Source organism: Anomaloglossus baeobatrachus, unplaced genomic scaffold (genome assembly GCF_048569485.1).
Source record: "Anomaloglossus baeobatrachus isolate aAnoBae1 unplaced genomic scaffold, aAnoBae1.hap1 Scaffold_98, whole genome shotgun sequence".
NCBI classification, from domain to species: domain Eukaryota; kingdom Metazoa; phylum Chordata; class Amphibia; order Anura; family Aromobatidae; genus Anomaloglossus; species Anomaloglossus baeobatrachus.
Window position 1 is genome coordinate 521,685 of NW_027445382.1, and position 144,179 is coordinate 665,863.

Here is a 144,179-nt window from a genome sequence, read left to right on the forward strand (position 1 = left end):
ACTGCTCACCAAGCAGGGCCTCGCAATTCCGGCTGGCCTGGAACCTCCAGTCACTGGTCTCTCGCCACTGCAGACCCACTGATTCACCGCCAGCAGCTGGAGCACGTTGTCCCTGTTCGTGGACCCGCCGATCCACCGCCAGCTGCTTGAGTGCGCAGACAATTTTCGTGGACCCGCCGATCCACTGCAAGCAGTCCGTATCCACAGGAATATGTCCTATGCCATTGCCCCTAGCAACCAGGCTGCATGCCCGCATTCTCCACCATAATGTAGCGGGGTGGGGGTCCCCCAGGACTACAAAGATGCCGTGACTCAAATAGTCCGATCCAAACAGCTTTATTGTCCTCACTGTACATGTAAATTCACCCAGAACACAGCCGGGTTATGCACCGTCCATACGGGTCCCAGTCACACAGGCACCCCTTGCCGTAGGAGACGGTCTTACGATGCCCCGTTCGGCTGTTCCAGGAGGGTCCACAAACTTATAATCGTTCCACGCAGGCCTGGAGCTATTCCAGGCTTCCGGCTCTGCAGCTTACAGAGCAGACTCTATTACAAGTTCATAGAGGAAGTTTAACCACTTCCCCATTCTCTGGCTCCTGCCAGCAGACACCTCTAGCTGAGGTTCCTTCTCGGCCCCAGGGCCCTCTGCAGACCACTGGGTCTGTGTCTCCTCCAGGAGAGGTTCGGCCCTACAGCCCTGGTCTGGCTGCACTCACCTCAGTCTCGACTCGGACTTAATATCGGAGTCCTGTGCTCGGCCTCCACACAGGTTGCTCCATGCAGAACTCTCGGCTCTGCTCTCACTCTCTCCCAGCACACACGCTGGAAGTCTAGAGCTAGTCTCTAACTAGACTGCCCTAGACACACTCTACCCAGGTTCTGAGACTGGATTGCTTTAACCCCTCGAGCCACACCCACAGGTGGAGGTCTGTGATTCTCAGCCCTGCACATCACCTTGGGATTATTAAAGGGAACCTGACCCTTATGTGCAGCAAGAATCCTTTGTGGACTACAAGTCCCATAGCAACCTCTTCCGTTTAGATATCGCAGGTACCTTCTCCACTGTGACATATAGCGACCATTTACCACATTGGTGGTCGCTACCTCACAATATATATATATATATATATATATATATATATATATATATATATATATATATATATACATACAGTACAGACCAAAAGTTTGGACACACCTTCTCATCTCTAGAACAACTGTTAAGAGTAGACTTTGTGCAGCAGCCTTCATGGTAAAATAGCTGCTACAAAACCACTGCTAAGGACAGGCAACAAGCAGAAGGGACTTGTTTGGGCTAAAGAACACAAGGAATGGACATTAGACCAGTGGAAATCTGTTCTTTGGTCTGATGAGTCCAAATTTGAGATCTTTGGATCCAACCACTGTGTCTTTGTAGAAAAGATGAACGGATGGACTCTACATGGCTGGTTCCCACTGTGAAGCATGGAGGAGTAGGTGTGATGGTGTGGGGGTGCTTTGCTGGTGACACTGTTGGGGATTTATTCAAAATTTTATGGCATACAGAACCAGCATGGCTACCACAGCATCTTGCAGCGGCGTGCTATTCCATACGGTTTGCGTTTAGTTGGACCATCATTTATTTTTCAACAGGACAGTGACCCCAAACACACCTCCAGGCTGTGTAAGGGCTATTTGACTAAGAAGAAGAGTGATGGGGTGCTACGCCAGATGACCTGGCCTCCACAGTCACCAGACCTGAACCCAATCGAGATGGTTTGGGGTGAGCTGGACCGCAGAGTGAAGGCAAAAGGGCCAACCAGTGCTAAGCATCTCTGGGAACTCCTCCAAGACTGTTGGAAAACAATTTCCGGGGACTACCTCTTGAACCTCATCAAGAGAATGCCAAGAGTGTGCAAAGTAGTAATGAAAGCAAAAGGTGTCTACTTTGAAGAACCTAGAATATAAGACATATTTTCAGTTGTTTCACACTTTTTTGCTAAGTATTTCATTCCACATGTGTTAATTCATAGTTTTGATGCCTTCAATGTGAATCTACAATTTTCAGAGTCCTGAAAATAAAGAAAACTCTTTGAATGAGAAGGTGTGTCCAAACTTTTGGTCTGTACTGTATGTATGTATGTATATATATATAATATATATATATTACATACATACATACATACATGTGTCTAATGGGATAATAGGGGAATAGGGGACCAGGTTGGGACATTGAACAAGTTGTGGAACGAATTGTCTCAGCTTGCATTATTTCCTACGGGAAATCTTGCTTTGCTAGACGAGTAACTTGGTTAACAAGCACACTCCCAGAACGGATTGTTCTCGTAAACCAAGGTTCCACTGTATATAAAAAAAATTAGAAAAATGAACCCCAAACACCTGCAAAGGCTTCCTAAGCATTTAAAATGGTCCCTAAGAAGACTTTCCCGCCAGCGCTTTTTCACTGTTAAATTGTGCGATTTTAAAGCACTTGGAAAACCGCTCAGAAAATCGCTAGGAAAATAGCCGTTTTGTTACAATGAATGCCTATGGACTTAAAAGCGCTAGCGCTTAAGGCCACATTCACATCAGCACAGTTCCTGAGCGCTTTTTTCAGGCACTGTAAAAGCACCTGTGAAAAGTGCTGTTGTGTAAGCAGCCTAAGGCCAGTTTCACACTAGTGCTTTTTTTCAGCGCTAATCATTGCGCTTTTCCAGTGCCGATTGGCACTGCAAAATAGAACATGGGATTTTTAAATTAAAAAAAAAAAATCTGAAGGAAAAGCCGGCACTTTGAGGAAGCATTGAGAAAGGCTGCTTTCACACTTGCGTTGTGCGGCATCTGTTGCAATCCACTGCCTTGAGGAATTATGGTAACCGTTGCAGGAAGCCATTTATTCCATAGGCTTCTATTAAGGGCGGATTGTAACGGATGGTCTTGCATTGCATCCGCCCCGCGGCACATCAGTTGTTTTATCGGCGACTGTCAGTAATCGTCGGGCAGAAGGAACGGTGAATGTAGCGTTTTTTGTTGCTGTAAAAAAACGCACTCCGCAGGATTCCGTCGGGATCCGTCAAGAGGCATAATGAATGTCTATGGTGCTGGATTCCGTTGCCATGCATTTGGCGACGGATTCCAGTGTAGGATTCCGTCAAGTTCTACTGAGCATCAAGTTCTACTCAGCATGTCCAGCAGAACGTTCTTAATCGTCTAAAAGCACTCCTGGTCTCTCTCTCTCTCTCAATCTCTATCTCTCTCTGCCGGTCGGTCTCTCCCTCTCTCATACTCATTGATCACCGACGCGGCGCTGCACGGCTGTCACACTGCTCTGGCGGCTTTTCCTCTTTTTAAAATGCCAGCCGCTCATTATGCATCTCGTATTCACTGCTTTCCCCGCCCACCGGCCCCTATGATTAGTTGCAGTCAGATACGCCCCCACGTTGAGTGACAGCTGTCTCACTGCAACCAATCACAGCCGCCGGTGGGCGGATCTATATATCGTGCAGTAAAATAAATAATAAAAAAAACCGACGTGCGGTCCCCCCCAATTTTGATACCAGCCAAGGTAAAGCCACACAGCTGAAGGCTGGTATTCTCAGGATGGGGAGCTCCACGTTATGGGGAGCCCCTCAGCCTAACAATATCAGCCAGCAGCCGCCCGGAATTGCCGCATCCATTAGATTCGACAGTCCCGGGACTCTACCCGGCTCATCGCGAATTGCCCTGGTGCGGTGGCAATCGTGGTATTAATGAGTTAAAGGCTGCAGCCCATAGTTGCCACTAAGTCCTAGGTTAATCATGGCAGGCGTCTATGAGACACCCCTCATAATTAACCTGTAAGTGAAAGTAAATAAACACATACACCCAAAAAAATACTTTATTTGTAATAAAAGACAATAAATATGTGTGCAGTGAAGACGGGTGCGGTAGTGCCTGGGTGTATGTGGTGATGATTAAGGCGGTAGTGCCGGGGTGTGTGCGGTGATGATGGGGGCGGTAGTGCCTGGGTGTGTGTGGTGATTATGGATGCGGTAGTGCCAGGGTGTGTTCAGTGATGATGGGGGCGGTAGTGCCGGGGTGTGTGCGGTGATGATGGGGGCGGTAGTGCCTGCGTTTGCACGGTGATGATGGAGGCAGTAGTGCGGAGTGTGTGCGGTGATGATGGGTTTGGTAGTGCCTGCGTGTGCGCCATGATGATGGGTGCGTTAGTGCCGGAGTGTGTGTGGTGATGATGGGGGCGGTAGTGCCAATGTGTGTGCGGTGGTGATGGTGGCGGCAGTGCCGGTGTGTGCGGTGATGATGGGAGCGGTAGCGCCGGTGTGTGCGGTGATGATGGGGCGGTAGTGCTGGGGTGTGTGCGTTGATGATGGGAGCGGTAGCGCCGGTGTGCGCGGTGATGATGGGGGCGGTAGTGCTGGGGTGTGTGCGGTGATGATGGGGGCAGTAGTGCTGGGGTGTGTGTGGTGGTGATGGGGGCGGTAGTGCCGGTGTGTGTGGTGATGATGGGGACGGTAGTGGCAGTGTGTGCGGTGATGATGGGGATGGTAGTGCTGGTGTGCGCGGTGCTGATTGGGGCGGTAGTGCCGGTATGTGTGCGGTGGTGATGGGGGCGGTATTGCCGGTGTGTGCAGTGATGATGGGGGTTCTCTCTCGGCTAAAGAAAACTAACACAATGCATTATTTCACAGGAATCCATTGCCTTTATTATCACACTATTTACAACGCATCCGTCACATGCGTCACATAACGATGCCAAACGACACAAGTGTGAAAGTAGCCTTAAAGGGGTGGTTCACCCATTTTTTTTATTTTCCCAATGAGTGTCACTTACCATTATATGCATCTTCTTCATTGGCTTCTGTTTCCATTTCTGGCACTGAGCGGCGCTATCCTGAACGCTCAGTACCTGTCACATGATCCCCTGGAGCTGTGGCCGCCAGTATCCTCTGACGTCCCGGCATTTCCGGGCTCTCAAACTTGACGCTTACGTCAGAGGATGCTGGCGCCACTCACACTGATTGACTGGGCTGTGGGCGGTGACTACCGCACGTCACAGCCCAGCATCGAGGGGAGGATCCGGAGGACGCCAGTGTGGAGCGGTGAAGGCAGAGTGCGCCGCTTACCATCGGTCAGCTGTGGGAGGTACGGGCTCCAGTGTGGAGTACAGGGGGGGTTTCCTCAGCTGAAATCCCCCCTGTCACGCAAGTATGTGATCACACTGTCCACCCGCCCGCTGTGCTCAGCTGTCAAGAGAGCGGGCGGTGTCGGCAGTGTGATCATATAATCCTACCAGCAGCACAGGTGACCGGACGCTGCATGGGACCAATCTGCTCCACTCTGTCACCTGCACAACAAGTCCCAGAGTGGAGACAGTGACATGCTCTGCTCTGACACATAGTGTGCTATATGTCACTAACTGTCTCCACTCTGGGACTTCTGCTGCATAGTAGCAACTGTATACACCATGATTACCATGATTAGGCAGTGCACACAGGAAGGAGGGGAGGGAACTGTTGTGGTGGAGATCTGAGGGGAGGGAACAGTTTGGGTGGAGCTCAGAGTGGGTGTGAGATAGATCGCTAGTTACTGCAAAGGATTATGGAAGTTGTAGTAACTGAACCCAGGAAGTCAAGAGAGCGATTAACTCCATCAGAGCTGGAGCCAGAAATGAAGATGTTATGCTAGAGCATGATAAAAGGTAATATTGGGAAAATAATGTGATAGATGTGTGTAGAGGCACATATTAGCAAGATTTATCAGAAAAAAAACAAAACAGTTTTGGTAACTGGACAACTTCTTTAAACAAGCACGCTCCAGCGGGCAAACAACGTGCTTGTCCCGAGCACTAAGCACCCATGAAAAAGTGGTACTGTGAATGCCACCTTAGAGGGCTTTCACACTAGCGCTTTTTCACGAGCGCCGTACTTCTCCACACGGAGAGCCCCTGCACTATTCAGTGCTGGTAAAAATGCCCGCTTTTCCTGGCGGCAATTTAAAATCTTTTCCTGGGTTCTATTTTCCAGCCAAAGTGCAGCAACTAGCGATGGAAAAGCCTCATGGTAAATTAGCCTAAGGCCTCTTTCACATCAGCACTTTTGAGAGCGCTAATTGCGATTTTACAAGCGGCGATTAGCGATCGCAAAAGCGCTTGGTGAATGGGCTTTTTTTTAATATTGCTTCCTATGGCCTTTTAAGCCCCAGCACTTAAAAATCTTTTTGCCATGACACTATTCTCCACTGTCAAGTGCTGGAAAAAAGTCCATGTTCTTCAAGCTCACCGGCGCTTTTTTAAACACTTTTTACAAGCGCTTTGCTAGGTGCAACATGGGCGCTTTTCATAGCGCTTTTCCAGACATGGGCTACAAGTGTCGCATTTCCTGTGTTATGCCACTCATGAACAAACAACGCAAAAAGCCCCTTATGTATACAGCCACACCACATATGCGACCCCCCCATGCATGCGACCCCCCATGTATGCAGCCCTTATGTGTTGGTACATAGGTCCTCCCATTTCTCCATATGAAGCTCCCCCAATGCACACAGTTCCTCTTCCCCCCAAGGGTATACAACTCTCCTCCCCAACGGTATACAGCTCCCCTCCTCCCCAAGGGTATACAGCTCCCCTCCTCCCCAAGGATATACAGCTCCCCTCCTCCCAAACGGTATACAGCTCCTCTCCTCCCCAACGGTATACAGCTCCCCTCCTCCCCAACGGTATACAGCTCCCCTCCTCCCCAACGGTATACAGCTCTCCTCCCCAACAGTATACAGCTCCCCTCCTTCCCAAGGGTATAGAGCTCTCCTCCTCTCTAACGGTATACAGCCCGCCGATCTGTATACAGCTTGTTGTATACAGCTGTGGGTGTAACGGTTCATCACCGTGGAACTACACTACAGAGTTGAATTTGTCGGCTTTCCCGGCGGTGTAAGAGTTAATCACTGTGGCACTCCACTGCAGCCTCGAATATATGGTTTCCCGGCGGGCTGGCGGTGTAAGGGTTAATCACTGTGGCACGCTGGCGATGTAAGGATTAATCTCTGTGACACTCCACTCACTGCAGTCTTGAAAATTGGCGGGTTTCCCGGCAGGTGCATGACAGGCGGCGGGTGCACGAAGCTCGGGAGCGCGGCCAGGAGCAGGCGGGCGGATCAACAGGAGAGGAGGCGTGGCAGGAGAGGAGGAGGCAGTGGCGACGCATGCGCACTAAGCGATGCGAATTCTAGCCTGTCGATCATTTAGCCGCTAGTCAGCCTGTACATTCTAGGCTCAACCCTCTGCACAGGAGACCAAGCACTGCTGCTTCCTGCTCACAGATCTGCCCCGCTCTGAGGAGGCTCCGCCTTTTTCGGTGACGTCATTTCCCTCAAAAAAATCAACTCCATTCTAGACGCTACCCTCTGACCACTGGGATGTTACATGCTAGCATGTATGGGCTCCTTCACTTCTGACACGTGTTAGGGGCGTGGCCTGATTTCACAGGGCGTGAGGCGATGGTTGCGTCTAGATAGGAGTTTTATTCCAGGAGGTCCTCTCAGATAATATATACTGTATACACACACACACACACACACACAGTATATACTGACATATACACACACATATAAATAAATATATATATATATATATATATATACACACACACACACACACACACACACACACACACACACACACAAAATTTGAATGACTGTGGGGTGCATTATAATACATATAAGAGGAAAAATATCGGCACATCGAACGTAAAATAATTTCTTTCTTTATTTTCACATGGTATTAAAAAAGTCCATCCATATACAGAAAGAGCCTGACGCGTTTCCGACGCAAAAGAGCGTCCTTAATCATAGGCTGACATTTTTAGTGAGCTCTAGACATTTATAGGTATAGATCAACAATATAGATAGAGACAATCAGTAACACATGACTAAAAATCACACACTAAAAACAAAAAGTAGGATTGGACAAAAAGAAGGGGGAAGGGAGTGTGAAGCACCATAGTATAGAGTATCTCATATAAAGTACCATTAATAGTATCTCAGCAATGACATAGAACAAGTCGTATTTAATCTCATTGCAATGACCTGTGTGACTGAACATATTGGAAGGAGAGAAAAAAAAAAAAAAAAAGGGGGATTTTTTCCTCCTTTCTTTTTATTCAATATATATAATATAAATCGTTTCTATAATTCATACCTCCTGGAAATTTGGTTTTTAATGTAAGGATCCAGTAAGCTTCTCTCAAAGCTAGATTTTTCATCCTGTTACCACCTCTAGTGGATGCATTGACTTTCTCAATAGCAAAAAAAGAGAAGCTTCCGCCCTCCCCTATGTGCAGTTATAAAGTGTTTGGCAGCTCCTGAGTATGAAGCATTGCCATTATTAATGTTTGCAATGTGTTCAGCCACACGTTTTTTTATTTTGCGAGACGTATATCCAACATAGCGCAATTCACATGTTGCACTTTCAATACAATAAATCGCATGATCTGTATCACAATTGTATCGTATGCGTCTTACCAGTAGGAAGTGAAATCACAGTTTTTCTATTTTGGGCATAAGGACATACATTACATCTGGATCCCCCACACCTATAAAAACCTTTCACTTGCAACCAATGCTGTTGTCTGTTTACTGTGGAAAATAGGCTGGGGGAGAGCATGTTTCCCAAGGATCGACCTCGTCTTGCCACACACATGTAACCGTTTTTTAGTACCTTTCCCAGGATGTCATCCTGATTGACAACAGGCAAATATTTGAGAATTATTGCTTTTATTTGCTGAAAATGAGCACTATGTGCTGTAGAGAAAATTAATCTCCGATTTTTGTCAGAATGACCCCTGGGAAGTTGGTGATTATTATAAAGTACGTTCTGTCTGGAACGACTACGTACGACATTGCATGTGTGATTTAGGGCAGAAGTACAGTAACCTCTCTCTTTTAATCGTTTTTTTATTATTGAACTCTCCCTATCAAAGCTGGCATCACTAGAACATAGGCGTCTTGCCCGCATGAATTCTCCATGTGGTATTGCATTAATTGTGTGACGGGGATGATTGCTTGAAGCAAGGAGTAAAGTATTACCTGAGGTTTCTTTCCTATAAAGACAAGAATTAACTGATTTCGTACAAGAATCACCAGTGAGTGTAATATCCAAAAAGGAACTTGTGGGCCACCATGTCTATAGGTAAAACTCAAATTTAAATCATTTTGGTTGAGAAACTCCAAAAAGTGAGGCACGGCCGCCATGTCGCCCGACCAGACAAAGATCAAGTCGTCGACATAGCGGCCGAACCAAACTATATCAGCGAAAAATGGATTGGTATCAGCAAAGAGAAATAACTCCTCCCACCAAGCCATATATAATATAGCTAAAGTGGGGGAGAATTTCGAGCCCATTGGGGCGCCCTCTACTTGTAAGAACATAGAAGAATCAAACATGAAAAAATTGCTCCTGAGTAGATAATTTGTCACTTCCAAAACATAACTGCTAAATTCCTCACTGTAATTACCGTATTTCCTCAAATGGTGACCAATAGCCAGTACCGCTAGTTGGTGGGGTATAAAAAAAACCAAACGTGTGGCTGAACACATTGCAAACATTAATAATGGCAATGCTTCATACTCAGGAGCTGCCAAACACTTTATAACTGCACATAGGGGAGGGCGGAAGCTTCTCTTTTTTTGCTATTGAGAAAGTCAATGCATCCACTAGAGGTGGTAACAGGATGAAAAATCTAGCTTTGAGAGAAGCTTACTGGATCCTTACATTAAAAAACAAATTTCCAGGAGGTATGAATTATAGAAATGATTTATATTATATATATATTGAATAAAAAGAAAGGAGGAAAAAAATCCCCCTTTTTTTTTTTTTTTTTTTTTTCTCTCCTTCCAATGTGTTCAGTCACACAGGTCATTGCAATGAGATTAAATACGACTTGTTCTATGTCATTGCTGAGATACTATTAATGGTACTTTATATGAGATACTCTATACTATGGTGTTTCACACTCCCTTCCCCCTTCTTTTTGTCCAATCCTACTTTTTGTTTTTAGTGTGTGATTTTTAGTCATGTGTTACTGATTGTCTCTAACTATATTGTTGATCTTTACCTATAAATGTCTAGAGCTCACTAAAAATGTCAGCCTATGATTAAGGACGCTCTTTTGCGTCGGAAACGCGTCAGGGTCTTTCTGTATATGGATGGACTTTTTTAATACCATGTGAAAATAAAGAAAGAAATTATTTTACGTTGGATGTGCCGATATTTTTCCTCTTATTCAAGTTATAGTCCACCTGGCGGACTTCATATCGTTGCACTCCATGGATGTGTGGTGACCTATTCCATTGGGCGTGTCAAGCTTTCCTCCATTTCGTCTGTTGTTGTACCGTTGCCTGTCTGGGAAGCTCCGCTTGTGGATCTAGAAGCAGATCCTGGAATAAGGGTAAATACCCATAACTTGCACATTGACTGTTTACTATTTGGCCACATCTCTATATATACATTTATATGAAATATTTTTATTATTCTAAATTCCTATTGTGAGAACACCGTTAGTATATCATGGATAAGCGCTATGAAAGAATTGCACAAATGTTCAAGGACCCCAGTGATTTTCCAATGGGTACTTCAGATCTTCAAAGCACCTTTAATCAGCTAGATACAATCTCTGGACAAGAGTTACGTACATGGTGGGATTATAACACTCTGAAAAATTATATAGACAGAGACATGATCCCCAGAGAACTTCACATTAAAAAAATTCCCACAACAGTTTTTTCGGATGAATTCCAGGAGAAATGGAACCATATTTTGAGCAAATGCTCCTTGGAACTTATGGGTTTAATCTGTTCTTATGAAGAAAAGAAATTGGATAATCTCAAAAAAGATATTGGTGATGTTTTTGCATCTATTGCTGATAAAAAAGAAACAGAGGAATATATTCGTCTCAACAAGAAAATGACTGACAGTTTATCTTCTTTGGAGGATCATATTGTAAAAATTAAACAGAAAAAATTGAAACGTGATGTATGGGACTACAGTAATAACAAAGTGTATACTTGGAAAAGATCACAGAATGTCTTTAAAAATAAACCTATTTTGAAACATAATCAAAATGGGCCTGAGTCTGACAATAGAGCTAGACATGTTTCGTTTTGTTCATCTGATCATGATTCCACTGATTATGGCTCAGATTTTTCATCTGCTGATCAGGGAGCCATACCAAAAAAACGCCTATCAAAAAACGGAGTGGTAGACGAGGAGGTAGAAGATCCTCTAGGAAACATCAGGAGGAAAAATCCACCCAGAGGTCCGAAGAAGAGATATTAAATCATCAATGGCCTAGTGTATGCATATTAACCCCTACTATTCCCTCCCCTTTTTTTCTATTTTTTCCTTACATATTTTTCCCATATTCACACTACCGGTATACCATAACACTAGGTGGCCTACCACTTCATGTATCCCTGCATTAACCTAACGTTACTCTCCCATTGTTCTTTCATGTTTCATATTATCTGGTTGTCACGATCCTTGCCTCACACACATACACGTCATACTGTCCACACAGCCCCTGTTGTCCTTTACTTGCATTCACTCTTCTTGTCAGCCGATCACATGCACCAATCACACTTCTCCAACGCTACACTTCCTACATTCAGAAATAAACACAGCTCCATACCCGCTCTGCGCATGCGCGGGTTGTGAGACCTATGCGCATGCGCTGGCGTGCGCTCCACTCATCTCACTGCGTTCCACTCCGATACAGGAAGTGGACGCAGTATTTATCAGAGGCACATATAAAGAGTCCCCGGCGATATACACACCGTGCTGACGCCATTATTGGAGACCCACAATCCCACCAACGCAGGTATGACATGAATGGTACCTTTTAATCCATTCATATTATTCTATACCCTTTTGCTGCCATGTGAATGATTCACAATTACCTCTAGTTGCAGGCTTCCTTTTACCTAACCTCAGCTGGCAGCACGGCCATTTCTTCTCCCTGGAAGGTACACTATTACATATCCCTCATCTATATATTCCTTTTTTATGTGAACCGGCTATGTGACAGACCTATATGTACCATGTGCGGCATATGTATAGTGATTATAGTTTGTTTTTCTTTAATCTAGAAACCCTGCACTGTCCGCTATAGGGGAATTTCTCTTAGACAAACTGGACCCCTTCTCTGCAGGGAGCACCTATACCTTTTTCCAAAAAAACCTAATCTATAGACATACACTCAGCGATACGTATAAAACAGGTACATATTGAATTACCTACCTCTGATTGTTCTCATTTGTAATTTTTATTGGCGTACATAGTCATGTTTCATATCTTGCCCCTTTTTTTTCTCTAATTCCTAGTGACCCTCAGAGACTCACTCTACGTCTAATAATTAATGCTTTCTACTAGTGAGATTCCTCCTTCTCTGGTATGTTCACTTACTTACTTTGATTTCTTCCTTCTCTATCTTTCCATTACTTACATTCTACGTTTCATTACCTGTACAGATCACGCTACATCGAGAACTGCATTAGAGTCACTTCCCCACGACATACTGGGGTCTCCCATCTGATATTGTGCAACTTAAACATTATATGGTACCACTGACCCGGTAGGTTGACACATACAGGTTCCTTTTATGTTCCTTTTATACTCTATAACATTGACATTTCCTGTCTTATACAAATTAGGGACATAGCATTATCCTTCATCTCTCTTTTCTTCCTTATTTTATCCCCTTTAGGACTCCTCCCTGTTGTGCACGACACCACAACACGTCCTTGATGGACACTCCCTTAGCACTATATCATTGAATATTATTCGTAGGTATGTCCCCCCTTTTCCTTTTGACCTGTGTAACCAGACCCCCCTTTTTTTGCCCTACCCCTTTTTTGCTCCTTTTTTCCAAGTATAACTTGATCTCCTTGTTTACCTTTTTCATAGACTGCTTACGCATTCTTCTGATATACTTTTGATGAACATCATTACCCGTACCGATACGATTTGACAATCCTTTTTATGCTTCTAGGTACGTGTCTTATTGTCATGTATGGTCACTCATCTAATGGTCTCTTTCATGTCTCAACAGATTGTCATTTAACTTATATCTTAATGGAGATTTCCATACTTCATCCATTGGTGCCTATGAAATTAATGGATTTAAGTGTTCTTGTTGTTTCTGCTTGCGCAGTTTCTGCCATTTTCTGTATAATTATTATTTATCTGATCATGCAATCACAACAGTGTATCACTGATACTGTTTTTAACTTTATGTATGTCTTTTCTTTTTTTGTTTTTCACTAGTCCAATTGTCCCTGTAAAAGATCCTTCTGGATCGAAACGTTGGACGGACTTGTCTGTATATACACAATAAATCAACATTTTTCAAACCAAACCAAAGATTCCTCTCCTACATTGTGGTGTGCCGGATATATTTTTTGTATTACTGGACTTATTATTCCAGAGCACCCCCACGTTGAGTGAGCCAGGTCAACCTCAATTACATAGTGTATGCATATTAACCCCTACTATTCTCTCAAATACTCAGATGAACATTCTCTCTAAAGGGTTAAATTTTGTCCCTGCTAAAGGGTTTAATCTTTTTGAAACAATTAGAGACGTGAACAAATTTGCACGTCTCCTTACGCTTAAGAGACATTTCTTTAAAAAGGAAAATGATTCTATGTCTGCGCCTGTAACTAATGTCATTGATGATGATTCTTCTGATTCCATTGTAAAATCTCGTATGTTGTTTTCTGAGCAATCTGCACTGCTCGCCTTGAAAAGCCTGCATAGTGAGGGCAGCTCACAGCCTCCCCTTGTGTAAGCCTGCATAGTGAGGGCAGCTCACAGCCTCCCCTTGTGTAAGCCTGCATAGTGAGGGCAGCTCACAGCCTCCCCTTGTGTAAGCCTGCATAGTGAGGGCAGCTCACAGCCTCCCCTTGTGTAAGCCTGCATAGTGAGGGCAGCTCACAGCCTCCCCTTGTGTAAGCCTGCATAGTGAGGGCAGCTCACAGCCTCCCCTTGTGTAAGCCTGCATAGTGAGGGCAGCTCACAGCCTCCCCTTGTGTAAGCCTGCATAGTGAGGGCAGCTCACAGCCTCCCCTTGTGTAAGCCTGCATAGTGAGGGTGACTCGCCCACCCCAGGGCTATGGGACACCCGGTGCCGGGCCGGACTAGTCCGGTGGTAGTCAGTGGTGGCTGGGCCCGGCTCCGTGGCCCTGGTGGGTGTCAGTAGAATATGTGGCTTGATGAATAAAGTTTGTGTTCGTGACGCCACCTGTGGTCTGCGGCTATTAAGCCGCCGCTGCTGTGTGAGGCCTCCGGGGTGATGATATAGCAGCAATGGTGGTACTGCTCCCCACAGGTGGAGCGGAGCCCCGGGGACACTGTTAGTGCTCGTGAAAGTCTATGGTGTTGTGTGGCTAACACGGTGCAGGGCCGACAGGCAATGAAAGAACCAGGCACAAACAACAGTCTCTTTACCTTTTCCTCTTTTACTTTGGGAACAGTCCAGTCCTGGGAGACCGTTACAGGTGGTGATGAGGATCCGGTCGACCTGGAAGTACTTGGGGGAATCTTTCTGGCCAGCTGAGTATGAGGCCTACTCCTGTGCTTTTCTTTGTTATGATAGGACCCTGCTTCTCTGAATCCAGCAATGGCCCTCTTTGCTGCTGGGACCGGTGGTTCGTCCCTTTCCCTTTGTAGCAGGCTGCGCAGGCCCTCTCTGGTGCTTCTCTGCTGGAGTCCACACCGGGCCCTGATGCTGCAGCTGTGTGTTCGGGATGTATATGGGCCAGGTGCTTGCAGCTCTCCTGCCCTTCGGATTCGGCTACCAGGGAGTATTTTAAGCCCTGGTGGCCACAGACTCCGATGTCCGAGTCTCTTCGCTGCCTCTCTGCTACTCCTGCTTCCCTGGGCCAAGCTACTCTAGCTCTAGGCCCCAGATCCACAGGACAGCACTACTCTGCGTCTGCTCAGTATCACCTCTCTCTACAGACTCACTACTTCCTCCCTCAGGTCAGGCTTGGGGAAGGCTCCCTAGAATTCCAGGTTCAGAGCTCCCCCTGCTGGCCGGAGGGAGAACTGCGTTGGGTGTTAAAACTTGCTGGCCAATGGACCTCCCAATTACCTCCAGGCTCAGCATTAACCCTTTGAAGGGCAATGCTGTTGTGGCGACCAGGTCCTGGGGCGCCACACTCCGCCTTAGTTAAATTCAGTACTCCCGGACTGTAAAAACAAAACAAAACAGGTTACAACATTTCATCCCATTGTGGGAGGCTCATTACTTAAACGTTACAACTTAAACACTACTATAGAGTCCAGTGTGGCTCCCTGCCGGGTGTCCATTACACTGCTCCATGGGGGACCCGCCGCGATAAAACCCCCAACGTAGGCTCTGGGCATGCGTCAGAGCATTGATGACCCCACTCTATGCACGCCGGACGGGTTTTTCTTCAGGGGTGTTGGGCACACTGGTGCTAACTATAAACAATTTAGGTGTTGGCCACCCATAGTCCAGTGGCCCAATTGTCCATTTACTTAATCACCTAAGACAAAAAGCATTTTATACACAACATGACAGACATTTCACGTAACTATTTACATTCTGTTAGGTATTTTATTTTTTATGTTCCATACCTTGGATGGGGCTGTCCCCGGGTGCTACGTTGGGACCGGCGTAGCTCTGGGGTTTGTCCCTGACTACTTGGAGTGTCTGCCCCCCCCGTGTTATTGGTAGGCCTAACCCTGACAGGGATGCACGTTGGTTGCCTACGGGAGCTCAGATTCGCCAAGGGTACGGCAGGTTCGCCACTGGCAGGGGGTTGAACCTCCGGTTCCACTGCTGGCGTGTCATCTTGTGTTGGAGCGGACGGTTCTTTAGGTGGATCTGGAACCTCTTCTGTTTCTGGCTCAACCAACTGCGGGAACGTCAAAACTGGTACCACTATGGCATTGTTTATTCGGGTCCAAGTTTTGGGGAATTTTCCAAGGATTGTGTTTGGATCATCTCCTCCTCTTTTTCTTGACTTTGGGGACTTTCTTGTACTTCTTCCACTTCCCTTTGGATCCTGCACAGTTCAGGGCACGCTTTCAGGCGGTCTCGAGAAACTGCTTGATAGGTCTTGCCTTCATCCTTGCTTATGAGGCATACCTTACTGTTGTCAAAGTTGGAGGGGATAATGGTGTAGGGTTCATTCTCCCACTGATCATCCAATTTATGCGCCCTCCGCTTCTTCTTGAGGACTTGTTCTCCAGGTGCTAAGGGAGTTGCTGGGGCTGTTTGATTGTAATGCTGCTCTTGTCTCGTTCTTGCTTGAGACAGGCTCCTTTCTACGCATTCCTGGATCTTACGGTACTGCTGCTGCCGCTCTGTATCCCAATCCTCTATTTCCTGAACCGCCTCAGGTGACACAGTCCCCATCTCAAAGTCTACAGGTAACTTGCCAGGTCTGGCTTGCATCAGGTAAGCAGGGCTGCAGTTGGTCGAATTTACCGGGATATGGTTGTACAAGTCTACCAGATCTGGTAACTTCTCTGGCCATTGGTTTCTTTCTTCCAAAGGTAGAGTCTTGAGCATATCAATAACCACATGGTTCATCTTCTCGCACAATCCATTGGTTTGGGGGTGGTACGGTGTGGTTCTGATTTTCTTACAACCGTACATGTTACAGAACTCTTGGAACACTTCTGCCTCGAATGCAGGACCCTGATCAGTCAGTACCCTTTCAGGGTAACCGTGAGGTCGGCAAAAGTATGCCTGAAATGCTCTCGCTGCTGTTCTGGCTGTCTGGTCCTTCACGGGCACTACTACCAGGAAACGAGAGTAATGGTCCACAATGGTGAGGGCGTACACATAGCCTGACCGGCTTGGTGTTAACTTCACGTGGTCCAGGGCCACCAACTCCAGGGGCTGCTTCGTGACAATTGGCTGTAGGGGAGACCTCTGGCTGGCATCATCTTTCCGCCTCAGGTTACACGGACCACAGTCTCGGCACCACTTCTCGACTGTCTTTCTCATGTGCACCCAGTAGAACCGATCACGGAGTAGGGTCTCCAACTTCTTCCACCCGAAGTGTCCTGCGTTATCATAAGCTGCTAGGACCATTGGAGCATCCCTCTGCGGGACCACTATCTGCCAGATGAGTTCATTCGTTCGCCAGTTGACATATCTCTTGCAGAGCTTGCCTTGGTAGGTGAACAGTCGTCCCCTCTCCTTCCACAGCTGCTGGGCTTCTTCTGGAGCATCTGGGCCAAGATGGGTCTCAGCTTGTGCTAGCTTTTCTTTGACCAATCGCACGGCCGGGTCACCGTTCTGTGTCTCTTCCCAATTATGGTGGAGTAATGGGTTGACCGAGACCTCGTGCTGGCTCGAGCGCTTCACTCCTACAGCATGCTCACACTGGGAAACACCCTGATGATGGAAAGCCGGTAACTCTATCTCTTCGAGTTCATCCAGGTCTTCTCCAGACTCGGGTAAGTGAGGCATTCTGGACAGCGCATCAGCATTGTTATTCTTGCCAGCCCGGTACTTGATGGTAAAGTCGAAGTTAGACAGCCGGGCCATCCATCGCTGTTCCAACGCACCTAACTTGGCTGTTGCCAGATGTGTCAACGGATTGTTGTCCGTGAAGATGGTGAACTTGGCCGATGCCAGATAGTGCTTGAAGCGTTCAGTCACCGCCCAAACAATAGCGAGGAACTCCAGCTTGAAGGAACTGTAGTTTTCTGGATTCCTTTCTGTGGGCCGAAGCTTCCTACTGGCGTAAGCTATCACCTTCTCTCTGCCTCCCTGCACCTGGGACAGAACTGCTCCCAGGCCCACATTGCTGGCGTCTGTGTACAGTACAAACGGCTGGCTGTAGTCAGGGTAGGCCAGAATTTCTTCTCCCGTGAGAGCCCCTTTCAGCCGGAGAAAGGATGTTTCTATTTGGCTGCTCCATTCAAATGGAGGGCTCTGCTTCTTAGCCTGCTTTGGCTGGCCCACCAGGAGATCTTGAAGGGGCGCTGCTATCTTTGTGAAACCATCAATGAACCTTCGGTAGTAGCCCACCAGCCCAAGGAACTGCCGCACCTCCTTTACCGCGGTGGGTCTTGGCCAGTCCTTGATTACGGTGACTTTCTCCGGATCAGGTGCCACACCTTCTGCGCTGACCACATGACCCAGGTACTGTACCTTTGGCTTCAAGAGGTGACATTTGGATGGCTTTATCTTCAGGCCATATTTCGACAAGGACTCAAACACTTCTGCTAAGTGCCTCAGGTGGTCTTCATAAGTCTTGGAGTAGACTATGACGTCATCCAGGTACAACAGCACGGTTTCAAAGTTGTGGTGGCCCAAGCAGCACTCCATCAACCTTTGGAATGTCCCTGGGGCGTTGCAGAGCCCGAATGGCATACAGTTGAACTCGCAGAGGCCCATTGGTGTCGTGAATGCAGTCTTCTCCTTGTCCGCCTCTGCCACGGGAACCTGCCAATACCCACTGGTGAGATCCAAGGTGGAGAAATAGTTAGCTGACTTTAAGGCTGTTAGTGACTCCTCTATTCTGGGTAGTGGATAAGCATCTTTATGTGTAATGCGGTTAATTTGCCTGTAATCTACGCACATTCTCATTGTACCATCTTTTTTCTTTACGAGCACTAGTGGAGCTGCCCAGGGGCTACAACTATCTCTGATAACCCCAGCCTCCTTCATTTCCCGTAACATCTCCTTGGCACGCTGATACTGTGCGGGGGATACAGGGCGGTATCTCTCTTTAATGGGATGATGATCACCCATGGGGATTTGATGTTTAACCCCTTTTACCTGCCCAAAATCTAGGGGGTGTTTGCTGAAGACCCGCTCGTACTCCTGTACCGCCCGGTAAACCCCATGCTTTTGGTGTGAGGGGGTGGAGTCGGTGCCCACATGTAATTGTTGGCACCAGTCTTCCAGCTGCCCCTTGGAGCCATTGTCTTCTGCCTGGTCGGACGGGACCAAGGGTTCCACTGCTTTGATGGTATTGTTGCTGACAGTGTACAGTTTTGCTACAGTGGCGTACCGGGGCAATTTGGCTTCCTCCTCCCCACAATTCAGGACACGGACGGGCACTCTCCCCTTGCGAACGTCTGCTACCCCTCTGGCTATCAGGACTCCAGGCCTACTGTCTGAATACACCGGTTCTACCAAGGCATGGTAATCCTGACCCTTGAGGCCTATGGCTGCCCGACACCATATCAACATTTCACTTCTTGGGGGTATTGCAATGGGGAGGGGGTCACTTACCCTCACACTGCCAATTTCTCCTCCGGCCAGCTCTACCTGCTGCCTCCTCATCAGGGCTCTGATCTCCCTCTGTAGGGCACGCTGCTGCCCGGAGCTGGCAGTTTCAGAAGCCTGTTGCAACAAAATTATCACTTCGGCAATGCAATTTTCTATCACATTTGTACCAGTGGTTAGCAGTGGGTTAGATTCTTTGCGATCAATATCTGCAATTATCATCCCCTGACACGGCAATTCTACCCGCCCCACTTTAATGGTTACTGCTTTATACCCAATTTGAGGTAAGGGCTGACCATTACTGGCCACAATTGTTAAATCATCATCTGGGCCATGGTCAATGTCTGAATCAGCCCAATATCTCTTGTACAGTTTATAGGGGATGGTTGTTACCTGGGACCCCGTATCCAGCAGGGCATTCAAAGGGATCCCATCCAGCACAATAGGAAGGACCGGTCGTCCTCCCACATACTTGCTGCGGCTGGGGGTTGAGCCGGGCTTCCTTACACCTGGGGGTTGGCTCCTTTCCCCAGGCTCGGCCCATTTAAAGGACAGTGTCGTGCAATGTGGCCCGCCTGGCTGCAGCGGCGGCAGATCGGTTGTCCTGTTGAATCATACCGGTCTGTGTCTTTTCCTCGGGTCGGCGGAATCCTCCTCTGTCGCATCCATGGGACGTCATCTGGGCTGGAGGCCAACTCGATTCTTGCAGGCGATGGGGTCACTTGTAGAGACTGCACGGTCTTGGCAAGGGCAGCTACAGTCTTGGTCAGCTCCTGGACCTGCTGTCTGAGCTCTGCAGTGGGGTCCTTATCCAGGGACTGCGCCTCAGCCCCTGCAGCGGTTCGTGTTGCAGGCACCACCCCGGGGTACGTGATGGCAAGAGGCCGGAGGGGTACTGGGTTATTCGGTGTAGATTCTCTCAGTACCCGGATGGCCTGGTCCTTAAACTTTGCAAAGTCCAGAGCAGGGTTCTGCAGGACCATGATATGCAGCTGGGTCCTGTGGGCATCTGACAGGAGCCCCTCTATGAACTGCTCAGTTAGGAGTTTGTCTTCTTCACGTACACTCTCTGGGTCCACCTGTTTAACTGCTTTCAGGGCCTCCTGCAAGTTTAAGGCATAGTCCCGTATGCTGTCTGCGGCCCGTTGTTTGCACCCAAAGAATCTCATCTTTATTTCTGCTGCGGTGCGGGTGTCAAAAGTACTCTTTAGCTTGGCCAGTATCTGGGTTGCTGTTCCTTTATCTGTATCAGGCCAGGACTTCACTTCACGCTGGGCCGCTCCGGCTAGCTGCCCCATTAATATGCCCACCTTCTGGCTCTCAGTCAGCGGATACACCCGGAACAAGCTGTGCAGACTTTCTCTGAAGTCGCTCAAGGTATGTGACTCCCCGGAGTACTGCGGCAGCCATTCCGCTCCCGGGATGTACGGCATTGTGATCGGCATTACCGGCGCTACAGCGGGGGCTGGGGCGGCGGCGACTGGGATTGCTTCGGCCGGTGCTGCGGCGCCTCGGGCTATGGCAGCCACCTGCTCTCCCTCTGAGTCGGACATCTTCCTCCCCCTTAGTGAACCTTACCAGGCTCCGTTCACTTTTCAAATTCCCTTCTGGGTCGCGCGGGGTTAACAGCGCTCTGCTCTGATGGCGCGCGCTCTTTGTCAGGCACGCCCCCCTTCTTCCTGCGCTCGGCGAGGCTAATGGCGGCGGCAGTTTGCAAACAGTAACACAGTCTTTTAAGCACAGTTTCTGCAGGAGCACAGTACCCGGTGAAACCGGGCACGAAATCCTGTTCGTGACGCCAAAATTGACTCGCCCACCCCAGGGCTATGGGACACCCGGTGCCGGGCCAGACTAGTCCGGTGGTAGTCAGTGGTGGCTGGGCCCGGCTCCGTGGCCCTGGTGGGTGTCAGTAGAATATGTGGCTTGATGAATAAAGTTTGTGTTCGTGACGCCACCTGTGGTATGCGGCTATTAAGCCGCCGCTGCTGTGTGAGGCCTCCGGGGTGATGATATAGCAGCAATGGTGGTACTGCTCCCCACAGGTGGAGCGGAGCCCCGGGGACACTGTTAGTGCTTGTGAAAGTCTATGGTGTTGTGTGTCTAACACGGTGCAGGGCCGACAGGCAATGAAAGAACCAGGCACAAACAACAGTCTCTTTACCTTTTCCTCTTTTACTTTGGGAACAGTCCAGTCCTGGGAGACCGTTACAGGTGGTGATGAGGATCCGGTCGGCCTGGAAGTACTTGGGGGAATCTTTCTGGCCAGCTGAGTATGAGGCCTACTCCTGTGCTTTTCTTTGTTATGATAGGACCCTGCTTCTCTGAATCCAGCAATGGCCCTCTTTGCTGCTGGGACCGGTGGTTCGTCCCTTTCCCTTTGTAGCAGGCTGCGCAGGCCCTCTCTGGTGCTTCTCTGCTGGAGTCCACACCGGGCCCTGATGCTGCAGCTGTGTGTTCGGGATGTATATGGGCCAGGTGCTTGCAGCTCTCCTGCCCTTCGGATTCGGCTACCAGGGAGTATTTTAAGCCCTGGTGGCCACAGACTCCGATGTCCGCGTCTCTTCGCTGCCTCTCTGCTACTCCTGCTTCCCTGGGCCAAGCTACTCTAGCTCTAGGCCCCAGATCCACAGGACAGCACTACTCTGCGTCTGCTCAGTATCACCTCTCTCTACAGACTCACTACTTCCTCCCTCAGGTCAGGCTTGGGGAAGGCTCCCTGGAATTCCAGGTTCAGAGCTCCCCCTGCTGGCCGGAGGGAGAACTGCGTTGGGTGTTAAAACTTGCTGGCCAATGGACCTCCCAATTACCTCCAGGCTCAGCATTAACCCTTTGAAGGGCAATGCTGTTGTGGCGACCAGGTCCTGGGGCGCCACAAGGGCAGCTCACAGCCTCCCCTTGTGTGCTTTGATGGTAATTTGCAATACAAAAATAATACATATTATCCTTTGGAGGCTCGTGTTCTATCGCTGGATCTCTTTCAGTCCTTAGTTGAGAGGGATCTAGTGAGGTTGCATGAGGAATCCTTTACAGATAATCGGTTCAAAAATTTTGATAAAAATGAATTTAAAGCATTACATGAATTGCAGCACAATAAAAACATTGTTATACGCCAGAGTGACAAGGGAGGCCGTGTGGTTGTCTTGGACTCCATTCTTTATGCCACACAAGTCATGTCTATTTTGTCTAATTCTAGAACATATGTACGCCTTTCTAATGATCCCTCAGTGAAATACAAAGAGGACTTAAAGCGGTTAGTGGAGGAAGGTATTGCACTAAATTTTTTTGAGTCTAAATATAAAAAAGTTTTTTTGCCTGATCATCCTGTAACTCCCATTTTTCATGGGTTGCCAAAATTACACAAAGACATCTTTCCTCCTCCACTGCGACCCATAGTTGCAGGGATAGATTCCTTGAATGAGGGTATTAGTTCATGGCTGGATGGTGTTTTGCAGCCATTAACCCTTAGAGTCCCTGGCTTTCTAAAGGACACCAGTGCAGTGTTGAAATGCTTTGATAATTTTGTTTGGCAACAGCATTATAGATTTTTGACATTTGATGTGGTGAATTTATACTCCGTTATACCCCACCAACTAGCGGTACTGGCTATTGGTCACCATTTGAGGAAATACGGTAATTACAGTGAGGAATTTAGCAGTTATGTTTTGGAAGTGACAAATTATCTACTCAGGAGCAATTTTTTCATGTTTGATTCTTCTATGTTCTTACAAGTAGAGGGCGCCCCAATGGGCTCGAAATTCTCCCCCACTTTAGCTATATTATATATGGCTTGGTGGGAGGAGTTATTTCTCTTTGCTGATACCAATCCATTTTTCGCTGATATAGTTTGGTTCGGCCGCTATGTCGACGACTTGATCTTTGTCTGGTCGGGCGACATGGCGGCCGTGCCTCACTTTTTGGAGTTTCTCAACCAAAATGATTTAAATTTGAGTTTTACCTATAGTCATGGTGGCCCACAAGTTCCTTTTTTGGATATTAGGGTATGTGCGCACGTTGCTTTTTACCTGCTTTTTTGCTGCTTTTTCTTCTGCGCTGTTTAATGCCAAAATGGATGTGTTCTTCTATTCAAGCAAAGTCTATGGGAATTTGGGTTTCTTGTTCACACTATGTTGTTCAAAATGCTGCCTTTTTGTGGCAGAACTTTGGTCAAAAACTCAGCTTTTCAAAGAAGCAACATGTCAATTGTTTTTGCCATTTGGGTTTTGCACTGCAAAGCTGAGTTTTTGACCAAAGTTCTGCCACAAAAAGGCAGCATTTTGAACAACATAGTGTGAACAAGAAACCCAAATTCCCATAGACTTTGCTTGAATAGAAGAACACATCCATTTTGGCATTAAACAGCGCAGAAGAAAAAGCAGCAAAAAAGCAGGTAAAAAGCAACGTGCGCACATACCCTAAGGGTATGTGCGCACGTTGCTTTTTACCTGCTTTTTACCTGCTTTTTTGCTGCTTTTTCTTCTGCGCTGTTTAATGCCAAAATGGATGTGTTCTTCTATTCAAGCAAAGTCTATGGGAATTTGGGTTTCTTGTTCACACTATGTTGTTCAAAATGCTGCCTTTTTGAGGCAGAACTTTGGTCAAAAACTCAGCTTTTCAAAGAAGCAACATGTCAATTGTTTTTGCCATTTGGGTTTTGCACTGCAAAGCTGAGTTTTTGACCAAAGTTCTGCCACAAAAAGGCAGCATTTTGAACAACATAGTGTGAACAAGAAACCCAAATTCCCATAGACTTTGCTTGAATAGAAGAACACATCCATTTTGGCATTAAACAGCGCAGAAGAAAAAGCAGCAAAAAAGCAGGTAAAAAGCAGGTAAAAAGCAACGTGCGCACATACCCTTACACTCACTGGTGATCCTTGTACGAAATCAGTTAATTCTTGTCTTTATAGGAAAGAAACCTCAGGTAATACTTTACTAATTGCTTCAAGCAATCATCCCCGTCACACAATTAATGCAATACCACATGGAGAATTCATGCGGGCAAGACGCCTATGTTCTAGTGATGCCAGCTTTGATAGGGAGAGTTCAATAATAAAAAAACGATTAAAAGAGAGAGGTTACTGTACTTCTGCCCTAAATCACACATGCAATGTCGTACGTAGTCGTTCTAGACAGAACGTACTTTATAATAATCACCAACTTCCCAGGGGTCATTCTGATAAAAATCGGAGATTAATTTTCTCTACAGCACATAGTGTTCATTTTCAGCAAATAAAAGCAATAATTCTCAAATATTTGCCTGTTGTCAATCAGGATGACATCCTGGGAAAGGTACTAAAAAACGGTTACATGTGTGTGGCAAGACGAGGTCGATCCTTGGGAAACATGCTCTCCCCCAGCCTATTTTCCACAGTAAACAGACAACAGCATTGGTTGCAAGTGAAAGGTTTTTATAGGTGTGGGGGATCCAGATGTAATGTATGTCCTTATGCCCAAAATAGAAAAACTGTGATTTCACTTCCTTCTGGTAAGACGCATACGATACAATCTTTTATAAATTGTGATACAGATCATGCGATTTATTGTATTGAATGTGCAACATGTGAATGGATGTATATGTTGGATATACGTCTCGCAAAATAAAAAAACGTGTGGCTGAACACATTGCAAACATCAATAATGGTAATGCTTCATACTCAGGAGCTGCCAAACACTTTATAACTACACATAGGGGAGGGCGGAAGCTTCTCTTTTTTTGCTATTGAGAAAGTCAATGCATCCACTAGAGGTGGTAACAGGATAAAAAATCTAGCTTTGAGAGAAGCTTACTGTATCTTTACATTAAAAACCAAATTTCCAGCAGGTATGAATTATAGAAACGATTTATATTATATATATTGAATAAAAAGAAAGGAGGAAAAAATCCCCCTTTTTTTTTTTTTTTTTTTTCTCTCCTTCCAATATGTTCAGTCACACAGGTCATTGCAATGAGATTAAATACGACTTGTTCTATGTCATTGCTGAGATACTATTAATGGTACTTTATATGAGATTCTCTATACTATGGTGTTTCACACTCCCTTCCCCCTTCTTTTTGTCCAATCCTACTTTTTGTTTTTAGCGTGTGATTTTTAGTTATGTGTTACTGAGTTACTGATTGTCTCTATCTATATTGTTGATCTATACCTATAAATGTCTAGAGCTCACTAAAAATGTCAGCCTATGATTAAGGACGCTCTTTTGCGTCGGAAATGCATCAGGGTCTTCTGTATATGGATGGACTTTTTTAATACCATGTGAAAATAAAGAAAGAAATTATTTTATGTTGGATGTGCCGATATTTTTCCTCTTATTCAAGTTGCAGTCTCACTTAGAGGATCTTAACAGGGGGCGCCGTTGCAATGTTCGTGTGAGGGGGGTCCCGGAATCAGATGGCCCCGAGGACACAATTTCCATACTACAATCCATCTTCAATGAAGTATTGGATGCTCCCCCTTCCAATATTATCAAACTGGACAGAGCACACAGGGCATTACAGCCGAAGAATTTATCTACCCAACCCTGGGATATCATCTGTTACGTTCATTACTTTTCAGCCAAAGAGCTGATTATGTCTAAGGCCAGAGTCAGGAACAAGACACCCGTGTTCAATGGCTGGGAGATCCAGCTTTTCCCGGATCTTTCTCGCATCATTCTGCAGAAAAGACAGCACCTTAAACCCCTCCTCATGAGCCTGAAAGAGCACCAGGTTTCATACCGCTGGGGGTACCCGTTTGCCTTATCAGCACGCAAAGGGTGTAAATTGGCGATTCTCCGCACTCCATCAGATGCCACCCTGTTCTGTGAAGCCTTGGACATCCTGGCGGTTCGTATCCCAGATTGGGATCTGCAAAAATTGGAGGGCCCGCCCCCCCCCTGTGTGGTCCAAGGTGGGGGGCGGAGGACGGGGGGCTCCGGGGGGAGAGGATGTAGGGGCCGAGGGCCGCTCTCCTCCCCGGGTCACCGTTGAGGATTTCCAATAGCCTGGTTGGTGCATGTGCCTTTTGCCCAATGCGATTCAGTGGGAGAGTATAATACGTGACATCGGGACTTTTTTTTTTCTGTTCTCACACTGCAGACCTCTGACTGTCTGTTTAGCTAACTGCGGCTTTAAGGGGTTTTTGTTTTTTTTGGGCTATGTTGGGGGAAGGAGGCCATCTCAATAATGCTGTGTAGGGCTGAGGGGTCGGCGGAGGTTTGATCCCCTAGTTGGAGATAGTGGAAGAGGTTTTTCTCCTTTTCGTGTGTTTTGGTTTTTTTTTCATTATCTCCTTTTGGCACGAGCTCGTGCCCACTGGACTGCCCCTTCTGGGTGGGCTACTCGGGAGTGAGGTGGGTGGCTCTCTTGGCCCTGAAGGGTTGAGGAGCTCTCCTCTAGGTCTCCCTCTTCCGGGCTGAGCTCCCGGGAATCTATGACTATGGTTCCTGTATTTTGGTCATTGTTCTCAATTGTTGTTTTTTTTTATGTTTGTCCTTGTGTTCCCCTCTCCCCAATGTTTTCTCCTTATGTGTCCTTTCAGGTCCTACTTCTACTAGAGTCCCTGTGAGTTGTGGCCCTCCACCGTTTGGATCGTCTTCTCTAGCCCGCTACACAAGGGCGGCCATGCCCTCGTTGGTATGGGTGTTTCATTAGCTTTTTCTCCCTTCTATATCTCAGATATGGCCCGCATTATCTCTCTTAACGTAAAGGGTCTCAACTCACCCCGCAAGAGGAAATTGCTGTTACAGGAACTCAAAACATCAGGGGCGGACATAGCCTTTATCCAAGAAACACATTTTGTAGAATCAAACACATTTAAGTTTGCATCCCACCACTTTCCCACTCACTTCTCGGCTCACTCGGGTGCCAAGAGGGGGGGAGTTGCCATATTAATATCCCCTAGCTGTCCTTTTCAAGTTACGGGTTCTCATTGTGATCCAGAGGGTAGATATGTGATCTTAGAGGGCCTATTGGGGGGATCCCCACATATACTGGCCAATATCTACGCACCTAACGAAGGGCAGATACGTTTCCTTAAGAAAATTCTCACACTAATAGGGGGATTAAAGCCGGCCTCGACAGTGTTGGGGGCGACTTTTACATCCCTTTTTCGGAGGTGGCTGACAGGTTTTCTGTGGGTGGACATCCCCCATTGGGTGCTTTGAGAAATTTGTCCAGGGACTTCCGTAAGCTCATTAGATCAGAGGCTTTGTACGACACTTGGAGGGTGGACCACCCGGGAGAGAGGGCCTTCTCCATTCATTCGTATCCACATCAGACGCACACTAGAATTGACTATTTTTTCATCAACTCATCGCTGCTGGGGCGTCTTGAGAGGGTGGAAATGGGTTCCATTACTTGGTCAGACCATTCCCCTCTCATAGTGGATTTCAGGAGGGATGGCCCTCGATCCAGGCCCCACCACTGGTGCCTTAATGAATCTCTGCTCAAGGATCCCGACATTAAGGCTTCTTTAAAGAAGCAGCTGGTTGAATTTTTGAAGGTGAACATAGGGTCGGTCTCATCGCCGGCAACGCTTTGGGAAGCCCACAAGGCGGTGATGAGTGGGCTCTGAATTAGGGAGGGCGCCAGGGCTAAGAGGAGAGCCACAAGTCAGCGGGACTCTATAACGGCCCAACTTAAGCTACAGGAGAGGAGACTGGCGGCTTCCCCCTCACTGCCTGTTCTCCGGAGAGTCATTAGTGTAAGGGTATGTGCGCACGTTGCGTACTAGCCCAGCACCGTAAAAGGTGCGCTTCAGAGCGCAGCTGAAAAGCTCCGTTCTGAAGCGCATGGTGCCGGCGAGAACGTGCGCTCTGCCTGCAGCTCCTGCCATAGACAGAGCAGGAGCTGCCGGCAAAGCGCACGGAAGAAGTGACATGTCACTTCTTTTTGCGCAGCGCTTCGGCAGTAGCCGAAGCGCTGCGCTCTGAGACGCCACGTGCGCACAGCCCCTGCACAGTCTCCATAGACTGTGCAGGGGACGTAGGACGCATGCAGTTACGCTGCGCTGCAAAGCGCAGCGTAACTGCATGAATTTACGCAACGTGCGCACATAGCCTTACACCTCGTGGCTCTCCTGTGGCAAGGAATGAGGCAGTCTCCTTGCCTGCCACGAGCGCTCCTGCTCAGCAGCGCCGAATGTCTGCCAGACTGTGCAGAGTGCAGGAGAAACCTCCTCAGAGAGGCAGCACAAGGGTGACACCTAGTGGTACTCCTGTTGCAAGAAATAAGGCAGTCTCCCATTCCTTGCCTGCCGCGGCTCCTCCTGCTCAGCAGCCCCGAAGGTCTGTGATGTTGCGCAATGTGCAGAGGTTTGCTGCTCAGGGAAGCAGTGAGACTCCCGTTATCGCTACACATGGTGAGACTGAGGATCCCGCCTCTATTTCCCAGAGGCAGGAGGGTGAGCATGTGCAATGCTTGGTGGGTCCTGATTCGCCCACTCACGTCACACGGCTTGATGACAAGGCTGGTGACGTGGTGAATCCTGACTGGCCAGGCTGGGACGTCGTGGATCCTGATTGGGTCAAGTCCGTCATCTCCGCCTCGCGCCCGCCCTTGGCTGGAGCGACACCTCCTTAAAAGCTCCTCCTGCCATCATGGCGGCGCGCGACCGTCCTTCTATGTTTGGATGTCTGGCAGCGTGCTGCCACGCCACTGCTCAGGCATTATCGTCTTCTGTGGGCTTGGCCCTTGCTGCTTAGGCAGCACCTGGTTTGCAGGCCGTGTCCCTGCCTTGCTGCTCCGGCAGTAGCTCCTTCGACAGGCCGTGTTCCTGTTCCAGGTGAGCTCCTCGAGTCTCCACCGGACTCACCTGGTTATTGAAAGCACACGTGCGTGGGCACCTCTGTGCTACCCTCGTGCCATATTCTCGTGACTTCCACTGGCACACGTGCGTGGGCACCTCTGTGCTTCCCCGTGCAACAGGTACACCGAGCCGTGTGATCCCTGCCATACAACCCTCACGGGTTAGGGCAGACCGGTGTACATAGATCGTCTGTGACATTCCAGACGATCGCTAGCAGCAACCCGCTCACTCTTCACCCACCATAGCAGTGGTCCCTTACACCGCACAGTGGACCTTGACTGGCGGAAGCTGTCCATTCCCCATCTTGGCACGCTTCCCCGGGTCCCCCTCGTAACATTACGGTCGCGCCAAAGGTCTGGCTATGGCTGAAGAGCAGCAGCAGTTGCTGCGTTATGTGCAGCAGTTGGAATCACGATTGGCAGCAGTGGAGCAGTCTTCCTCCGACAAGACTACTCTGACGACAGTCGCCACCCAGGCGGCTACCCAGGCTGTGCTATTGGGCGGAAGGTCTCCTCGCCTTGCGCTTCCAGAGCGCTTTAGCGGGGACAGCTCCGAGTGCCGTGGCTTTATAAACCAGGTCACCACCTACTTAGAGCTGTCCGCGACTCTTTACGCTACTGAGAAGGCGAAGGTAGCCTTCGTCCAGTCCCTGCTCACAGGGAGAGCGCTGAAGTGGTCCACGCCGTTGTGGGAGCGCGGAGATCGGGTGGTGAATAACTTAGCAGCCTATCTTGGGGCCATGAGAATGGTGTTCCTCGGGCCTCAAGTCACCCACGACTCCGCGCTGCGCCTCCTACGACTTCGGCAAGGGTCCGCTTCAGTCGGGGACTTTGCCGTACACTTTAGGACACTTGCCGCAGAGCTGGACTGGCCGGATAAGGTCCTTGTCCCTGTGTTCTGGGAGGGCCTGGCAGGGTTCGTCAAAGACGCACTGGCCACGCGTGAGGTGCCTGCTACTTTAGAGTCCTTGATTGTGGTTGCCTCTCGCATAGACATCTGCCAGGCGGAGCGGAGGCTCGAGGTCTCTTCAGCACCCACGTCATCACGGCCTAAAAAGCGTCTGGCTCCCGTCTTCCACCAGACAGGTCTCCCAGCCAGCTCTGTAGGCGACTCCGTGGAGTCAATGGAGGTGTCCAAAGCGGTCTCCTCTACCCCAGGTTCTCGGTCTGGTGTCATCTGCTTTTCCTGTGGGCAGAGGGGACACATAGCTACCCGATGTCCCAAACCGTCGGGAAAAGACAGCGTCTAGTTTCCATCAGAGGGGGGTTCCTAGACGCTGCTTCTCCCTCTAGGTTGACTATCAGCGCCCAGTTGCAGTTTGGCACTACTCTCTTCTCTGCTCTGGCCTGCCTGGACTCAGGCGCTGATGGCAATTTCATTTCGACCTCCCTGGCAACCTGATACTCAGTTCCCCTGGTTCTCTTGCCCAAGCCACTCAGGGTTCGGGTAGTCAACGGGTCCCTACTAGTCGATTCCATCACCCAGATCACCATCCCTCTCAGGATGGAAGTACCACCAGGACACCATGAGCAGGTGTCCTTCCTGGTGCTTCCAGGGGGGACGGATGAGATCCTACTGGGCCTCCCCTGGTTGAGACAGCATGCTCCTATACTCAACTGGGCAACAGGGGAGATCTCATCATGGGCAGGATCCTGTAGGGAGCACCTCGTGACTACCGAACCACCCGCTACCATTAGGTCGGTTGGGTCCTCAGGGAATAGAGGGGAGCCAGGTTTACCGACACCTTATGAGGCCTACAGGGACGTCTTCTCCAAGAGGGCCGCAGATACTCTTCCTCCCCACCGGCCATACGATTGCCGAATAGACCTGAAGCCAGGCTCCGAGCCCCCTAGGGGCAGAGTGTATCCCCTCTCTGCTCCAGAGACGGAGGCTATGTCCAAATATATTCAGGACAGCCTGGCAAAAGGGTTCATTCGCAAGTCTATTTCACCGGCCGGTGCGGGGTTCTTCTTCGTGCAAAAGAAGGAAGGGGATCTACGCCCCTGTATCGATTACAGGGGATTAAATGCAATCACGATCAAAAACAAATACCCTTTGCCCCTCATTACGGAGTTATTTGATCGATTCCGTGGGGCAAAGATCTTCACGAAGCTGGATCTACGCGGGGCGTATAATCTAGTGCGAGTCCGAGAGGGCGATGAGTGGAAGACCGCCTTCAACACCAGGGACGGTCACTACGAGTATCTTGTAATGCCCTTCGGACTCTGCAATGCCCCCGCCGTATTTCAAGACTTTGTGAATGATGTTTTCCGGGATTTGTATCTTTCCGTGGTTGCATACCTGGATGATATCCTTATCTTCTCCCCCGATCTTGCCACCCATCGGAGGGATGTCATCCGAGTACTTAAGAGGCTCCGCACCCATTCGTTATATGCTAAGCTAGAAAAGTGCGTTTTTGAACGTGAATCCTTGCCATTCCTGGGGTACATAGTGTCCAGTCAGGGGTTAGCAATGGATCCGGGGAAGTTGGAGACAGTGATGAAATGGCCTGAGCCCCGCTCGCTGAAAGCTATCCAGCGATTCTTGGGGTTTATCAATTATTATCGCCAGTTCATTCCCAACTTCTCGACGGTGGCAGCACCCATCATTGCCCTTACCCGCAAGGGCGCTAATCCCAAAGCATGGACACGGGAAACGGTAGAGGCATTTCACACTCTCAAAACTTACTTCTCCAGAGCTCCCATCCTTCATCGTCCAGACATCTCCAAACCCTTCCTACTAGAGGTAGACGCCTCTTCGGTCGGTGCTGGTGCAGTCCTGTACCAGAAAGACGAACGAGGAAGGAAGCATCCATGTTTCTTTTTCTACAAAACCTTTTCTCCGGCCGAGAGGAACTACTCCATAGGGGATAGGGAGTTACTGGCGATGAAACTAGCATTCCAGGAATGGCGGCATCTCCTGGAGGGTGCGAAGCATCCATTTGAAGTATTTTCCGACCATAAAAATCTCACATACCTCCAGACAGCACAACGCCTGAACCCAAGGCAGGCCTGTTGGTCCTTGTTCTTCTCCCGGTTCCGCTTTATTATCCGCCACCTGGCCGGTGAGAAAAACGTACGGGCTGATGCCTTGTCACGTTGTATGGTTGTGTTGGAGGAGGACGAGGAGGAGCCTCGTCTTATACTACCCCCGGACAGCTTGAGGATGGTCACTCCCACTTCCTTGGACCAGGTGCCACCTGGCAAGACCCTCGTTCCCCCTGAACTACGGAATGAGGTGCTATCGTGGGCCCATGCCTCCAAGGTCGGGGGTCACTTTGGGGTCAAAAGGACCAGAGACCTTGTGACCAGGCACTATTGGTGGCCGAGACTACCCCAGGACATACAGGAGTATGTGGGAGCCTGTATGTCGTGTGCACGGAATAAGCCGTCCCGGCAGAGACCGGCAGGTCTTCTTCACCCACTGCCAGTGCCGGATCGTCCCTGGGAAGTGGTGGGAATGGACTTCCTGGGAGATCTGCCCAAGTCAGCAGGCCACAAGGTCGTATGGGTCATCACGGATCACTTCTCTAAAATGGTCCACTTGGTGCCTCTCCCACGACTCCCGACGTCACGTGCTCTCGCCACCTTATTCATTAGGCATGTATTTAGGCTGCATGGCATGCCTGACAAGGTGGTGAGCGACCGGGGTCCCCAGTTCGCGTCTCGCTTCTGGAGAGAGCTCTGTAAGCTCCTGCAGATAGAGCTGAACATCTCCTCCGCATACCATCCCGAAACCAATGGACTGGTGGAGAGGACCAATCAGACCTTGGTAACTTACCTCCGCCATTTTATCTCCGCGCACCACGACAACTGGGCTAACCTCCTTCCTTGGGCCGAATTTGCCATTAATAATTCGGTCCATGAATCCTCTGGCCAGACTCCGTTCCTGCTCAATAACGGACAACATCCCAGAATCCCGGTTCCGATGCCCATTACGTCACCCGATCCTAGAGTGGAGGATTGGGCGACCGAGGCCCGGGAGATCTGGGATAACACCCAAGAGGCCCTTAAGAGGGCTAAAGACAGGATGGTGACAACGGCTGATGTGCGTCGCCGCCCGGCACCTTCCTTCGCCCCTGGTGACCTAGTGTGGCTGTCCTCTAAGAATGTTAACCTACGGGTACAGGCAGCCAAGTTCGCCCCTAGGTACCTGGGTCCATTTAAAGTACTAGAGCAGGTAAACCCGGTGGCATACCGACTCCAGCTCCCTCCACGCTGGGCTATAGCCAACACCTTTCACGTGTCCCTCCTGAAACCCGTACGACTACATAAGTTCTCGGGGTCCCTGACGCCTCCAACCGACTCTCCGTCCGACGACCCTGAGGTGGCGAAGCTTGTGGAGACAAAAGTCATACGGGGCAGGAGGTACTACCTCGTGGAGTGGGTCGGCCGTGGTCCGGAGCATAGATCCTGGGAATTGAAGGATCATATCCACGCCCCGGGTTTGATAGCAGCCTTCGAGCACGGGCAGGAGGGGGGGGGGGGGCCTAGACGGGGGGGTAATGTTACACCTCGTGGCTCTCCTGTGGCAAGGAATGAGGCAGTCTCCTTGCCTGCCACGAGCGCTCCTGCTCAGCAGCACCGAAGGTCTGCCAGACTGTGCAGAGTGCAGGAGAAACCTCCTCAGAGAGGCAGCACAAGGGTGACACCTAGTGGTACTCCTGTTGCAAGAAATAAGGCGGTCTCCCATTCCTTGCCTGCCGCGGCTCCTCCTGCTCAGCAGCCCCGAAGGTCTGTGAGGTTGCGCAATGTGCAGAGGTTTGCTGCTCAGGGAAGCAGTGAGACTCCCGTTATCTCTACACATGGTGAGACCGAGGATCCCGCCTCTATTTCCCAGAGGCAGGAGGGTGAGCATGTGCAATGCTTGGTGGGTCCTGATTCGCCCACTCACGTCACACGGCTTGATGACAAGGCTGGTGACGTGGTGAATCCTGACTGGCCAGGCTTGGACGTCGTGGATCCTGATTGGGTCAAGTCCGTCATCTCCGCCTCGCGCCCGCCCTTGGCTGGAGCGACACCTCCTTAAAAGCTCCTCCTGCCATCATGGCGGCGCGCGACCGTCCTTCTATGTTTGGATGTCTGGCAGCGTGCTGCCACGCCACTGCTCAGGCATTATTGTCTTCTGTGGACTTGGCCCTTGCTGCTTAGGCAGCACCTGGTTTGCAGGCCGTGTCCCTGCCTTGCTGCTCCGGCAGTAGCTCCTTCGACAGGCCGTGTTCCTGTTCCAGGTGAGCTCCTCGAGTCTCCACCGGACTCACCTGGTTATTGAAAGCACACGTGCGTGGGCACCTCTGTGCTACCCTCGTGCCATATTCTTGTGACTTCCACTGGCACACGTCGTGGGCACCTCTGTGCTTCCCCGTGCAACAGGTACACCGAGCCGTGTGATCCCTGCCATACAACCCTCACGGGTTAGGGCAGACCGGTGTACATAGATCGTCTGTGACATTCCAGACGATCGCTAGCAGCAACCCGCTCACTCTTCACCCACCATAGCAGCGGTCCCTTACACCGCACAGTGGACCTTGACCGGCGGAAGCTGTCCATTCCCCATCTTGGCACGCTTCCCCGGGTCCCCCTCGTAACACATTAGCCTTAGGGAAAAGTTGAGAGACTTGGCAATTGGTAGAGCAGAAAAATTACTCACCTTTTCTAAACAAAGATACTACGAAAAGGGGAACAGGGCTCACACCCTACTTGCTTGTCAACTTAAGGAGCGTGCTACGTCCTCATGTCCCCAGGCTTTGCGCCACGAGAAGGGCACTATCCATTATTATCCCACCTCAATAGCTGACATTTTTTTCGATTATTATATTAAGCTTTATAATCTCCCGGACCCCTCTGGCATGGCTTCGTGGGGTGCTGGGGCACTGGGGGACTATTTTTCGGCCCTTGAGCGCCCTTCATTGCCTAGTGGGGCAGCCGCTGCTTTGAATGAGGCAATTACTATAGAAGAACTGGAGCAAGTTCTGGAGACCCTGCCCCATGGGAAGTCACCAGGCCCGGACGGCTTTACTTACTTTTACTATAAGGTGTTTGCGGCGGAGCTTCTCCCACACATGGCCACCTTGGTTAATTCCTTTCTTCAGGGTAGCCCTATCCCACCATCCATGCTACACTGCCATTTAATCCTCCTGTCTAAGCCACCCAGGGATCCCTTGGATTGTGCTAACTATAGACCAATAGCCCTCTTGAACTCCGATCTGAAGATGTTCACCAAGCTTTTGGCAGCTAGGCTCAATTGTTGGTTACCCCAACTTGTGCACAAAGAACAGGTGGGTTTTGTCCCTTGCCGTCAGGGGGGGGGCAACACCAGGAAGGTCATAGATTTGGTGGACGTGGCGAATCGAAGGAATCAACAGACGCTAGTATTGAGGATTTTGATCGCCTCTCGTGGCCTTTTCTCTTCAAGACATTGGAGGACTTCGGGATCTCGGGTGGCTTCATGCGTGCTTTAAAATCTCTATACAGTGCCCCTACTGCCTCTATTAAGCTCGCCCTTCACATCTCTAGGCCCTTCACTATCTCCAACGGCACCAGGCAGGGGTGCCCCCTGTCTCCCCTTCTCTTTGTGCTTTCCATAGAGCCCCTCGTGTCCTTGGTCAGGAGCAACCCGGACATCTCGGGGGTCCTGGTTGGGAGCAAATCGTTTAAAATTTTGCTTTTTGCCGACGACGTTCTCATTACACTCACTAACATCCACGTTTCCCTTCCAAATTTAATGCTCACCCTTGGTGCATACGGGAGCCTTTCGGGGTATAAGATCAATTCCAGTAAAACGAAGGCAATGCCATTGAACCTCGATCCGTTGGACCTGGATTATCTGCGTTTGAATTTTAAATTCCGATTGAAGACAGATGGGGTCAAGTACCTGGGGGTCAACTTGATATCTACTTATGACTCCCTCTATAACCTTAACTTTCCCCCCTTTCTCCGACAGCTGAGGGCCCTTTTAAGTAAATGTATGCCCCTACTCCTTTCGTGGATGGGACGCATGGCGGCGGTAAACATGAGCTTGCTTCCCAAACCTCTACATTTTTTCGAAACCCTTCTGGTTAAGGTGCCAATGAAGGAACTAAAGGCCCTCCAAGCAGCTATCTTGAGATTTATCTGCTGCAATAAGCGCCATAGTGTAGCCAGGGAGGTGTTGATGGCCCGTAGGGACAGGGGTGGGCTTTCCGTCCCAGACATTCTAAAATACTACGGGGCGGCTCATCTCAGGACCAACTCCTGTTGGGTGTCCCTTTGGGTATACAACAGGTGGACTGAAATTGAAAAGCTCTGGCTGGCGACTATACACCCAAATGTGCTCCTGTGGCCCCCGGCCCGGTGCGACTCACTCCCCCCTCTTCTTGGACCGATGAAGTTTACTAGGGACCTCTGGGCATTTTGTAATAGAAAATTTCCCCTGGCGTCCCCCTGCTCCCCTTTGGTGTCCTTCATATACCAACCCCTGCTCCCAAGCAGTTTGGAGTCAGAAATAGTGCACCCTTGGCTCAGGGCAGGCCTTTTCAGATTTGCAGATATTATGGATGGAAGCACAATGCAGATCCATTCCTTTGAGTTTCTCAGAGATAAATCCCTCTCTAATCGAGTTTTTCCAATACCTGCAGATCAGAGACTTGGCTGGCTCCTTGTTTGGAAGGGCGGGGGTCTCGGTCCCCACAGACTTTGAAAATATTGTAGAAGGGGCACGGACACCAAGGGTCTGATCTCAGAAATGTACATGTTGCTTTCTGAGCTTCGGGACAGGCCTGAGGAGATTTTTCCATATATGCGGAAATGGGAGTCTCTATTGGGAAGGCGGGTTCTTCCTCGGGAATGGACAGCAATTTGGGGTAACGCCGCCAAGACATCAATATGCACATTATATAAAGAGAATATCTACAAAATTTTGTTGTTTTGGTACCACACTCCAGACTTCCTTCATGGCTTAGACCCCCCTATACCGGCTTGCTGCTGGAGATGTGGGGGGAGCACGGGCACCATTTTACACATATTCTGGTCCTGTCCAGGGATAGTCCCCTTCTGGGAGCAGGTAAAGGAGTTGATTCACAAAGTACTTTATATAGAGGTAGATCTTGATCCCTTGATCTATGTTCTGGGCCTCGGGATTGGGGGCATGGTTAAAATGGCCTCTAGGCTTATGTCTCACATCCTTACAGCGGCCAAGTGCCTAATAGCAAGGAATTAGAGGAAGCCAGGGAACTCCTCACTCCAGAGCCTCAAGTATAGATTATTGGATGTTAGACGCATGGAACACCTTATGGCACTATTGAATGACACAATGGAACGCTTCCAGGCGGTATGGTCACCATGGGACTACTTTGCGGGGTGTGAGGACCTGTAAGACCCAGGCCTGAGGGCCCTAGGGAAACTCTGGATTCTTGTATTCTCTCCTCTCCGCCACCTTTCCTTTCCCTCCTCAACCCCCCTCACTTGTCTTGTCATTGTCTGTCTAGTTGTGAAGTTTATTGTTACATTTTGGCACTCAGTGGTATTCATAACCATTAGTAAGGTGTCCCTCAAGTCGCAGCGGCTTCACCTACAGCTTGGGGTAACTCATGTCTGCGGGGTAGGCGTTTTGGTGTGGAATGTTATTACTAGGTACCGCGACTTTATTCATTGTACTTATTCTTTCTGGGGACATGTGTCTCAAGAATTGTGATTTTCTTTTACTCTTTACTTCCTGTATGAAAATTAAAAATTTTAATAAAAATTTAAAGTTTAAAAAAAAAAAAAAAAAAAGAAGCTGTTGCCAGAGGAGATACAAAGGAAGAAATGTTTTCATCCCCCCCCCAAGAGCCAGCCTACCCAGTACCAAGGGAAAGATAAAAAGGGTCGGTGGAGTTATCAAAAAGGGGGCAAAGGTAGGAACATCTTTATGTTCAAGAAGTCCGAAGATCGGAGCCATCGTCAAGAGAAGCAATGACGCCATCAGAATAGGGGTTCATATATCCAGGTTTCTTCATCAGTGGCAAGAGATTTCGTCAAATCAGTGGGTCATAAACACCATCAGGGATGGCCTAAAAATCGAATTTGCCACATACCTACCACTATGTCTAAGGATCACTGCCTCCTCAGGAATCATGAGACACCCTTATGCTAAGCATTCAAAATCTCCAAAAGATAGGAGTAATATCTTCAGTACCAGAGACAAAGGTGGGTCACGGTCACTATTCTGGTCTGTTCTTGATAAAAAATAAGGCGCCCCAGGCTGATTATAAATCTGAAACCATTAAATCGTCATATCGTCTAGAGATGTTTCAGAATGGAGTCCGTCAAATCCACCATACCTCTTATCAGTCACGGGTTTTTCATGGCTACTATCAATTTAAAGGATGCATATTATCACATCCCAATCTGTCACACTCACAAAAAATCTTCCATTTCGCGGTTCGTCACAACGGGTTTCTCCATCACTACCAATTCAACGCCCTCCCGTTTGGTCTCTTTTCAGCCTCTTGGGTGTCCACCAAGCTAATGGGGGAGGTGGTGGTGTTCATACAAAGTCAGAACATTTGTGTCATTCCTTACCTCGACAACAGGTACCGATGACCCTCAAAATCCTACACAGATTGGGATTGGTGATAAATCCTCAAAAAATTGGACCTACTTCCCTTTACAAGGAAGGTCTTCCTCAGAGTTATGTTGGGCTCCATCAAACAAATGTCCTTTCTGCCCATAGACAAACAAGTGAGGATGAAAAACAAAGTTTTTGCCCTGCATCATCAGCGATGGATAACCCCAAGATTCGTAATGTCTGTGTTAGGGTCTATGACGTCATGTCTCCCAGCAGTGTCCTTGGCTCAAGCTCACTACAAGCTCACATCCTAGCTTCTTGGGATGGTTCTCAGAGGTCCCTGAACAAAAAGATATCTTTGCCAGGTCCGGTAAAAACATCTTTGCTGTGGGGAATGATTCCAACTCATCTACAAAGGGGAGTCTGCGGGAATCGGGAATCACTGATGACGAATACAACGGATGCCAGCCAGAGAGGCTGGGGAGCGATAGTCTCTCAAGTTCCCTTTCAAGGTCTCTGGTCCCAGGAGATCAACCGCAGATACACAAATTACCGAGACCTAGAAGCTGTGGACCAAGCTGTCAGAGCAGCATCCCCCATGATCCAAGGGGCACACGTGATAGTCTACTCGGACAATATGACGCCTGTGGCACACCTTTGTCATCAAGGAAGCACATGCCATGTGAGCCTTCAAAGGATTTCCGCAAAAATATTTTGTTGGGCAGAAAGACATCTTCTATCTCTGTTGGCCGTCCATCTGAAGGGTTCCGCAAATACCCAGGCGGATTATCTCAGCAGGAAGGACATTCATCCTGGGGAATGGTCTTTGAAGGCAGACATATTCCACATCTCAGTCCTGAGGTGGGGCCGTCCAGAGGTGGATCTCTTTGCGAACAAGCAGAACGCAAAGGTAGATGAACTTTTTTCCCTGAATCCCAACGATCAGGCTCTAGCAGTGGATGCCTTCTCCCTCCCTTGGAGGTTTCCACTAGCCTATGCTTTTCCACCAATACCACTACTGGCAAGGACTCTGCAAAAGATAACAGACAAAGTACCTACCATAATGGTTGCACCAATATGGCTCAGGAGAAGTTGGTTTGGGGCCCTCATAAACTTGTCTCAGGACGGGCCCTTCATATTGCCTCAAGTCCACGACTTTCTCCATCAAGGTCAACTCTTCCACCAAGATCTCAAGAGACTGAACTTGGCAGCGTGGTTTCTGAAGCCATAATTCTGAGAGCCAGGGCTTGTCATAGAGAATAATTGAGACTCTTCAAAAAAGCCGTAAGCCAGTCACCAACTTCATATAATTCAAGATATGGAAAACCTTTACCGCCTGGTGCAAACCTTAGGTTCCTGACCTAATTCATCTGAATGTGGCTCACATCCTGGACTTCCTACAAAACGGCCTTGAAAAAGGTCTGTCCCAGCACTTTTAAGGTCCAGGTATTGGCATTGAGTGCTTATTTTGATCAAGACCTAGCAAACCATCGCTGGGTAAAAAGATTTCTGTCTTCGGTGTTCAGGTCTTGTTGTAGACAACTAGCTATACACCATGTTCCAAATTATTATGCAAATTTATATTTTTCTCTGATTTTTCTAAACGGTCGGTGCAAATGACAGTCAGTCAAATTAGTCATCACCCGTTAGAGTATACATCAAATTTTATTGAGGAAACCTCCCAATGATAACAGTATAATGTTCAAAATTGAAAAAAAAACTTAAAATGCACTGTCCCAAATTACTAGGCACAGTATAGTGTCTAAACATTTTTATATGTTTTAAAGAACTGAAAATGCTCATTTGTGGAATTTGCAGCATTATTAGGTCACATTCACTAAAATAAAAAGCTATTTAACTCCAAAACATCCTAACAGGCCAAGTCTTATGTCACCGCCGGAGTCCGCTCCATCGACTTCTACTCCGATCGCCAGGCGACGCAGTGTTCCTGCCGTGGATGGTGCTGGTGATGGGAGAGGAGTCGATGCCAGCGGCACCGGTGGCCGCAGGCTCCGTTCATCCACTGGTCTGGGTTTCCTGGGGATCTTCAGTGCCACTGGCTGACTGTAGGTGGCGGGTGTCTCCCAGCTGAGATACCATCATTCAGCTACAGCCTATGGGAAGACACCACACCCTTTTTAATGCCCCTCCTGTCTGCTGACCTCTGCCAGAGATAGTTCTGAGAATTCTGGTGCCTGGTTCGTCCTGTGATTTCGTGTGCTGATTACCGCTTGTTTCCTGACTACCCTCCTGCCTGCTGTTTTTGTACCTCACTGCCCGATCGGGTTTTGACCTCTGCTTGTTTCTGATTACATCCTTGGCCTGCCGATTCTGTCCCTGTTCCGCAATTCCTTGTTTGACCCTGCCTGATGACTACTCTCTCAGACTGCAGCCTTCCACAGGTAGTGATCTCCAGGGCCCTGTGTAATTCCAAATCCCCGTATAGGGGTTAAAGGGTTTCAGGGTTCTGGGGGTCCTGCTTGGTGAGTGGCTTCCCTCTAGCCTGTACATTACAGCCCGTCTGAGTCTGTGGATCCAGGCAGGCGTTACACCAAGTTACATGTTAACATAGGAACCTTTCTTTGATATCACCTTCACAATTCTTGCATCCATTGAATTTGTGAGTTTTTGGAGAGTTTCTGTTTAAATTTCTTTGCATGATGTCAGAATAGCCTCCCTGAGCTGTTGTTTTGATGTGAACTGCCTCCCACCCTCATAGATCTTTTGCTTGATGATACTCCAAAGGTTCTCTATAGGGTTGAGGTCAGGGGAAGATGGTGGCCACACCATGAGTTTATCTCCTTTTATGCTCATAGCAGCCAATGACACAGAGGTATTCTTTGCGGCATGAGATGGTGCATTGTCATGCATGAAGATGATTTTGCTCCAGAAGGCACGTTTCTGCTTTTTGTACCATGGAAGAAAGTTGTCAGTTAAAAACACTATATACAGTCATATGAAAAAGTTTGGGCACCCCTATTAATGTTAACCTTTTTTCTTTATAACAATTTGGGTTTTTGCAACAGCTATTTCAGTTTCATATATCTAATAACTGATGGACTCAGTAATATTTATGGATTGAAAAGAGGTTTATTGTACTAACAGAAAATGTGCAATCCGCATTTAAACAAAATTTGACCAGTGCAAAAGTATGGCCACCCTTATCAATTTCTTGATTTGAACCCTCCTAACTACTTTTTTTCTGACTTACTAAAGCACTAAATTGGTTTTGTAACCTCATTGGGCTTTGAACTTCATAGGCAGGTGTATCCAATCATGAGAAAAGGTATTTAAGGCGGCCACTTGCAAGTAGTTCTCCTATTTGAATCTCCTATGAAGAGTGGCATCATGGGCTCCTCAAAACAACTCTCAAATGATCTGAAAACAAAGATTATTCAGCATAGTTGTTCAGGGGAAGGATACAAAAAGTTGTCTCAGAGATTTAAACTGTCAGTTTCCACTGTGAGGAACATAGTAAGGAAATGGAAGAACACAGGTACAGTTCTTGTTAAGCCCAGAAGTGGCAGGCCAAGAAAAATATCAGAAAGGCAGAGAAGAAAAATGGTGAGAACAGTCAAGGACAATCCACAGACCACCTCTAAAGACCTGCAGCATCATCTTTCCGCAGATGGTGTCAATGTGCATCGGTCAACAATACAGCGCACGTTGCACAAGGAGAAGCTGTATGGGAGAGTGATGCGAAAGAAGCTGTTTCTGCAAGCACGCCACAAACAGAGTTGCCTGAGGTATGCAAAAGCACATTTGGACAAGCCAGTTACATTTTGGAAGAAGGTCCTGTGAACTGATGAAACAAAGATTGAGTTGTTTGGTCATACAAAAAGGCGTTATGCATGGAGGCAAAAAAACACGTTATTCCAAAAAAAGCACTTGCTACCCACAGTAAAATTTGGTGGAGGTTCCATCATGCTTTGGGGCTGTGTAGCCAATGCCGGCACCGGAAATCTTGTTAAAGTTGAGGGTCGCATGGATTCAACTCAGTATCAGCAGATTCTTGACAATAATGTGCAAGAATCAGTGACGAAGTTGAAGTTACGCAGGGGATGGATATTTCAGCAAGACAATGATCGATCCAAAACACAGCTCCCAATCTACTCAGGCATTCATGCAGAGGAACAATTACAATGTTCTGGAATGGCCATCCCAGTCCCCAGACCTGAATATCATTGAAAATCTGTGGGATGATTTGAAGCGGCTGTCCATGCTCGGCGACCATCAAACTTAACTGAACTGGAATTGTTTTGTAAACAGGAATGGTCAAATCTACCTTCATCCAGGATCCAGGAACTCATTAACAGCTACAGGAAGCGACTAGAGGCTGTTATTTTTGCAAAAGGAGGATCTACAAAATATTAATGTCACTTTTATGTTGAGGTGCCCATACTTTTGCACCGGTCAAATTTTGTTTAAATGCGGATTGCACATTTTCTGTTAGTACAATAAACCTCATTTCAATCCAGAAATATTACTGAGTCCATCAGTTATTAGATATATGAAACTGAAATAGCTGCTGCAATAACCCAAATTGTTATAAAGAAAAAAGGTTAACATTAATGGGGGTGCCCAAACTTTTTCATTTGACTGTAGTTTGCAGAGGTCATTTTCACACCTTCACGAACCTTAAAAGGGCCTACCAGCTATCCCCCCATGATTCCAGCGCAAAACATGACTCCTCCACCTCCTTGCTGACGTAGCAGCCTTGTTGGGACATGGTGGCCATCTACCAACCATCCACTACTCCATCCATCTGGACCATCCAGGGTTACTCAACACTCATGAGTTAACAAGACTGTTTGAAAATTAGTCTTCATGTATGTCTGGTCCCACGGCAACCATTTCTGCTTGTGAGCACTGGTTAGGGGTGGCCGAATAAAAGGTTAGTGCACCACAGCAAGTCTTTGAAGGATCCCACACCTTGAGGTTCGAGGGACTCCAGAGGCATCAGCAGCTTCAAATATCTGTTTGCTGGTGTGTAATGGCTTATTAGCAGCTGCTCTCCGATGAGCTTGTCTGGCAGAAACCTTTCTCATTCTGCCTTTATCAGCACAAACACATTTGTGCTCAGAATCAGCCACAAATCTCTTCACAGTACGATGATCACGCTTAGGTTTTCGTGAAATATCAACCTACATATGACCATTGGTCACTTCTTAAATTTTTAATATAATAAAGTCCAAAAATAGACAGACAGGTATTTTATGTCAAATTATTATATCAAACTTTATTTATATTTTCTGGGACATTTAGTGAAGACAGTGACAGATAAAAACCATGTGCAAACCCATGCATAAAACTAGACAGGGCAGTGTGGTCAATTGTACAATATCCTCATATTATTATTATTATTTTATTATTATTTATTTATAGAGCACAATTAATTCCATGGAGCTGTACATGAGAAGGGGGGTGACATACAAAATACATATACAAGTTACAGTAGACAGACTAGTACAGAGGGAAGAGGGCTTTACCCTTGCGGGCTTACATTCTATAGGATTATGGGGAGGAGACAGTAGGTGGGGTGTAGATTGGGCGGCAGCTCCGCACGGTGGTCGGGCGGCAGCTCCGCACGGTGGTCGGGCGGCAGCGTGTTCATTGTAGATTGTAGGCATTTCTGAACAGGTGGGTTTTCAGGTTCCGTTTGAAGGTTGCAAGGGTAGGGGATAGTCTGACGTGTTGAGGCAGCGAGTTCCAGGAGACTGGGGATGCTCGGGAGAAGTCTTTGAGTCGGTTGCGTGAGGAGCAAATGAGAGAGGAGGAAAGAAGGAGATCTTGGGAGGACCGGAGGTGACGTTTTGGAGTGTAGCAGGAGATTAGTTATGAGATATATGGAGGAGACAGATTATGCACAAACAGCTTTGTAGGTCAGTGTTAGTAGTTTGAATTGCATACGGTGGAAGATTGGGAGCCAGTGGAGGGACATGCAGAGAGGAGAAGCGGGGTGGTATTGAGGAGAGAGGTGGATCAGTCGGGCAGCAGAATTAAGGATGGACTGGAGAGGGGCGAGCGTGTTGGCAGGGAGGCCACAGAGGAGGATGTTACAGTAGTCGAGGTGGGAGATTATGAGGGCATGCACTAGCATTTTTGTAGATTGCGAATTGAGGAAAGGGCGGATTCTGTAAATATTTTTGAGTTGAAGACGGCAGGAGGTGGTGAGGGATTGGATGTGTGGTATGAAGGACAAGGCAGAGTCAAAGGTCACTCCGAGGCAGTGAACTTTGGGTACTGGCGAGAGCGTGATGTTATTTATTGTAATAGATAGATCAGGTGGAGAGTGTAGGTGAGACGGAGGAAAGATGATTAGTTCAGTTTTGGCCACATTGAGCTTTAGGAAGCGAGAGGAGAAGAAGGAGGATATAGCAGATAGACATTTCGGGATTTTGGACAGCAGAGATGTGGCATCTGGGCCAGAGAGGTAGATCTGGGTGTCGTCGGTATATAGGTGGTATTGGAAGCCATGGGACTTTATGAGTTGTCCCAGCCCAAATGTGTAGATAGAAAAAAGTAAGGGTCTTAGCCTTGAGGGACGCCAACAGAGAGTTGGCGGGATGAAGAGGTTGTGGGAGACACTGAAAGTGCAATTGGAAAGGTATGAAGGGATCCAAGAGAGGGCAAGATCTCTGACGCCAAGGGAAGAGAGGGTCTGTAATAGGAGGGAGTGGTCAACGGTATCGAAGGCTGAGGACAGGTCTAGAAGTAGGAGTATAGAGAAGTGCTTGTTAGCTTTGGCAGTAAGTAAGTCATTTGTGATTTTAGTCAGGGCAGTTTCAGTAGAATGATGTGGACGGAAGCCGGACTGTAGGTTGTCAAATAGAGAGTAAGAGGAGAGGTGGGAGGAAAGTTCAGCATGGACATGTTGTTCCAGGAGTTTTAAGGCAAGTGGGAGTAGTGATATAGGGCGATAGCTGGTAGTAGAGGTTGGATCGAGGGAAGGTTTCTTTAGGATAGGTGTGACTGTTGCATGTTTAAAGGCAGAGGGGAAGGTACCAGTCATTAAAGATAGGTTGAAGAGATGGGTTAAGGCCGGAATAAGGATAGTGGTGAGGTTGGGGAGGGGGTCAAGTTCGCAGGTGGTGAGGTGCGCTTTTGAGAGAAGACGTGCAAGCTCTCCTTCGGTGATGGTGGGGAGGAAGTTTATGGGGGAGGGGCAGTGGACAGTTATATCAAGGGGTTGTGGTGGCTGAGCAGAGAAGACTTGCCTTATTTGGTCGATTTTTTCTTTGAAATAGGTGGCAAAGTCTTCTGCAGAAATGAGAGATGTTGGAGGGGGCAGTGGTGGGCGAAGGAGGGAGTTGAAAGTGTTGAATAGCTGTTTGGGGTTGTGTGTTAGAGAGGATATGAGGTTTCTGAATATGAAAAATGGCTGAATGAGGGAATATATAATACTTAAATTAATACAATATATCATGAAAATATCCTTATATTAATATATATCACAATATTCATATGGTCCATTACAGTTTATTTTACTATATCGTAAAGATCACCATGTGTGGTGTCATAAATAAATTACCAATAGAAACTATTACTGCTAGAGTCGTCACTATTAAGGGATATGACCTACAGTTAGGTCCAGAAATATTTGGACAGTGACACAAGTTTTGTTATTTTAGCTGTTTACAAAAACATGTTCACAAATACAATTATATATATAATATGGGCTGAAAGTGCACACTCCCAGCTGCAATATGAGAGTTTTCACATCCAAATCGGAGAAAGGGTTTAGGAATCATAGCTCTGTAATGCATAGCCTCCTCTTTTTCAAGGGACCAAAAGTAATTGGACAAGGGAATCTAAGGGCTTCAATTAACTCTGAAGGCGTCTCCCTCGTTAACCTGTAATCAATGAAGTAGTTAAAAGGTCTGGGGTTGATTACAGGTGTGTGGTTTTGCATTTGGAAGCTGTTGCTGTGACCAGACAACATGCGGTCTAAGGAACTCTCAATTGAGGTGAAGCAGAACATCCTGAGGCTGAAAAAAAAAGAAAAAATCCATCAGAGAGATAGCAGACATGCTTGGAGTAGCAAAATCAACAGTCGGGTACATTCTGAGAAAAAAAGGAATTGACTGGTGAGCTTGGGAACTCAAAAAGGCCTGGGCGTCCACGGATGACAACAGTGGTGGATGATCGCCGCATACTTTCTTTGGTGAAGAAGAACCCGTTCACAACATCAACTGAAGTCCAGAACACTCTCAGTGAAGTAGGTGTATCTGTCTCTAAGTCAACAGTAAAGAGAAGACTCCATGAAAGTAAATACAAAGGGTTCACATCTAGATGCAAACCATTCATCAATTCCAAAAATAGACAGGCCAGAGTTAAATTTGCTGAAAAACACCTCATGAAGCCAGCTCAGTTCTGGAAAAGTATTCTATGGACAGATGAGACAAAGATCAACCTGTACCAGAATGATGGGAAGAAAAAAGTTTGGAGAAGAAAGGGAACGGCACATGATCCAAGGCACACCACATCCTCTGTAAAACATGGTGGAGGCAACGTGATGGCATGGGCATGCATGGCTTTCAATGGCACTGGGTCACTTGTGTTTATTGATGACATAACAGCAGACAAGAGTAGCCAGATGAATTCTGAAGTGTACCGGGATATACTTTCAGCCCAGATTCAGCCAAATGCCGCAAAGTTGATCGGACGGCGCTTCATAGTACAGATGGACAATGACCCCAAGCATACAGCCAAAGCTACCCAGGAGTTCATGAGTGCAAAAAAGTGGAACATTCTGCAATGGCCAAGTCAATCACCAGATCTTAACCCAATTGAGCATGCATTTCACTTGCTCAAATCCAGACTTAAGACGGAAAGACCCACAAACAAGCAAGACCTGAAGGCTGCGGCTGTAAAGGCCTGGCAAAACATTAAGAAGGAGGAAACCCAGCGTTTGGTGATGTCCATGGGTTCCTGACTTAAGGCAGTGATTGCCTCCAAAGGATTCGCAACAAAATATGGAAAATAAAAATATTTTGTTTGGGTTTGGTTTATTTGTCCAATTACTTTTGACCTCCTAAAATGTGGAGTGTTTGTAAAGAAATGTGTACAATTCCTACAATTTCTATCAGATATTTTTGTTCAAACCTTCAAATTAAACGTTACAATCTGCACTTGAATTCTGTTGTAGAGGTTTCATTTCAAATCCAATGTGGTGGCATGCAGAGCCCAACTCGCCAAAATTGTGTCACTGGCCAAATATTTCTGGACCTAACTGTATATTGTTCTATAATAAGACAGGTAAGCTGTTATAAATATGGGTGTCACCATGTAAATATACACGTTTATGCAGATCAAATAAATACAGCATAGATGTCAAAATTGTATCCTATATACAGAATGTCATAAAGGACCATGTATATAGAGAGTATATAAAAGTTAGTGACAAATTAGATCAGAGATACTGTGACGCCCTGGGCAAGCCAGGGGTCACAGGTCATCACACCACCACACCCTACATCCCAGTTAGGAACACCAAGGCTACCAAAATTCCTTGTTGCCTTCCTCCAGGGGCTGATGTTCACACCAGGGGGTGGGCCAGGCGGTTGGCTCCGCCCACCGAGGAGTACACAGCCCTGGAGGCGGGAGGAACCAGGCAGTTAGAGTCTGGAGGGAGAAGTGGAAAGAACAGAGAGTCAGTCAAGGGAGGTGAAGGAGTAAACAACAAGGGAAGCTAAGTGAAGTGGAAGTGAAGTAGTAGTGGAGCAAAGTAGAAAAGAGTAAAAGTGAGAGTAGAAAGACCTGAAGTTGGTCCGGCTAAGTGCAGGACAGTGTCAGCAAGGTCAGCAACAGCGGTGATTGTCTGGAGGGGGACTGCTCGGAGGTTGCTGGTAGGACCGCGGACGGGTAGTGGCCCGGCGGTCTGGAGCAGTATACGAAGGACAGCCAGCACCAGGGCAGGGGCCTCTCTGACCCCGGCAAGGCTAGGAGTCGCCATAATTTGCCGAATCAGTCAGTGAAGGGGACGTCTGTCTCCAAACAACTAAGTCCCGATTGAAGACAACAGTCCAACCATTAAGGAGGAACACCGCCACCGCCAGGGCACCAGTTCCTCGGGGCCAGCGTCTGCGGGCAAAGCAGGGCTCCTCCGGCCCATATCCAAGTCGGGGAGCGGGTTACCGGTGGGAACCCATCGCTACCAACATAGAGACAATAGGTGCAGGTCAAAGGGACATCACCGTTACCTACTGGGAGAGCAAGTGCAGCCGTCCGTGGGAACCGTCTTTCCAGCCGTGTGTTTACCGAGAACTGTGTCACCGTCTCAGGCTGAGTGAGTACCACAGTGCCGCAAGGCACAGCGCTGCCCCCGCGTCCCTGCGCCTACCAAGCCCTGCATCTCCCACCTTCTCCCTGGGCCCCGGGATCACCAACCCCTACCCACGGAGGGGCAACACAACAACTGGCTGCTCCACACCATCACTCCCGGGACCCCCAGCCAGAGCAGCGGTGGTGTACATTCAATCACCACAACCGTGGGTGGCGTCACGGACAATAAACAATCCCCACACCCAAACAACCCCTTTCACTCACGGGCGAGGAGCGCCGCTCGAGACCCCCCCGGGATCCGGCCCACCGCTCGAGCCACCACTGAGCAGCAGCAGCCGGACCCGAGCAGTGGGGGTGAGCGCAGTGCTGACACCCTCCTCCCCGCCCGCGACAACTTGGCGTCACGAACAGGATCTTACCGCTCTGCCGTTGGGTAGAGGTGCGCCTTGTGACCGCCGGAGGTATCCGGCTGAAAATTTCCAGAAGTCGCCATCTTTGGCGCGAAAAGTTCCCGCTCGAGCGTCTTCTCGAGTAGCAGAGGCGCGAAGGCCAAAACTCCGCCCCAATAAAGGAGGGGCCGGAAAGAAGCTAAGGGGGACGGAAACAAGATGTCTGCGCCCGACGGAGCCGCTGGAGGAGCGGTGGTCGCAGCCGCAGTGGCACCCGCGGATGGGAATGGGCCTGCCCAGGTCCCGGCCGCGCTGGCGGGAGGTGCCACGGCCCCCGCGCTCGCTCAGGTCATGCCGTTCTCCTTGCCCTATGCGCCCGGAGCTGCCTGGCTACCGCAGTATGACGGGAAACCGGATGCCTTACAGGCCTTCCGGAAAAAGCTTAACCCGTTGCTAGAGCTGTACCCCCTGACCGATAAGCAGCGTTGTTGGTTATAAATGACTTAGTGACTAAATGTAGAACTGGTGGAGGAAGGTTGAACTAGATGGACCTAGGTCTTTTTTCAACCTAAGTAACTATGTAACTATGTAACGTGCAGCGATAGTGCTAGGCCAGTTAACCGATGCGGCTGAGCAGGAAGCGGAGACCTGGGCCGAGGGGGACCGGCTCTCTGTAGCCACCATCTTTGAGAAGCTACAGACTGCCTTCGAGACCCGGACTGCAGCTGAGCTGAGGATGCAGTTTTACCAGTGCCGGCAACGGGCTGTGGATAGCATTCGAGACTATGCTTTACGTCTGCAAACCGCCCTCCGCACGCTGAAGCGGGTGAATCATATTAATGAGGCGGATAGCAACAAGATGTTAGTAGAGCAATTTGCGCAGGGGATGAGGTCCCCTGAGGATCGTAAACAACTCCGGCTGTGGGCCCTGGAACACCCTGATGTGGACTTTGCTGTGTTAAAGGAACGGGCCATTAAGGCACTACAGCCCCCAGCCTCAGAAGCCCTGGAGCCAGCCCCGTGGCCCATCGAGACGGCTCCCGTGGTGGTAACCCCTGCCCTACCAACCTCTCCAACACCTGCAGCCCCAAGCAGCACTATGGAGGAACTGGCAGCCCAGGTCCGTCGCATGGACGGAGACCTCGCCAAGATTCTTGCTGCACTCCAACCGTTGACCAGATCTCAGCCTTCAGCACCGATACAGCTTGCTGACAGCCCTGAAGATGTCCCCTGGATGCAGCGGAGAAGTACTAGCAACCCGCGGAGCAGGTCTCCCATCTGCTACAAGTGCCATAAGCCTGGGCATTACATCCGAGAGTGCCCGTTAAACGAGCAACCCCTGGGGCCCCGGGCCAACCCTCAGGAGTAGAACCCCGTGGCCCCTCGGACTGGCGGGACCGGTATATCGGGGCCCGGCCCATCATCCCCGTGGTTGTGGACGGCATACCGGTGATGGCTCTCTTGGACACTGGATCCCAGGTAACCACCATACCATATACGTTGTACCAGCGGTATTGGGGGGTAGACGAGCTGGCACCGCCAGATACTAGTATAACGCTAATTGCTGCCAATGGACTCCCATTGACCCAAGTGGGGTATAAACAGGTGGCTATGACAGTAGGGCAAGCTGAACTGCAACACCACGGTATGATTGTGATCATGAATGAACCCAGTGATCATAACCCGAAGATAGTGCTAGGAACCAATGTGATGGAGCACTGTATGGGTGATGTGTTGGCCCTACTGCAGCAACTGGCCGCCACGGCGGCGGGGATCCGACAGAGGGCTGTGCAGCGTGAGATCTGAGCCTTGATGTACCGCCAGCATGTAAACTCAACAGGAGGATAGATTGGTGGAGTGAGAGTGATGGATGTAGCCCCGTTGCTTGTGCCCCCGAGGAGTGAGATGATGATTTGGTGTAGGGCGGCAGTAGGGCTTCAGGGGCGTGACTACCCTGCCATGATGGAGCCCATACCCTCTGAGCATTGGCCCACGGTAATGGCCGCCCGAGGGGTGGTAGACGTGAAGAAGGGGAGGGTGCCCGTGAGGGTGTTGAACTGTGGGGAGGAAGAGGTTAGGCTTCCCCGGTATGCCACCATTGCCAAGCTACTCACCCTGGATCCCCACACCATCCACGAACCCAGTCCCTCAGTCTCCCCACCTACTATCGGCACTTCCCCGCCTCAAGGGGAGGTGAATGAGTGGCACCAACAGCTACATGTGGGCACTGATGATACTCCTACACATCACAAAGCGGGGGTATACAGGGTGGTGCGGGAGTATGAACAGGTTTTCAGCAAACATCCGCTAGACTTTGGGCAGATCAAGGGGGTCCAACACCATATCCCCACCGGGGAACACCCCCCTATCAAAGAGGTACAGGCCTATTCCCCCTGCACATTACCAGTGTGCCAAAGATATGTTGAGGAATATGAAGGAGGCAGGGGTTATTCGGGACAGCTGTAGTCCCTGGGCCACTCCGTTGGTACTGGTCAAGAAGAAAGATGATACCATGCGGATGTGTGTGGACTACCGGAAGATTAATCAGATCACCCATAAAGATGCCTATCCACTGCCCCGGATTGAAGAGTCTTTGGCCGCACTGAGAACAGAAAATTACTTCTCTACTCTTGAGCTCACAAGTGGGTACTGGCAAGTGGCCGTGGCCCCGGAAGACCGAGAGAAAACCGCCTTCACCACCCCGATGGGGCTCTGTGAATTCAATAGTATGCCGTTCGGGCTGTGCAATGCCCCAGGGACCTTTCAACGGCTGATGGAGTGCTGTCTGGGACACCTAAACTTCGAGACCGTCCTAATGTACTTGGATGATGTGATTGTTTACTCCCAGACGTATGAAGCCCATCTAGAGCACCTGGCTGAGGTGTTCGCGTCCCTTGCCAAATATGGGATGAAGCTGAAGCCCTCTAAGTGTCACTTGCTGAAACCCAGAGTGCAGTACCTGGGGCACGTGGTGAGTGCAGAAGGTGTTGCCCCCGACCCCGAGAAGATCACTGCCATCCAGGGCTGGCCGAGACCAACCACCGTGAGGGAAGTAAGGCAGTTTTTGGGTCTGGTGGGGTACTACCGGCGCTTTATCAAAGGGTACACGAAGATGGCTGCCCCCATGCAAGATCTCCTCGTGGGACAGACCAAAGGTGGTAGACCCATCGGAGCCCCACTGGTGTGGGAAGAAAAGCATGAGGAATCCTTCTGCCAGCTGAAAGCGGCCTTGACCGGGGAAGAGGTCTTAGCGTATCCTGACTATGGCTGTCCGTTCATCCTCTACACCGACGCCAGCAATGTGGGCTAGGGGCAGTCCTGTCCCAGGTCCAGGATGGGAAGGAGAAAGTGATTGCTTATGCTAGCCGGAAGCTTCGGCCAACGGAAAGGAATCCTGAGAACTATAGCTCCTTCAAGCTCGAGCTCCTGGCATTGGTATGGGCTATCACAGAGAGGTTCCGCCACTACTTGGCTGCAACAAAATTCACCGCTTTCACGGACAACAATCCGTTGACCCACCTGGACATGGCCAAGTTGGGCGCGTTGGAGCAGCGATGGGTGGCCCGGCTAGCCAACTACGACTTCACTATCAAGTACCGTGCTGGTCGTGTCAACATCAATGCTGATGCACTCTCCCGAATGCCCCATTTGTCGGAGGAAGGGTGTGAGGACGACGACCTTGAGGAGATCGAGTTGCCTGCATTTCACCAGCCATCAACTGAGAGGGTTCAGGTACACCAACAACGGGTGGACTTGGACCCACGGCCCAGTCAAGAGTGGCAGGAAGCTCAAAACCAGGCGCCGGCTGTCCGCCTCGTCAAGACCCTGGTGGAACAAGGTGCTGTTGGGATGGACCCTGCCGCCCCAGCTGAAGCCCAGCATTTGTGGAAAGAACGGAAACGGCTGTACCTACATCAAGGGAAGCTGTACCGTGAGCTGATCAACCCGAAGACTCATGAGAAAATATGCCAGTTGATTATTCCCCAGGCTGATGTAGCCACTGTTTTGCGGGCATACCATGATGGTGCCGGGCACTTCGGGGGGGAAAAAGCTGGAAATGCTGTTGAGAGAGCGGTTCTACTGGAGCGGGATGCGGGAATCGGTAGAAGCCTGGTGCCGGGAGTGTGGTCCTTGCACGCTGAGGAGGAAGGACGAGACCAGCCAGAGGGCGCCCCTACACCCGATCATCATACATCAGCCGCTGGAACTGGTCGCCTTAGACCATGTCAAGCTAACCCCCAGCCGAAGTGGGTACGCCTACGCGTTGACCATTGTAGACCACTATTCAAGATTCATGGTGGTTGTCCCCGTCAAGGACCTGACTGGTCGAACAGCCGCTCGGGCGTTCCAGGCCTATTTCTGCCGACCGCATGGATATCCCGAAAAGGTGCTTACTGATCAAGGCCCAGCTTTTGAAGCAGAGGTGTTCCACGAGTTCTGCCAGTTGTACGGCTGTAAGAAGATCCGGACCACCCCTTACCATGCCCAGACCAACGGCATGTGTGAGAAGATGAATCACTTGGTCCTGGAACTCCTCAAGACGCTACCGCTGGAAGAGCGGAACCTGTGGCCGGAAAAGCTACCCGACTTGGTTGATATGTATAACAATATCCCGTCCAGTTCCACAAAGTGCACCCCGGCGTATCTGATGAGGGCTCGCCCCGGCCGCCTGCAGGTGGACCTGGAGATGAGGTTGGAGGCCCCAGAAGCCCTCCCTTCCACAGCTGAATGGGAAATTCGGCGGAGAGCACAATACCGGCAGATTCAAGAATATGTCGAGAAGAACTTGAGCCGAAGTCGGGAGCTGCAGGAGCAGCGCTTTAATCAAAAGGCGTCTGCTGGCCCTTTCCAGCCCGGGGATGTCGTCCTGAAGCGGAAGAGGAAAACCCACAAGCTGGATGACCAATGGGAACAGAACCCGTACGTCATACAGCCCACAGGATGGGAAGATGGGAAGGCCTACCTGTGGAGACACGGGGCTCAGTGGGCGCTCTCGTCCACTAAAACCCGCCGCCTTTAGAAAGACAGCGTGGCTCAGGGCTCATCCCAACTGAACGCCGGCCTCCCTAACCGTGGGCGTAACACTATTCAGACAACACAGGGTGAGGGAACCACAATAATTAGACTTTATTGGATCCCCAAACAATTAACAGCACATAACACATAACCAGCAAAACACACAAATGTAACAGGCAACAGAGTCTCACCCTTCCGCTGGCTCACCAGGGATTTAGAATGTCCATGCCTCACAGGTTCCAAGCTGTCTGAGGTCTGCAAAGTCTGTAACAGGTGACTGAACTGTCCCAACCTGCATGTCCTCCTTAGGTAGTCCTGGTTTGATGTTACAATCCTGGCAGCCGGAGTCGAAATCCCTAGGCTGTGGATATGGTCTCCAACCGGATCCGGAGTCCCTAGATTGAAGCCATAAGATGTCCTGATCCTCCAGTCAGCTCCAAAGAGCTTAGACTGAATCCATCAACCATCAACAACCTGGTGGCTTAAAGAAGTCCTCTCTTATAGCCACAGCCCTCCCCCTGGACACACTGCGTCCTCATCCATTGGTTGGACAAGATTGCTTCTCCCATTGGACGAATTTCAAGCTACATGGACAATGCTCATTCAAATGATGTGCTTAGAAAGGCTGAGGGTGTACATGTAAACTGGGAGCCACTGACTAGACAATGGCTACTAAGGTAATTACATTATCAATACACAACTACAATACAATGGTTACTGGAAATGTCTGGAGAACAATAGTCTAGCTTTCAGTGGCCAACACAATTTACATTGAGTCAACAAGAGTCTTGTAAAAACAATGAGGGACTTCTCCCCCATCTATAGACAATCTATCATGCTGTCTGGCTGGATTTTAAGAAACGTTAACCCATGAGAGTCCATTTCGTCACACTACCAAATTAGTCGTGACCATGGAGGCACTTTGGCCACAGTTTCCTGGGACCATTTGAAAAAGTGCCCACCAGCATTGAGGGTGATGGCCGAAGTACCAGTTCCTCCACCAGTGGAGAAGGCAGAAGAGGTGATCCACACTGTGATGGGTGACTTCCCAGCAAACTGGCCTACACAGAACGGCGCGGTGATTCTTCCAGTGATACTGTTTCCACAACCCGTGGATGAAGAAGTGGTGGAAGCGGTCAACCGTGAGCCAGAACCAGTGTCAGTGCCCAGGGATGAACCTGTGCCCAGCTCCCCTATGCCTCCGCCTACCCCACTTGATAGCAGGGAGGAGGAACCGGTTGTTCCCTCTACCCCACTAGCCAGTCCTACTGACACCGGACCCCGGAGGTCCGCCTGTTCCAACCTAGGTAGACCCCCACTTAGGTACAGGGAGACCGTCCTTTAAAGAGGGGATCAGTAAGTCAGTTGTGTGTGTTTGGTTGAAAGTTTAAAAAGTTTGGAAAATGATGAAAAATGATAACCGTGTACCTTACCTGATTCTTTGTGATTGAACCGGCCGGAGCCGGCACCGTTGTCCCCGTGGGGACCGTTTAAAAAGTTAGCATGGGAACTATCCATGGACAAGCCCATGAACTTGCAGGGCAACCACAAACGTTAAGTGGCTTGTTGTTTTACCGTACCGTTTTCCGCATTGCCGCCTCCGGAGAGGCAGGTTGGAGGGAGGGCCCTCAGCAGAGTAGGCTGGGGCCCAGCCACCACAGGAACCGGTGGCTACCCTCTGGAGGGGAAGGACAGATCCCGCTCGGGTGACTTGGTGCAGGACTTGGGTAAAGGGGTGCTGCCTGGGTTTTAGGGGCAGCATCAGGGCCAGGTTGCTTGGGTGGGAGAGAGCGGAAACCGTACCCGTAAAACCGTTAGTAACGTTTAAGAAATGAACCTCCCGCTGTGGGATGATGCCATAATTTATATATATGTTACCGTTTTCTTTTTTATATATTTACAGAAAATAAAACCAGTGTTGGACGGGCAGCCCGCGGACGGTCTGCATTTTGCTAAGGGGGAATGTGACGCCCTGGGCAAGCCAGGGGTCACAGGTCATCACACCACCACACCCTACATCCCAGTTAGGAACACCAAGGCTACCAAAATTCCTTGTTGCCTTCCTCCAGGGGCTGATGTTCACACCAGGGGGTGGGCCAGGCGGTTGGCTCCGCCCACCGAGGAGTACACAGCCCTGGAGGCGGGAGGAACCAGGCAGTTAGAGTCTGGAGGGAGAAGTGGAAAGAACAGAGAGTCAGTCAAGGGAGGTGAAGGAGTAAACAACAAGGGAAGCTAAGTGAAGTGGAAGTGAAGTAGTAGTGGAGCAAAGTAGAAAAGAGTAAAAGTGAGAGTAGAAAGGCCTGAAGTTGGTCCGGCTAAGTGCAGGACAGTGTCAGCAAGGTCAGCAACAGCGGTGATTGTCTGGAGGGGGACTGCTCGGAGGTTGCTGGAAGGACCGCGGACGGGTAGTGGCCCGGCGGTCTGGAGCAGTATACGAAGGACAGTCAGCACCAGGGCAGGGGCCTCTCGGACCCCGGCAAGGCTAGGAGTCGCCATAATTTGCCGAATCCGTCAGTGAAGGGGACGTCTGTCTCCAAACAACTAAGTCCCGATTGAAGACAACAGTCCAACCATTAAGGAGGAACACCGCCACCGCCAGGGCACCAGTTCCTCGGGGCCAGCGTCTGCGGGCAAAGCAGGGCTCCTCCGGCCCATATCCAAGTCGGGGAGCGGGTTACCGGTGGGAACCCATCGCTACCAACATAGAGACAATAGGTGCAGGTCAAAGAGACATCACCGTTACCTACTGGGAGAGCAAGTGCAGCCGTCCGTGGGAACCGTCTTTCCAGCCGTGTGTTTACCGAGAACTGTGTCACCGTCTCAGGCTGAGTGAGTACCACAGTGCCGCAAGGCACAGCGCTGCCCCCGCGTCCCTGCGCCCACCAAGCCCTGCATCTCCCACCTTCTCCCTGGGCCCCGGGATCACCAACCCCTACCCACGGAGGGGCAACACAACAACTGGCTGCTCCACACCATCACTCCCGGGACCCCCAGCCAGAGCAGCGGTGGTGTACATTCAATCACCACAACCGTGGGTGGCGTCACGGACAATAAACAATCCCCACACCCAAACAACCCCTTTCACTCACGGGCGAGGAGCGCCGCTCGAGACCCCCCCGGGATCCGGCCCACCGCTCGAGCCACCACTGAGCAGCAGCAGCCGGACCCGAGCAGTGGGGGTGAGCGCAGTGCTGACACCCTCCTCCCCGCCCGCGACAATACCTTTTACAACATATCAAATAACACCATACACGTATAAGATTTTAACATATAGGAATCACCACGGCCAGGCGTGTGGGTGAACTTCAGGCTCTTTCCATACTTGAACCTTATGTGAAGATTCTTGATGATCGGATTGTCTTCTGTCTGGATTCATCGTTTCTTCCAAAATTGGTGTCAGACTTTTATAGAAACCAGGACATTATCCTACCATCTTTTTTGCCAGAACCCGGCTAACCAGAAAGAGATGGAATTCCATTCACTCGATGTGCGTAGAACGGAGGTACTCTACCTACAGAAGACTGAATATTTCAGGAAGGATTCCAATCTTTTTATCCAGATTGTGGGTCGGAATGATGGGAAAAAAGTGGCCAAAAGCACGTTATCCAACTGGATGAAAAATGCTATCAAGGAAGCATACTCTAACCAGGGCCGTCTTCCTCTGGATCGCCTAAAGCCTGCTTTACAAGGGATAACCGATTGTGCGATTTCACAATCGATCGTACCCGCCCCCATCGTTTTTGCGACACGGCCAAATCGCTGCCCGTGGCGCACAAACTTGTTTAACCCCCGTCACACGCACTTACCTTCTGGACGACCTCACTGTGGGCGACAAACGTCTACTTCCTGAAGTGGGAGGGACATTCGGCGTCACAGCGACGTCACACAGCGGCCGGCCAATAGAAGCGGAGGGGAGGAGATAAGCCGGCGGGTGACGCGGGACGGAGGTAAGCTGCTGTTCATCGTTCCTGGGGTGTCACACGGAGCGGCGTGTGCTACCCCGGGAACGATGTGCAACCGGCGCCATTTTTATTAAACGAGATTATGAAACCGAGCGACGAGTACACGACTCACGATTTGTGAGCGATACTGCGTCGCTCGGAGGTGTCACACAGCCCGACGTCGCAAGCAATGCTGGATGTGCGTCACAAAAAACGTGACCCCGACGATCTATCGCACGATAGATCGTCTCGTGTAAACCACCCTTTACAGCTCATTCCACTCGATCAATGTCGGTTTCCTGGGCTGAGAGGGTGGATGCTTCCATCGAACAGGTTGGCTGTCAAGGAAGGGTAGGAACTGGCGTGTTGGAATTCCACTTGTTGATCCTTTTGTTCTCTTCAAAGATAATCCACCCCCGGAGGAGGCCGACATCTGCTCTCTAATAGAGAACACAAGTACATTTGGCCGAGCATTCCTGTATGTGATAGTCAAAAGAGAGCTGTCGGCCAAACAATTGTAGGGATTGGTTGTTTATGGGCCTTAAAGGTTTTGTGTAGTGAAAACAAGTTGGCACCGCTCCTTGGGCTAGATGATAATTTGCTTATCAGAGTCCCCGATCACCAGGACCTGCACTGATTGGGAAAATAAGGATTTTTTATCCATTACAGAATGGAACAATAAGATGGATGTCCAACCACTGCTCTACTCATTCTCAATGTGGCTGCCAGAAAAAAAAAAACAACAAACAGAGAGAAAGAAAACTGGAGAAAAATGCGTCAATAGGGTCTTCTCCAGTAAAACAATCCGCGAGTGCAGGTGTATACACTCACCTGGTAGGGTTGTGAAAGTCACAACTCCTAGAATTATCTTAGTAGAATGGTGAACAGCCGCAGCCCCGGAGGTAATCAATAGGAGAGTGAAACATGAGAATCGGCTTTTTTTGCTGCGCTATCACCAGGAGATAAACGATGTTGATATTACAGCATCTCTTTATACTATGCACAGGTCAGGTCAACGCGTTTCAGAGATCACAGTCTCCTTCATCAGGACATCAGAGAAAAATCAACATTGAAGTATGGCCGGGGTGAACCCTTATATATACAAGTACATACACGCCAGAGGACCGCCCGTTGTATTTCAAATACCGGTGGGATTTCTGACAGTTACAATAACGGATGTACAAATAACAGAACATATGCATCAAAACCAAATGTATAATAGCCTTAATAAATAAAATGTAAAAACATTTGTGAGTATTTAATAACCAAAATTGAGAAAAAATGTGTGAATAAATAATTAAAGAGAAAATCGCTGTGAAAATTAAAATATATGGATCTTGGGAGACGTCATAAACGGGTCTAGAACTTAGCATCATAGAGTAGGGCATATATATGGAGTAAGGAGGTTAGTACGCGGCACTATAGTGGCATATGAATTAGAGGCCTGCGAGTTATGGGTATAACGATAAAAATGGAATAAAGAAAAAATGAATGTGAAAAATAATAAGACATTACCCATTGTCTTGAGAATCTTCATGTAGAATATTCCTAGCTGGTGATATTGTAAGTGAAACAGCGTGTATAAAGGAAATATAGAGTAATTAAATAAAGTGTGTGTTGTAATCACATGTAAAGAAACGGTTCTGTTTACTGAATTTGTGAAAATTGAAAACAATCAATTAAATTAATGAATAAAAATTAAATGGTGTAAATAGTAAAAATAAACGGGATATGTGTCATTGGGATAGAACTCTACGACGACGTGGGAGATCATCACGTACACCATTAGTATTAGCCTCCACCAGAAGGTATGGAGTAAAGGGAAAGCAAACACTGAGAAATGCCCAAGACGCCAATGAAATGTATATTTGTATCATAATAGAATAGTGTGTGTTAGAAACACTATGAATGGTGATTCCATGTGAACATGAAAAGAAGAGACAAGGTAATAACAGTCATTTCACAAGGAAGCGAGTGCCAGAGTAAAGGCCAAGTGCGCATGCGTCACCACAGTGCAACAGTCCAACACGCCAGTTCCTACCCTCCCTTTACTTCCATTCTTGAGGTAAGTCCCAGCAAAGTCTATGAGAAGTCAGATTTGTAATGTGCACCTTGCAGTTTATTTGTCAGCGTTTTTTTTGTCAAAACGTTTGTGACAAAAAAGATGCAGCATGTTCATTCTTTCTTGTGTTTTTGTCAACATTTGTCACCCGTTGAAATCAATGAGGGCATCAAAATGCAAGGAAAATGCATGCTATCAAATTGGTGCGTTTTACCTGTGGTTTTGTCAACAGAAACGCAGCTCACCAACTTAGCTTCAGAATGACAAAATCAATGCTGGAGTGATTTTGACATTCCGGTGTTTGTGTGTCGTGTCCGTGTGTCGGTGCCATGTCAGTGTCAGTGTCGGTGCTGTGGCAGTGTCAGTGTCGGTGCTGTGTCAGTGTCAGTTTCAGTGTGGTGCCCGTGCCCGTGAGTGTCGGTACCGTGTCAGTGTCGGTGCCCGTGTCGGTATCTCTATCTCTCCTGCGCTCTCTCTTCGTCCCCAAGCAGAACATACTCACCCATCACCGGCAGTCACATTGCTCCCGCGCCTCTCATCTTCTTGCCAACCCACTCATAAGCCTCATACATATTGACTCCTCCCCCGTCTGTGATTGGTTGTGTCGCGGGCGGAGGGGCCGCACTCGCTACGCTCGGGTCCGGGGCTTCTGCTGCTGTTGCTCGGTGGCTCGAGCGGGGGACCGGACCCGGGGACTCGAGCAGCGTTCCTCGCTCACGAGTGAAAAGGGGTGGTTTGTTTGGAGAGATAGTTCGTGACGTGTAAAATAGTGAGTTTATGGAAATTGATTCATAGACTGGATTACATATATTCATAAATATATGTATATTTCCCCATCCCTTTAAGGATGCCTGTGAGTTGGAAAAAGCTAACCAAGAGTTTGGAATGGTAAAACCAAGGCCATCTGTTAGTTGTTCATCAAAGCCATCTGACATTGTTTGTCAAAGTTGTCAAAGTAGAGCTATATTCTGTTTGGAATGTTGGGCTAAGAGCTGAAATAGCTATGAGAAACGTCTCACTGTTACTTTAACGTTAAAGTTCAGGAGCTTCAAAGGGTCTATATATATATAAGTTGAAGTAGGTTTTGTTACAAGTCTCTACTGCGCATGTACACTTATTTCGCGGGTAAAACGTACCACGTGACATGATGTAATGCTCAACCTAAAATAAGGATAGTTAGTTTTTGTGTTACCATGTAAAGAGATAAGGGCAATCAGTAGGAGGGGTTTGGGTTATAAAAGAAGCCCACACTTCAAAGGTTTAGGAGAAGGAGGGAGAGGCAGAAGGAGGGAGGAGAAAGACGGACTCATCCGACCAGACCATCTACAGACAGAGAGAGACGGCTTACTCACTACAGCGATGTAAGATATGAACTGTTATTTTTTCTATCTGTCTCTTAACTCAAGCCAAGACAGTTATTTTTCTCTAATGACTGTAACCCTCCAACTCTTATCTGAATAAATTCATAATATGTTTTTGACCTATCTTCGCTCCAATCATTATATACTGGCTATGCAGTTGTCGCCTAAACCCATTATTTAACATTTGGCGAGCACCAGCCTGAATGATTGTGAAACACAGCTGTTTTCTGTGCGAGGTGATTTTTTTCACGCTGCCTATTCTTGCAGAAGGACTCTTTTTTTTTTTTTTTTTTTTTCTCTCACGTCATTCCCTGCCCTTTGTCCGAGAAGGGGGGTCTGTGAGTTTGTGAGTAATTTCTGTCCAAGTGCTGCAGGCAAAGACGATACACTGTGTCCACATCAGAACCTAAGAGAGGGTTAACGTGACAAGCTGCACGGAGGTCGTATGTGTCAAAGCCATTCCAGGACCATCCATCCAAAAGACGGTTGAAGCCATCTGAGGACCATCCATCCATAAGACGGTTGAAGCCATCCAAGGACAAGCATCACATATTGGTGAGATATGGATTTCATTCATCATTATTCTAGTAACTGTCATGTAGAGTATTCTTTTGATCATACACATAGTGACGCACAGTTATGGTCAAATTTGTACCGGCAATGTGAACTTGAGAATACTAAGCTAGATAAAAAGTTTTTTACTGTGAATCGGGTACAGAAAAAGATACAGAATGTATTGGGTATGGTATACACTTACAACTCCATGGTGGGTGGGGCACAGCCATATGCACACACTATCTGCATGGTGACTGACACACCCATAACAACAGACATGCCCAATACAACAGACACACACGTCACAGATTCAGAAGCAACAGATTGTCCAAATTGTTCGATATTAGCAGAACATATCGAACATCTGGAGGATCAGTTGGAAACAAGAGCAGATTTAATATCAAAACTACGGAAAGATATTAAATATGTATCTGTTAATACGAGACAGAACAAGACAGATGCTTCCCAGTCACCTGCATCAGGTTCAGGTTCAGACGTACCGGACGGGCTAAATACGGCCGAGGACGGGACTCTGAATGAGGAGGAACTTCGGAAAAAGAAGTTATATGATAAGGCTGCCCGTCTTAACATTAAAATCCATGACCAATTAATGAAAATCATTAAAGACATACCCAAATATGATGATAAAATGGACGCCTTCCATAATGCGGACATTTTTGAGTCACATTCCGATAAATATAATCTGACGAATGATCAGAGAAACAAGATTTATAGGGTATGGCTTCCCTCCCACATGGCAAAAAGGTTACAAACAACACCTAGGCAAGACGAACACAATGACCTGATCCATGACACAAAGGAAGATAGGCTGAGACAGTTAATTCTCTTTACCACAGGAGAGTCTACCCCAACAGTCGAATTGTTAGAAAACCTTAAGACACACATACAGGAGGATCCATTTGTCTTCCTCGTGAAATTTGAACAGGCCTACAGAATGGTACTGGAAATCGGATCTGATCAAGAACCGCCTTCCATGATCAAGGCCTTTGTTAAAAAGTTTAAATATTTGGACCCTGCTTCATTCGAAATAGCTTCTAGAATGGAAAGTCTACAAGAGGCCACGTCATTTATTGATAGAATACGTAGACGAATGAAGCAAAATCAGGTAAAATCAAAAATAGCCATGATAGAAGGGAACACTGACACATTAGTATCCCAGGAAAAACAGATCAAAAACAACAAGAGACCGGTGTTGAATTCTAAAAACAAGAATTCAGGGGGGGTAACAGGAAAAGCACAATTCATTGCTTTTTTTGCGGCCAACCCGGACACCTGAAGTGGGAATGCAAGAAATTCCTGAGGGCGGGGGTTGAGGAAAGGCTGGGTAAGGAAAATGGACTGATGCCAAACACATCCAGTGCACCTCCCCCATCTTCAGCACCTCCATCATATGCACCCACTCATACTGATAACAGAAATAACCAATCACCATATACGCCCACTCATACTGACAACAGAAATAACCAATCACCATATGCACCTCTGACCAGACAGATACGGGAAATGACCATACAGGGATTGGAAGGAAGGGGCAAGACACCTGTTGCTCTTCTCCCTTCTCCATCATCCTGACTAGCAAAGCCGGTCCCCAGGCTCCATCCACTGGAATTTGTTACTCGAGTTTCAATGGATAGCTGTGGTCGACCATTTTTAAAGGTAACTCTTGAAGGTCAGGAAGTAACATTTCTCCTTGATACAGGTGCGCAATTGAGTGTCACAAATGTTGATTTACATTTAAAGCCAGATTCCCCTGTATGTACAATTGTTGGTTTCAGTGGTAAAAATGGAACAAAGGTGACTTTAGCGCAGGATGTTTCTTTGGAAATACCTGGTTTTTTGAAAACGAAAATGGATATTTGGTGTTGTCAGGATACTGAGAATATAATTGGCACTGATTTTATGGAAAAGCATGGCTGGATTATTGATTTGGGTAACAAAACAGTTTGGAAAGATTCTAACGGTTGTAAGACGGTACTTATTGATCCAGATGAATATAGTCATGTCGGGACCATTTGTTTGACCGATGTAGTGTCAGCAGATCATTTGTGGCCTGAAACTGGTGGTGACGAAGTATTGACTGAGTTAGTACAGCGGTTTCCTTCTTTATGGGCTCAGTACAGGAATGAGGTTGGAACAATGAAGGATGTAGTTGTCAAAATTGAAGGCCGAGATCCGCCTCCACAGCGTCAGTATAAGTTGCCTCCGGAGTCAGTTGCTCCGATGTCTAAGATTATACAGGAATTGTTGGCTCAGGGTGTAATACGTAAGGCAAATTCTGTCTGTAACAATCCATTGTGGTGTGTTCTGAAAAGCGATGGTAGCTATAGGATGTTGTTGGACTTGAGAATGTTCAATAAGTGTACTCCCAATGTAGCACCGATTGTAGCTGATACACACGACATGATGTCGAGATTGGATGCTAAGGCAAGGTATTTCTCAGTATTGGATATCAGTAATGGTTTTTTCAGTATACCGATTGAGCAAAGTTGCCAATATAGATTTGCATTCAACCACCTTGATCAGCAATATGTATGCTGTCGTCTTCCTCAGGGGGCAAGTATGTCGCCAAGCATTTTTCATCAGGCGCTAGCGAACGTTTTGTCGAAATTTTCTCGTCCGGAATGTTTATTGCAATATGTGGACGATATCTTGTTGAGTACGGAGGACAAGGAGATGCACGTGATCTTGCTTGCAGAATTGTTTGAGCTGCTGCATGATGCAGGTTTAAAACTGAATACCAAAAAGGTCAAGCTGATGCAGACTGAGGTCAGGTTTTTAGGAGTTCTGTTAAGTCCAGGTACACGGCGACCCCTACAGGACAGAATAGAGGCAATTGCATCTCTTCCAATTCCAACATCACACAAGGCACTAAGACATTTTTTAGGGCTTGTAAATTACTCAAGGGATTTCATTGAAAATTTTGCTGACAAAGCCAGACCTTTGTATGATCTTTTAAAAGGTGACAATGATGATTTTTTTGGTCCCTGGAGTGTCGAACAGGAAAAAGCCTTCACACAATTGAAACATGATCTACAACACGCACCTGCGTTAAGTATGGTGGAAAAGAACGCACCTTTTGCGCTTCAAGCACACACTTCAGAGACAAGTATCTCTGTGGTTTTGCTGCAGCTGCAAGGGGGGGAATGGAGAATCTTGGGGTACTTCTCTAAGCTTCTCTCACCTGTTGAGAGGGGGTTTGAGGTGTGCGCAAGACACCTGGTGGGAGTGTATTTTGCGATAAAAATCACTCAACACATCATCGGGTTCCAAAAGGTTATTCTCCAAACGCCACATTCCACACTGAAACTTCTCTTTGAGAAAAATATCCCAGGTGTGTCAAATCAGAGATTTGCCCATTGGTTGCTCTCATTGTCTCCAAATCAAATTGAGGTAGATTATAAGGCCAAGTATGTTCTTCCTCAATTGATGCAGTATGAAGGACAAACCCATGATTGCATAGAAACGTTCCATGAACCAAGTCCATCTCTCTTCAGACGACAGTCGGAAGACGCAGATGAACCTGTGTTTGTAGACGGTTCTAGATTTTTTCTGGAAGGACACTATCACACAGGATATGGAATTTTCTATTCCAAGCAAGGACAAGTGGTAAAACACAAGTTACCGAGTCATTTCTCAGCTCAAAGGGCAGAGATAGAAGCGGTAAGAATGGTCCTACAGCTGAATGAAGCTGATGATCAAACTCCAATGGTAATCTACAGTGATAGCTCCTATGTTGTCAGATCCCTAACCGATTACCTGCCTGTTTGGGAAAGGAGAGGCTATGTGGACTCGTCTAACAAAGCCTTGCTGCACCGCGAAACTCTAGAATCAATTTTTGAGATGGCATCTAGGGCCCCAAATAGATTTGCTATAGTGAAAGTCGCTGCACATCAAAGATCTGATGATGAGTTATCTGTAGGAAATGCAACCGCAGATGCTCTAGCCAAAGAAGCTGCCCTGACAGGAGAGGAAGTGTTTGGCTCTGAACCTTCTGAGATGTCAGCGGTTCAAAGAACAGACACGTACCTACCTTCATTTGAAGAAGAACAGAGAAAAGATCCTTTCCTTGTTACTTCTCTGGATGATCCAAAGCCTCCTTTCATTTGTGAAAATGGGGTTTTGTGTCACAGTTCAAATGGAGAATTGCGTCCAGTTGTACCAAAACATCTACAGGTAGAATTCACTCGATACAACCATGAGAGTTTAGGTCACTTGGGACAACAGAAATTGTTAGTCATTCTCAAGGAGAAATTTTATTGGGAAAAAATGGACGAAACAGTTCAAAGTGTTGTACTATCATGTCTCATTTGTGCCCAAATAAATCCAAGACCTAAAGGACAGAAGCCACCACTTCTACGGATCGCACCTGCAGATGGTCCATGGTCTACACTGCAAATAGACTATATTGGTCCTTTACCCTCAGGTAAACATGGTCTCAGGTATGCATTGATTGTGGTAGATGTGTTCTCAAAATGGGTAGAAATATTACCTGTTAGGAAAGATGATGCTTTGTCCACAGCAAGGGAATTGGTACAACATGTCTTTTGTACTTGGGGGATCCCAAGGATGATTACCTCCGATCGAGGTAGCCACTTCACAGGTAAAATCATGCAAACTGCTTGTGCTATTCTAGGGGCGCGACAGCAATTTCATGTCCCCTATCATCCACAATCTGCGGGAATTGTGGAAAGAATGAATAGGACAATCAAGTCCAGAATTGCAAAGATGCTTTTGGACAAAGGTAACACTTGGGTTGACAAGGTACCTTTCATTCTCATGAGTATAAGAGGTTCAATCTCTTCTACAACTCAATTCACTCCGTTTGAGTTGATGACGGGAAGAAAAATGCCATTGTGGTTCCCACATGAGCCATTTTTATCCACTCCACAAAAAGATGCTATCTCAAGGTCCCAATGGTTGAGATCGCTACAGGAGAACCTGAAAGCGATTCTGCCATATGCGGCATCAAGAATGCAGAAAATGGAGCCACCCTATGAGTCCAAATTCAAGAAAGGTGCTCTAGTGATGATCAAAACCTTTCGCAAGAGTGGTCCATGGGAGTGTAATTGGGAAGGTCCTTTTGAAGTCCTTGAGACTATGGGACAAGTCATGATTCTTGTGCACCGAGTGTCAAATGTGGTAAAAAAGACCCGGAAAACACAAAAAGTGTGGGTTCACGTTGACCAGTGCAAAATATTTGTGACAAAATAATGATACTGCATTTCTTTCCAGGAAGAAATGGATTCCTATACGAACTGGAATAAAGAACCTAAAGACTGTGAAGGAAAGATGACATCAAGCCTTCTGGAGAAAGAACATCTTCCCAAGCTCAAGACAAGTTTCTACGTGATGGGATCTACGTTCCTGCTGCTTTGCTTTATTTTCGTCATTGTTTACATGTTACATCAAGGAACAATCGCCAATGATGTGAATGAACGGACTAGAGAGATTCAACATTCTCGAAGACCAAGAGGATCAGATACACGGAACTTACTGAAAGAGAACATCACGGACGATTCTGTGGAGATAACAGGAAATATCTGCATGGGATATGGAACAAAATGTTGCATTGAACTACATTTCATACACGACACAGACATAATATTACATGCGATTGCAGGACCTAAAACTAGATTCACACAATTACAAGGAGAATATGTACACAATAATAAAACTGGTACATGGGAATGTTCTCCTACAGATGTACTATACTGGAACATAGAGATCAGAGGTGATGAACCTGCTGTATGGTCCGGTGATATTACAAATGACATGATTGCAAGGGGAAAGTTTGGAAGATCCAAAACAGAAATTTTGTTAAAAACTCAGGTTTTTGGGAAAATTCTGGATCCTTCTTTACTCTCCATCACAGAAGGAGATAAAGATTGGGTCAAAACATGGAATTTCCAGATAACACGGGAACCTGTGCAAGTTCAGGTATCTGTAGTGTTTACCGTTACTAACACTATAGTTCCGGAAATAAGGGTTTCACCACAGACAGTACATAATAAAGTAAATACATTACCCATAATGTTAAAATGTAACACAAGGTTGAAATTGCCTTCTGAGTCTTTGTTGACATGGACCAAAAATTCATCATTTTTGGGAAGTTTTTTAAACAGTCCAACTAATGTCATTCACAGAGGTCAGATTGGTAATATCAGATGGATGGATGATAATTTCATTTTTTCCATAGAAAATCCATCTTCCAGGGACTCTGGAATTTACCAGTGTTGCGTTGAAACAAAGACACATTACAGACATTGTAAAGACGTTAGTGTGAATATTTGGTCAGCAGCAGATAGTGCATGCACAGACACGAGGTTCATGCCGTCTACTCCTTTCCAAATTAATCAATTTCAGTCCAAGTCCTTATTAAGGGATGGAGAATTTATGACAATGGTGTGGACTTTCAATATGTCTCATTGGAAGATCTCTACCAGGTTTCCTCAGTGTCAATCACATCTCATAAACATGGAGATGGGGATAGAACAATGGTTTGGGAAAAGAACTACTCAGACTAGGAGTAAGCGAGGAGTGTTAGAAGGAATTCTGGGAGGAATTGGGACAGTGGGAAGTCTGACTAATGCCATAGATATACAGACGCTTAAGTCAGATTTGGATAATATTGGTTTTATTGGAGGAAAAGGTGTAAAGGTTCAGAAGAGTCTGAATCAACTTCTTGAAAAGATGGTAATGAATACAGCTGCTGTACTAGGCTCTTCCGTGTCACATCTACAGGATGCTACATTAGCTCTCGTGGAAAGCACACATGAAACACAAGTAGCTAAAGCGTGCCTGGAGATACAGGTAGAGTACTCTTCTAATTTGAAGTTGATTGCACAAGCTTTACAGAGTGGAATTACTCCACTGGGAATACTGCGGAATTTACCTGTAGAGTATGATTTTGCATTGAATCATACGGATTTGTGGGTAAATAAGTGGTTAGGATGTGAACTAAACATTTGTGTTGGCACATCGCTAATCCCAGTGATCGGAAGAGAAGGAACTATTGTTCCTGTTACAGTTTTGGGTATACCTGTGAGTAACACACAACAAGTGTTCTATCAACTGCAGTACACAGATTTTGCATTTGATGGAGTGAACACTGAACAAGTAGACATTTCTTCATGTTTACATTTTGTTTCTAAGGTGATGTGTTTACCTGGACAGGATAAGGTGATTTATCATTCATGTTTTCATAATCATTCTTCTTGTCATGCGAGAATAGAGACTGTACAGACACTACATGATCTGGTGACTCCAGTAAGTCCAACTAAGATTTGTTTTCAGGTCATGTCTGAGACAGAGAAGGTTTCTGTTTTCTATTCTGCTTGTGTACATAAGGAAAACCTACCTATGGGTTTGTATTGTATAGAAGGAAATATGAGATCTCTTTCAAAGAAGGAAGGAAGTTTTAATATCACTTCTATAGGAAAGAGAAACTTAACGGCATTTCCGATACAATTCAATTTATCACAGATAAATGATTTTCCTTGGGATATGTGGACAAGTGAAATAAAGAAAGACAAGGGTTTGTTAGATTTATTAACGAAACAGTTAAAGGAAGCAGAAATTATATTCAGGCATGAACAAGGTGAATTAAGTGATATTGAACACGAATGGAATGGAATGTCAGGTAGAACTTGGTGGAAGAGTTTTCGTAAATCTGTACATTCCTGGTCTCAGTCATCTTTTCAGTCAGCGGTTGGTAATGTTTTATTTAATCCCATCATAATCATATTTTTATTAGTTTTGATGTGTATTATATATCAAGTTTTTGTGATGTGTAGAATTCAGAAGATATATAGGAACATAATAATAGAAATGAAAAAGGAAGATAACATTCTTAGAGGAATGTTAAATCGCAAGATGACTTTTTGACAGAAAGTTGCAGATTGGTTTATCAAGTCAAATATTGGTCTAGAATTTCCAACAAGAATGTATGTGATACGAATGATGACACGATTGAGTTAGGGTTTCCCGGGGTTCATCAAACTTCCATATAAGGGGGGACTGTAAAATAGTGAGTTTATGGAAATTGATTCATAGACTGGATTACATATATTCATAAATATATGTATATTTCCCCATCCCTTTAAGGATGCCTGTGAGTTGGAAAAAGCTAACCAAGAGTTTGGAATGGTAAAACCAAGGCCATCTGTTAGTTGTTCATCAAAGCCATCTGACATTGTTTGTCAAAGTTGTCAAAGTAGAGCTATATTCTGTTTGGAATGTTGGGCTAAGAGCTGAAATAGCTATGAGAAACGTCTCACTGTTACTTTAACGTTAAAGTTCAGGAGCTTCAAAGGGTCTATATATATATAAGTTGAAGTAGGTTTTGTTACAAGTCTCTACTGCGCATGTACACTTATTTCGCGGGTAAAACGTACCACGTGACATGATGTAATGCTCAACCTAAAATAAGGATAGTTAGTTTTTGTGTTACCATGTAAAGAGATAAGGGCAATCAGTAGGAGGGGTTTGGGTTATAAAAGAAGCCCACACTTCAAAGGTTTAGGAGAAGGAGGGAGAGGCAGAAGGAGGGAGGAGAAAGACGGACTCATCCGACCAGACCATCTACAGACAGAGAGAGACGGCTTACTCACTACAGCGATGTAAGATATGAACTGTTATTTTTTCTATCTGTCTCTTAACTCAAGCCAAGACAGTTATTTTTCTCTAATGACTGTAACCCTCCAACTCTTATCTGAATAAATTCATAATATGTTTTTGACCTATCTTCGCTCCAATCATTATATACTGGCTATGCAGTTGTCGCCTAAACCCATTATTTAACATGACGCCACCCACGGGTCGTGGTGATGGTGGCACCACCACTGCTGGTGACGGGAATCCCGGGAGCAATGGTAGGGAGCAGCTAGGATGTTGTCCCCTCCGTGGGTAGGGGTTGGTGATCCCGGGGCCCGATGGTGATACGGGGAGACTGGATGGCTGGGGTGCAGGGTTGCAGGGGCAGCACGGCGCGGTGCCGGATGGCACTGTTGTTCTCACTCAGACAGAAAGTCACAAAGTCTCTGGTAAACCAAACGGCCGGATGGACGGGTCCCGCAGTCGGCTGCAGTGTTGTTGTGCTCTCCCCGGACGGCTGATGGTGGCTGTCTTTCCCTGCACCTGTTAGAATGTTCTGACTCCTGTGGTTGCCAACCGGTAGTCCGCTCCCCGGTGTATAGGTGCCGTAGGAGCCCGTTTTGCCCGCAGGCGCTGGCCCTTGGATCTCTAGCCTGTGGCTGTGGCTGTATATCCTCACGGTGTGGACTGTTGCCTTCTAGCGGGACTTGGTTGTTAGGAAACCCCTGGGGTTCCGGTCACACTCGGATTTGACCGTTGTCGGCGGCTCCAAGCCTAGTCGGGGTCAGATGGCCCTGCCTGTGTGCTTAACTTCACTCCGCTCCCCGGTTTGGTACCGGTGGGCCACCGCCCAACCCCGGTCCTACGGTTCCGCAGAGATCCGCTAACTCCTGCAGACGGCCACCACCGTCTGCCAACCTTGCTGTCAGTGCCTGTGCTCCAATCCAGACACTTGCAGTTTCTGTCCTCTCACTTTCACTACTAAACTCTATCTGCTGTCTTTTCCCGCCTCCAGGACTGTGAACTCCTCTGTGGGTGGGGCCAACCGCCTGGCTCCGCCCCACCTGGTGTGGACATCAGTCCCTGGTGGGAGGCAACAAGGGTTTTTGTCTGACTATTGTAACTGTCTAGGGTGGGGGGTGTGTAGGCTGTTATGTCTGTGACTACCTGGCTAGTCCAGGGCGTCACAGTTGCAGTCAGACAAGCCCCAGTGCTGAGTGACAGCTGTCTGACTGCAACCAATCACAGCCGCCGGTGGGCGTCTCTAAATCGTACAGTGCTGAAGAGAGTCGCTCTATCAGCGGTGGAGTCCTCCAGCTGTCACAGCAAACCACCCGAGTGACTGAAGTGAGCAGCGGGATTGGCGGTGCCATCACTCAGGTGTTTGCTCTCACAGCTCCACCTGTGAGCGCACATCAGGCCGCGACTGAAGTGAGCCACAGCTGGAGGACTCACGTGAGTGACGGCACAGCCGAACGCGAGGCTCACTTCAGTAGCGCCTGAACCGTAGTGAACCTGGCCGTGACGTCATTGCTGCGACACTCGCCGTACTGCGGGACCCATAGCTGTGACGTCAGGGGTTCACCCTAGTTTATTCTGATCGCTGCGGCTCTGTCCACATTCACAGCTGGCAGCCATGCTGTATGACCGCTGGCTGTGACAGGACAGAGATGTAGCAGAGCTGGAAGCGTCGTGTGACCTCGTGTGGATTACTTCGGACCTGGAGGGGTGTTTTGGGGTTAATAAAGTGGTGAAAGAGGGGGCTTTTTATTTTATTTCAAATAAAGGATTTTCTTGGCTGTTTGTGGTTATTTACTTTCACTTACAGATTAGTGATGTGGGGTGTCTCATAGATGAATGACATCACTAACCTAGGGCTTAGTGGCAGCTATGGGCTGCTGCCATAAACTCCTTATTACCCCGATTGCCACCGCACCAGGGCAACGGGAATAGCCGGGTTCAGCGCCAGAATTGGCGCATTTTATGGATGCGCCACTTCTGGGACAGCTGTGGGCTGCTATTGTTAGGCTGGAAAGGGCCAAATAATGATGGCCCTTCCCACCCTAATAATATCAGCCCTCAGTTGTCTGCTGCACCTTGGCTGGTATTAGAAAAATGTGGGGATCCCACGTCATTTTTTTTTTTTTTTATGAATCAAATAATTAAAAAACAAGTGTGGGATCCCCTCTATTTTTTATAACCAGCCAAAGTACAGCAGAGAGCTGAGGGTTGCAGCTGCTGCTGTTCCTGTGCTGGATATGAAAGTGTCTCCTGTCACTACTGGGGGCTGCAGCTCGTGTATATATCACAGGGAAGGGGCTGAAGCTGCAGCACAGGGCTGTGGAGGCTTCCATAAGGAAGGGGGATATGGGGGGCTACACAGGGCAGGGGGCGATGCTGCATATTGGGGGCTTACACTGGGCGATGCTGCATATTGGGGGGCTTACACTGGATGATGCTGCATATTGGGGGGCTTACACTGGGCGATGCTGCATATTGGGGGGCTTACACTGGGCGATGCTGCATATTGGGGGGCTTACACTGGGCGATGCTGCATATTGGGGGGCTTACACTGGGCGATGCTGCATATTGGGGGGCTTACACTGGGCGATGCTGCATATTGGGGGCTTACACTGGGGGATGCTGCATATTGGGGGCTTACACTGGATGATGCTGCATATTGGGGGCTTACACTGGATGATGCTGCATATTGGGGGGCTTACACTGGGCGATGCTGCATATTGGGGGGCTTACACTGGGCGATGCTGCATATTGGGGGGTTACACTGGGCGATGCTGCATATTGGGGGGTTACACTGGGCGATGCTGCATATTGGGGGGCTTACACTGGGCGATGCTGCATATTGGGGGGTTACACTGGGCGATGCTGCATATTGGGGGGCTTACACTGGGCGATGCTGCATATTGGGGGGCTTACACTGGGCGATGCTGCATATTGGGGGGCTTACACTGGGCGATGCTGCATATTGGGGGGTTACACTGGGCGATGCTGCATATTGGGGGGCTTACACTGGGCGATGCTGCATATTGGGGGGTTACACTGGGCGATGCTGCATATTGGGGGGCTTACACTGGGCGATGCTGCATATTGGGGGGCTTACACTGGGCGATGCTGCATATTGGGGGGTTTACACTGGGCGATGCTGCATATTGGGGGGTTTACACTGGGCGATGCTGCATATTGGGGGGCTTACACTGGGCGATGCTGCATATTGGGGGGTTACACTGGGCGATGCTGCATATTGGGGGCTTACACTGGGCGATGCTGCATATTGGGGGCTTACACTGGATGATGCTGCATATTGGGGGCTTACACTGGATGATGCTGCATATTGGGGGGCTTACACTGGGCGATGCTGCATATTGGGGGGCTTACACTGGGCGATGCTGCATATTGGGGGGCTTACACTGGGCGATGCTGCATATTGGGGGGTTACACTGGGCGATGCTGCATATTGGGGGGCTTACACTGGGCGATGCTGCATATTGGGGGGTTACACTGGGCGATGCTGCATATTGGGGGGCTTACACTGGGCGATGCTGCATATTGGGGGGCTTACACTGGGCGATGCTGCATATTGGGGGGCTTACACTGGGCGATGCTGCATATTGGGGGGTTACACTGGGCGATGCTGCATATTGGGGGGCTTACACTGGGCGATGCTGCATATTGGGGGGTTACACTGGGCGATGCTGCATATTGGGGGGCTTACACTGGGCGATGCTGCATATTGGGGGGCTTACACTGGGCGATGCTGCATATTGGGGGGTTTACACTGGGCGATGCTGCATATTGGGGGGTTTACACTGGGCGATGCTGCATATTGGGGGGCTTACACTGGGCGATGCTGCATATTGGGGGGTTACACTGGGCGATGCTGCTTGATGGGGCACATCCGGGGTGGAGGCTACAAAAGTCCATGGCTTATCATATTTCTCTTTCTCGGTCTCTGACATTCGCTCACACACCGCGCTGCTATCTCCACTGCGCTCTCTTCGTCCCCAGCAGGATATATATGTTCTCTTCTTCCTTTATGGAACTGAAATCCCGGGAAGATATCATAGTCTCCTGAAGTGAGCGTCCCTCACTGCTGAGCGTCCCTCACTGCTGAGTGTCCCTCACTGCTGAGTGTCCCTCACTGCTGAGTGTCCCTCACTGCTGAGTGTCCCTCACTGCTGAGCGTCCCTCACTGCTGAGCGTCCCTCACTGCTGAGCGTCCCTCACTGCTGAGTGTTTGGTGCAGTGTAGCAGGAGGTGGGTTTCATCCTTCCTTGGCCTCCAGGTCAGTGTTGGCACAGTCTGTCCTCCCTGGGCTTGTAGCTCTGCTTGTGTGGGAATTGATGGCTAGACTGTGGGCACTGAGTCTATATTGGCTCATAGTCCTGCGGTCTCTGGGGTCTGGGGGTTTCTCCAGATATGGGGTCAGTCTGTATTCTCTGGTACGTGGTCAGTTTCTGTGAGGTGTAGACATCGGTCCTCCAGTCACTGATACCTCTCCTGGCCCTCGTCTACCATCTTCCTGATTCTGGCTTTTGTCAGGCTGCTGTGATTGGTCATTTTGTCCTGTTGGGTTTGGGAGAGCTGTGCCAGGGGTCCTTGTTCATCTGGACCACCTATATGTATCAGGGCTTTATGGTGATGGGAGCGTGGATTGTTATTCTGTAGGTGAGACTGACATGACAGTGCCCTCTTCAGAGCTGCTAGGTGTAGAGGGAATCTGCCCAGCTCGGCCTGACAGGAGCTGTTGGAGGTGCTTTGAAGGACGTGGAGAAGGCGCTTACAATATTCCTGGTGGAATATTTCTGTTGGACTGGAATCCCACCTTGATCAATCTGGGTAAGTGTGAGGACCCCAGACTTCACTGCCGTACAGGAGGATTGGGGTGATGATGGAATTGAAGCTTTTTAGCCAGACCCTCACTGGTGGCTTCAGATGATAGTTTCCTTCGGATGGCATAGCAATCTCTATTGCTTATTTGAAGCTCCCTGACTGGTGAATTTCCAGGCCCAGGTAGGTGTATGTGTCCGTTCCTGTAAGAGCGCAGTTATTTAAAACAAATGAAGGTGCTGGTCCGATCTTCTTTTTCTCTTCTGGAACTCTATGATGTTGTCCTCTTTTTAGGTTGATTGGTAGCGTCCATGTAGAGCTGCATTTCTCCAAGATTTGTTGGTTGTCTTGGAGGCCTTTCTCAGTGGGTGTCAGGAGCAGGAGGTCATCTGCACAGAGCAAGAATTTCACCTGAGCGTCATGGAGTGTGAGATCTGGATCTGTTGAAGACTCCAGAGCAGTTGCTGCTCATTGATGGAGATATTAAAGAGCGTTAGACTTAGGCTACGTGCGCACAGTGCGTTTTTCGCGGCGTTTTTACGCGTTTTTCGGGTGCGTTTTTGGCCTCAAAACTGCAGGACTTTGCTTCCCCAGCAAAGTCTATGAGTTTTCATTTTTGCTGTCCGCACACATCTGTTTTTTTTACCTGCGTCTTTGAGTTAAAAAAAAAAAAAATGGACATGTCCGTTCTTTCCTGCGTTTTTCTGCATTTTCCGCCCATGCAATGCATTTGAAAAACGCAGCAAAACGCAGAGATCAAAAAACGCAGCAAAACGCAGCCAAAAACGCACCAAATCGTGGTAAAAATGCATGCGTTTTTTGATGCGTTTTTGTGCGTTTTTAGCGGCCAAAAACGCAGCGTCAAAAAAACGCAGTGTGCGAACTTAGCCTAAGGCTACTTTCACACATCAGTTTTCTGTATTCAGGTACAGTCCTTTTTTTTGCCGTATCCAACGTTTCCGGTTTTGTTGTGCAAACCGGAGCAAACCGGACCCACCGGATCCGGTTTTAAACGGATCCGTTGTGGACGGATCCGGAATAAAACGGATCCGGTGGGTCCGGTTTGCATCCGTTTTGCATCCGTTATGTCCGTTTTTTTACGGATCCGTTTTTTAAACACTAAACAAACAATTAACGAGTTCCGTATTCTGATTGGCTATTGGGAAAATATAGTATATATACAGTATTTTGAAGCATATATGACAGAATGAAGACAGAGGCCAGCAGAAACCATGGATGCTATTCTTGCAAATTACACAAAGATCACTGCAGATTTTATATTTGAGGCAAATCGCTTGGCTATCATCGTCAGAGAAAAGGAGCGACAGCGACTGAGGCGTCAGCGACATCGACGCTTTTGGATCCATCCCCTGACTGCCCAGAGACTGACACGTGGGGTGTTTTCAACCCTATACCTGGAGCTCCGTGGAAACCATGAAAAATTCACAAGCTATGTCCGGATGGCAGTGAATAATTTTGACGTCCTCCTTGGCCTTGTTGCGGACAACATACGTAAAACGGACACCTTCTGCCGTTACTCTATAACACCCGAGGAGCGTTTGCTGGTTACGCTTAGGTAAGTTTTTTTTTTTTTTTTTTTTAATTGTATCCTCCTGTAAATTGACTTTTAACTGTAATGTGTTTGCTATTATTTTTTTATAATTATTGTCTTTCCTTTACAGATTCCTTGCAACTGGAGAGTCGCTTTCGTCCCTCCACTACCAGTTTCGACTAGGAATTTCCACCATCTCGGGAATCATTAGAGACACTTGCCAAGCCTTGTGGGATTGCCTCCATGAGGATTTCATCCCCCAGCCCACCAGGGACAGATGGCTTGCAATTGCTGAACAATACTATAACATTTGTCAGTTTCCAAATTGCCTTGGCTCAGTGGACGGCAAACATATAAGAATTGTGAAACCTGCTGCTTCGGGGTCAGAATACTACAATTATAAAAAGTATTTCTCAATTGTCCTAATGGCAATAACGGATGCGGACTACAAATTTATATCAGTGGACATTGGCGCATATGGGAGATCAAATGACTCTCAGGTCTTTAAAATGTCCCCAATGGGGCGGCGAATCTATGGGAATACTTTTGATTTCCCTCCTGCAAGACCTCTTCCTGGCACATGTGAGGCCCCAATGCCCTTTGTTTTTGTGGCCGACGAAGCCTTTCAACTCTCCCAACATCTATTAAAGCCATATGCAAGCCGTGGATTGACGCAAACACAAAAAATATATAATTACAGATTATCCAGAGCCAGAAGAATGGTGGAATGCTCCTTTGGGATACTAACCAGCAAATGGCGAGTGTTGTTAACAGCCATTAATTTAAACATTGAAACTGTGGATGAAATTGTGAAAGCATGTGTGGTACTGCACAATTTTGTTTTAACAAAGGAACCTTTGTCGTTGGATGACCAGAGTTTGGAATCCACCTCTTTGACTGACTACACCAGCCCTGGATTTAGGAGTAGTGTTGCCTGTTCAACAATACGTGACAAATATGCTGACTATTTTGTGTCCCCAGAAGGTAGAGTAGATTGGCAAGATCAAATGGTATAAGATTTTTGTTTAGTTTTATAACAAATAAAAATAGTTAAAAATAAATTAAAAAATATCTTGTTAACCTTGTTAATTTTAATCTTTCACTCGCTTTAAAAATTTGTAATTTTTACACCGTCAAATTACAACATGTTATGTTTTTGTATTACCTTATTATTAACTTAACTTGCAAAATAATATTCCCCCCCAAAAAAAACAAGAACAAATAAATACTTTTCAACAAAAAACTTTTATTTTTATTACAAACATAAATTATAAATTGGTATATCTTGGGCTTGGGGTGGAGATAGTACTGGAGGGGCTGACAGATGGGAACACACGCACAGTTGGAGTATTGAGGGTGGAAAGTGGTGTTGGTGGTGGTGGTGGGGAAGTAACAGAAGATGAAGGTGTGGTTGAGAAACCAAGAGGGAAACCAGGAGATGGGATGGGATTTGGTAAGGATTGAGGGGTGGAGTGGAGGGATTGGGAGACAGAAGAGGTGGCGGGTGAATTAGTGGCTTGAGTTGGGGTCATGATGGGTGTGGAAGGCGAGATGTGGTAGTGGGTAGGAAGTGTAGGGGCAGATGTGGTTGGGAGCTGGTACTGGGCCGCAGGCTGGTACTGGGCTGCAGGCTGGTACTGGTCAGCAGGCTGGTACTGGGCAGCAGGCTGGTACTGGGCAGCAGGCTGGTACTGGGCAGCAGGGGGAGTAGGGACAATGGCTGGAGGGGGGGCAGGTGCTGGAGGAGGGGTGGGTGGAGGTGGTTGGGAGGAAACCTGCGCCAGAGCCTGCCGTGTGGCTTGCATTACATGCATCTGCTGGTCAAGAGATAGCGTTTCCATGCGCTCTAGTACGGCTTGAAAAAAACAATGATTGGGTGATTTACTTGCATCTAAATGCAGCCTGTCCAGACGCGTGCACAATTCGTGTGTATTTTTTTCCATATTGGCATTTATGAAGCTAAAAGATGAACGATTTTGTTCGGCTAATAATTGAATGGCGTTCTGGAAGGCTGCATTTAGATGCAAGAACTCGGGCGCATAGCTCTTTTCCTGACCCCTATGACGCTGACGCCCAGAACCCAAAGGTGTTCTACTGAGGGCAGCAGTGTCAGAGGGGTGGGGTAGGGGAAAAGCTATCTCATCACCAGCAGCTTCAGGTAATGAAGTCTCACGGGAAGCTCCAGCGCAGGTGGATGGGACAGATGTAGATGGAAGGGAAGGTTCAGATGGGTGGGGTCTGTGCCTGTGTTCCCCAGTGGCGGACTGTTCAGGGATCGCTCCTGTCGGGTTCGATGCAGGCTCCTGAGTGCTGCAGACGGTGCTGGTAAAAAGAGGAAAAACAAAATAATAATTAATTTAATTGCTATACAGTGCCACTGAATAAAAAAAAAAAGGCAAAAAAAATCAGACATAAAATATTATACTTTGTACATATTTTGGGGAATATTTACCTTCTGCACACCATAGTTGTCCGGAGGAACGACAACGCTCTAAAGTAACGGTACTTCGATCTGCGTCCTCCGGATCCACTCGGGGCCTGCATCTCTTGATTCAACTCCTTTTTGAAGCGATCCCTGATAGACCGCCACCGCTTCTGAAGTTTGTCACCTGAAAGTGGAAAGCACAAAGTGGTTAGTATACAACACATTACATCCTGCAGCATAACCTACTGAACTGTGAATACTTACGCTGTTTCTTCTGGCCACGAGAATTGAGCTCCCCCCAACCTTCTACCGCTGCGTGGCATACCTCGTCCCAGAGTCGACGGGTTACGATCGAATCAGCGTGGCGGCGGTCAGCCATGTTCCACAGCGGCTCCCTCTCTCTAACTTCATCGATGAGGAGGTCGATGTTGATAAATCCGGCCTCCTCACCGTCAGAATCGGGAGCACGCTGTGATGCCTGTTCAAAGAAAGAAAAAAGAAATTAAAAATAAAATAGACATAAATTCACACTGACATGAAAAAAAAAAAAAAAAAAAAAAAAAAAATCTTACACTATGACCACCGCCACCTCGACGACGACCCTGGGACGGTCTTGGGGGAGCTCTATCGTGAGCCCTAGAAGTTGAAGCCTTTAGTGAAGAAAAAAAAAAAAACATTATTTACTTATGTGTTTGGTGTGCTGTGGTAAACAATTCCTGTATGAAACTTACACTATGACCGCCCGCTCCGTGTATTTCTCCACCCCTTCCGTCCTCTTCTGGCAGCATCTCCTGTGATGTTTCGGCCACCTGTGTAAATGTCGTTTATTTAAAAAAATTTTTTTTTTTTTTAAAAAAACCCCCCCCAAAAAAAAAATATACCTCAGTTTGTGAACCGGAGGGCGGGCTACCAGAAGACGACATATTTTTTTTATTACAGGCCTCGCACACCAACTGGCTGTCCAAAACTTTTACGGCAACACTGCACCTGTAAAAAAAGAAAAAAAAATGTCTAAGTACATGTACGCAGCTCACAGCAGTGATCTGTGGACAGTACTGTGGACATTACCTCAGGAACACTCTCCTCCAAATTCGCACTGGCACTGAAGCGAACCGTACCCAGCAACTGGCTGTCCAAAACTTTTACGGCAACACTGCACCTGTAAAAAAAGAAAAAAAAATGTCTAAGTACATGTACGCAGCTCACAGCAGTGATCTGTGGACAGTACTGTGGACATTACCTCAGGAACACTCTCCTCCAAATAAATTCGCACTGGCACTGAAGCGAACCGTACCCAGCAACTGGCTGTCCAAAACTTTTACGGCAACACTGCACCTGTAAAAAAAGAAAAAAAAATGTCTAAGTACATGTACGCAGCTCACAGCAGTGATCTGTGGACAGTACTGTGGACATTACCTCAGGAACACTCTCCTCCAAATAAATTTGCACTGGCACTGAAGCGAACCGTACCCAGCAACTGGCTGTCCAAAACTTTTACGGCAACACTGCACCTGTAAAAAAAGAAAAAAAAATGTCTAAGTACATGTACGCAGCTCACAACAGTTATCTGTGGACAGTACTGTGGACATTACCTCTTCCCTGGAGCACTGGACTGGAGGACAGCAGAAGTTGAAGTCAGGAACCAATGGCAGGAGGTGTGTAGAATGTGCTGGATCCTTTTATAAGTTTTGTGATGATGAAAAAAAAAAATTTGCGCATGCTCTGTTTACCAAACCGGATGCGGTCACCGCATCCGGTTTAAACCGCATTGCGCCGGATCCGGCATGCATAGACAACCATTCTATACAATGCCGCATTGTACCGGATCCGGCAGAATGCGGTTTTTTTAAGGGGCAAAAAAACGTTACATGATACGTTCTATCCGGCCGCCGGATTTAATTATTTTGCCGCATCCGGAAAAAAACGGATGCACCGCAAAGCCATCAGGTACAATCCGGTTACAATGCAAGTCTATGGGGATAAACCGGATGCGATACCGGATCCGTTTTATCCTTTTTTTTCCGGATTGTACCTGATGGCAAAAAACTGATGTGTGAAAGTAGCCTTAGGCTGTAGCCCTGTCTGACTCCTCGCCTCTGCTGGAAATAAACCATTCATCTATCGTTCACACTCACACTGCAGAGGTTCTCGGTGTAGGAGCTTTTGATGACATTGTAGGACTTTCCTACTATTCTGCTCTCCAGAAATTTCAAAAACAAGCCCGGGTGCCACACGGAGTCAAAAGCCTTTTTAAAGTCCACAAAACAGGTGTATAACTTCACGTACTTTGTTTTGTGGATGTGGCTCCGAATGAGACTGTGCAGGGTGTAGATGTGGTCCGTGGTGCGGTGGTTTGGCAGGAAGCCTGGTTGGCTCTTGCTGAGGACATTGTGCTCGGTGAGGAAACTGAGGATCCTCTTGTTCAGGAGGCTGGTGAACAGTTTTCCCAGGTTCCTGCTGACACGTCTTCCTCTGTAGTTGGCAGGGTCATACCTGTCCCCGCTCTTGTGGATGGGTGTGATGGGCCCTTGCTTCCAGGTACGAGGAAAGAAGCCGGCACTCAGCACAATATTGAACAATTTAACCATTCCAGCTTGTATTTCCGGTGGGCTTTATTTCAGCATCTCTGGGGGGATTCCATCCGGACCCCTGGCTTTTTTTACACTTTATGGAAGAGATTCTCTGCAACTTCCTCTAATGTAATTGGTGTATCCAGAGGGTTTTAGGAATTTTTTTACTTTCTCCTCCATCGCCTTTAGTTTTGATGTTCTGTTTTCCTGTTCGTGGCTTAGTCCTTCTTTTGGGATGTCTTTGTAGAGGTCTCTGAAGCACTGGAGCGAGATGTTGCCATTTTGTATATGGATGTTGTTGGTCTTGCTCTTTGTGTCCATGTGACTCCATAGTTCCCAGAAGGAGTTGTCTTGGAGGGCGTCTTGGCGTTGGCTAAGTTTGGTAGAGATGTAGCTCTGCTTCTTCCTCCTGAGCATGGTTTTGTGCTGCCTTTGTATGGTGGCATAGGCTTCCCTCAGGCCCGGGTGGTTGGGGTCTCTGTGTTTATTGTTTGAGGCTGTTCTCAGGGTCTTTCGTATGGCTTTACATTCTCTGTCAAACCAACCATTGATCTGCTCTTCTTTTGGTCTTTTGTAGTTGACTTGTGTAAGGTTGGACAATTTGGCCATGGTGTAGAATATTTTGTTGAGGTCTTTTGCAGCTTCACTCGCTCCTTCTGGGTTAGACTTGTAGCTGTAGAAGTTATGGAGCTCCTCTTGGATTTCGGGCCTGTTCGGAGCCTCTTTATATTTTATTGCTGACTGTGGTTTTCTGCCAGGTCACTCGGGTCAATGAGGTTACCTGCAATCACCGGTGGAGGATTGTGGGAGCTGTAACCTGAGTGATGTCATCACAGCTCAGTCATTCTCTGCCTGAGGCTGGAGTCACACTTGCGTATGAAAAATCGGTCCGATTCTCATGCCGGAGATTAGAACGATTGTTTGTCACTTGTCATCCTTGTCCTGTCCGTGTGCAATCTGTTTGTTTTCTCAGCAGCTTTTATTCATTTACAGGACCTTTCACAGGAGCATTAAGGCCTTGTGCGCACGCTGCGTTTTTTGCTGCGGTTTTTGCTGCGATTTTTGCTGCAGAAAATGTTCATAATCTTTCTGCAGTCATTTCCCAGTAAAACCTATGGTAAAAAAGAAAAGATGTGCGCACGCTGCGTTTTTTTCCCCTTCAGATTCTGCTGCAGAATTTTGGCAGCAAAAAGAATGTGCATGTCACTCCTTTTCCGCAGGTACCTGCGTTTTTTGCCATAGGTAATGTTAAAAAACTGCAGGGAACAATCTGCAGAAAATTCACAGCAATACAGCAGCCAAACCGCGGTAAAACCGCATGCGGTTTTCAAGTGTGGTTTGCTGCGTTTTTTTACCGCAGGTGCGGTAATCTTTCAGAAGGTGATGAAATTTCTTAAGAATATTCCATTTTCTAGTGCGCACAGGGCAGTGTTTTCTGCTACATGATAGAATTGTATCCATAAAAACGGATGTCACTAGGATGGTCCGTGTGACATTGTTTTTTTTTTTTTCTTGCACCCACAGATTTGCATTGGCGAGTCTCGCGCGAGATTTTTTTTTTATTCATTTATTTTTTTTTTCCTCAGTCCGATTGGAGCTGAGAAAAAACACGCAGATCGGAGCTGCCTCATTGATTAACTTTGTTTTGAGGCCAATGCAATATTTTCTCACATTGCACTCGTGCGATTCATACACAAGTGTGACTCCAGCCTGAAGCCATGTTCTATGGCCACACGCTGTGATTTCAGATGGAGCAGAGATGCAATCGTCGTGGGACATTGTGTGGATTACGTCGGTCCTGGGTGTTTTGGGGGTTAATAAAGGGGTGCTTTTTTGTATTTTATTTCCAATTAAAGGATTTTTTTGGTGTTTGTTTATTTCTTTTCACCTACATATTACTAATGAGGGGTCTCATAAACACCTCCCCATTACTAATCCAGGCCTTAGTGGCAGCTCTGGGCTGCCATTAACCCCTGATTACCTTGATTGTCACCACACCAGGGCAATGTGGATGAGATGGGTAAAGTGCCAGGACTGGCGCATCTAATGGATCCAGCAATTCCAGGCGGCTACAGGCTATATTTAGGCCGAAGGGGCCCAATAACCATGAGTCTCCCCAGCCTGAAAATACCAGCTTTCCAGCTTCCAGCTGCAAGCTTTATCATGGCCGGGTATCAAAATTAGGGGGGGGGTGTAAGCAGATTTTTTTTAAATCATATAATTTTAAAAAAGCTGCATGTGGTTCTTCTTTTTTTTTTTTTTTTTTAATTCACAGCCAATGTAAGGGTACGGCTGGGGGCTTTATCTGTACTGGGTTTCATAATATGGGTTGATGCTACACCAATTTTTTTATATTTATTTTAATATATTGCAGTCAGACACAATGTTACACAGGCTGGGGGCGCGTCTGACTGCAACCAATCAGAGACGTGGGCAGAGAAGCAGTGAATGTGTATGAGGTTAATGAGGTTATTGCCAAGCGGAAACTCGCAGTATAATGTGTCTGCTCCAATCCCACTATCCCTTCTACCGCCATTTTAAAGCACAGGACTCTGGTCCCCATAGACTTATATGGAGACCGCCATCCGGCCAGATATCTGGGATCAATTCCGGGCCCGAATCAGTTTTTTATGTTAAATCCATATGGACCTGCCTCCCGGGTATCTGAGAGTCCGCTCATCACTATCTATTATCTATCTATCTCTACTCTCTATCTATCTATATCTATGGGGCGGCATGGTGGCTCAGTGGTTAGCAGTGCAGTCTTGCAATGCTCGGGTCCTGGGTTCAGATAACACCAAGGACAACATCTGTAAGGAGTTTGTAGGTTCTCCCCGTGTTTGTGTGGGTTTTCTTCCCACACTCCAAAGACATACAGATAGGGAATTTAGATTGTGAGCCCCAATGGGGACAGTGTTGCCAATGTATGTAGAGTGCTGTGGAATTAATAGTGCCATATCAATGAATAAATATATATTATTATATTATCTTTTATATATCCATCTTTCTACTATCTATCATCTATCTGTATTATCTATCACATATCCATCTATCATCGATCTGTCTATCTCTATTAACTATTATCTAATTATCTGTCTATTTTCTATCCAAATCTATCACTATTAACTCTCCATCTCATTTATCTATCAGACAGCTGGTATAAATCCGTGAGGAGGACGAGGCCGAAGATCAGCGCAGAACACAGGAGGAAGGGTCAGTGCAGTGATCTATCTATTATCTGTCTGTATTATCTATCACATATCTATTATCTATTTATCACTATTATCTGTCTATCTATATATCTATCTATTATATATCTGTCTATTGACTTCCACTATACTCAGTAAACAAGTCAATCCCGTCCGAGCATCAAAATGCTTGTTCCGAGCCCCGGAGCATGGTCGCACTCGCCGGAGTCTATGAAGCGGTGTGTGCACATACGAGGTCTACACTGATGGACAAATAATCACAATACAGAGCGCAGTGTATTATATCAGTGAGCAGAGGATCTCAGGGCTAGAGATGAGCGAACCCGATGTTTAGTGTTCGGTTTTTGTTTTTTTTTTTAGCTAAATGCCAACTTTAAAAAAAAACAGTTCAGACTTCTGACCAATGGCGCCAGCATCGCTGTGCTCAGGTACGCTCGGTGCTCAGCCCGGTGCGAGCCTCTTGCAGTGGTTAATCTGCTCACACTGGGGGTAAAAACCCCGCCCACCCTCTCCCAGAAATATTCTGCTTATGGCTGGCAGTATGTGGGCGGAGACTTGAACTGCCAATCAGTGACTTCCATTGGGGTTCGGGTCAATTTCCAACTAGTGGAGGTACGACTGCTGCCGCCGAACCGAACTTTCACAGGTTCACTCATCTCTACTCAACACCCCAAACTGGGAGAAAAGAAAGTGAATAAGAAGATCAAAAAGGTTTTATATAAGTCAAAAAAATGTTTCATACAAAAAATCCAAAGAAAACATAAAAAATTTATACATTTGAAACAGCTTTTTGATATTTTTGCAGCCGCCCAGTGTGGTGTAAAATAAAAGATAAAGCAGAGATCGGGGGGGGGGGGGGGGTGATGTCAGCGCTGGCACCGCTCGTTCCCCTGCTCAGCATTGCAGATGTCGCCACAGTTGAAAGCAATGATGAAAGATGGAGCTCTCTGCTTCCTCCTCCATCGTTCTGCTTCGGTGTCTGAGATCTGGCGTCTCAGCACAGGGGGCGCGATGACGTCACTACTGTGTGCCCGCTGTGCCGAGATGTGCAGAGCTGCAGAACACGCACCACTGCAGAGACCGGAGCAGTGCGGGAAAGAGGAGAGGTTTTTGGGTTTTTTTTAATGAGGGAGTACACTGGTGGCCAATGGCCATAATACTATGTGGAGGACTATGGGGTGAATTATAATATATGGAGGACTATGGGGTGTGCACAATGCTATATGGAGGACTATTGGGGTGCATTATACAATATAGAGGACTATAGGGGTGCATTTTAATATATGGATGACGATACGGTGTGCATTATATTATATGGAGGACTATGGAGGTTGCATTATATTATATGGAGGACTATGGAGGTTGCATTATATTATATGGAAGACTATAGGGGTGCATTATAATATATGAAAAGTGCATTGTAATATATGGAGGCCTATGAGGGCTGAAGTATACTATATTGAAGACTATGGTGTGTATTACAATATACAGTGACATGCAAAAGTTTGAGCACCCCTGGTCAAGTTTACTGATATTCTGAACAATTAAGCAAGTTGAAGATGAAATTATCTGTATAAGCCATAAAGTTAAGGATAACACATATCCTCTGCATTTTAGACAAAAAAAAAAATATATATATTTTTTACATTTTTAAATTCACAACAAGAAATAAAGTTGGCCAATGCAAAATATTGGGTACCCTGCATAGTTAGTGCCCTGCAGCACCCCCTTTGGCAACTATCAAAGCTTGTAAATGTTTTCTGTAGCCAGCCAAGAGTCTTTCAATTCTTGTTTGAGGGATTTTCATGCTTTCTTCCTTGGAAAAGTCTTCTTGTTCTGTAAGATTCCTGGGTCCTCTTGCATGCACTGCTCTTTTGAGGTCTAGCCACAGATTTTCAATGATGTTCAGATCAGGGGACTGTGAGGGCCAATGTAAAACCTTCAGCTTGTACCTTTTGACATAGGCTAATGTGGATTTTGAATTGTGTTTAGGATCCTTATCCATTTGTAGAAGTCATCCTCTTTTCAACTTCAGCTTTTTTACAGATGGCGTTATGTTTGCTTGAAGAATTTGTTAAACTTTAATTGAATCCATTCTTCCCTCTACCCCGTGAAATGTTCCCTGTGCCATTGGATAGAACACAACCCAAAGCATGATTAATCCACACCGATGCTTAATGGTTGGCGAGGTGTTCTTGTCATGACATTCTGTCTCCTTTTTTTCCCAAACATTTGGTTTGATCATTGTGGCCAAGGAGTTCTATTTTAACCTCATCAGTTAACACGACTTGTTTCCAAAATACATCAGTCTTGTTTAGATGTTATTTTGCAGACTTCTGATGCTAAATTTTATGGTTAGGACGCAGGAGAGGTTTTCTTCAGATAACTCTTCCATGAAGGCCATTATTCTGTAGGTGTCTCTGAACAGTAGAACAATGTACCACAACTCCAGGGTTGGCTAATTCTTCCTGAAAGACTTTTGCAGTGAAGTGAAGGTTCTGATTTGCCTCTCTAGCAATCCTACGAGCAGCTCTCACAGAAATTTTGCTTGGTTTTTCCAGACCTTATCCTGACCTCCACTGTTTCTGTAACTGCCATTTCTGAATTACTTTTCGAACTGAGGAAAGGGCAACTTGAAAACGCTTTGCTATTTTCTTCTAGCTTTCTTCTGCTTTATGGGCCATCACCATTTTGATTTTCAGAGTGCTAGGCAGCTGCTTTGAAAAACCCATGGCTGTTGTTTTATTTGCACAAGGTTAGAGGAAGCTGGGTTTTTATAAAGCTGTGAAATTTGCATCACCTTCCCTTTCCTAACTATGATAATGAACAAGCCACAAACCTGAGTGACGTTTTTTGCCGCATCAGGCAAAAACCGGATCAAACGCAAGTACATGCGGCACAATGCGGCGCTAATAAAAGTCTATGAGGAAAAACCACACCCGGCGGCAAAAAAAACCCCACATGCGTTTTTCCCGCAAGGCGCCGGATTGTGCCGCACAGCAAAAACCTGATGTGTGAACATACCCTTCGCTGCACACACTGTTCAGCTCTCCTAGGTCCTAGCTGCCTGCACACCCTGTTCAGCTCTCCTCCTGGGTCCTAGCTGCCTGCACACCCTGTTCAGCTCTCCTCCTGGGTCCTAGCTGCCTGCACACCCTGTTCAGCTCTCCTCCTGGGTCCTAGCTGCCTGCACACCCTGTTCAGCTCTCCTCCTGGGTCCTAGCTGCCTGCACACCCTGTTCAGCTCTCCTCCTGGGTCCTAGCTGCCTGCACACCCTGTTCAGCTCTCCTCCTGGGTCCTAGCTGCCTGCACACCCTGTTCAGCTCTCCTCCTGGGTCCTAGCTGCCTGCGCACCCTGTTCAGCTCTCCTCCTGGGTCCTAGCTGCCTGCGCACCCTGTTCAGCTCTCCTCCTGGGTCCTAGCTGCCTGCACACCCTGTTCAGCTTTTCTCCTGGGTCCTAGCTGCCTGCACACCCTTTTCATCTCTTCTCCTGGGTCCTAGCTGCCTGCACACCCTTTTCAGCTCTCCTCCTGGGTCCTAGCTGCCTGCACACCCTGTTCAGCTCTCCTCCTGGGTCCTAGCTGTCTGCACACACTTTTCAGCTCTCCTCCTGGGTCCTAGCTGCCTGCACACCCTGTTCAGCTCTCCTCCTGGGTCCTAGCTGCCTGCACACCCTGTTCAGCTCTCCTCCTGGGTCCTAGCTGCCTGCACACACTGTTCAGCTCTTCTCCTGGGTCCTAGCTGCCTGCACACCCTGTTCAGCTCTTCTCCTGGGTCCTAGCTGCCTTCACACCCTGTTCAGCTCTCCTGGGTCCTAGCTGCCTGCACACCCTGTTCAGCTCTCCTAGGTCCTAGCTGCCTGCACACCCTGTTCAGCTCTCCTGGGTCCTAGCTGCCTGCACACCCTGTTCAGCTCTCCTCCTGGGTCCTAGCTGCCTGCGCACCCTGTTCAGCTCTCCTCCTGGGTCCTAGCTGCCTGCGCACCCTGTTCAGCTCTCCTCCTGGGTCCTAGCTGCCTGCGCACCCTGTTCAGCTCTCCTCCTGGGTCCTAGCTGCCTGCGCACCCTGTTCAGCTCTCCTCCTGGGTCCTAGCTGCCTGCGCACCCTGTTCAGCTCTCCTCCTGGGTCCTAGCTGCCTGCACACCCTGTTCAGCTCTCCTCCTGGGTCCTAGCTGCCTGCGCACCCTGTTCAGCTCTCCTCCTGGGTCCTAGCTGCCTGCGCACCCTGTTCAGCTCTCCTCCTGGGTCCTAGCTGCCTGCGCACCCTGTTCAGCTCTCCTCCTGGGTCCTAGCTGCCTGCGCACCCTGTTCAGCTCTCCTCCTGGGTCCTAGCTGCCTGCGCACCCTGTTCAGCTCTCCTCCTGGGTCCTAGCTGCCTGCGCACCCTGTTCAGCTCTCCTCCTGGGTCCTAGCTGCCTGCGCACCCTGTTCAGCTCTCCTCCTGGGTCCTAGCTGCCTGCGCACCCTGTTCAGCTCTCCTCCTGGGTCCTAGCTGCCTGCGCACCCTGTTCAGCTCTCCTCCTGGGTCCTAGCTGCCTGCGCACCCTGTTCAGCTCTCCTCCTGGGTCCTAGCTGCCTGCGCACCCTGTTCAGCTCTCCTCCTGGGTCCTAGCTGCCTGCGCACCCTGTTCACTCTACTCCTGGGTCCTAGCCGCCTGTACACCCTGTTCAGCTCTCCTCCTGGGTCCTAGCTGCCTGCACACCCTGTTCAGCTCTCCTAGGTCCTAGCTGCCTGCGCACCCTTTTCAGCTCTCCTCCTGGGTCCTAGCTGCCTGCACACCCTGTTCACTCTACTCCTGGGTCCTAGCCACCTGTACACCCTGTAGTTAACTCCCTGCCTGTTCTGCACATTGCTGATCTGTGGCGGCTCAGAGCGATCACGCACAGCTTCTGCAGTTTGTTTGCTGGATGGGTGAGGATGGGGAGTGGATATGGGTGTGGCCGTTTGTAAAATGGGTGTGGTTAGGGGCGTGGCCTAAAAAAATTACGCCCCGCAAACTTTGTCCCTCTTTCCCTTCTTTAAAAGTTGGGAGGTATGGTTTAACCAATTCAGCTTGTATTTCCAGTGGGCTTTATTTCAGTATCTCTGGGGGATTCCATCCGGACCACTGTTTTGGTTTTTTTTACACCTTATGGAAGAGATTCTCTGCAGCTTCCTCTAATGTAATTGGTGTATCCAGAGGGTTTTAGGAAATGTTTGACTTTCTCCTCCATCGCCTTTAGTTTTGATGTTCTGTTTTCCTGTTCTTGGCTTAGTCCTTCTTTTGGGACGTCTTTGTAGAGGTCTCTGAAGTAACCTGAGTGATGTCATCACGGCTCAGTCATTCTCTGCCTGAGGCTGGAGTCACACTTGGGTATGAAAAATCTGTCCGATTCTCATGCCGGAGATTAGGACGATTGTTTGTCTCTTGTCATCCTTGTGCTGTCCGTGTGCAATCTGTTTGTTTTCTCAGCAGCTCTTAAGGTACCGTCACACTAAGCACCATCGCTGCTGAGGCACAACTTGATAGCGATGCTGCTGTGTGTGACATCCAGCAACAACCTGGCCCCTGCTATGAGGTCGCTGGTTGTTGCTGAATGTCCTGGACCATTCTTTTAGTTGTTGCTCTCCCGCTGTGAAGCACAGATCGCTGTGTGTGACAGCGACAGAGCAACAACTGAATGTGCAGGGAGCAGGGAGCCGGCTTCTGCGGACGCTGGTAACCAATGTAAATATCGGGTAACCAAGAAGCCCTTTCCTTGGTTACCCGATATTTACCTTCGTTACCAGCGTCCGCCGCTCTCACGCTGTCAGTGCCGGCTCCCTGCACACATAGCCAGACTACACATCGGGTAATTAACCCGATGTGTACTCTGGCTAGGAGTGCAGGAAGCCAGCGCTAAGCGGTGTGCGCTGGTAACCAAGGTAAATATCGGGTTGGTTACCCGATATTTACCTTAGTTACCAAGCGCAGCATCGCTTCCACGCGTCGCTGGGGGCTGGTCACTGGTTCCTGGTGAGATCTGCATATGACAGCTCACCAGCAACCCGTGTAGCGACGCTCCAGCGATCCCTGCCAGGTCAGGTTGCTGGTGGGATCGCTGGAGCGTCGCTTAGTGTGACGGTACCTTTAGTCATTTACAGGACCTTTTACAAGAGCATTAAGGCCTTGTGCACACGCTGCGGTTTTTGCCGCAGTTTTGCTGCATTAATTGCTGCAAAAAATGTTCATAACCTTTCTCCAGTCATTTCCCAGTAAAACCTATGGTAAAAAATAAAAAGATGTGCGCACACTGTGGTTTTTCCCCTTCAGGTTCTGCTGCAGAATTTCTGCAGCAAAAAGAATGTGCATGTCACTCCTTTTCCGCAGGTACCTGCGGTTTTTAACATAGTGGTAAAAAACTGCAGGGAACAATCTGCGGAAAATTCACGGCAATGCCGCAACCAAACCGTGGTAAAACCGCATGCTGTTTTCGGGTGCGGTTTGCTGCGTTATTTCCCGCAGGTGCGGTAATCTTTCAGAGGGTGCGGAATTTGCTTAAGAAAATTCCATTTTCTAGTGCGCACAGGGCAGTGTTTTCTGCTACATGATAGAATTGTATCCATAAAAACGGATGTCACTAGGATGGTCCGTGTGACAGTTTTTTTTTTTCTCTCGCACCCACAGATTTGCATTGGCGAGTCTCGCGCGAGATACCTGTGCAATCGCAGCACTCTGTGATTTTTTTATTTTTTTTTTTATTCATTTATTTTTTTCCTTAGTCCGATTTGAGCTGAGAAAAAAAACGCAGATTGGAGCTGCCTTATTGATTAACTTTGTTTTGAGGCCAATGCGAGATTTTCTCACATTGCACTCGTGCGATTCATATGCATCCAGCATGAAGCCATGTTCTATGGCCACACGCTGTGATTTCAGATGTAGCAGAGATGCAATCGTCGTGGGACCTTGTGTGGATTATGTCGGTCCTAGGTGTATTGGGGGTTAATAAAGGGGTGTTTTTTTGTATTTTATTTTAGATAAAGGATTTTTTTGGTGTTTGTGTTTTTCTTTTCACCTACATATTACTAATGAGGGGTCTCATAAACACCTCCCCATTACTAACCCAGGCCTTAGTGGCAGCTCTGGGCTGCCATTAACCCCTGATTACATTGATTGTCAACAAACCAGGGCATTCAGGATGAGATGGGTAAAGTGCCAGGACTGGCGCATCTAATGGATCCAGCAATTCCAGGCGGCTACAGCCTATATTTAGGCCGAGGGGGGCCCAATAAACATGAGTCTCCCCAGCCTGAAAATACCGGCTTCCAGCTGCGAGGTTTATCATGGCCGGGTATCAAAATTAGGGGGGAGGGGGCAGGTTTTTTTTTTTTTTTTTTTTTTTTTTTAATTTATATAATTTCAAAAAAGCTGCATGCAGTTCTTCTTCTTCTTTTTTTTTTTTTTTTTTTTTAATTCACAGCCAATGTAAGGGTACGGCTGGGGGCTGCAGCCTGTAGCTGTATGCTTTATCTGTACTGGGTTTCATAATATGAGTTGATGCTACACCAATTTTTTCTTATTTATTTTTATATATATTGCAGTCAAACACACTGTTACACAGGCTGGGGGCGCGTCTGCAACCAATCAGAGACGTGGGGACTGGCAGTGGGCGGAGAAGCAGTGAATGTGTATGAGGTAAATGAGGTTATTGCCGCTCGGAAACTCACAGTATAATGTGTCTGCTCCAATCCCACTATCCCTTCTACCACCATTTTAAAACATAGGACTCTGGTCCCCATAGACTTATATGGGAACCACAATCCGGCCAGATATCTGGGATCAATTCCGGGCCCGAATCAGGTTTTTTATGTCAATCCTATATGGACCTGCCTCCCGGGTATCTGAGAGTCCACTCATCACTATCCATTATCTATCTATCTATCTGTATTATCTATCACATATCCATCTATCATCGATCTGTCTATCTCTATTAACTATTATCTAATTATCTGTGTATTTTCTATCCAAATCTATCACTATTAACTCTCCATCTAATTTATCTATCAGACAGCTGGTATAAATCCGTGAGGAGGACGAGGCCGAAGATCAGCGCAGAACACAGGAGACAGGGTCAGTGCAGTGATCTATCTATTATCTGTCTGTATTATCTATCACATATCTATCTATTTATCACTATTATCTGTCTATCTATATATCTATCTATTATATGTCTATTGACTTCCACTATACTCAGTAAACAAGTCGATCCCGTCCGAACGTCAAAATGCTTGTTCCGAGCCCCGGAGCATGGTCGCACTCGCCGGAGTCTATGAAGCGGTGTGTGCACATATGAGGTCTACACTGATGGACAAATAATCACAATACAGAGCCCAGTGTATTATATCAGCGAGCAGAGGATCTCAGGACTAGAGATGAGTGATCCCGATGTTTGTTGTTTTTTTTTTTTTTTTTTTTTCGACTCCAAATGCCGACTTTCAAAAAAACAAAAAAAAAGAGTTCGGATGCTTTACGTAAGCTGATCAATGGCGCCAGCATCGCTGTGCTCAGGTACGCTCGGTGCTCAGCCCGGTGCGAGCCTCTTGCAGTGTTTAAACTGCTCACACTGGGGGTAACAACAGCGTGATCACATGTAATGTGCAACCCCCCCCTCATAAAAGATAAAAATGGAAAAACCCCGCCCACCCTCTCCCGGAAGTATTCTGCTTATAGCTGGCTGCATGTGGGCGGAGACTCGAACGGCCAATCAGTGACTTCCATTAGGGTTCGGGTCAATTTTCAACTAGTGGAGGTACGACTGCTGCCGCCGAACCGAACTTTCACAGGTTCCCTCATCTCTACTCAACACCCCAAACTGGGAGAAAAGAAAGTGAATAAGAAGATCAAAAAGGTTTTATATAAGTCAAAAAAATGTTTCATACAAAAAATCCAAAGAAAACATAAAAAATTATACATGTGAAACAGCTTTTTGATGTTTTTGCAGCCGCCCAGTGTGGTGTAAAATAAAACATAAACCAGAGATCCGGGAGGTGGGGGGTGATGTCAGCGCTGGCACCATTCTTTCCCCTGCTCATAATACTATGTGGAGGACTATGGGGGTGCATTACACGATATGGAGGACTATGGCGGGTGCATTATATTATATGGCGGACTATAGGGATGAATTATAATATAGGAAAAGTGCATTGTAATATATGGAGGACTATGAGGGCTGAATTATACTATATTGAGGACTATGGGGTGTATTACAATATATGAAGGAACATGGGTATGTATTATATATGGAAGACTATGGGGTGCATTATAGTATATAGTAATATATGGAAGGCAGTGGGAAGCCCATTATACTAAATGGAGAGCTAATGGGTGTGCATTATTTATAACGGAATATGGGGGTTGCATTCATGGCCGGCTTTAGGTATGTGCGATTAGTGCGGTCACACAGGGTGCCAGCCGGCAGACAGCACATGGGGTGCTGGAGGGAGCATCAATTCACTTTCATTTGCTGCTCCTGCGATGCACAGGCTCCAGCAGAGGGCGCCCTCCCCTCCTGTGTGCTCTGTGTCCTGTCTTCTCCTGTCTTCACCAGAGAGCGAGGGTAGGGGCGCCTGCACTGCTGCAGCTGGAGAAGCTGCTTCTAAAGACCACCTGAACTCCAGGAGGCCAGGAAGGTGGTGAGTATAATGTGAATCATGTATTATGTGCCGTCTTTGTTATGTATAAGATATGTTTGTCCTGTATAGTGTGCAATATGTAGCTGTGTTTCTGTGTATACTTTGTCTGTCTATTTATACATCCATCCTATTATCTGTCTATCATCTATTAAGCATCAATCTGGCGCACAGACACAGCCAATGCCCCGGTGCGCCCCCAAACTGGACACAGAGCGGACCCGGCGGCAGGGGCGTTGCTGGTATCCAAGACTTGGGGCTCCAGCTCTGAACTTCTTACCTGCAGCCCTGAATCTTCTGCCACTACCGCATTGAACTGTTTTGGCATCACATTGCCCCAATACAGTTCAATCCTGTAACAGAGCAAGAGTTCCATGCTCTATCATTGCCCGTCTCCTAAGCTGCAGACCGCTACAGGTCTATGGCTCAGGGAGATGTCATCGTGTCACGAGTGCAGCGCGGGGAAGTCATCGCATAGCACTGCCTCTGCAGGCCGCCATAGAAGAGGGGACGGAGGCCTCGGTATTGGGAATCGGGATTAGGTGAGTGTAATTGTTTTTTTTGTGCACAGGAGGCTGTGTGGGGGCTCCTGCCGTGCATAGGAGGCTGTGTGGGGGCTCCTGCCGTGCATAGGAGGCTGTGTGGGGGCTCCTGCCGTGCATAGGAGGCTGTGTGGGGGGGCTCCTGCCGTGCATAGGGGGCTGTGTGGGGGGGCTCCTGCCGTGCATAGGGGGCTGTGTGGCGGGGCTCCTGCCGTGCACAGGGGGCTGTGTGGCGGGGCTCCTGCCGTGCACAGGGGGCTGTGTGGGGGGGGGCTCCTGCCGTGCACAGGGGGCTGTGTGGGGGGGCTCCTGCCGTGCACAGGGGGCTGTGTGGGGGGGCTCCTGCCGTGCACAGGGGGCTGTGTGGGGGGGCTCCTGCCGTGCACAGGGGGCTGTGTGGGGGGGCTCCTGCCGTGCACAGGGGGCTGTGTGGGGGGGCTCCTGCCGTGCACAGGGGACTGTTTGGGGGGGCTCCTGCCGTGCACAGTGGGCTGTGTGGGGGCTCCTGCAGGTATTTGCATATAGTTGGTGTGACCCCTAGAGTTAGCTCCTCCTTTGGACCCCAGACACCCCAGTCTGACCCTGCAGCCATCTATCTAATGTATCCATCTTTCATATAGTATCTATGTGTGTGTCATGTATATGGTGTAATTTATGCAGGAGCACAACGACCAGGCCTGTGAGTGATGGGGCCATTACTATTTCCTCGGATGCAGGTTAAACAGCATTGAGGAGCAGATGGGCACTGGCTCCCTGTTCCGCACTTGCTCTGCAGCTGTGGGCCCCTGATAGGTGTAATGACATTAGGAGGAGCCTGTGTATGACATTCCCTCTGTCTCATTATTCCGGCATTTGCAAATAGAAATAATTTTGGTTCCTAAACGACCTAAAACGGGAAAGATTTATTCTGATTTCATGTCATATAGTGAGAAAAACCTGCAGATGTGTCTGTATAGAGAGCGGAGGGGAAAACCTGCAGATGTGTATGTATAGAGAGCGGAGGGAAAAACCTGCAGATGTGTCTGTATAGTGAGCGGAGGGAAAAACCTGCAGATGTGTCTGTGTGGAGAGCAGAGGGTGAAAAACCTGCAGATGTGTCTGTATAGAGAGCGGAGGGAAAAACCTGCAGATGTGTCTCTATAGATAGTGGATGGAAACTTCTGGTGTGACCTGTATGAGGGAGTTGTGGAGTTGGAATCAGTGAAATTGAGTTGTCGGAGGTTTTTCTTAGCGACGACTCAGCGCTGGTGTGGAGGAAGTCACTGTGGAGGTGTCATACACTGCTTGCATTATACATTATGGGAGAAATGAAAGGGGAATCAATGGGCTTCATTAGGAGGAAAATTACTTTGTAAGGGCTGTAAAGTTGTGAGATAGGTTCTTATATGACCCAGCTGAATATTAATTACATTTTTATTTTTGGGGGGAGGGGTACCAATTAGAACTTCCGCTATGGGGCCCCATGATTTCTATGTACACCTCTGTCCACCCTCTTAAAGGGGTTATCCGGCTTATTTTGCCTTTTTTTGTAATTACACTATTGTTCTACATTAGGGCAGGTAAGTAGACAGTAACTACCTACCTGCCCTGCTGTCAGCCCCTCTCCCCCAGCTCAGAGCGGTCATGTGACGGAGGCTGCCGTAATTTTGCTGCTTCCTGTGATGTCAGGACAACAAGTGCAGGAGCTTATGTTCTGCCTTGTCGACGGGCATCACAGCCGACGTCATGTAGCCGCCCTGCTGGGCAGGTACAGTGCGTGGAGTCCCCACCTCCCCCTTCTCCCCGCCCCCTCCCCACACTGCATAGTCTCCCCTTCCACTGCTGTGGGGCCCGTGAGCTCGGGGGAGGGGCCTGGCGGTGGCTACCGTGCGGTCACCTCCAGCACCGGGCCCCCTGCTCAGGATTGCACGTTCAAATGTATCAGCATCACAGATGTTAATACATTTGAAAGCACACATGACAGGCAGCACCTCGCTGCTTCTCATCACTGTCCCGCTGTCTGCTCTGACAGTTCAGCACAGCGCTGACGTCACTACTATGCTGATATGTCCAGAGCACAGACAGCGGGCGAACGAGGAGCAGCGGCGGGGACCGAGGAGAAGTAAGTGTGTATACCCTACACGGTGGGGGTGCAGAGCGTTATGGGGGGTGCAGAGCCCGATGTGTGGGGGGAGGGGTGCAGAGCCCGATGTGTGGGGGGAGGGGTGCAGAGCCCGATGTGTGGGGGGAGGGGTGCAGAGCCCGATGTGTGGGGGGAGGGGTGCAGAGCCCGATGTGTGGGGGGGAGGGGTGCAGAGCCCGATGTGTGGGGGGAGGGGTGCAGAGCCCGATGTGTGGGGGGAGGGGTGCAGAGCCCGATGTGTGGGGGGAGGGGTGCAGAGCCCGATGTGTGGGGGGGGAGGGGTGCAGAGCCCGATGTGTGGGGGGGAGGGGTGCAGAGCCCGATGTGTGGGGGGCAGGGGTGCAGCGCCCGATGTGTGGGGGGGAGGGGTGCAGAGCCCGATGTGTGTGTGTGTGTGTGGGGGGAGGGGTGCAGGGCCCGATGTGTGGGGGGGAGGGGTGCAGAGCCCGATGTGTGTGTGTGTGTGGGGGGAGGGGTGCAGGGCCCGATGTGTGTGTGTGTGTGGGGGGGGGGGGGGAGGGGTGCAGGGCTGGATTGTGTGTGTGTGTGTGTGTGTGTGTGTGTGTGTGTGTGTGTGTGGGGAGGGGTGCAGGGCCGGATTGTGTGTGTGTGTGAGGGGGGTGCAGAGCCGGATTGTGTGTGTGTGTGTGTGAGGGGGGTGCAGAGCCCTGTGTGTGTGTGTGTGTACTGACAGCTAAGGCTATGTTCACATTTCCGTTGTTTTGCATCCGTCACAATCAGTTGTGTGACTCAACAGATGTGACTGATTCTGCAAAGCAACAATCTGTTTTTGTTTTTTTTACTGTTTCATAATAGCCGGGCCGCTGGTTAATGATCAGCTGATGACTCACAGTAGCCGGCCGCCGGGTGATCAGCTGATCGCTCACAGAAGCCGGCCGCCGGGTGATTAGCTGATGACTCACAGTAGCCGGCCGCCGGGTGATCAGCTGATCGCTCACAGTAGCCGGCAGCCGGGTGATCAGCTGATGGCTCACAGAAGCCACCCGCCGGGTGATCAGCTGATAGCTCACAGAAGCCGGGTGATCAGCTGATGGCTCACAGAAGCCGGGTGATCAGCTGATGGCTCACAGAAGCCGGCCGCCGAGAGAGATTGATTTGAATAATTAAACACAAGAGCTGAGCATGCGCAGTGAAATCAAAAGGATTCCGCTGCTCAAAAAACGTTACATGCCGCGTTTCTGCTGCCCGACGGTCAGTCGTTCCACGACTGATTAATCCCGTGGCGGATGCAACGCAATGGCATCAGTCACAATCCGCCGCTCATACGGAATCCACCAAACGGATTGCGTTGTTTATCAGAGCGGCGGATTGTGACGGATACTAAATAGCGGAAATGTGAACATAGCCTAATGAGTGTGCAGAGGGTGGGAAGAGGGCGGGGCTGGACAGTGAGGCCGGGCGGGGCCAGCTTTGACTGTAAGGTTCGGCATAGGAAATTTTCATGTTTGGTTGAGCCGAAGGTAAATAACCTGTCTGCAGAGAATGAAGGGATAATTCAAGAGGAACAAAAGTTAGAAAAGAAAAAAAAAATGTGTGGGTGATTTAGGCTACATGCGCACGCTGCGTTTTTTTGTGCAGTTTTGTTGTCAGAACTCTCTTACATCTGACTTTCCAGCAAAGTCTATGAGAAGTCAGATTTGTAATGTGCACCTTGCAGTTTGTCAGTGTTTTTTGGCAAAAGTTTGTGACAAAAAAGACGCCGCATGTTCATTCTTGCGTTTTTGTCAACATTTTCTCACCAATTGAAATCAATGAGGGCATCAAAAAGGCAAGGAAAAATGCATGCTATCAAATTGGTGCATTTTGCATGCGTTTTACCTGCGATTTTGTCAACAGAAACGCGGCTCACCAACTTAGTTCCAGAATGACAAAATCAATGCTGGAGTGAATTTGACATGTCGGTGCCTGTGTTGGTTTCTCTGTCTCTCTTGCACTCTCTCTTTCTCCCTAAGTAGTACATACTCACCGATTACGGTTGTCACACTGCTCCCCCGCCTCTCATCTTCTTTCGGACCCGCTCATTAGCCTCATACATATTGACTCCTCCCCCCGTCTGTGATTGATTGGTTGCAGTCAGACGAGCCCCCATGCTGAGTGACAGCTGTCTGACTGCAACCAATCACAGCCGCGGTGGGCGTGTCTACATAGAGCGACTCTCTTCAGTGCTGTACTATCAGCGGTGGAGGACTCGAACTGTGACAGCAAACACCTGAGTGATGGCACCGCTGACACTCGGGTGGTTTGCTGTGACAGCTGGAAGACATTAGGCTTGAACCGCAGTGAACCTCTGACGTCATTGCTGCGACACCCGCCGTACTGCGGGAGCTGTAGCTGTGACGTCAGGGATTTACCCTAGTTCATTCTGATCGCTGCGGCTCTGTCCACACTCACAGCTGGCAGCCATGCTGTATGACCGCTGGCTGTGACAGGACAGGGACGTAGCAGAGCTGGAAGCGTCTTGGGATCTCGTGTGGATTACTTCGGCCCTCGAGGGGTGTTTTGGGGGTTAATAAAGTGGTGAAAGAAGGGGATTTTTATTTTATTTCAAATAAAGGATTTTTTTTGGCTGTTTTGATGTGATGTGGGGTGTCTCATAGACGCATAACATCACTAACCTAGGGCTTAGTGGCAGCTATGGTCTGCCATTAACCCCTTATTACCCCGATAGGCACTGCACCAGGGCAACGGGAAGAGCCGGATCCAGCGCCAGAATTGGCGCATCTTATGGATATGCCACTTCTAGGGCTGCTGTGGGCTGCTATTTTTAGGCTGGAAAGGACCAAATAACGATGGCCCTTTCCACCCTAATATTATCAGCCCCCAGTTGTCTGCTGCACCTTGCCTAGTATTAAAAAAATGAGGGGATCCCATGTCATTATTTTTTAATCAAATAATTAAAAAAAAGTGTGGGATCCCCTCTATTTTTCTTAACTAGCCAAGGTACAGCAGACAACTGAGGATTGCAGCTGCTGCTGTTCCTGTACTGTATATGAAAAATACATGTTATTTCCCCCCCCCCCAAAGAAAAAACCTCAAAACAGCTAACCAAGCTGGCTATCCCTCTATCAAGCTATCCTGTTATTTCTTTCTATGTATTCTGTCTGATCTTTCTTATTATCTAATCTAAATGTTCTTATTATCTATCCAGCTATCTGTTCTTTCTATTTTTTACTATCTATCATGTTTTCTATCTATCTATCCATTATCCTTTCCTATCATATTTCGTTTCTCCTTCATAAAAAGCTGTGAGAAAAAACGCACTAAAAACGCACCTACATTACAAGCGTTTTTGGGACATTTCCAGGCTCACTCTGACAAGGTGCAGTTTTGGTTGCAGTTTGTGTGCAGAAAAAAACTGCAGCGTGCGCATGTAGCCTTATATGACAATACAGCACAGAATAGCTTACAAAACATTTTTGCGCTTATGTCAGACAACTCCTTTAAAGAAAAAAAAAATTAAATAAAACTAATTTTCCTCAAAAAGACTTTCAAAAATACAACATTGTTGACTAAAACAATTATAACATGACGGAAAAATAAGCATTAGGGCGTCCAAATTGTGAAGACAAAACAATGAAGGAAATCCCAATGTCATAATGTACCACACTAAGTGGATCCTGCCACGTCTGCTTCTATCCCTGCTGAACTGACTCTGGGGCAGCACGGGCGATATAGGAGGCGTAGAGGCCTTGCATGGATTGGTCTCAGGTGCCACACGGCTCTGGTAGCAGAAGCCTCCATCTAGAACCTTCCACATGACTTTTCCTTTTGTTCCTGACTTTTGCATTATTTATTTTACAGCTTTGAAATTCAGGGAAAAGATATGCAGAACGCTGCAGACACAATGGAAAAAGGAGAAATGGATGTGCGGGGTGAACGGAGTAGAGACCTTTCCACAGGTAACCCTCCTCAGTGAAGAGTCACCATTAAATAACAAAGAGAACAGTCACATTCCCAGCTGCAAGGAGAAAATGAAGTTACATTCTCCCTGCTGCCGCTCGTATACAGTCACCGATGCAGTGCGGGAAACAGTAACAGTTACCGCTCACAGGCTGTCAGCCAAGGAAAAAGAGGGACGATTACTGGGCGCTCACTATCTAGTGAGTGGTGACTGTTACAGCCTCTCCCACTGTGCTGGTGACTGAAAGTGAGCAGCTGCTGGGAGAATGTAACTGCATTTTCTACTTGCAGACACTGTCACAATTCATCCACTGCTGTTAACTTCTCAATCTTTGACAGCAGTATTCGCAGCACGCAGCCAATGAGGTACAATTTACATATCCAACAACATTTATCATTGGGTGCAGATGGGTCGCCATAATAGCTGGGGGTCTGCTAAAGACCCTTTGCCCTATATAGGGGTACTCCTATGATCTCCACACCTAGATACATTCATTCAGTGGTGTAGATTTCAAAATGAGATAATTTGTGGGGTGTTTCCACTGTTTAGGCACATCAAGGGCTTTACAAACGTGACATGACATTCTCTATTTCAGCAAATTTTGTTCTCCAAAAGTCAAATGTTGCTCCTTCCCTTCCTAGCCCTGCCGTGGACCCAAGCAGTAGTTTTACACCATATATGGGGTATCAGCGTACACATGAGAAATTGCACAACAGAATTATATGGTCCATTTTCTCATCTTACCCTTGGGAAAATGAAAATTTGTGGTTAAAGCAACACTTTTGTGTGAAAAATTAAAATCTTTATTTTTTCCTTCCACATTGCTTTCATTTCTGTGACGCATCTAAAGTGTACTTTGGCATTGCATTACTGCTGTAGGAATATTACAAAAAAGGGACAAATACATTGCTAATGTGAAAAATGAGTAAAAAGACATAGGTATTGCATTACTGCTTCAGAGATATTTGCAAAGAGAGATTCTTAGCTTATGTATTGGCCAATCCATGTGAGCCCGATACCTCGACAAGGTGATCTCATTATATTGGGAACCTAACCTTAAATACCTCTATGTGTGATTAAAAATCTGCATGTCTGCTTCCTGGGTGAATAAGATGGTGGACACACCCTGGCTATAGGGCAGAGTGCTTGGTCAGGTGCTTGTCAAGGTTATCGGGCTCACATGGATTGGTCAATACATAAACTAAAAAATTGTTTAAAAGAACTGAAGTCCTCAGTGGTTGATACCTTTTTAATGGCTAACTGAAAAGATGGAACTAAAGACACTTCTGAAGAAACGTGCACAACTGGACAGCGACATATTTTTCTTATCCAAATGCAAAAAGGAGAATCTGATCCCCAAAGGACTCTAGATTACAAACCCAGTTCTACATACCTACAATACCCATTATGCACAAAACCTTTGTCACAGGACTTCTGAGAGACTAAAGCTGGGGTCACACTAAACGACAGCGACAACGACGTCACTGTTACGTCACCATTTTCTGTGACGTAGCAGCGACCTTGTAAGTCGCTGTTATGATCGCTGCTTAGCTGTCAAACACAGCAGCCGAAGCAGCGATCATAACGACACGTGTCGCTGTGCTGCAACATGTGCAGAGAGCAGGGAGCCGCGCACACTGAGCGCTGGCTCCATGCTCTCCTAGCTACTGTACACATCGGGTTAATTAACCCGATATGTACTGCAGCTACATGTGCAGAGAGCAGGAGCCGGCGCTGGCAGCGTGAGAGCGGCGGAGGCTGGTAACGAAGGTAAATATCGGGTAACCACCTTGGTTACCCGATGTTTACCTTGGTTACAGCTTACCGCAGTTGCCAGATGCCGGCTCCTGCTCGCTTCATTTCGTCGCTCTCTTGCTGTCACACACAGCGATCTGTGCGTCACAGCGGGAGAGCGACGACCAAAAAATGAAGCTGGACATTCAGCAACGAGCGGCGACCTCACAGCAGGTGCCAGCTCGTTGCTGGATGTCACACACAGCGACAGCGACGGGACGTCGCTGCAACGTCACAGAAAATGGTGACGTAGCAGCGACGTCATTGTCGCTGTGTGTGACACCACCTTAAGGAACCACCTTTTGCATGTCTTCTACAGCATAGAGAGTAAAATCCAGAGGGAATTTGAAACACAAAGGAAGACACTTCCAGAAAGTACAGAGCAAAAAGTGCAACAACACTACTACAGACTACGAACCCTTCTGATCCACAACAAGGAAAAGAAACTACCTAGACTGCGCCTCAATTCTGGACTTAATACAAACGGGTTGAGAAACAACTTGGACAACCACTCCATTCAAGACACAAAAGCATCTAACTGTGTTATCAATCTCTCGGATTATAAACGAAAGAAAGTGGAACTTGCTGTGCTTTCTAGGGGACTCTCATTTTGTCCTACTAAAGCTCTAGGCAAAACTGAACTCTGCAGCGACATGGAAGATTACTTCAGGAGACTGCGTCTGAGGGAATATTTTAACGATGCAGATATTTCAGAATCCACCCAGACTGAAGGAAGACGGATCTTGACAACCAGGAAAAGGTCAGATTGGACACCTCCACCAGGACGCAATCCTCATTTGGATAACTATATAGACACTTTCAGACATTTGGTAAAATCCACTATCCTAGACACACACAGGAGGCAACGATCCAACATCAGTGCCCAGGAGAGAAGGGCCATAAAATCTTTGAAAACCAACAAAGAAATCATCATTTTAAACCTGCAGACAAGGGGGGTGCAATAGTCATGATGAACAAATCACACTACATGAATGAAGCACACAGACAACTGATGGACACACGCTACTATAAAAAATTGGAGTCTGACCCTACACAGGACTATTACAAGGAACTTAAGAAGTTGGTCTCTTGTCTGCCTGACATATCCTCAACAGAACTGATACCGGGAAGTCCAAGAATAGGCACATTCTACATGCTTCCCAAAATTCACAAATCTGGAAACCCAGGAAGACCCATCATTTCATGTGTGGGCACCTTCACTGAACAAGTCTCTGGATGGTTAGAGGGTATCCTTAAACCCTTGGTAAGGGATACAACCAGCTACATCCAGGACACTACTGACCTATTGAAAAAATTATCAGCAATAGGTTCTCTACCAGAGGGAACCATCCTTGCCACCATGGATGTGGAATCCTTGTACTTTAATATTCCAGACCAGGATGGATTGAATGCCTGCAAAGTCTTCCTGGAAAATACAGGAACTTATGCCGATTCTGTAGTGAAGCTTACAAAATTCATCCTCACCCATAATTACTTTGCATTTGACAATAACATATATCTACAGGAGACTGGGACTGTAATTGGAAGCAAAATGGCACCACAATATGCAAATCTTTTCATGGCCAAGCTTGAGAGTGACTTTTTATCCTCTTGTCCTATCAGGTCTCTGGCCTACTACCGTTACATTAACGATATTTTAATCATCTGGACAGAGTCTGAGGAGCAGCTGAAGACCTTCCATGAACACTTTAATCTGTTTCATCCCACCATCAACCTAACACTCAGCTACTCCTGCACTGAAATTAACTTCTTGGACACCATCCTTTAAACTACGGAACAATGAAATAGAGACATCTCTGTACAAGAAGCCAATTGACCGTCCAACATACCTGAAATGGGACAGTTTTCATCCAAAACACAAACTATTGTATACAGCCAGGCAATCAGGTACAATCGGATATGTTCCAACAGTACAGATAGAGACAATCACCTTGAGGGCCTCAGAAAGACCTTTCTGAATCAAGGCTACCACCCAAGAACAATTGAAAACCAGATTACAAGAGCCACCAGAAAATCAAGAAACCATCTCCTACATTATAAAACTAAAGCAGAAAACAACCGGGTCCCTCTTGCAATCACAATCCACATCTGGAGGTGTTAAGAGGAGCTACACGGAAACTACAACCATTACTGCAAAAAGATGCCCGGTTAAAAATCTATTTTTCCAGGCCCCCCCCCCCCCCCCCCCACACACTTCTGTGTTTTGGACAGCCCCCAAATCTAAGAAGCTTCATTGTCAGAAGCTCCCCTGTCCTCTCCAACAACAACATGACAGGAACACTTCCCTGCAACCAGAAAAAATGTAAGACTTGTCCATTTATATTGACAAGATAAAGATTCCCAGATCACATCAGGACTACAAGGTCCCAGGTACCTTCAGCTGCACCACAACCAATGTGGTGTACTTAATTATATGTACCAAATGTCCAACTGGGGTCTGTATGTAGGGGAGACAGGACAACAGCTCAGAACAAGGATGAATTCTCACCGCCACACTATTAGAGAAAAAAGGATAGATCTGCCTGTGGCCAAACATTTTTGTAACCCAGACCACCGCATCATGGATAAGAAATTGATGGTATTGAAAGGTAACTTCAAGTCCCAGAGAGATAGGAGACTATGGGAGTACAAACTTATGATGACCTTTGACACATTCAGAGCAGAAATGAATGTGTCTCATGGATTCATGTCTTTTTACATCAATTAAGAGATGTGTTCCTCAGACCATCCGGGTGCATCACAGCCCTGCACCAGACCTCAATCAGAGGTCACTAAAACTTTCACCCTGAACTGCAGCAGCAATATTTATGGCCACAACAGTTTGTCCTCTTGCCATAGTGATAGTTCTGCTTCACATAACTTTTTATTTACTGCCCCATTCTATGTCATGTTGTGTATAAATATGTGACTCTTCAGATTTTGTGTTATATTGAGACTGAAGAAGAGACCTGAGTAGTCTCGAAAGCTTGCTATTATTACCATCTTTTCAGTTAGCCATTAAAAGGTATCAACCACTGAGGACTTCAGTTCTTTTAAACAATTTTTTATCTCTACTGGCTAACACGGTACAAAGATATATTTTACCTGTGCATAAACTAAGAATCTCACTTTGCAAATATCTCTAAAGCAGTAATGCAATGCCTGTCGTTTTACTCATTTTTTTCTCATTACCTATGTATTAATCCCTTTTTTCTAATATTTCTACAGCAGTAATGCAATGCCAAAGTATCCATATATTATTGTGTGCCACTGGATATGCTTTTGTAGATATGTTTTATTGAATGTCATTTTGAGCACTTCAAAGGGTGCAGTTTTTAAAATGTCATTTTGGGTATCTTCTGCCGCATAGGCCTTTTAAAGTAGAACACTACACACTTTGGAATTTGTATGGATTTATGTGTGTCTGTGTATGTTTGAGGTTATATTATTAAAAGCTTATAACTTCAATTTTATTCATGGCAGATGACGGTACCAGGAGTTCCACACAGAATGCTAAGGGAAGTGAAAGTAACACAGAAGCGAAGCCATATTCATGTTCAGAATGTGGGAAATGTTTTGCTCAGAAATCACATCTTGTTAAACATGAGAGAATTCACACAGGAGAGAAGCCTTATTCATGTGCAGAATGTGGGAAATGTTTTGGTCTGAAATCACAGCTCATTACACATGAGCGAATTCACACAGGAGAGAAGGCATATTCATGTTCAGAATGTGGGAAATGTTTTGCTCAGAAATCAGATCTCAGTACACGTGAGAAAATTCACACAGGAGTGAAGCCATATTCATGTTCAGAATGTGGGAAATGTTTTGCTCAGAAATTAGCTCTCATTACACATGAGAGAATTCACACAGGAGAGAAGCCATATTCATGTTCAGAATGTGGGAAATGTTTTGCTTTGAAATCAATTCTTGTTAGACATGAGAGAATTCACACAGGAGAGAAGCCATATTCATGTTCAGAATGTGGGAAATGTTTTGCTCAGAAATCAGTTCTTGTTAAACATGAGAGAATTCACACAGGAGAGAAGCCATATTCATGTTCAGAATGTGGGAAATGTTTTGCTTTGAAATCAATTCTTGTTAGACATGAGAGAATTCACACAGGAGAGAAGCCATATTCATGTTCAGAATGTGGGAAATGTTTTGCTCAGAAATCAGTTCTTGTTAAACATGAGAGAATTCACACAGGAGAGAAGCCATATTCATGTTCAGAATGTGGGAAATGTTTTGCTCAGAAATCACATCTTGTTAAACATGAGAGAATTCACACAGGAGAGAAGCCTTATTCATGTGCAGAATGTGGGAAATGTTTTGGTCTGAAATCACAGCTCATTACACATGAGCGAATTCACACAGGAGAGAAGGCATATTCATGTTCAGAATGTGGGAAATGTTTTGCTCAGAAATCAGATCTCAGTACACATGAGAAAATTCACACAGGAGTGAAGCCATATTCATGTTCAGAATGTGGGAAATGTTTTGCTCAGAAATTAGCTCTCATTACACATGAGAGAATTCACACAGGAGAGAAGCCATATTCATGTTCAGAATGTGGAAAATGTTTTGCTTTGAAATCAATTCTTGTTAGACATGAGAGAATTCACACAGGAGAGAAGCCATATTCATGTTCAGAATGTGGGAAATGTTTTGCTCAGAAATCAGTTCTTGTTAAACATGAGAGAATTCACACAGGAGAGAAGCCATATTCATGTTCAGAATGTGGGAAATGTTTTGCTTTGAAATCAATTCTTGTTAGACATGAGAGAATTCACACAGGAGAGAAGCCATATTCATGTTCAGAATGTGGGAAATGTTTTGCTCAGAAATCAGTTCTTGTTAAACATGAGAGAATTCACACAGGAGAGAAGCCTTATTCATGTGCAGAATGTGGGAAATGTTTTGGTCTGAAATCACAGCTCATTACACATGAGCGAATTCACACAGGAGAGAAGGCATATTCATGTTCAGAATGTGGGAAATGTTTTGCTCAGAAATCAGATCTCAGTACACATGAGAAAATTCAAACAGGAGTGAAGCCATATTCATGTTCAGAATGTGGGAAATGTTTTACTCAGAAATCAGATCTTGTTAGACATGAGATAATTCACACAGGAGAGAAGCCATATTCATGTTCAGAATGTGGGAAATGTTTTACTCAGAAATCAGATCTCTTTAGACATGAGAGAATTCACACAGGAGAGAAGCCATATTCATGTGCAGAATGTGGGAAATGTTTTGGTCTGAAATCACATCTCATTACACATGAGAGAATTCACACAGGAGAGAAGCCATATTCATGTTCAGAATGTGGGAAATGTTTTGCTTTCAAATCAAATCTTAGTTCACATGAGAGAATTCACACAGGAGTGAAGCCATAGTCATAAATAGAATGTCTGTTTTAATAATTATTAATAGACTTTTACTATCTGTTAATAAAGAGTTCATTTTATGTCATTACGGTTGTGTACTTTTTATAATGGATCATTTGCAAATTATTCATCTTTTTACACATTTTTAATTTGGATATTTTGTTTATAGCCAAGTTGTACGCTTTATTCATCGATTTGTATATTGCTTGAATGAGAGCAGAATCCATTTTGTTAAATCTACACTCCATTTTGTCTTTGTGTAATTATCATGTCACACACAACGACGACGACGTCGCTCCTAAGTCACCATTATCTGTGATGTAGCAGCGACCTTGATAGCAATGTCGCTGTGTGTGACATCCAGCAACAACCTGGCCCCTGTTGTGAGGTCGCCGGTTGTTGCTGAATGTCCTGGACTATTTTTTCGTCATTGCTATCCCGCTGTGAAGCACACATCGCTGTGTGTGACAGCGAGAGAGCAACGAACTGAATGTGCAGGGAGCCGGCTTCTGCGGACGCTGGTAACCAAGGTAAATATTGGGCAACCAAGGGAAGCCCCTTGCTTGGTTACCCGATATTTACCTTGGTTACTAGCATCCGCCGCTCTCACGCTGCCAGTGACGGCTCCTTGCACACGTAGCTGGAGTACAGATCGGGTAAATAAGCAAAGCGGTTTGCTTATTAACCCGATGTGTACTCTGGCTAGGAGTGCAGGGAGCCAGCTCTAAGCGGTGTGCGCTGGTAACCAAGGTAAATATCGGGTAACCAAGCGCTTGGTTACCCGATATTTACCTTAGTTACCAAGCGCAGCATCGCTTTCATGCGTCGCTGCTGGCTGGGGGCTGTGTTGGGAATGTCAGCTATGTTTTGGCTGCTGTGAGGCTCCCTCTTGTGGCTAGGAATGGTTTGGACAGAGAACAGGTGTGTTGAGCAATGGGCGTTTCCATTGCTAACTCTCTGCTTATTTAAACCCTTGTGTTGTGAATGTTATGTTTTGGCTGCTGGGAGGCTCCCTCTGGTGGCCAGGAATGGTTTGGACTTGGACCAGGTGTGTTGTCCAGTGGGTGTTTCCTTTGCTAACTCTCTGCTTATTTAAATCCTGGTCTGATTGCAGGCTGTTTCCGGATGTCAGTTGTTCTTTGTATCTCCAGCCTGCTTAATCCTGCTCTACACCACATCTTCCCCAGATAAGTGCTTGCTCTTTATTTATTGTCTGGTTCTTTTGTTTATCTGGGTTTGTCATTTGCTGTGGTTGGTTTCAGTTTATTTGCTTGCAGGGATTTTCCCCCTTAGTGGATTGTTGAGGAACTCCCTGCAGTTCTGTGTGGAGTATAGGTCCTTTGGGTCCATGTGTTTATGGCTTGCTGACTTTGATTCTTGTTTTCTGTTCATTGGTATGACAAGGGCACCTGGTATAGGATATAGGACGGAGTTCAGATCGTGCGATCTGAGGGCCTTTTTGTACTATCAGGAAGTTGGTATTTTGCAGGGTTTTTCTCTGGCCACCATCAGTCTCTTTCCTGTCCTTTCCTATTTTAGTCAGCGGGGGCCTCACCTTTTGCTAATCCTGTCATCTACCTGTGTATTGTGTTTTTCCTATATCACCGCAGTCTTTGAATGTGGGGGGCTAGCTATTCTTGTCTATTTTCTGAGGCAGAGAGTTATTCATCTTTCCTACCTTTATGATAGTTAGTTCTCCGGCTGGGTTCGCGGTGCACATGATGTTAGTTCACCCCTCGGCTACTTCTAGTTGTGATGGTTAGTAAGGGGATGGCGGCCAGATTAGTTGCCAATGCTCTTGTCACCTTTTGCCAATGATTTGTGGTGGTCTTCCATGGTTCCGGATCATAACACCCTTGTCTGATAGCAGGCTATGCCAGATGTCAGTTGTTCTTTGTTCACCAGCCTGCTTCATCCTGCTCCTGACCACATTTACAGCAGATAAGTGCTTGGCTCTTTATTTGTTGTTTGGTTCTTTTGCTCTTATCTAAGTTTGTCATTTACTGTGGTTGTTTTCAGTTTATTTGCAGGCAGGGATCTTCCCTCTCGGTTGCTTAGCTGGGAAGCTCCCTGCAGCTATGTTTGGAGTATTGCTCCTATAAGTCCATGTGTTTGTGGCTTCTTGGATTTGTAATGGTTCCTGCTTTCTGTTCATTGGTATGACAAGAGCGCCTGGTATAGGACTGAATTCAGATCTAGCGATCTGAGGGGGTTTTTGTACTATCAGGAATTTGGAATTTTGTAGGGTTTTTCTCTGGCCACCATCAGCCCCTTTCCTATCCTGTCCTATTTAGTCAGTAGGGTCTCACCTTTTGCTAATCCTATCATCTATCTGTGTATTGTGTTTTCCTATTTCACCGCAGTCTTTGAATGTCGGGGGCTTGCTATTCTTTATCTATTTTCTGAGGCAGAGAGTTATTCATCCTTCCTTCCTTTAGGATAGCTAGTTCTCCGGCTGGGTTCGCGGTGCACAGGATGTTAGTTCACCCCTCGGCTACTTATAGTTGTGATGGTTAGTAAGGGGATGGTGGCCAGATTAGTTGCCAATGCTCTTGTCACCTTTTACCAATGATTTATGGTGGTCTTCCATGGTTCCGGATCATAACAGCACTGGTCGCTGGTGAGATCTGCCTGTTTGACAGCTCACCAGCGACCATGTAACGATGCAGCAGCGATCATAAGGTCAAAATGTCGTCGTGATCGCTGCTGCGTCGCCACGTGTGACCTAGGCTTAAGAGCCTGTACTGTATCTCCCCTAGTGTAATGCAACAGAGACCCTCTGTTTACTTTAGATAAGGGCTTGTATAGTTTCAGTTTCTTTTGTTAAAAGTGAAGTTCAGGAATGTGAAACTAAAACGTTTATATAGTCTTATATAAATGAGTGATGATGATGTATTATTTTATTTGTTTGAGACAAAGGGAGAGCTATTTCTGATACTTTGTCTCAGAGGGGTGTCTCCTATATATACATACATACAAGATCTTTATAATTTAATTTAATTAGGACCACACACGCAAAATCTTATATGTCCCATGCTGATTGGCAACAATAAATCTGGTGCCTGAACAGCGACACACTATTTCTGAGAACCGCTGATCCAACCACCTTTCCTTCCTCAAAAAGGCAACTCAAGCTGTATCAAAAGGTAGGAAGCTGGGGGGGCGTGGCCTGGCAATGGCTCGGAGCAGACGTGTGTGCTGAAAGTTCCTGGCACCCACGGGGGAATCTTGCCCTGCAGAGGAGCTATTTCGCCGGAGAAGGACTGTGCACGGTCAAGGGTTAATGCTGGAGCTGCAGTGAGCTGCAGGGGCTTGTGGACAAGCATGATATGGGATCCCTAGGGAAGAGGTGAAGTGGAGCAGAGGGTCTGCAGGCTTTTGACCTAAGCAGGCCTGTACCTCGTGGAGGAGTCTGTGGCCTGCTGTCTTTAACGCTGGGAGAGCTGGTCGGTGCAGTCTGGAGTCCTCCATACAGGTACCAGTGAAGCTGAGCAGTGTGGATGCAACCTGTTTGTTATATTGCTGGCAGCTGAGCACATGTAGCTGAGAGAGGGGGGGGGGGGGGGAGGGGGGGTGTGAAGTGCAGGCCCATAGCAAGGGAAAGAAGTTTGCAGGAAGCTTTTACAGGTGCTAAAGGCCCCGTCACACTAAGCAACATCGCTAACAACATCGCTGCTAACGAACAACTTTTGTGACGTAGCAGCGATGTTGCTAGTGATGTCGCTGTGTGTGACATCCAGCAACAACCTGGCCCTGCTGTGAGGTCGTTGTTTGTTGCTGAATGTCCTGGGCCATTTTTTAGTTGTTGCTGTCCCGCTGTGAAGCACAGATCGCTGTGTGTGACAGCGAGACAGCAACAACTAAGTGTGCAGGCAGCAGGAGCCGGCTTCTGCGGAGGCTGGTAACCACAGTAAACATCGGGTAACCAAGAAGCCCTGTCCTTGGTTACCCGATATTTACCTTTGTTACCAGCCTCCGCCGCTCTCACTGTCAGTGCCGGCTCCTGCTCTGTGCACATGTAGCTGCAGGACACATCGGGTTAATTAACCCGATGTGTGCTGTAGCTAGGAGAGCAGGGAGCCAGCGCTAAGCATTGTGCGCTGCTCCCTGCTCTGCACATTTAGCTGCAGTACACATCGGGTAATTAACCCGATGTGTGCTGTAACTAGGAGAGCAAGGAGCCAGCGCTAAGTGGTGTGCGCTGCTCACTGCTCTGTGCAGCTGCACCCTGTACTCTATACCCTATATATGTACCCTGTGCAGCTGCACCCGGTGTGCGCTGCTCCCTGCTCTGTGCACATTTAGCTGCAGCACACATCGGGTAATTAACCCGATGTGTGCTGTAACTAGGAGAGCAGGGAACCAGCCCTCAGTGTGCGCTGCTCTCTGCACGTGTAGCTGCGTGCGCTGGTAACCAAGGTAAATATCGGGTTGGTTACCCGATATTTACCTTAGTTACCAAGCGCAGCATCTTCCACGCGGCGCTGGGGGCTGGTCACTGGTGAGCTCACCAGCAACTCGTGTAGCGACACTCCAGCGATCCCTGCCAGGTCAGGTTGCTGGTGGGATCGCTGGAGCGTCGCAGTGTGACATCTCACCAGCAACCTCCTAGCAACTTACCAGCGATCCCTATCGTTGTTGGGATCGCTGGTAAGTTGTTTAGTGTGACTGGACCTTAGGGTGCCTTCACACTTTAGCGATGCAGCAGCGATCCGACCAGCGATCTGACCTGGTCAGGATCGCTGCTGCATCGCTACATGGTCGCTGGTGAGCTGTCAAACAGGCAGATCTCACCAGCGACCAGTGACCAGCCCCCAGCCAGCAGCGACGTGCAAGCGACGCTGCGCTTGCACGGAGCCGGCGTCTGGAAGCTGCGGACACTGGTAACTAAGGTAAACATCGGGTATGGTTACCCGATGTTTACATTAGTTACCAGTGCATACCGCTTAGCTGTGTGTGGAGGGAGCAGGAGCTGGCACCGGCAGCGTGAGAGCTGCGGAGGCTGGTAACTAAGGTAAATATCGGGTAACCACCTTGGTTACCCGATGTTTACCTTGGTTACAGCTTACCGCAGGCTGTCAGACGCCGGCTCCTGCTCCCTGGACATTCAGGATTGTTGCTCTCTCGCTGTCACACACAGCAATGTGTGCTTATCAGCGGGAGAGCAACAATAAAAAAACGAATCAGGGCTGTGTGTACACCTCCGTATTGTCACATGAACCATGTTTCCAAGTGATCCACACGGAAACGTCCATTTTTTAGCATTAGCATGGAACAAAAGGTTGAATAGCATTCTATGGGTCCGTTAAAAAAGACGTATGGCACACATACACACACAGGGTTGACTGCACACAGCACCTGCAGCATTGCCCCTGCCTCCTGTGACCATTCTCCACCTCCCTGTAAGCTGCATTTGGCATACAAGACGCACACCTCATCTTCCTCACAAGGCAAAGTGTGTCTTAGGCTGTGTGCGCACGTGTGCGTATTTCATGCCTTTACGCTGCGCCAAGCACTGCAGCATAAACGCATGCGTCCTTCGTCCCCAGCACAATCTATGAAGATTGTGCATAATCCATCCGCATGTTGGGTTTGAGCATAATCCATCCGCATGTTGGATTTCAGAACGCAGCGATTTGCATGCAGAAATTTTGATTCAAATGGCTGTGTTCAAAAAAACATGTCACTTATTTCATGTGCTTTGGATACAGCTCCCACTCTGTCTATGGGAGAGGCAGCATCCAGAGCGCATGAAATACGCATTTATGCTGCAAACACTGCATCCATTACACAGTGTTTCTGCAGCGATTTGAAGCGCACATGTGCTGTCAAATCACTGCAGAATTTTCATCATGTACGTGAGAACATAGCCTTATAATACGAAAAATAAGATACATGCTTTTGTTTCAATACACATGCATGTGTACGCGTTCATGTGCGTGTATATCGAAAAACCTGTGTATACTTCTGTATGTTTCTGTGGGGACACTTGTGACTTTGTGTTCATTCAAGTACGTGTGTGTGAGGGTACACATACATGTGTGATACTAGGAATACTATAGAATTAAAAAAAAATTCATATGAATTGAATCATCAGCTTTTAATAAACTATGCACAAAACAACATCAATTTATTTGAACTAATGTTTAATGGGTTACAATTTTTTTTTTTATGATGGGCCTAATCAATAACAGGTAGGATGCTGCTAACAACCTACCTGTTGTGCCCAGATCTAATTTCTCTCAGCATATACTTTAGATGTTACAGACAACTCCTGTCTGTAATTCAGTGGCTTCTGCACACTTCACCTCAGCAGAAAAGCAAACTCTCTTCCACTCTCCTGTTAATGATGCGTGACTGCTGAGGTCATGCTGATTGACAGGTGCCTCGCTGATGCTTAACTGTAAGTAGCTGGCCATGAAGCAGCATGACTTTGACATAGCAACTTAGAAGATTAAAGGGTGCTTTACACGCTGCGACATCGCTCGCGATCTTGTTAGCGATGTGACACGCCAGATCCCAGATGCGATCTGCTAAGATCGCACATGTGACCGGCGCTATTAAACGACCTATGTGCGATCTCGGCAGATGGCATTTGCGATCTGACATGTCACATCGCTAACGAGATCTCTAGCAATGTCGCAGCATGTAAAGCACCCTTAAGAGTCGCTGTATTGATGTGGAAAAACTGAATTACTGGCAGGAGCAGTCCATGGGACGGGCAGAACATGCAGTTAGTTGCCTTTGTTAGCAACTACCTACCTCAATTTTTTATGTCCATAGTGAAAAGTTAAAAAAAAACAAACTAATAACCACTTATATAACAACATTATAAAAATGATCAACAAATAGCCTCATTACAAACCAATTAAATTAGGATACATTGGAGATCCATTTTGACACTCATTGTATTGTCTCAGTATCGGGTCTCATGTTGATGAATTAGTTCATGCTTGTCTGGTTTCTCAACTTGAGCAATGTTCCTGGGAAAATGCTGACGTTTTGATTGCCATGTGGTTTGCAGTTCCTGTTTTAGTATGCGTATAACATCTTCTAGTATGTCATCCATAAATTTTTGGGATGTTGGCTCATACAAGGCTTTCACAACCTATGCTCTTCTTCCCTTTGAGAACTCCACGCGATATTGAACTGTGCCAACAGGATCCCCAGACAAGGTTGCCTTTTTTACAACTGCTGGTACACGATCAACATTCCAATTGTGGTCAAGAGCAGCAAGCTGTGTTCGAGCTACCATGTCATCGATGAAATAGTGTATCCTTTTGGTCCTGTACTTGAGGCATAGGCTATGATAGATTTCAAGGTCTCCTGTATGACAAAAATATGTAATTTGATGGAGATCTCGCAGAAGTCTCTTGTTCAGCACAACGTCTTTCAGACATTGTGGGGGATTTGTCCAACAGCCACTTGGTTGTTTGACAGGCCTCCTCAGAAAGTGGTGGATGTGAGCATCTTGTATATTTTTCTGGCCCCACCCATTCATGGACATTCTGTACATGTTGAATGACTGATTTCCATCGGCTAACCAACTCCTCACCATCTTCGCCACATGTACGTGCACACCACCAAATATGATTTTTAATGGATTGCACCCAATCAACAAGGATAGCACATTCACGTTTTTTTGATGCCATGATAAGTTTGTTTCCTATAGATTTTGCAAGGTGCCAGATATCAAACTGATGATCAATGTGCGAATATTTTTCTCGCATTAACTTACGAATTGACATATGGCGGTCAGCAGCAATGACATGAATGTCGATGCCCTCTTCTAAAAGTTTATCAACAGTGCGCTCAAATCCATTTTTTTCAAGTGCAACTGAGGAGACATTGGGAACTACTTGCTCCACCGAGAAAGCGCATATTTTTCGTGATACTAAATCCATGAGAGAGTATATGCAGTATTTGGCTGAATATCCTGGACTGTCGCACTGTCCATCTCCTGCTAAGCAGACCGAACTTTGTTTAATTTCACTTAGAACTTGCTGTTGTTCCTTTTGCCACTGATGATCTATTGCAGGGAAGAGGTAGTTAGTTTGGTTGTGGTAATGTTTTGATTTACCAATAGCCTTCATTTTCAAAATTTTGAAAAAATCCAGCATTTTCAAAAAACTTGATCCAATAAGCAGCACTGCAGCAGACAACATGACGTTGCCAATAGTACGACGACCCTGTTTCGGTTGACTCTCCCAAAGTTTCATGACATGACCATTGGTGCATTTTACTTCAATACTGACCATACTTCCAACATATTTTTTTTTTTAAGAGCAACTAGTTTGCCAGTACATTGCTGTCTAGATTGACAGGGAACTAATGCAAGAAGGGATCTCAGTGAGCAATCAAAGATTAGGTATTTTGGTTCTAGTGCATGGTTTTCACATACATTACACAAGTCATCAAAATGACCATCCATCTCACATTCCTCTTCGCTGCTGTCTATAAAATCATCCTCACAGTCTGATAGATGAAATGTTTTATCCCCTGTTTCCACTGCAGTAGAGAAGGTTTCTTCACTAGCCTCTATGGTAGGTTGTAATTCTAAGTCAACAGTTTTAGAGGGTCCTGCACATTCCTGTATGGGGGACAATGGAAAAACACCTTCCATGATGGATGACAGTTCAGTCAAATAAAGATTATCCTTGGTTTGCCTATCATGGGCTTCCATTTCCATTTGTGCATAATTGTGTTCACTAAGGAACGTTTGTTGCAGTTTTCGTTGTTTACCTGTCATGGGGGTTGAGGTCAATACAGGTGGAATTACATTGTTGATTGTTGATTCCACATCTGAGGAGGGATATATATGATGCAACTCATTGCCCCATCCAACACCTGGCCAAGATCTTTTTGCAGACCGTTTTTTTGGTGAATAATTCAAATCCACCTCAGAGTCAGAACTTGACTCACAAAGCAATTGAGCTGGATCTGAAAGGCTCATTGTAACCTCTGGATCCTCTTCTTCTGGATGCCTACTTTTAGGTTTGACCATCGTACGTCTGTGTTTTTGTTTAAAGTGTGTTTGAGTCTGACGAGATACTTGAAATTTTTCATGTTCAGTGTTACAGGCAAATGAGCAAACGCGTTTGCTTGCTGTTGTTCAACCATCATAAAATAACTGCTTACAGCACTTGTTGTACTTGTGACAGTTGATGTAACTGTAAAGGAAACCGTATTAGTAGTAGCAGTGTTTGTTGTCACAATCGGCACGACTTGCCCAGTAGATGTTGAGACTTGTATGACAGGTAGATGAACTGATTGTTCACGGGAACTCCGAAGTAGCAATGTTCTTTCTATTGGGAAGATTGTAGGAACTGCGTCTGTTCTGAGAATGCGTCGACCTTCAGTATAGGTGTAATCATCAGTGGGAAAATGTAATGAGCAAATACGGTATTTTTCTGAAACCTTGCCATCCAAAATTTTTTGGACCATTTGGTCAACATTCAACTGGTGTTGCCCCATTTTAATTATCCACTGACAAATTCTCTCTGGCTGCCGTGGAAACACATGGAGACTGATGGAGGGATCACGTTTCCTACCACCGGATGTGCAGCCTTTTACAATGCAAGATGGCATTCTAAAACAATAAAGAGTTTTATTAGAAAGAAATTAACAACATAAAAAGCTTCAATAAAAAATATGAAAATTTAAATTACAAACAGTTATAAAAGATTGCTTACAAGTATCCAACAAGGCATAATACAATTATTAAAAATTGTTTTTAATGTCTATAAAATTAGCTTTATAGTAAACTAGCTGTAGTACCCGGGTATTATCAGGGATAGTAACTGTCTCTGTCTCTCTCCCAGTCTCTGTGTGTGTGTCGCTGTCTCACCGTCTGTCTCGTTCACCGTCTGTCTCGTTCACCGTCTGTCTGTCTGTCTCCTTTTCTTTCCCTGTCTGTCTCTCTCTATCCGTCTCCCCACTGACATCTTATTACCTCTTATACGAACACTGTCGTTTGTTATTATAGTAACCAATCACAGCTGAGATTAATAAACTGTAGTTCCAGGCTCCATTCACTTTAATGGAGGCATGTTTTTTGGAGAGTAACTGTAAAGCACAGGGTTAAATTTTCCTGTGAAACCATAGTCTATGACATTCCCTGGGTCACATGGGTCGTCTGTGCAAAAAATCGTGATTGTAAATGAGATAGTGCGGATTCCTTTTGCGGACATACACACACACACACAGCCTTATATATTAGATTTCGTCTTTGAACATTTGGTTGCAGACATCTCAGTAACTGAAACTGGTATCTACAACTATAGGTCACCATATGGCGGTAATATCAGTGCGTTTGTCTTTGTTTAGAGATTTATTTACAGTAACTGCGCGGTCGGTCATCTGCTGATCATCTTCTATACCTGCGATTGTACGGTGCTACCATGATGGTAATCATAATTAACTTGTTAGGGGCCTGCTCAGATGTTCAGATCCCCTGCCCCACCTTGAGCTGAACCACTAGTTACATCTTTGGTTCCCATGTCGGTTTATCCTTTCTTTTTGTATTTTCCATTATGAAAAAAAAAAAATACAATGAACAAATATACTGAATAAGCATTCTGGACAGTATTGTATAAACACTGTATATATTTTATATACATATAATACAGCAGATACTTTTTTGACTAGTAATAACACATATATATATATATATACATATACATACTTTTATATATATATATATATATATATATATATTTAAATTTAAAATTGAAAGATATACAGTTGTGTACCGCTCATGGCGGCAGACCACGTTGCTACTAAGGGACCTGTGAGTCAGGGGGCCCAGTTCCAGGGCCTGCTCTGGACCCTCCTCCGTCCTGTATTGCACGTTCAACTGAACGATAAATGCCAATACAATTGAAAGCAATGATCTGATGGCTCCCTCCTCCATTTTCTCCCTGTGCTTATGAGCTCTGATGTCTCAGTGCAGAGGGCACAATGATGTCACTTCAGCGCACCCTATGAAGACCAGTGCCGAACATTCAGGACACCTGCTGCGAAGATTGGAGCAGCGGGGGAATGGGGAGAGATGAGTAATTTTTTTAATCATTAGGTGGGGCAGCCATTATACTGTTTTGATCTGTGTAGGGGCCAAAATATAGTTTGCTGGGCTGTATGAGGGGGACATTATAGTATTTGGATGTCTATATGAAGCGCATTATACTGTGTGTGAGCCATTATAAAATGTGGTGGGTTGTGTCGGGGCTATCATACTGTGTTGATGAAACTGTACTTTCTGGGTTGTTGATGATGGAGGTTCATGACACTTTGTGTCATGTTTTCAGAGAATCAGAGGCTATTGTTGGGCAGAACCAGGACCTGGATTCCGGATGTGTGATCCGGATCAGGCACTTGTGAAATTAAAAAATAATAGTAAAGTAAAAAAAAAAAAAAAGAAGAAAGCACTTTATACTGACCGAGGCTCCGTTGCAGCTGTACACTGCTCCCGTGGCCTCTCCTTCACTTCCTGGGCCGCTAATTATTGCTCATTCATGTGCACTGCTTTCCCCGGCCTCCGGCTGTCCTGTCTCCTGTGATTGGTTGCAGTCAGACGCACCCTTAGCGTATGTGACAGCATCTGCCTACAACCAATCATGGGCGTCAAGACAGTCGATGAGTGGGTGTCATGATGTATGTGCTTTTCTCCATCCCATATTTTTTGTATAAGATGCCATGTGATGTATTTTACCTTCTCACTGTATTTGCTGTAATACTATGTCAGGATGTGATGTTACTTTCCTTTGGTTGTACTTACTGAACACTTTGAAATGTCTTGGGATGTAAGTAACCATACCTTCCCCCCATCTCCTGTGTCTCTGGGCCCATAATGCAATTATCTCTTGTCCACACAGCCAGGGGAACTTCCCATTGTTTCGTATGCAGTGGATAACGCCAACTACACAAACCTGTAGACATCTCGGAGCCAACCTTCTAGAATCTTCTAGTGGGCCCAACCATAGACCCCTACCCTTGAGGGGCGGGCCCACGAGCTCAGACAATACACTCCTGTTTCTAAGTGCAGTTGGGAGCTGAGTTTTGAAGAGGAAGGGAGCGAGATCTAATTCTGCGGACAGATCTCGCCATCCAGTGGATTGTGTGGGATTTCTGGAACTCAGAAAAGGACTATTACGTTGTGATCTGGCACTTTGGATTATCGGGAGGTGCCCCCGAATCTGTTTTATTTGGACTTGTCGTGTGCTGTTTCTGTATTCCTGTTCGTAAACCTGTTGGATCATCCTCGGCCTGTTGTCTCTCCTTGCTCTGCTGTACACCCCGTTACAAACTGGTTGGCAGCGGTGGGATCAGAGCAGAAGGAATGGAGGACAACGGCCCATCAACAGCTGGAACCAGAACCTTAGAGTACAAGAACTGGACTGCGGTGAACCTACAAACAAAGGCCCGTGAACTGGGAGTCAGCTACAAGGGACTCTCCAAGGAGCAGCTGATTGAGGCGTTGGAAGGAGTTTGCTCGCAAAATGACGCTGAGGAAGGTTCCTCCCAGCAAACGGAAGAAAGATGGCAGCCGAAGGTAAATACCCAAAAAAGTCAGTGGGTTGTGTGGTACGAGGAGGAGATGGCCTTGCTGGGAGAGGAGACCACCATAGAATATAAGATGGAGGTCATGCGTGGAGCTAAAGAGTAGGAGCGCAGGATGGAGGAGATGGCATTGCTGGATAAGCAGCTCGCTGTGGAAGCCGCTAGAGGTTCCAGACAGACTGTAACCCCAGCACCCACCATGAGGGAATTTCCCAGAGTGTCCAGCAAAGACTTCAAGCAGTTTAATGAGGCTGCTGGTGACATTGAGGACTTCTTCCAGGACTTTGAGCATCAGTGTCGATTAACCCCTTCAGCCCCAAGCCTATTTTGACCCTAAAGACCAGGCCATTTTTTGCAATTCTGACCAGTGTCACTTTATGAGGTTATAACTCTGGAACGCTTCAGCGGATCCCGGTGATTCTGAGATTGTTTTTTCGTGACATATTGGGCTTCATGTTAGTGGTAAATTTAGGCCGATATTTTTTGCATTTCTTTGTGAAAAAAATGGAAATTTCGCGAAAATTTTGAAAATTTTGTAATTTTCAAACTTTGAATTTTTATGCTCTAAAACCAACGAGACATATGACACAAAATAATTAATAAATAACATTTCCCACATGTCTACTTTACCTCAGAACAATTTTGGGAAAAAAAAAAAATTTAAGGAAGTTATAGGGGTTCAAAGTTTATGAGCAATTTCTCATTTTTACAACAAAATTTACAAAGCCACTTTTTTTAGGGACCACATCACATTTGAAGCAATTTTGAAAGGTCTACATGACACAAAACACCCAAAAGTGACACCATTCCAAAAACGGCACCCCTCAGGCTACTCAAAACCACATTCAAGAAGGTTATTAACCCTTCAGGTGCTTCACAGTAACTAAAGCAATGTGGAAGGAAAAAATGAACATTTTACTTTTTGCAACAAAAATGTTAATTTAGCCTCAAATATTGCATATTCACAAGGGTAGCAGGATTAAATGAACCCCCAAAATTTGTTGGGCAATTTCTACTGAACACGCAGATACCTCATATGTGGCGAAAAACCACTGTTTGGGCGCACGGCAGGACTCGGAAGGGAAGGAGCGCCATTTGACTTTTTTCAACAGAAAATTAGCTGGAATAGTTAGCCTCACCATGTTGCGTTTGGAGAGCCCCTGAGGTGCCGAAACAGTGGAGCTCCCCCACATATGACCCCATTTTGGAAACTAGACCCCTCATGGAATTTATCTAGATGTTTATTGAGCACTTTGAGCCTCTGGGGGCTTCACAAAAGTTAATAGAGTTGAGCCGTGAAAATAAAAAAAACTTTTTTACCACAAAATTGTTACTTCAACCAGGTAGCTTTTTTTTTTCACAAGGGTATCAGGAAAAATTGCACCATAAAATGTTTTGTGCAATTTCTCCTGAGTACACAGACACCTCATATGTGGTAGAAATAAAATGTTTGGGCGCACAGCAGGGCTCGGAAGGCAAGGAGCGTCATTTGACGTTTCAAACGCAAAATTGTCTGGGATAATTAGCGTATTCCATGTTGCGTTTGGAGACCCCCTGAGGTGCCGAAACAGTGGAGCTCCCCCACATGTGACCCCATTTTGGAAACTAGACCCCTCATGGAATTTATCTAGATGTTTATTGAGCACTTTGAGCCTCTGGGGGCTTCACAAAAGTTAATAGAGTTGAGCCGTGAAAATAAAAAAACTTTTTTACCACAAAATTGTTACTTCAACCAGGTAGCTTTTTTTTTCACAAGGGTATCAAGAAAAATTGCACCATAAAATGTATTGTGCAATTTCTCCTGAGTACGCAGATACCTCATATGTGGTGGAACTCAAATGTTTGGGCGCACAGCAGGGCTCGGAAGGCAAGGAGTGTCATTTGACGTTTCAAACGCAAAATTGTCTGGGACAATTAGCGTATTCCATGCTGTTTGGAGACCCCCTGAGGTGCCGAAACAGTGGAGCTCCCCCACATGTGACCCCATTTTGGAAACTAGACCCCCATGGCATAGAAAAAAAAAACAGCGGAAGATGGGGGGGGCGGCAGATGGGGCGGCAGCAGATGGGGGGCAGCGGCATATAAAGGGAGCATCTGTGATTGTGAGACGGCGGCTGCGATAGGGTGGGGGCGGATGGGAGAGGACGCAGTGGATGCAGGAGCGGCAGAGGATGGGGGGAGGGGGCGGGTGGGGGGGGATGGGTGGGAAGGGGTGTGGGAGGTGAGATTGGGGATAGTTACCCTACAGGATGGATCTAGGCAGCTGGATCACAGGAGATGAAGGAGGCAGCAGATCGGGGAGGGTGAGAGGTGGGGGAGGGAGCGCAGCGCAGATCACGGAGGAGACAGGTGAGCAGAGCACAGATCACGGAGGAGACAGGTGAGCAGAGCACAGATCACGGGGGTGAGAGGTGAGGGAGAGCGGACAGTAGATCACGGGGGGGACAGGTGAGGGAGCACAGATCACGGGGTGACAGGTGAGGGAGCACAGATCACGGGGGTGAGAGGTGAGGGAGCACAGATCACGGGGGAGACGGGTGAGCAGAGCGCAGATCACGGGGGTGAGAGGTGGAGGGAGAGTGGACAGCAGATCACGGGGGTGACAGGGGAGGGAGCACAGATCACGGCGGTGACAGGGGAGGGAGCGCACATCACGGCGGTGACAGGGGAGGGAGCGCACATCACGGCGGTGACAGGGGAGGGAGCGCACATCACGGCGGTGACAGGGGAGGGAGCGCACATCACGGCGGTGACAGGGGAGGGAGCGCACATCACGACGGTGACGGGAGGGAGCGCACATCACGGCGGTGACAGGGGAGGGAGCGCACATCACGGCGGTGACAGGGGAGGGAGCGCACATCACGGCGGTGACAGGGGAGGGAGCGCACATCACGGCGGTGACAGGGGAGGGAGCGCACATCACGGCGGTGACAGGGGAGGGGGCGGGTAGCTGACCACGGGGGTGAAAGGTGGGGGGAGCGTGCAGCACATCACGGAGGGGAGGGGGCGAGCAGCACATCACGGAGGGGAGAAGGCGAGCAGCACATCACGGAGGGGAGGGGGCGAGCAGCACATCACGGAGGGGAGGGGGCGAGCAGCACATCACGGAGGGGAGGGGAGGGGGCGAGCAGCACATCACGGAGGGGAGGGGAGGGGGCGAGCAGCACATCACGGAGGGGAGGGGAGGGGGCGAGCAGCACATCACGGAGGGGAGGGGGCGAGCACCGATCACGAGGGGGAGGGGCCGGGCAGCAGATCGGAGGGAGCGGTGGCACTATGAGAGATGGAGGAGGACAGGGTGCACGATCCCAGTCCTCCTCCATCTGTCATAGTGCCACCGCTCCCTCCGATCTGCTGCACGGAGGTGAGGGGCCGGGCAGCAGATTGGGGGGAGCGGTGGCACTGTGGCAGATGGAGGGAGGTGTGGGGGTGAGGGTGCGGGCAGAAGATCGGGGAGACAGGTGGCAGATCGCGGAGGGCAGCGGCGGAAGATCGGGACGCTTTTCGTACAGTGCAATGGCAGCGCGGCAACTTCCGGGTCCCATGCTCCGGTCTCATAACAGCATGGGACCGGAGCTTGTCGCCCTGCCATTGCACTGTGTACACTCACTGTGTGTGCTGGCGTGCTGCAGGGACGATGACGGGGGCGGTCACCGGCAACAGGTCCACTGTGATTGGAGAAATCGGTCACAAGGCCGATCTCTCCAATCAGAGCATTGGAGCTGGGGGAGGGTGATCCAGTGAGGTCACCCAGCTCCAGCCAATGGCCAGTGCTACAGCTGCACTGGCCAGGGCTGGATTTTAATGTTTCAGTCATTTTAAATGGCTGGAACATTACAGTGGCTGTGATTGGTTGAGCGGCGTTCGTCAGCCAATCACAGCCTCCGTAGGTCCGGGGAGGAGGCACCACCCCTCCTAAGGTCAGGAACAGGTCCCCTCCTCCCCGAATCTGCGGTTTTTGTTAACATATTGCAGTCACCGGAGGCTCCGGTGCCGCGATTCCGCCATGACGGAAAGATCCGTCCTTGGTCGTTAAGGCCCAGGGCACAAGGACGGATCTTTCCGTCCATGGTCGTGAAGGGGTTAATGGAAGTCCCAGAAAGGGAGCGCGTCCGGCATCTGGTTGGGCTCTTAGAGGGTGGAGCTGCCGCAGCCTATAGGCCTATAGAGCTATGGACCCTCGGTGGAACTGTGAGTATGCGGATATTAAACAGACTATTCTAGAACATTATGCTGTAACGCCAGACACTTACAGGACTCAGTTCCGTACTTTAGCATGTGATGAGGAAGTGTCTTTCAAGATATATGCCCACAAACTCAAACATCTGTGGCATCGTTGGCTGGAGGCAGAGGAGGCCTTAACCTTGGAGACCGTCCTCCAGGTCCTCCTAAAAGAGCAGTTTTACTTCAAGTGCCCCGCTGAGATCCGGGAATGGGTGCATGAAAGGAGACCAGCCACTGTAGAGGAAGCTGCAGCTCTAGCTGATGAGGCTCTCACCATCAAGCCTCAGTGGAAAAAACTACTACTCAGCGAGAAAAAAACGACCAGCCCCCCAACGCTGGCGGCCCCTGGTCCTTCTGGCCCCAATGTTCACCATCACCCTAGACCATCAACTCATGGGGACCTTCATGTGACTGTGCCTCGCATTACTCCTGATCCACCTTTGGGAATACGACGTGGAGGAAGAATCCCAGAGCGCAGATGTTATGGATGTGGGCAGCCTGGGCACATTCCAATGTCCAGGTGTTCGGAGGCAGAACAGCTACAGACCGCCTTTGCTTGTTCATTATCTACAGACACCTTCACCAGGAGAAAAGCTGGATTCTGTGCCTGATGTGGGGACTCTTCATTGCCACTTTGTCGGTGCGGTAACCAGAAGTCAAGCCAAGAGAGCAGCCCATGTGGACGTGTACAACCCATCCATGAAAATGAGGCCACCAGAACTGCCATTACAGCCGGTGAATGATTCTTCTTGTGGGGATAATATGAATGTTACTTGGGATAAAGTTCAGTTCAGACAAGAAGTAGAGACTGACCCCACCCTTGCTAGTTTTAGAGCTCGAGCTGAAATAGGGCAGCTAGGGGAGAACGGAGAAAGAATTATCAGAGAAAATGGACTTCTGTATCGGGTTGCCAATGCCGACTCCTTAGATAAGCCCTGGACTTATAGCAAACAGCTGATTGTTCCTCAGAAATACAGAATTCCCCTATTACACCTGGCTCATGACATTCCTACTGCTGGCCATCAAGGCAAAACCCACTCCGATAGACGATTGACTCAAACTTTTTATTGGCCGGGGATTTCCCAAGCAGTGGCGCATTTCTGCCGAACTTGTGACATATGTCAGCGTAGAGGGCGACCCGGAGATCACCCAAAGGCACCCCTGCAACCGCTCCCTATAATAGAAGAACCCTTTCAAAGAGTAGCTGTTGATATCATTGGACCTCTGGCTAAACCAAGTAAATCTGGAAAGCAGTACATTCTCACTGTTGTGGACTATGCCACCCGATATCCAGAAGCCGTGGCCTTGTCAAGTATTTCTGCAGCCAAGGTGGCCGAGGACTTGGTTATTATTTTTACCAGAGTAGGATTCCCCAGTGAGATCTTGTCGGACCAAGGTTCCCAGTTCATGTCAGAGTTGGTCCAGTGTCTGTGGCGCACCTGTGCAGTACGAGCGATCCGAACGACCCCGTATCATCCCCAAACAAATGGACTTTGTGAACGATTCAATGGCACTCTGAAGAATATGCTGAGGGTCTTCACGGACCGAGATTCAGACTGGGAGAAGTACCTACCCCATCTCTTGTTTGCCTATCGGGAAGTTCCCCAGGAGTCCACTGGGTTCTCCCCCTTTGAACTACTCTATGGAAGAAAGGTCCGAGGACCCTTAACCCTGCTCAAGGAATACTGGGAGGGGCAAGTTGAAGATACAGGAGCCCCTGTTGTCACTTATGTTCTAAAGCTGCGAGAAACCCTGGCCCAACTTGCTAGTTTTGCCCAGAGTCATTTGCGTATGGCTCAAACCAGACAGAAGACATGGTATGACCGTAAAGCACGCTATCGGGAGTTTGTAGAAGGACAACAAGTCTTAATGATTGTTCCCCATTGGCAGAATAAACTGCAGACCACATGGGAGGGTCCCTTCTGGGTTCTCAGAAAACTGAATGATACCAATTACCTTCTTGCTTTAGATGATCAGGGGCTAAGACAAAAGACTGTCCATGTGAATATGATTAAGGAGTACCATGACCGGAACATTCCAATGATAGCAAGCTGTCAGTTGGCTTCAGAAGATGGTCAAGAGGATGAGGACTCTCTACCTGATCTCGTGGAAACAGCGAGAGCCCCATCCACTGTGGAACAGGTTCCCCTGGGACATCACATGGATTCCTTACAGAAAATCCAGATGCTGGAAGTGCTTCAACAGAGACGGGCTGCTTTCTCATCCCAACCAGGTCGAACCACCGTCACCCAACATCATGTGGACACTCAGGGCATCCGTCCCATACAACAGGCTCCTTACCGGGTACCTGAATCAGTTTGAAACACCATGCAGCACGAACTGGAGGAGATGTTACAGCTTGGGCTAATCCAGGCCTCCCATAGCCCTTGGGCCTCCCCTGTGGTGTTAGTACCCAAAAAGGATGGGAGTACTCGATTTTGTGTGGACTATCAGCGACTAAACGACCATACCGTCAGTGATCCTTACCCAATGCCTCGTATTGATGAACTTCTAGACCGACTGGCTGGGTGTTACGGTTGCTGCGAGCACTGGAGACTATGTCCAGATTTCTTGCTACTGCACATGTGCGAGCGCTGGAGACTAAGTCCAGATTTTTTGCTACTGCACATGTGCGAGCGCTGGAGACTAAGTCCAGATTTCTTGCTACTGCACATGTGCGAGCGCCGGAGACTAAGTCCAATCTTGGAGCCATTGCACATGTGCGGGTGACATCATCGCTGACACGAGGTCACATGTCTCTGACACCTTCTATGCCGATTGGTCGCTGGTCATGTGCTTGTGACGTCTTGCTCGGTGATAGGCCAGCATGACGTCACTCCTGTCGTTCTGGCAGCGGATTGGCTCTGGTGTCCTCCATCTTGGATGAGGCACAGAGTCTATATAAGACCCTGACACATGCCGCATGGTGCTCAGTCCTCTTGGTTCATGCATATGAGTAGACGCTCTGTGCGCGTTCCTCTAGGCATTCCTCTGTCTATGCTAGGTGAGCGCTACCGGCAAGGTAGCGTTCTTATACCTTACAGCTTCGGCTGCTGTCCGTATCCTTACCTCTTAGGGGAGCGGACATAGGCAGGTGCCTGAGGCACGTGGTCTGGCTGGGCCTTGTGATTCTACTCGTAGGTGGACGTTGCCGCTAGGGTAACGTTCCTTATACTGCGTCTGGCAGTTGTTCGTATCCTCGCACACTAGGGGAGCGAACAGAGGTAGGAGCTTTGTGCGGCTTACGCTGCTGTTCGTCTCTTTTGCACCACTAGAAGAGCGGACCTAGGCAGGTGCCATATCTAGTGGTTCGTATCCTCGCACACTAGTGGAGCGAACGCAGGTAGGAGCTTTGTGCGGCTTACGCTGCTGTTCGTCTCTTTTGCACCACTAGAAGAGCGGACCTAGGTAGGTGCCATTTCGCACACATTGCCTTTGTCTCTGTGATTATTAACAGAGATCATTCCACACACCCTCCAAGTAAGGGAGGAATTGCTTTACTTACTTATTATATCCTTCTGTGAGTTAACAGAGGTATTGCACTCTGCCATAGTCTGCAGCAAAGTCTTTGCACGGTGGACCCTGACTGTCTGATACTCCTTTCGGTTATTATCAGACAGCCCCCCGTAACATTAGGACTGAGCCAAGGGTCTGGCAGTTATGGCAGAATATCAGCAGTTACACCATTACATACAAGTACTTGAGTCACGGCTCAAGAGTATAGAGGATAAACCTCAGACCATGGTGACATCTGCACATGATCCTCGACTTGCTCTGCCAAACAGATATTCTGGCGATGCCAGATCATGTCGTGGTTTCATTAGTCAGTGTCAGATACACCTAGAGGTCAACTCTTCTCGCTTCTCTACGGAGAGGTCCAGAGTAGGCTTTATCATCTCCTTACTTCAGGACAAAGCCTTAGAATGGGCGACTCCCCTATGGGAGCGCTCTGATGTGGTTACTCTGAGACATCAAGACTTTCTTGATGCTCTTAAGGCGGTATTCATGGGTCCGCAGGTTACCCATGATGTGGCCCTGAGACTGTTAGATCTATCTCAGGGTTCGTTATCCACTAGTTCTTATGCCATTGCTTTTAGAACTCTGGTGGCAGAACTAGATTGGCCAGAGAAGGTGTTGATTCCTATCTTCTGGAGAGGGTTGGCAGGCTATGTCAAGGATGCCCTTGCTACTCGTGAGGTCCCTGCTTCTCTGGAGGACTTGATCACAGTAGCAACGAGGATCGATGTACGCCATAAGGAACGTAGACTCGAGGTCTCTTCCTCACGCCCTAAGCATCAGGCTATTCCAGTTGTTGAGGGTCCACTACCATCTTCCTCAGCATCTGAAACATCTCCCACTCCTATGGAGTTAGGTCATACGTTCTCCAGACTACGCAAGTCTGGTCCTCCTATATGTTACGTATGTCGTCAGGCTGGGCACTATGCCAACAAGTGTCCTAGTCGTCAGGGAAACTCCCTGGCCTAGTAACCATTAGAGGGGGGTTACTAGAGACGTCTTCTGCACCCTCTAAGTGTTGTATCCCAGGTCAGCTCTCGTTATCTGAGAATACATGGCCTATTATGGCTTTTGTGGATTCCGGAGCTGACGGGATTTTTGTGTCCTCAGGATTTGTAAAGGGACACAATATTCCCTCTATCATGTTAGAGGCGCCTATTCCTGTCCGTGTTGTTAATGGAACTATGTTGTCTGACTCCATTACATTGAGGACAGTTCCCTTGCGCCTTTCCCTGTCTCAGGGTCACATAGAGGAGATTTCTTTTCTTGTTTTGCCTGAGGGTATAGACGACGTCCTACTGGGTCTTCCATGGCTTCGGACTCATGCTCCTCACATTGACTGGGAGTCTGACAGCATTATTAGTTGGGGTTCGAAATGTCAGTCCCGATGTCTTCCCTTACCACCTAAGGTCGTTGCGGTTGCATCAACTGATCTCTCTCCCATACCTACACCCTATTTGGATTTCGCTGACGTGTTCTCCAAACAGGGTGCTGAGGTTCTTCCACCCCATAGGCCGTATGACTGTGCCATAGACCTTATCCCAGGTTCGGTTCCACCTAAAGGCAGGGTTTACCCCCTGTCGATACCTGAGTCGGAGGCCATGTCGACCTATATAAGAGAGAGCTTAGAGAAGGGGTTCATTCGTAAGTCTGTCTCTCCCGCGGGAGCTGGGTTTTTCTTTGTTCGGAAGAAAGAGGGTGATTTGCGTCCCTGCATAGATTACAGGGGTCTCAACGCAATCACAATAAAGAACAAATACCCATTACCTTTAATTTCGGAGCTCTTTGACAGACTGAGAGGAGCTCAAGTTTTTACGAAGTTGGATCTGCGGGGTGCGTATAACTTGGTACGAATTCGAAAGGGTGACGAATGGAAGACCGCTTTTAACACCCGAGACGGTCACTATGAATACCTCGTCATGCCTTTTGGGTTATGTAATGCACCCGCAGTATTTCAGGACTTCGTAAACGATGTGTTCAGGGATTTACTGTTATCCTCAGTAGTGGTGTATCTGGACGACATCCTGATTTTTTCTCCTGATCTGGAGACTCATCGTCAGGATGTCGTTCGTGTCCTTTCCCGTTTAAGGGAGCACTCATTGTTTGCTAAACTCGAGAAATGTGTATTCGAGCAGTCCTCATTGCCTTTTTTGGGTTACATTATCTCACAAGAGGGTCTGGCTATGGATCCTGCGAAGTTCTCTGCTGTCCTGCAATGGTCCGAACCTCATTCCTTGAAGGCGGTGCAACGCTTCTTAGGATTCATAAATTATTACAGGCAGTTCATACCCCATTTTTCTACTTTGGTGGCCCCTTTGGTGGCCTTGACTAAGAAAGGTGCTAATCCCAAAGCCTGGTCTACTGAGACATCTCAGGCTTTTGAGGCAGTAAAAAGACACTTTTCAACTGCTCCCGTTCTTCAAAGACCCGATGAGAGTAAGCCCTTCCTCTTCAAGGTTGATGCCTCTTCAGTGGGTGCTGGTGCGGTCTTGCATCAAAAGAACGGTGCAGGTAGAAAAAGGCCGTGTTTCTTCTTTGCTAAAACCTTTTCACTGGCAGAGAGAAACTATACCATTGGGGATAGGGAACTGCTCGCCTTGAGATTAGCCTTGGAGGAGTGGCGTCACTTGCTGGAAGGAGCGAAACATCCTTTCCAGGTCTATACAGACCATAAGAATCTGACGTACTTACAAACCGCTCAGCGTCTGAATCCTCGCCAAGCCCGCTGGTCCTTGTTTTTCTCCCGCTTTCACTTCTCCATCAACTATTTGTCTGGGAGTAAGAATAACAAGGCAGACGCCCTGTCTCGCTCTATGCTTTCTACCCAGGAAGAGATTGACGAACCTCGTCTTATCCTTCCCTCCAGGGTTTTTCATACGCTCTCCCCTGTGACGTTAGACCAAATCCCACCGGGCAAGACCTTTGTTCCGCCTGATCGACAGAATGATATACTGTCATGGGCCCACACCTCAAAGGTGGGTGGGCATTTTGGTATCAGGCGGACACGAGAGTTACTGGAGAGGTGGTATTGGTGGCCACACTTAGCCAGCCACGTCAAGAGATATGTCGGTTCCTGCTACTCGTGTGCTCGCAACCGTCCATTACGGCAGAGACCGGCTGGGCTCTTGCATCCTTTACCAGTGCCAGATAGACCATGGGAGGTGGTAGGCATGGACTTTGTGGGTGATCTTCCATGTTCACAGGGACATAGATTTGTGTGGGTCATTACGGACCATTTCTCCCGGATGGTTCATCTCGTACCGTTATCGAGAATCCCATCTTCCAGGGTACTAGCCAAACTATTCCTCAAGCATGTCTTTAGGCTTCACGGGATGCCAGATCGTATCATTTGTGATAGAGGCCCGCAATTTACTTCCCGTTTCTGGCGAGATCTTTGTAGCCTTCTGCAAATTGAGTTGAATCTCTCTTCAGCATACCATCCGGAGACTAATGGTTTGGTTGAACGTACCAATCAATCTATGATTATATACCTTCGACACTTTGTTGCTGAGAACCACGATAACTGGTCCTCCCTCCTACCCTGGGCAGAATTTGCCCTTAACAATTCGCTGGCTGAGGCCACTGGGCAGACACCGTTCGTACTCAATAATGGGCAACACCCTAGGGTACCGGTACCGTTTCCCGCTGCTGCACCTCCTCCTCTTGTGGCCGACTGGGCAACTAATGCCAGAGAGGTTTGGGATCGGACTCAAGAGTCGATCCAAGCAGCTAAGGACCGTATGAAGACGGTGTCCGATCGGTTTTGTCGCCCGGCTCCTGTCTTTTCTCCAGGGGACTTTGTGTGGCTCTCTGCAAAACACGTGAGACTTAAAGTGAGCTCTGTCAAATTTGCTCCTCGCTTCCTGGGTCCTTATGAGGTTCTTCGACAGGTAAATCCTGTAGTCTATCAATTGAAGTTACCTGTCCATCTTAGGATTCATGACAAATTCCATGTCTCACTGCTAAAGCCGGCTATTTTACATCACGCTCGTGAAGTGCACTCTCCTGCCTCTGATTCCTCTCGCTCTAGCTATGAGGTACGAGCCATAGTTGGTTCTAAGATGGTTAGAGGGCGCAGGTTCTTCTTGATAGATTGGGAGGGCTATGGCCCGGAACATCGCTCTTGGGAGCCTGAGGAGGCTGTCCATGCTCCCGACTTAGTTGCCGATTACCTGCGTCGCCGGGAGGGGGGCCCTTGAGGGGGAGGTACTGTTACGGTTGCTGCGAGCACTGGAGACTATGTCCAGATTTCTTGCTACTGCACATGTGCGAGCGCTGGAGACTAAGTCCAGATTTTTTGCTACTGCACATGTGCGAGCGCTGGAGACTAAGTCCAGATTTCTTGCTACTGCACATGTGCGAGCGCCGGAGACTAAGTCCAATCTTGGAGCCATTGCACATGTGCGGGTGACATCATCGCTGACACGAGGTCACATGTCTCTGACACCTTCTATGCCGATTGGTCGCTGGTCATGTGCTTGTGACGTCTTGCTCGGTGATAGGCCAGCATGACGTCACTCCTGTCGTTCTGGCAGCGGATTGGCTCTGGTGTCCTCCATCTTGGATGAGGCACAGAGTCTATATAAGACCCTGACACATGCCGCATGGTGCTCAGTCCTCTTGGTTCATGCATATGAGTAGACGCTCTGTGCGCGTTCCTCTAGGCATTCCTCTGTCTATGCTAGGTGAGCGCTACCGGCAAGGTAGCGTTCTTATACCTTACAGCTTCGGCTGCTGTCCGTATCCTTACCTCTTAGGGGAGCGGACATAGGCAGGTGCCTGAGGCACGTGGTCTGGCTGGGCCTTGTGATTCTACTCGTAGGTGGACGTTGCCGCTAGGGTAACGTTCCTTATACTGCGTCTGGCAGTTGTTCGTATCCTCGCACACTAGGGGAGCGAACAGAGGTAGGAGCTTTGTGCGGCTTACGCTGCTGTTCGTCTCTTTTGCACCACTAGAAGAGCGGACCTAGGCAGGTGCCATATCTAGTGGTTCGTATCCTCGCACACTAGTGGAGCGAACGCAGGTAGGAGCTTTGTGCGGCTTACGCTGCTGTTCGTCTCTTTTGCACCACTAGAAGAGCGGACCTAGGTAGGTGCCATTTCGCACACATTGCCTTTGTCTCTGTGATTATTAACAGAGATCATTCCACACACCCTCCAAGTAAGGGAGGAATTGCTTTACTTACTTATTATATCCTTCTGTGAGTTAACAGAGGTATTGCACTCTGCCATAGTCTGCAGCAAAGTCTTTGCACGGTGGACCCTGACTGTCTGATACTCCTTTCGGTTATTATCAGACAGCCCCCCGTAACACTGGGTCCCGATATGTCACTACCTTGGATCTCAGTAAGGGATACTGGCAGAAGCCTCTAACGGAGGAAGGGAGAGAACGGTCCGCTTTTATAACCCCCTTTGGTCTGTATGAATTTCTAAGCATGCCTTTTGGAATGAAAAATGCCCCGGCCACCTTCCAGAGAATGGTGGACCAGATCCTCCGGGGATGTGGTGACTTTGCTTGTGCCTACTTGGATGATATCGCCATCTTCACCCAGACGTGGGAGGAACATCTGAATCAAGTACCAGTTATTCTGGACCTGATTCTTGCAGCCGGCCTAACCATTCGACCCGATAAATGCCAATTGGGGATGTGGGAAGTCCAGTACCTAGGGCATAGAGTGGGAGGAGGGAAGCTCCGTCCTGAGCCTGCCAAAATCCAGGCTATTAGAGACTGGCCTGTACCCCAAACTAAGAAACAAGTTATGGCTTTTCTGGGCACTGCCAGTTATTACCGAAAATTTGTTGCTCATTTCAGCACTGTGGCCAAGCCTCTTACCGACCTGACCAAGAAAACAATGCCCCGGCTGGTGATCTGGACTCCAGCCTGTGATGAGGCTTTTAACCGGCTGAAGGACGCTCTGATCTGCGATCCTGTCCTGGCTGCTCCAGACTACAAGAGGAGATTCATTGTGCAAACGGACGCCTCTGCTTATGGACTGGGAGCTGTCCTCAGCCAGGTGAATGCAGCTGGGGACGAACACCCCATCGCCTATCTCAGCCGGAAACTGCTGGACCGAGAAGTGGCCTATGCAACTGTTGAAAAAGAATGTCTGGCTGTAGTGTGGGTCCTAAGGAAACTAAGGCCGTATCTGTATGGGCGAGAATTCACTGTGGTTACTGATCACAATCCCCTCACCTGGCTGAACAGAATCTCTGGGGACAATGGACGCTTACTACAATGGAGCCTGGCTCTGCAGCCCTATAACTTTACCATACAGTATAGAAGAGGCAGCCAACACCAAAATGCAGATGGACTGTCCAGGCAAGAGGAGCCTTGAGTCCTGTCAGCCATGCCTGCGTGTACTTAACCAGCGACCTGTAGAGGTCCCTAGTACATCCACAAGTTGGGAGGGGAAGGGATTGTCATGATGTATGTGCTTTTCTCCATCCCATATTTTTTGTATAAGATTCCATGTGATGTATTTTACCTTCTCACTGTATTTGCTGTAATACTATGTCAGGATGTGATGTCACTTTCCTTTGGTTGTACTTACTGAACACTTTGAAATGTCTTGGGATGTAAGTAACCATACCTTCCCCCCATCTCCTGTGTCTCTGGGCCCATAATGCAATTATCTCTTGTCCACACAGCCAGGGGAACTTCCCAGTGTTTCGTAAGCAGTGGATAACGCCAACTACACAAACCTGTAGACATCTCGGAGCCAACCTTCTAGAATCTTCTAGTGGGCCCAACCATAGACCCCTACCCTTGAGGGGCGGGCCCACGAGCTCAGACAATACACTCCTGTTTCTAAGTGCAGTTGGGAGCTGAGTTTTGAAGAGGAAGGGAGCGAGATCTGATTCTGCGGACAGATCTCGCCGTCCAATGGATTGTGTGGGATTTCTGGGACTCTTAAAAGGACTATTACATCGTGATCTGGCACTTTGGATTATCGGGAGGTGCCCCCGAATCTGTTTTATTTGGACTTGTCGTGTGCTGTTCCTGTATTCCTGTTAGTAAACCTGTTGGATCATCCTTGGCCTGTTGTCTCTCCTTGCTCTGCTGTACACCCCGTCACAGCGGGAAATCAATTCAACTCTGCGGATCAATATTGTGGTATAAAATACATACAATTTTTTAGTGTGTTTTTCTCCCATATTATAACACCAAGAACACAAAAAGCATATGGCTACAGTCTTCAGCCCCCAGCCGTGCGCTTATCTTGGCTGTGTATCCAAATAAGAGGAACTGCATGCGGCTTTTTTTCTTGATTTACAAAAATAAACGAAATTCAGTCCCCCCGAATTTTGATACCTAGGCATGATAAACCACAACAGCTGGGGGCTGGTATTGTCAGGCTGGGGAGACCCCTATTTATTGAGCCGCCCCCTGCCTAAAAATAGCAGCCTGCAGCCGCTCAGGATTGTCACATCCATTAGATGTGACAATCCCAGCACTTTACCTGGCTCTTCCTGGTTGCTCTGGGGCGGTAGCAATAAGGCTAATAAGAGGTTAATCACAGCCCACAGCTTCCACTAAGCCAGATATTAATCGTCAGGGTCTATGAGACCCCCCCATTAGTAATCTGTAAGTAACAGTAAATAAACACATGCACCAAGAAAAAAAGTTATTTTTAATTAAATACATCACCCTCATAGGCCTCTTGATTAGGCTACATTCATGTGACTGCCCCGCTTTTGTGGTCCGCAAAAAATGGTCATGTTTTTTCACGGATGCAACTGTGTGGCATCCGTTCCGTTTATGGCCCGTGTGTCATCTGCGTACCTTCCTATTTTTTTCATACTGCAAAAAAAACGGAAGCAGCTAGATAGATAGAGGGATAGATAGACAGATAGCTAGAGGGATAAATAGAGGGATGGATGAATGAATGAAGGGATAGATAGAGGGATAGATAGATAATAGATGAGAAAGACCTATATAATGTCCTACCCCCCCTGCATATTCTAAGCTGGCACCCTTAAGTGCCTTTCATGTGGCACTAAAGGGTGCTTAGCCTTGTATTTAGCCAAAAAATAAATAATTTTAAAAAAAACAAAACGATGTGAGGTCCCTGCTATCTTTTGTATCCAGCTAGTGTAAAGCAGACGGCTGCAGCCTGCAAACCACAGCTGGCAGCTTCACCTTGGCTGGTAATCCAAAACAGAGGGCACCCCACACTGTTATTAAAATTAAATAATTTAAAACAAAAAACGTGGGGTCCCTCCCAAATTGCATCACCAGCCAAGGTAAAGCAGACAGCTGTGGTTTGGTATTCTCAGACTAGGGAGGTCCACCATTATTGGACACTCCCCAGTCTAAAAATAGCAGGCTACAGCTGCCCCAGAAGTGGCGCATCCATTGGATGTGCCAATCCTGGCGCTTTGCCCCAACTCATCCCGTTGCCCTGGTGCGGTGGCAAACGGGGTAATATATGGGGTTGATGCTAGATGTGTAATGTCACCTGGCATCAAGCCCTGGGGTTTGTGATGTCACGCGTCTATCAGATACCAGACATCACCAACCCAGTCAGTAAGAAAAAAAAATAGACAAAAAAAGTTTTATTTGAAAAAACACTCCCCAAAACATTCCCTCTTTCACCAATTTATTGAAAAGAACAATCAAATCCGGGTCCGTTGTCATCCAATAAGGGGGTCCCACGGCGATCCATACCATAGTCCCTGTCCCAGTCAATGAAGAACAGAATGTTCCCCATTGGGTGGGAGAGCAATGCAGTGACCTGAGCTAACATCAATAGGTCAGCCCAGGTCACTGCAGGGGATGCTGAGCGCTGCTGTCAGGAGAATAGATGAGATCATTACCTGCTGTGATGATCTCCTGCAGTCCTGCCATCAGCGCTGTCACTGACTTCTATGCCTGCCGCGTTGTCAGCAGTATCGCGAGAGCCCGTGACGTCACCGCTAGTGACAGTCTCGGGCCGCACGCGACACGGGCATAGACAGCAGTGACCGCGGTGACGTCAGGAGGCAGGAGATCGTCACCGCAGGTAATAATCTCATTTAACATCAGCAGCAGTGTCCCGCTCCCTGCCAGAACTGGACACTGAATCGGCTGGAATTCAGGGTGCACGTAGCTGGTCACAGGAGGCGGGGGAGGGAGACTACGGAGAGTGTGGGAGGTTGCGAGGAGAGTACGGGGTGAGGGGGAATGTGTGGGAGGGTGCAGGGAAGGGGGGCGGGTACTCCATGCACTGTACAGCCCAGCAGGGCGGCAACATGCTGTTCCAGATTTGCATGTCAACATGGCCCTGCCCATGTTGACATGAAATGACCGGAAGCGGCAAAATCGTGGCAGGAGCGGTCACATGACCTCTCTGAGCCGGGGGAGAGGGGCTGACAGCAGGGCAGGTAAGTGCTTACTATCTACTTACCTGCTCCAATGTAGCCCAATAGTGTAATAATAAAAAAAAAGTCAAAATAAGCCGGATAACCCCTTTAAGAATGGATTTTTTGGTACGAACTTTTTTCCAAGTATAAACGTTATTCAAACTCATAGTCCTTAATGTCTCTTTCAAATTTCTTTTTCTTTATGTCCACAATTTTTTCTTCAAGCTTTTTTACATTAATGTCCATTTTTTCTTTAAGCTTATTAATTTATTTTGTTTGATCATGTAGTTCTATTTTATTTTTAATATCAAATATCTCAGTATCAATTTTACTTTATTCCATCTTATCATATTTAATCAAGAGTTCCATCAATTTATATGAGCATGAAGACAAAACTCTCCAGTATGAATGTCTCAGGGTATTGTGAGGTAGCAACTTTGTTTAAACGAAGTCTCCTTGGGATCATGCTTCTATCAACATATGATTGAAGGGTTGTAGAATTCCACCAGAGTCTGGTTTCTTTCATTTTTAGGGTTTCAAGATTTTTATATACCGTATTTTTCGGACTATAAGACGCACCGGACTATAAGACGCACCCTGGTTTTAGAGGAGGAAAATGGGAAAATAAAACTTTAAGCAAAAAATGTGGTCATGACACACTGTTATGGGGCGAGGATCTGCTGCTGAAACTGTTATGGGGGTAATGTCCCCAAATTCTCTACTAAGGTACCCCATCCTGGTAATGATCCTCCTGCCTTGTATATGATCCTGCTATAAACCCCCATCCAGCCTGTTCACATCCCCCCCCATCCAGCCTGTTCACATACCCCCCCCCATCCAGCCTGTTCACATACCCCCCCCATCCAGCCTGTTCACATACCCCCCCCATCCAGCCTGTTCACATACCCCCCCATCCAGCCTGTTCACATACCCCCCCCATCCAGCCTGTTCACATACCCCCCCATCCAGCCTGTTCACATACCCCCCCCATCCAGCCTGTTCACATACCCCCCCATCCAGCCTGTTCACATACCCCCCCCATCCAGCCTGTTCACATACCCCCCCCATCCAGCCTGTTCACATACCCCCCCCATCCAGCCTGTTCACATACCCCCCCCATCCAGCCTGTTCACATACCCCCCCCATCCAGCCTGTTCACATACCCCCCCCATCCAGCCTGTTCACATACCCCCCCTCATCCAGCCTGTTCACATACCCCCCTCATCCAGCCTGTTCACATACCCCCCCTCATCCAGCCTGTTCACATACCCCCCCATCCAGCCTGTTCACATACCCCCCCCATCCAGCCTGTTCACATACCCCCCCCATCCAGCCTGTTCACATACCCCCCCCATCCAGCCTGTTCACATACCCCCCCCATCCAGCCTGTTCACATACCCCCCCCATCCAGCCTGTTCACATCACCCCCCCATCCAGCCTGTTCACATCACCCCCCCATCCAGCCTGTTCACATCCCCCCCCCCATCCAGCCTGTTCACATCAAACCCCATCCAGCCTGTTCACATCCCCCCCCCATCCAGCCTGTTCACATCCCCCCCCATCCAGCCTGTTCACATCCCCCCCCATCCAGCCTGTTCACATCCCCCCCCATCCAGCCTGTTCACATCCCCCCCATCCAGCCTGTTCACATCCTCCCCCCCCATCCAGCCTGTTCACATCCCCCCCCATCCAGCCTGTTCACATCCCCCCCCCCATCCAGCCTGTTCACATCCCCCCCCCCCATCCAGTCTGTTCACATCCCCCCCCCCATCCAGTCTGTTCACATACCCCCCCCCCATCCAGCCTGTTCACATACCCCCCCCCCATCCAGCCTGTTCATATACTCCCATCCTGCTATATGCCCCCATCGTGCTCATATACCATCCTGGTATATGGCCTGTATCCTATAGCACAGAGAAAAAAATAAACGTTTATACTCACCTTTTCCTCACTCCCTGCAGCCGATCATCTTCCACTCTGGCACGCTGACCTGTGTGTGTGTGGAGCCGCCCCCCTGCTGCATCGCGATGTCTTCCTGTCTGTGCCGATCAGCTGACCGGCTCAGCACAGATCAGCTGACCGGCTCAGCACAGATCAGCTGACCGGCACAAACAGGAAGACATCGCGTGCAGCAGGGGGGCGGCTCCACACACGGGGACGGGTGAGTGCACTGATTCACTGCACCCCGCGCTGGTAATGACGCGCGGGGGGCAGTGAATACAGCCGCACATGATCACTCCAGGCTGTAATTGCCAGGGGTGATCATGCGGCCGGCTCTTTGCTATGCGCGCGTCCCCGCTCGTCCTCCCATCCACCTGTCAGCGCCGGCTTCTGCGCTGAGAGATGGGCGGGAGGATGGGCGTGCATATGTAATGAGCGGGCCCACGTGGTCACGGCAGGCGCTGCTGCTGCCTGCTCGTGTCCCCGATGACCCGCTCCACCACAGCACCCTCGTTCCCGGCCGCAGCCCTATAGTAGTCAGACCATAAGACGCACCCCCAACTTTCCCCCAACATTTGGGGGAAAAAAAAGTGCGTCTTATGGTCCGAAAAATACGGTAATATAGAAATGTCATTTTTACCTTTTATCCGTGGATCCGGAATTTCCACCTGGAGTGTCTCTATTAAAGATAGATGCCAATAATCCAAGCCTGTTGCTGTGGTCGTCCATCTTGTGAGTGAAAGATTACTTGCCTTGTTCCATCAATATAAGATGAATGCAGGTGCACGGTGAAACCTCCATTGATATATGCACATAAAACAACGGCTCTACTGCTTGCAGTATACTCAGGACTCTTTGACCACACTGATCCTGCATGGAAATTCCAGGTCAGGATAGGCACAATTCATAGAAAATAAATATCCAGCGGATCCAGGCTTTTTTTTCTTTAAAACTTTACCTTTATTTAGTGCATATAAAAATTCCTTCAGGAGACAGGTATCCAACAGATAAAGGTTGTTCATTACACCAATGCGTTTCAACAGAAATATGTCATAATGTCTTATTCGTGGATACTTTTACAACAGACAGCTTTAAATACCTCTTAAAAACCCCATAATGCATCAGGTTTAGTGCTACCACACCCAATGAAACACAGGTGCATGCATATAAAATGTCCTACAAAAATCAAATTGAAAAAATCAGGCAAAAAAGATCTACCATTGCTTTGACTTTACCTGAACCTCTACCAGTTTTTGAGGATACAGAAATTGATAGAGATTTTATAGATTTATTGGACCTAACGGTACATGAGGATCCTATACCTCTCCCTACATCTCAAATTACTACCAATGTTATGGAAGATTCACAACCAGTTGTGACCAATACAAATACTGAAATGGGACAAAACAATTAGAATAAAAATGTGATCACCATTGATAATAGTAACAAAAAGGCCCCTTCTGTGCCTTTTTTACCATCAGCCACAGATCTCAACAGGGATTTGAGAACGCATCTACCCACCCCAAAATCCACAAAAAGAAAAAATGTACGAGAGGAAATAGAGCAGGAGTTAAACATAAGCAAAAAAGGAAAGATAACCATATAAAAAATATGGGAAACATTTTTAATCTTTCTGAATATAATCTCACCAAAGATGAAATTTCGGTCCTCAATAAAGGTCTTTTTGTCCCACCTCACTTTCCAAGGATTTTGATCTTTATCTGGACTTTCAAGCCTTCATTTGGAAGCTCACCTTGAAAAGACATTTTTTAATGAAAAAAGATCTTGATAATAAGGATGATATAGGACGGACAAATATCCGTGCCTCTTTGGAAAATTACAATTCCCCTGGTCCCGCTGAAGGTTTCCTACATACCAATGTAAGGGCAAAATCTTCTTTTTATCCTACACCTAGTAAAGGTCATCATATTAAGACTTCTTGTGACCTGGTTTTAAATGATTTTAAACATTTAGATTCGGATAACACTAGAAAAAATAGAAAATTCAATCTTAGTAAGGGGGAGAAAGCTTCCCTCATTTCATTGAAGAGGAATACAGACATTGTGATACGTTCAGCTGAGAAGGGAGGTGGTATTGTTGTCCAAAATAGGGATGATTACACGAATGAAGCATTTAAGATCCTGTCTAATCCCCTACTGCAAGAGTAATAAGTTACTATATGATAAGGCATGTTTGGAATACAATGATTTCATATCGGAAGCCACTGACAATAACATTATAAATGATAAGGAGAAAAAATTCTTGCAGATTAAAAATCCCAAAATGGCATTTATGTACCACCTTCCCAAAATCCACAAAGATCTTGTCAATCCACCGGAAAGACCCATAATATCTGGGATTGACGCACTTGCGTCCAATTTGGCAGCATATCTTGACGAAATAATGCATGTCCACGTACTAAATCTTACCAGCTATCTAAGAGACTCAGCACCATTGATTACATTAATTAAAGATGTCCAATGGAAGGATTGGATTATTTTTTAACTATGAATGTTTCTGCCCTTTATTCAAATATCGACCACGAACTTAATCTGGAGTGTTTTTCACTATTTATTGACAATGATCCGAGACTCCCGTTTTTACAAAAAAAATTTATTCTGCAGGGTATGAATTTTATCCTAAGGAATAATTTTTTTACTTTTTTGGATGTTTTATATCAGCAGACCCTCGGGACTGCGATGGGCAGTAAAATAGCACCTACATACGCAAATCTATTCATGGGCGTTTTTGAGTCTATATTTATTTATAACTAGAGTTGAGCGTGGTTCGAGGTTCGCCAATTTCATGTTCGAGTGATTTTGGGGGGTGTTCTAGATCGAACTAGAACTCGAGCTTTTTGCTAAAAGTTCGGCAGCTCGAGTTACGTTCGAAAACGGTTCTATCAGCAAAAAGCCTAGCTAATTACTAGCTGGCTTTTCACTGTGATAGTGTGAGTCACTCTGTGATTCACACTATTATCAAATTTCAGCGTATAGTGTACGGGGGGGACGGGGTTTAGATCTGTGTTGCTGAGAGAATGCCGATCGCCATTTTTTTTTTTCCCTAAGCGCGCGTGTAGTGGGGTGGGCCAGCATGTCAGCCAATCCCGGACACACACACAGGTAAGTGGACTTTTTGCCAGACAAGCAAGGGCATGTGTCATAGGTTGTGAATGTCACATGTCCTTGCATTATAAATACGGCCATTTACCCTCATGGCGCCATTATCTGCCTTCTGCGTCTGGGTGACAGTCACCGCTCACGCAGCTCCTGCCGCCGGTCCTGCTGTGTACGCTATACACACAGTGCTTTACAGAATAGGGACAGAAGTTTATTTCAGCCCTTTTCATGGCTCATTTTCTCGGGCTCAGAGCCATAGGTGACAGTCAGGTCCGTGGAAACGCTGTATACAGCTACAGATAACAGCGTCTGTGTACCTAAGCTCAGGGAATTCCTTGCTGCATTTCACCATTAGCAGGGATAGAAAGTGAGGCTTCCTTTCCTCTACACTGACCCACAACCCGGCCACTGTACCCTCCTGCCCATTTTTGCAAAGCTATTTTAATAGCAAAGAGTGCTGCCAGTTAGTGCCATCCAAAAAGTGGCTGCTATACTCCATTAGTGTCCTTCTGGTGCCAAGCATTTTCCAGCATTTCTGCATTGTACCCTGCTGCCCTTTTTTGCAAAGCTATTTTAACCGCTTCACGACCGCGGGCAGTAAAATTACGTGCTATTTTAACGTGACTTAACGACCAGGGACGTAACTTTACTGCCTAAAGTTCATTTGATTGCC